At 36.9% G+C, this 144,179-nt stretch overlaps 7 protein-coding genes and 1 non-coding gene across 16 annotated transcripts in view; 5 read left to right on the top strand and 3 right to left on the bottom strand.

Annotated features, from left to right (window-relative positions):
- Window positions 1-6,719, bottom strand: part of kcnv1 (potassium voltage-gated channel modifier subfamily V member 1) — a 10,378-nt gene extending 3,659 nt beyond the window's left edge. Inside the window, exons 1-2 of the mRNA XM_058745774.1 lie at window positions 6,322-6,719; window positions 3,138-4,106 (exon numbers count right to left, since the gene is read on the bottom strand). Of these exons, the coding sequence (XP_058601757.1) occupies window positions 3,138-4,083 (946 nt within the window). The 5' untranslated portion in view covers window positions 4,084-4,106; window positions 6,322-6,719. The remainder of the gene's footprint in view (window positions 1-3,137; window positions 4,107-6,321) is intronic.
- A 2,068-nt stretch (window positions 6,720-8,787) lies between these two features.
- On the top strand, window positions 8,788-13,910 carry dek (DEK proto-oncogene). Of its 3 annotated transcripts, none has more exons than XM_058748056.1 (11): window positions 8,788-8,926; window positions 9,481-9,675; window positions 9,884-10,092; window positions 10,209-10,303; window positions 10,511-10,631; window positions 11,314-11,622; window positions 11,750-11,869; window positions 12,093-12,201; window positions 12,375-12,520; window positions 12,800-12,868; window positions 12,956-13,910. In XM_058748056.1, the coding sequence occupies exons 2-11, from the start codon at window positions 9,504-9,506 to the stop codon at window positions 12,965-12,967; spliced, it is 1,362 nt and encodes a 453-aa protein (XP_058604039.1). In that variant the 5' UTR covers window positions 8,788-8,926; window positions 9,481-9,503; the 3' UTR covers window positions 12,968-13,910. The 3 variants fall into 3 exon arrangements, with proteins under 3 accessions (XP_058604039.1, XP_058604041.1, XP_058604040.1); XM_058748058.1 differs by lacking the exon at window positions 8,788-8,926 and adding an exon at window positions 9,008-9,159; XM_058748057.1 differs by lacking the exon at window positions 8,788-8,926 and adding an exon at window positions 9,197-9,379.
- Window positions 13,911-15,446: 1,536 nt separating this feature from the next.
- trnae-cuc (transfer RNA glutamic acid (anticodon CUC)) lies at window positions 15,447-15,518 on the bottom strand. Its single transcript has one exon. It is a non-coding gene; the product is annotated as a tRNA-Glu (tRNA).
- Window positions 15,519-15,905: 387 nt separating this feature from the next.
- On the top strand, window positions 15,906-40,137 carry scap (SREBF chaperone). The gene is made up of 23 exons (XM_058746113.1): window positions 15,906-16,064; window positions 19,863-20,063; window positions 22,217-22,337; window positions 23,115-23,272; window positions 23,398-23,606; window positions 23,703-23,808; window positions 23,951-24,123; window positions 25,593-25,719; window positions 26,287-26,399; window positions 27,336-27,430; window positions 27,537-27,635; window positions 27,791-28,003; window positions 28,536-28,900; window positions 28,990-29,136; window positions 30,459-30,660; window positions 30,767-30,882; window positions 32,304-32,805; window positions 32,894-32,979; window positions 33,085-33,167; window positions 33,707-33,873; window positions 35,665-35,745; window positions 36,143-36,349; window positions 36,459-40,137. Exons 2-23 carry the CDS (start codon window positions 19,942-19,944, stop codon window positions 36,702-36,704), a joined length of 3,738 nt encoding a protein of 1,245 aa, XP_058602096.1. The 5' UTR covers window positions 15,906-16,064; window positions 19,863-19,941; the 3' UTR covers window positions 36,705-40,137.
- A 758-nt stretch (window positions 40,138-40,895) lies between these two features.
- Window positions 40,896-52,538, bottom strand: ptpn23a (protein tyrosine phosphatase, non-receptor type 23, a). The gene is made up of 24 exons (XM_058746112.1): window positions 52,307-52,538; window positions 50,680-50,754; window positions 50,404-50,531; window positions 50,232-50,308; window positions 50,035-50,084; window positions 49,332-49,463; window positions 49,140-49,220; window positions 48,807-48,938; window positions 48,650-48,697; window positions 48,245-48,360; window positions 48,068-48,147; window positions 47,824-47,938; window positions 47,573-47,638; window positions 47,347-47,492; window positions 46,855-47,160; window positions 46,617-46,771; window positions 46,363-46,514; window positions 46,095-46,274; window positions 43,179-45,927; window positions 42,893-43,077; window positions 42,707-42,811; window positions 42,453-42,591; window positions 42,250-42,363; window positions 40,896-42,165 (listed from the first exon to the last, which is right to left on the bottom strand). Exons 1-24 carry the CDS (start codon window positions 52,388-52,390, stop codon window positions 41,572-41,574), a joined length of 6,009 nt encoding a protein of 2,002 aa, XP_058602095.1. The 5' UTR covers window positions 52,391-52,538; the 3' UTR covers window positions 40,896-41,571.
- Window positions 52,539-53,161: 623 nt separating this feature from the next.
- LOC131521993 (carcinoembryonic antigen-related cell adhesion molecule 6-like) lies at window positions 53,162-56,833 on the top strand. Its single transcript, XM_058747181.1, has 6 exons — window positions 53,162-53,260; window positions 54,992-55,342; window positions 55,441-55,692; window positions 55,816-55,903; window positions 56,309-56,381; window positions 56,719-56,833. The coding sequence occupies exons 1-6, from the start codon at window positions 53,230-53,232 to the stop codon at window positions 56,749-56,751; spliced, it is 828 nt and encodes a 275-aa protein (XP_058603164.1). The 5' UTR covers window positions 53,162-53,229; the 3' UTR covers window positions 56,752-56,833.
- Window positions 56,834-58,463: 1,630 nt separating this feature from the next.
- On the top strand, window positions 58,464-61,515 carry LOC131521992 (uncharacterized). 2 transcript variants are annotated; one of them, XR_009266421.1, is made up of 7 exons: window positions 58,464-58,599; window positions 59,049-59,399; window positions 59,498-59,749; window positions 59,867-59,954; window positions 60,489-60,723; window positions 60,817-60,911; window positions 61,090-61,122. XR_009266421.1 is itself a non-coding variant. In XM_058747180.1 (7 exons), the coding sequence occupies exons 1-7, from the start codon at window positions 58,569-58,571 to the stop codon at window positions 61,148-61,150; spliced, it is 960 nt and encodes a 319-aa protein (XP_058603163.1). In that variant the 5' UTR covers window positions 58,464-58,568; the 3' UTR covers window positions 61,151-61,515. The 2 variants fall into 2 exon arrangements, 1 of the variants encoding a protein (XP_058603163.1); XM_058747180.1 differs by having other exon boundaries at window positions 60,489-60,570; window positions 61,090-61,515.
- A 1,157-nt stretch (window positions 61,516-62,672) lies between these two features.
- nek11 (NIMA-related kinase 11) lies at window positions 62,673-140,451 on the top strand. 6 transcript variants are annotated; one of them, XR_009266231.1, is made up of 19 exons: window positions 62,754-62,805; window positions 63,111-63,314; window positions 70,012-70,218; window positions 78,035-78,200; window positions 87,424-87,542; window positions 87,764-87,828; window positions 89,274-89,400; window positions 92,562-92,711; window positions 92,968-93,046; window positions 95,395-95,480; window positions 97,218-97,337; window positions 98,634-98,727; window positions 98,838-98,967; window positions 107,274-107,413; window positions 114,279-114,339; window positions 118,666-118,756; window positions 135,305-135,445; window positions 139,929-140,031; window positions 140,162-140,451. XR_009266231.1 is itself a non-coding variant. In XM_058745742.1 (17 exons), the coding sequence occupies exons 2-17, from the start codon at window positions 63,139-63,141 to the stop codon at window positions 132,946-132,948; spliced, it is 2,016 nt and encodes a 671-aa protein (XP_058601725.1). In that variant the 5' UTR covers window positions 62,673-62,758; window positions 63,111-63,138; the 3' UTR covers window positions 132,949-133,888. The 6 variants fall into 6 exon arrangements, 5 of the variants coding, with proteins under 5 accessions (XP_058601725.1, XP_058601726.1, XP_058601724.1 ...); XM_058745742.1 differs by lacking the exons at window positions 135,305-135,445; window positions 139,929-140,031; window positions 140,162-140,451 and adding an exon at window positions 132,744-133,888 and having other exon boundaries at window positions 62,673-62,758; XM_058745743.1 differs by lacking the exons at window positions 135,305-135,445; window positions 139,929-140,031; window positions 140,162-140,451 and adding an exon at window positions 132,744-133,888 and having other exon boundaries at window positions 62,728-62,831.
- The last annotated feature ends 3,728 nt before the right edge of the window (window positions 140,452-144,179 follow it).

Genomic DNA, 144,179 nt, shown 5'->3' with positions numbered 1-144,179 from the left:
ACACAAAAGAAGATATTTTGAAGAATGCTGATAACCAAATAGTTTTGGTTCCCAAAGACTTGGGAATGTCAAAGTCAATGGGAAACAAGTTACCAACATTCTTTAAAATATATTCTTTTGTGTTCCACAGAAGAAAGGAATTGTCAATCAATTACAGAATATTCAGATTAAATAATAAAATGAACTGCAAATAATTGCAAAATTAATTAAATGAATAATTTAATAGACATTGTAAAAGTGACTTTAAAACTCAATAAAGTGGTTGTTTTATTTGCATGTCAGGTGTGTGATTTTATTTTAATACTCTTTAATTAAAAAATAATAATAATTTTCATTATTTTTTATATTTAAAAGCACTAAATAAATGTGTTAAATTAACAGCCTTAATTTTAATATTATTACTGCACGCCAAGAGGATAGAAACTACTACAAGTAATTAACCTAATTACTTAATTACTTTTACCCTTTAAACAATAGTATAAAAAAGGAGAGGCCTCTCAAATAATTAGGGAAGGAAAAACATTATGGCACTTTCGGCTAATTTGTGCCAGCATTCCCCAATGCACTGAACTCTGTGTAACAAATAATCAAGCTACAAGTGTTATGTGTTGGGGGTTTTTTCCTACATGACACTCAAACAGTTTAATATTTGACCAATTGAAGTGTAGCCAATGATTATTGGACAATTTGCATGCCAAATCATTACTTCTCTACCTACTAATGTAAGATGCTGTTGACAGAATTTGAATCACCTACCGCATGATTTATTTTGGGTGTAACATGTTCTACAGAGAGAATGAACTTCTCTTATATGGATGAAATTGTGTTGATGCAAAAGATAAGTCAAGACATGATATAACAGTAATCAAATCATCCAAGAGATTCTAGCCTTTAAATATAGACACCTGAGAACAGCTGCTATACTTTCTCACTCCAAAATGGCACGGCTTCCTGAGAAATGCTTTATTTATTCTTTTTTTAGCGGCCTCGCTGAATACATTTACGGAAAGAACATCAAGCATCTAAAGTCGACACCTAGCCTACTTATTGTGCATATCAAAGCATGTCCTTTTATTTTTAGAAGTAGAAACCGTATTTTGTCATTAATACGCTGACTTTTAAGGCCCCTTGACCCACGTCTGAGGTGCTGGAGTCAACATGAGTGGCTGTGAAGAACTAGGCTTCTATTTTGAGAAAATGAAAATGCACTGGGGAACACTCAAAAGATTGATATTGAATTAGTTTTTTCATTTATTTCCATTATCATCTTGACTAACGTGTCATATTTGTCTGAAGACAGCTCATATTTGATGTTTACAACTATGGGGACTGTCTGTCTGACTCTTATTTTCATTTGGTTTGTGTCTTCTGATCAGATTAGCTACTACTGAGAATAAACACCTTCAGAGGGGCAGAGAGAACGCTGTAGACGAGAGGGACCCCATTATTAAAATGTGACGGATATGAAAATTCCCTCGTGGATTATCTGTCAGTGTTTACTTCGGATATTTATCCTGAGAACAGAACCGACATTGTCTGCTTAGAAATGTGTTAAATCTAAATTGAATGATAGTAAGACCCTGTGAAAATTCAGTCTGTTATGTAGCCACAAAATAAAATAAAACATGGCTTTATCTCCTTTAAAAAATTACTTTTGGGATGAATTCCCATCCGAAGGATTAAATATCAAACTCTGTTTTTCCATATTTTACATTTCCACATTGAAGCCCCAGTCCCTCCAAATTCCCCAACTGTACCCTCCTCTTTTAGCTCTTGCATATAATGTTGTTTAATTATTCATGACTTCGTGGCAGCATCTTAGAAAGAGATTCTTTCCTTCCACAAAAATCCAAGATCAAAGCCACAAGTCTGTGCTCAGTAACTGTTTGTGTGTCTAAGGATCTTCCTCTAAGTCTCCCTGGGATACTGTCAAAATATGAATGGATGAATAAAACTCACTCTCCCAAAAATAGACTTACATCTTCATGAATTATTTCATTCCCCAGGTTGAGAGTCCATCTGGACAGAGAAGTGCCCAAATTTTATGTTTTCACCCTATATGATTTTATATGCAGAGCTTCAATGCAATTTTCTTTATCTTCATTAATAAATAAATACGCATAAATAAATTCATAATGTTTATTACAGGTTTTGAATTTGATTTTACTGTAATGACTGAAACTACATTTTGATGAATTTTTTTTTTTTTTTTTTTGTGGAATATAGTGGTATAGTGGAATCCTTTCTTGAATTTGCTAAAATTCTAGTTTCAGTCATGTCTAGTTTATAATGCTTCACGTGAGAAACAGACTAAAATTTAAGCATTTATTGGATGAAAATCTTGCCTTGTATCATAAATGTCAATCTATGTATTCAGGCTTACGTATGTATTTTTCGAGTACCAATGGCAAACCTGGTGCACTTGATACACTGTTTAAATATGTGCAACTTGCAACAGTGCATGTGTGAATGTAAGCTTGACTTTCAGTAAATTACTTCAATTTCAGTTTGTTCCTTATGCAATATTTGTGTTTGTATGTTTTCTGCCTGAATTCATTTCAAAAAAGGTCCACTACCGTTCAAAAGTTTAGGGTCAGTAAGATTTATTTTTTTAAATTATTGCTTTTTTCAGCAAGGATGCATTAAGTTGATCAGTAAATATTCATAATGTTCCAAAAGATTTATATTTGAAATAAATGCTGTTCTTTTTAACTTTCTATTCATCAATGAAAAAAAAAAATTATCATGCTATCCACAAAAATATTATTATTTATTCATTTTCAAACAAATAATGCACATTGATAATAATAACAATAATAAGACATTTTTCCTGAGCACCAAATCAGCATATTACATGTGACACTGAAGACTGGAGTAATGGCTGATGAAAATTCAGCTTTGCCATCACAGGAATAAATTACAATTTAAAAAATATATATAAAAAGAAAACAGTTATTTTAAATTGTAATAATATTTCGCAATATTACTGTTTTTACAGTATGCCTGATCAAATAAATGCAGCCTTGGTGAGCATAAGAGACTTCTTTCAAAAGCATAAAAAATCTCCCCAAACTTTTCAACCAGTAATGAATGATTATATGCTAAGATTATATGATAAATTTCAATAGGTATGTCACCTGTGGAGTGTCGGCCAAGTTTAAGCATCCTGAGAAACCTCAATAGCCGCAGCACCTGAACTACCCGTCCAACGTTCTCCAGCTCCGTAGATCCTCCATGCAGGCTCTCCACAGCCAGAGTCACATAGAAGGGCAGAATAGCCAGCAGGTCAATGATATTCACCACACTCCTGCTGAACCTACACTTATCTCTAACACACATGAACCTGAGCACCAGCTCACCGGTGAACCAAATGATACAAATGTACTCAAGAGCGTCCAAGATGATGGGTGCACCAAGTATAGTGAAGTCCAGTGAAATCAGAGCCATGTTCACGATGGACATCACCACAAAGAACATGGATAGCGTTCCAAACGTCTTGGCTGCCTTAGAGGAGTCCGGCTTCTCCATAAGGTCCCATAGACGTTGGCGTAAGTCCTGGCACAAAATGCCAGTGAAGTCCTCCTCCTCATTGTCCATTATATCAGCATCCTTACGAATATCCAGTGACTCCTTCATCTCCTTCCTGCGGTAGTACTTGTCCCTGCAACAGCTGTCTATGCGGAGCTCATCGATGCCCCAGTACTCAATCTCCTGAAGGAACGAGATCACACACAGCTCCTCTCGCACATGTAAGTGACCGGTCTTGTAGAAGTTCATGATGTATTGAAAGGTCTGCGAGTTGCGGTCAAAGAAGAACTCGTTCTCCAAGAAATCTGCATCGTCACACAGATCTAAAGCAGAGTCTCGACTGGAGAGTGCCAGCTTGCCCAGGCGAGTCTCTGGGTGAGAGGCCAGCAGTTCCTGAGAGAGGATGTAGCGGCTGCCTCCGACATTTATAATGAAGAAGTCCAGTGGATCGTCACTTGGTAGCGCGGGCTCGCTGAAGAATACGCTAGAGTCCAAGGACAGCAGCGATGCGTTGTCCTCGTAGAACTCTGCCGGACTTGATGAATCTGTGATCATGGTGTTCTGGGTAACGGTGAGCCCTGAGAGACCCAGTGAAGGAAAGTGCATTAGTATGACAGACCGGAAAGAGCAGTATCAATAATAATGAGGATTTGGCTGCTGGTCTAAATTTAGAATAAAACTGACACATCTTTGAACTTTTCACACTTTGAATCGTCTTTCTTGACCATGGGTGAACAAAACTGAGTCATCATGTTTTACACTGTTCTTACTTTATCATGGTTTGGTAAATATTCTTTAGTCAGGTTTTGAGATTTCACACTAGTGAACCATTGGTTAATGGTGATAACAATAATGCACAAAATATATCTGGTTATATTAAAGAGTTAGTTCACCCTAAAATGAAAATTTGGTCATCATTCACCCTCGTCTGTTTCCAAACCTGTATGACTTGCTTTTTCAGCTTTTTTGAAGGTCAGTGGGGTTCAATTTTGTTTTGGACTCTACTGACTTTCACTGAACAAAAACGGTTGAAAAGTTTTCAAAATATCTTCTTTTGTGTTCCACAGAAGAAAGAAAGCCATACAGGTTTGGAATGACATGGTTAGTAAATGACAGAATTTTCATTTTTGGGTGAACTATATCTGCTAGTCTTCAGAAACAAGCAGCAAAAAATAACAGTGTCTCTGCATCACTCCAGTTAATACTTTTTTTTTTTTTTTTCAGATCCTGGAACTTTCAGCTTTGCAAGTTTCTGCAGTTGTTCAAAGCACATGAATATTTAATGATGTAAGCACTGAGGTTTATGGTGGTTGTCTGCTTCTAAAAACTCGCTGTAACATGCAAGCAACACATTGTTTCACTTTGACACCTTGTAAGTTTCATAACCCAGGGTTAAAACTGACCTTTAGTCTGGGTTTAAAACAGGTTTAAGTATAATATGAATCCCTATGGTGTGTGTGTGTTTTATCCAGCACAATATCACACATTGTAACGCTTCATCTGCCTTACAATTCTCACAAATGCATTTTAATAGATATAAAAAGACAGTTTGGATAGTCTGTGTATACAATAGGCTAAGTGTAATACCAACTTATTGAAATCTCTGTGTATTGAATGAGCAAATTCCCTTAATGAAAATATTTTTTTCTCTTTTACACCATTACTGGCAGACATAAGACACGGTGGGAGGGAGAAGAAGCCTTTGGCAGTGTCCTACTTCTTCAAAGCTGTGTTGAGATTTAAATATTTTAGCTGGCCTGTCTAATTAATTGAACTAATGGTACTATTCTTGTAATCATTAATTCTCTTTGGTAAGCTCCTCTATAATATTGTCAAGATGGTCATTTTAAAGCCTGCATTTTTAACAAGATCCCATGGGATGACACTAAAGAGATCTGAACACAGTGTGAGAACAATACCTTTCAGAGGAGATTTTCAAGCAGTTTTATTTTTATTCACCAAAGCAACCCACTGTCAATGTACTGTACCGCTGTAAAGGTGAACAACAGCACTGCTGTTTATACCTCATCGGATCCTTAAAAATACTTTCATTAGTCTAACCCAATATACTCAGTCAGTTCAGTCACATTAAATTATATTTATGACTTAATCAATCTAGATGTTACCATATTTAGTACATGTTGGGATTTTAAATTAACTTAGATTTAAGTGTTTGTTTCGTATACACGTTGACAACATAAAAACATCAAGATAATTAATTGCAATGGAAAAGACAAGATCTAATTGAAAGCACACTCACTTAAGCATAGGCTATTTATTAACCAACGTTTCTGCTAGTAGCCTTTTTCAAGGTATGGAATGGAAAAGACAACATTGCCTTCTCTGGACATAAAATGCATGGACGTACAAGTTGACATCATCTAAGCATTCTGAAAATAAAAACGTCCAAATTTTAGCTGTACTAAAATTATATTGACAGGCTTTTATTTAGAAGCAAAATCTAGTTCAATGTTAAACGTATTCAGTGGGGAACATAAAGGAGAGGTTTGTGTAGATCCAGAGAAGTAACAACAACAAATAATTATTTTTTTATAAAATTAAAATAATGTCCATCTCTCAATCTGATAATGCCTGCGCAAATTCATGCACGGTTTGTCAGTTATTTTACAAGATATTTAGTGCAGTTAAAGTGCTGTCTGCAAGATTCTAAATTTATATTCATATGAAATAAGTTAATACTTAAAAAAGCTGTGTTTCATTAACGAATGCATCATTTTAAAAACCAAATAAATATCTAAAAATACAAGAATAACAATATTTGTGGACACCCACCTTCAGCCTATAAGCCTACACTGAAAGCGTGTGCGCCTGTGTGAGGTGAGCTGGATCCATCGGTCCCTTTACTCTGTTCCCACTTCAAAAGATGTTGCTCCTCTGTCGATAAACTGAAGTACATAATGCAAACCGAATGTTCCAAAATGCTGACAGTTAAGAACCGATGCAGCTCACGGTTTCACAGGTTCACCAGAGTTCGGAACAGTTCTCAAGCGCGCTCATCCACCTTTCACAAGCGTTTTAACACGCGCTGGAGAGAGTGCGAGCTATCAACCAATCAGGAGACATTTTCAGGCTGCTAGGCAACAAACTCCAGACACTTAATACAACCAGTAAAAAATTAGACGCGTTGTAATCGTCTGGAAAAATCAAAGCCTTCGCTATCACGAGATCTACTCTTGGATGCGCGCGCAGCACGTAGAAAGCAAACCATGCTTTGTTCCTCGTGGGTGGGTCAACTTTGCCCTTAAACCTACGCTTGATTCAAATAACTTTTCCCACACGTTTCAAAACAAAGTCCATGGTTTGGTAGTATGAACAGGGTGGACATGCAGCTGCGAGTTGCTTTACAAACTCAGATTTTAGAGCATAAAACCTGACAAGCATGGTTCTGTGAGGTGAATATGTAGAGAAGTGGGTTATAAAGGTTTGGCAGTACCTGCTTTTAAAAAACCTGAAATGTAGAAGCACATGGCAGAACACCTCTTTAACAACTCAGTTGTTCATTTTACTGTGTTTTAATTTTATATGATATACCGGATATATGAATAACAACAACAACATGGAATTAAATGTACAATCTATTCACTTTAATTAGAAAATTGCTGATCTCACTGCAGGCCTGCATATTGTATAACTACATAATTGTATAGCTGATATGCGCGTTAATGAATGAATGAGTAGCCTAATTACTGAATCAGCAGGTGAGATGGATCACAAATGTGTAGGACTGTGGTCAGAATACTATCATACTATCACTATTGCTGAACTATAATGTGCACATATTTCCTGTACAGATAGGCTAGAACACACATTAGTGATCTTTCACATGTTTTTCTTGATTCATTATTTGGTCTGGAATGAATGAATGAATGAATGAATGAATGAAGCATTTATATAGCGCTTTATTGTGTATTGCTATACACCCAAAGCGCTTTACAATCGTATAGGGGGTCTCTCCTCAGCCACCACCGGTAACTTGTAAAGTTACATTTCTAATGGATTAATAACTGCTTTTATGATGGTAACCACTTGCTGAATGTAACTTGCAGAGTGATTGTGTGACAAATATTAAAAGATGCATGGTGTACCGATGTAGTGAATGCTTTTGGAAGTGCTATTTCACTATTTCTTAGTATGCATGCAGTATAAAGTAGCATGTTGCCCCCTGCTGTTGGGAAAAGTATTGCTGCTACAACCAATTTTAAGAACTGGAAATATTCAGCTGCCTAATATTATGTAAAAGAAACAATTCCCTTTGTTTACAACGAAAGAACAAAATTAAACAAATTAAATATATTTTATGATATTTAATTTCGTGGCATTGGGTATGAATCTTGTTGGATGTTCTAAACGAAATATTACCCTGCTGAAAAAAACAATAGAACCCTGCCCAAAACACAATAGAAAATGTAATGGTTTTAATGGGAACTATAACGGTGTCTACTGGTATGTGATGGATTCTATTGGTGGGATGTTAAATCCTATTGGAAAAATGCCCAAAACACACTACAAAAAGGAATTTTGTAATGGTTTTACTGGAAAAAGCTAATGGTTTATAATGGTATTTTAATGGAAACCATTGGAATTTCTGTGATGGTTTCTATTGGGCTTCTATTGTTTTTTTTAGAAGGGTAATTATAAAGTGGTCCCAAAAATATTTGGTCATTGAAGTTATTGAATGTCACATCTATTACTGTCATTGCATTAGAGTAGGCAAACAAAAATATCAAATGGCATAGACATGGACTAAAAATCGCTAAAGAAAAATCTGGATATAACAAACAATAAAAGAACGATAGCATGAGCACACTTTAAGCAAAATACCACACACACACACACACACACACACACCACATAAACATGTTTAAACGTAAAAGGTTACTGTAATGAATACAAAAAGTATTTGAACACTTCCCGGCTGGCAAATGTAAGTGGACAATGTGAATGAATAAATGATATAGGCTACATTTTATTTACATTAGACCTATTTATTTAATGCCGCACGCCAAAGATGAAAACTCATAATTTACTGACCCTCATGGTCCATACTTGAATATTGTTTTTCTCTGGACAATGTTATTTACAGGCAAAAGTCACCGTTCACTTTAACTGGACCTTTTCTCCATACAGCGAAAGTGAATGTTGACAATAGTGACTGAGTTTGTAATTCTGAATTCCTAACATCTCCACAGTAGAAATAAACTCTTATTAATTCGACACAACACGGGGGTGAGTAAATAAGAAAACTGTATTTGGGGGCCTATCCTTTTAATACATTTTTGTATTCCCGTGGTCACGTGATAGCCCGCCCTCTCTTTTCAAACGCCATGTTTACTGCGCACCTCCATCGCGACCAATTGGCAGCAACACTAACGTACAAGTGAGTATATGTATTAAAGTATGAGCCCATGAGGTTTATTGAGGTTTTATAATCTGGAATATTTTTTCTCTCAATTTTATGTATACGTACACGAAGGCAGGACTTGCCACGATTTGTTGCAAAAGGAAATTTAATTGTGTTTTTATAAGCAAGTAGGCGGGACGAATATGCTAGTCTGCTGTGCTATCAGTCCCGCGCCGCCTAAAAGCTTTGAGTCGCCAGCTTATGTTTAAGTAAAAGTTTGTATTTCTCTCACGTTTGATTATGTCCTTTGCGTTTTCCACCGTTTTCACGTAGTTTACCTCTCCTTTATCATACTTTCGTAGCCTGTTAGCATGCATAAGGTTTGTGTCTGGGGCTTATACAATTGGGATACAAACACGCGCCAAATTCGTTCTGCAGCAAGAGCGCACTATTGATAATGTGATTAGAGGCGATGAATAGAGCTGTTGTGTACGTGTATGGAAATTATTTAAGTAATACACGTCTACTAATAGTATTCTGTATGTATTAAGTATAGCACCGCGACATGTCTTTTTATCAATTTAATTTAGGGTGCAACTGAGAAATTCCAATTATGAGTGAAGAAATGGAAGCTGTCAAGACAGAGGATCTTCCTTTGGATGAAAATTCAATAAAAAAAGGAGAGGAGGAGAAGAAGAAGAAGAAAAAGAAGAGTCCAACTGATGATACAAAGCAGGATGAATCAGAAGAACCTAAACCTAAAAGCAGGTCTAAACCCAAATTGTGTAAGTAGTAGTTGATGTGAATTAAATGCCAAAGCTTTACTTCAATGTTGTTTATGATGAAAAGTATCATTATACTTACAGCATTGTATCTTTGCATAGAGTTTTAATAAAAAATAATTTAGCTCATGAATTAAATTGTGCTTAGACTCCCCAGTCAAAAGTTACAGTTCTTGTCCTTTTTTTAAGGTTATTTTAATTGTCTTTGCAGTTGAACCTGAAATTCTTGAAGGAAAACGGGAGAAAAAAATCATCCAGAGACTTGATTTGATGAGCAAACCGAAGGAAAAGCCAAAGATTGAGAGCACAGGAACAGGTGCCAAACTGGGAGACATTGTACGGATTAATCACTCCATCGGAAAGCTTAAAGCGCCTCTGCTCAAACCTCTGCATAAGATTGTTTATGATCGCCCGGGAACTGTAAGGTTTATTTTTAGAATTCATTTAACACACACAAATGGCCAAAATGCATATGTTAATACGAATTGGTTAGATTGTGATTTGTAACTGAATAATGATGCTTAATGTTTTTACAGGCATCAACACTACGGAAAAATCTTAGGCTGTTTAATGGATTTCCTTTTGGGGAGGAAAGTGACCTTTACAACAAAAAAATAGAGAAGTTGAAAAGGTAGTTAATTTAACTTGTTTTATGTTTTTTTGTTTTTACTTATTTTTACACATCAGTGGAAAGACGCACGATCATGTGTGCTCTGATAGGTGTCATTGACATTGACAGACCAATTTTTGTCCTGTGGTTTATCCCCCGGATAATTATTTATCATGTCAAATATTTGGTTTAAAGTGGGCATGTTAATGAGGTTTTTCTTTCTGTCAGGCTTCACAAGGAACAACTCAAAACCATTTGTCAGACTCTTGATCTGGAGAGGTCTGGAACGCAAATTGTTCTTTCAGAGAGGATCATGAAATTTCTTGTACATCCAACCAACTCAGGAAAGGTGAGATTTTATTTTTTATAATTTTTTAAAAATGGGTGCTGCTTGTGTTAGCATGTGTTTAGCAATTTTTAAGTTAATGTGCAATCGGAGCCTAAATAACGAAGTGATAAGAAGAAGAATATTAAGAAGGAGAGCACGATTTCCTCCAGCGCAGAATTGTGACATCTGTCGCACTTCAATGACGTAAAAATCGCATGAAATGCAACATGGCCGTTCAGACTGAAGTCGCATTGCAAAACATCGGATATGTATCCAATTTAGGACCACATATGAAAGTGGCCTGGGCCTAATTTGAAAAAATCGGATTTGTGCTGTTCAGACTGTCGTAAGAAAATCATATATGGGTCACATTTGGGCAAAAAGTCGGATTTGGGCCACTTTAGACTGCAGTGTGGACCTAGTCTTAGTCACTTTACAGCCAATGAGCTACTGCAGTGGTTCTCAAACCTGTCCTGGAGTACCCCCAAGCCCTGGACATTTTGTATGTCTCCCTCATCTATCACACCTGATTCAACTCATCAGCTCATTAGTGGATATAGGGAGACATAAAAATGTGCAGTGCTAGGGGTACTTAATGGAGAGGTTTGAAAACCACTGTACTACTGGATATTATGGGCAAAATGTCTCATGAGTTCGTCTTTTGCTGTTTGCCAATGGCTTATTGTGTGTTTACTGTCTGCAGCCTATCCTAAAGAAGAAAAAGAAGACGACCAAAGATGCCAAAAGAGAAAAGTCTTCATCCAAAAGTAAAAAACCACAGAAAAAAGTAGAAAGTGGGAAGTCCAAACCTATTGTCACTGATTCCAGTAGTGATGATGATGATGACGACGATGATGAAGAGGGTAAAGAGAACAGTAAGGACACTGAGAAGTCTGTGACAGCAAGTCAAAAAAATAAAGACAGTGGAGATAAATCATCTGATAAAGAGGAAGAGGATGAGGAAGAGGATGAGGATGATGATGCTCCTGAAGAGGATAGCAACAAGGAAGAAGTGTGTGAAATTTGAGGTTTTTTAATGCGACAGATTTTAATTCTTCATATTTATGGTTTTAGAGCTCAAGCAATATATTGACAATCTTACTATTTTTAAATTGCTTGTCGTGTCTGCAAATCAACAGAAAACTCCTCCTCAGAAGAAATCTTTAACCACGAAGTCCACAAAGAAACCTGAAAAGTCAGAACAGACTGCATCAGATGAAAGTGACCAAGACGTTCATGAAGACAAGAATGCAAAAAAGGTTAGACACAAACACTTACTAGTAATATTTTTGAATTCTGAAAATTCCAATAAATTCAAGCTTATTTGAGCTTGTCGTTTTGGTACAAATGCAACATTTATAGCACTTTAGATTGACAGATCTGCAGATGCTCCAGAAATGTGTTGAGTCTTTACTGCCATTTTGACCTTGCACTTCTATGAAACTACATTTAAAATGACCGTTTATTTCACAACCTTCCTAGACAAAAAAGCCTTCAGCAAAGAGGAAAGCTCCAGCAAAGCCTATCCCTAAAACCAAGAAAGCTGACAGCAGCAGCAACCGAGGGAAAAAGAAAGCAAGCAAGAGCAAGGGTAATAATGAAGCAAATGCTTCGAGATGCAAGACCAAAAGCTGAAATCTGAAAATTGTCTTTTTTGTCAGGAGCAATATGACATAAAATCATTTGGCATCATCTCAAAACTGAAACCATACACTTTTTTTTTTTTTTTGCACTGAGTTTGACATGCTGTAAATTTTCTTTCAGATGAAAGTGAAAGCTCTGATGAAGATCAGCCGTTGATCAAGATGATTAAGAAACCACCAACTGAAGAACAGTTGAAGGAGGCAATCAAGGATCTGTTGAAAGATGCTAACTTGGAGGAAGTTACAATGAAGCAGATTACCCGACAAGTATGTTATTTCAAAGCATTTATCAGGGTTTACAGTGGCTCATTCAACACTGTAAATGTGTGACTGTCATTGCATTAACAAAATATCAATCCAAAGGTGTCTTCAAACAAATGAGACATTTAACTTTAGATGCATATTCACTTTTCTGATCCATTTGTACCAACTGAAGTCCAGTGTCAGTTCCTGCAGATGTCCTAGATATAGATATTTTCCCCTAATGTTTGACGTCCTGAAAAGTTTCCAAGTACTTATTATTGATGAACTTGTTCTTCATTGAAGGTTTATGACAAGTATCCTGACTTTGATCTGACCAGCAGAAAGGAATTCATCAAGGAAACAGTTAAAGGTGTAAGTACCTCCGAAATATTAAACCAATATTTTATAATCGATTTGTCAGTTGTCACTTTTATAATGTGTAAATTTCTTGTTTTTCAGTTGATATCCTGAAGTGAAGAAAGATGCCTTATTTAAAAGGACAGCGAGGGTGAAGATCGTGTAGAAAACTCGATTTTCATTACACTGTTCACTGTTGTGTAGTTTTTATTTTTATTTTATATAAGGTTCTCAACTTTCCAGCAAATTCTGCTTTTTTGTATTTTAAAAAGTATTTTCTAAAATTTAAATTTTCACGTTTGACAGTAAATGATCTGGATGGTTTTAGTTGTTGAAATATACTAAATTTCTAAAGCGACCCTTTTCCTCTCTTATTTTAATGGCACATAGTCACTGTATTGCATTTTGATAGTCGCATTTGAATGTTGTCAGTAAGCCCACAAGTTACCATGACCTGCAGCTGCATTACTGTTGACATGATGCTGCCAAAATGCAATATTTAGGAAGATTCGATTGGTTTCAGCTGTTATTAGTGCTGAGTTTTATTTCTGAGGTCCTAAATGCTGAGTGGAAAAAAAGAAACTCATGTAGAAATGAATGTTTTGGGCTGTTATTGTATTTCATTATAAAACATTTGGCGGTGTCAGATTCCATTTCAGTGTTGCGCTTAACAGAGGAATTTGGGATTTTAATACGAATTTGTAAAGAGCAAAAAGCAGTGAATTTTTATTTTTGAATCTTTGTTTTACTCTCGTTTCCATACTGAGTTTTGTAAATATGCTTTTCATGTGTATTTTTTTTTCTTATATTTTTAATACAAGTCATAAGGAACAAACATATCTTAAATCTGAGATGTGACTCATACCTGCAGGTCAGTGTTGTAGATTAGGTTCTCTGATAAGACACGAGTTAAGGTTGATCTGTTGTATACACTGACCTCAGTAACCAGTTTATCAGTTATCATCAGTCATATTGCTCAGTTATAATTTCTCACAAAAACTATAAAACAAAAACGAAGATGTGTGTTTATTTTGTAATAAATTGATTTTTCTTAGAAGATAACCTGTCTGTCTTTTTTTTTTTTTTTTGGTTTGTTTTTTTAAGACTAAGCTTCAATTGCCAATTTATATGGTGTTGTGCTTCAAAGTTTTAACCATTTTTTTTTAATGGAGTTTTTCATGTTTTATTAATATTTTATTAGTAATATATTCATTTGAATATTTGTAAGTCACCATATCCCTTATTAGATGTTTGCTGAGGCCACCTAGTGGTCTATAAAAGTGAGAGTAGTAGAGAGTAGTAGTAGTAGTTGAACACCACCACTGCATGTCACTAGGGACTCCTAGCTTTAAAAAAAAAAATAACGTTTTCCAAACAGATTTCCATAGGTAATACAGGTGCATCTCAATAAATTAGAATGTCGTGGAAAAGTTCATTTATTTCAGTAATTCAACTCAAATTGTGAAACTCGTGTATTAAATAAATTCAATGCACACAGACTGAAGTAGTTTAAGTCTTTGGTTCTTTTAATTGTGATGATTTTGGCTCACATTTAACAAAAACCCACCAATTCACTATCTCAACAAATTAGAATATGGTGACATGCCAATCAGCTAATCAACTCAAAACACCTGCAAAGGTTTCCTGAGCCTTCAAAATGGTCTCTCAGTTTAGTTCACTAGGCTACACAATCATGGGGAAGACTGCTGATGCACAACCAACCGAGAGAACCGCAGCCTTATGAGGATTATCAAGCAAATTTGATTGAAGTCCAGTGTTAAGTTTCCACAGTCTGTGGTGATTTGGGGTGCAATGTCATCTGCTGGTGTTGGTCCATTGTGTTTTTTGAAAATCAAAGTCACTGCACCCGTTTACCAAGAAATTTTGGAGCAGTTCATGCTTCCTTCTGCAGACCAGCTTTTTAAAGATGCTGATTTCATTTTCCAGCAGGATTTGGCACCTGCCCACACTGCCAGAAGCACCAAAAGTTGGTTAAATGATCATGGTGTTGGTGTGCTTGACTGGCCAGCAAACTCCCAGACCTGAACCCCATAGATAGAGAGATCTATGGGGTGTTGTCAAGAGGAAAATGAGAAACAAGAGACCAAAAAAATGCAGATGAGCTGACTGTCAAAGAAACCTGGGCTTCCATACCACCTCAGCAGTGCCACAAACTGATCACCTCCATGCCACGCCGAATTGAGGCAGTAATTAAAGCAAAAGGAGCCCCTACCAAGTATTGAGTACATATACAGTAAATGAACATACTTTCCAGAAGGCCAACAATTCACTAAAAATGTTTTTTTTTTATTGGTCTTACGAAGTATTCTAATTTGTGGAGATAGTGAATTGGTGGGTTTTTGTTAAATGTGAGCCAAAATCATCACAATTAAAAGAACCGAAGACTTAAACTACTTCAGTCTGTGTGCATTGAATTTATTTAACACACAAGTTTCACAGTTTGAGTTGAATTACTGAAATAAATGAACTTTTCCACGACATTCTAATTTATTGAGATGCACCTGTATGTAGAATTTAAACCAGATTAACATTTTATTACTTTGTTAAAACAAACTTCCATAAAAGAACTTCATTCCCTGACCGGGAATCGAACCCGGGCCGCGGCGGTGAGAGCGCCGAATCCTAACCACTAGACCACCAGGGAGTGCTTCTTGCAGGGTGAAAAACGTGGCTCTTGTAGATATATCATATAGATAATAATGTTTGTTTATTCGAACAATTAACTGCAAATAATAAAAACGTACTATCGTGTCTTTAAAATACATTGAATTAGAGTAATCAACTAATGTCGGACGCCTCAGTGCTTCTAAGGGACTACTAGTGTGTTGAAATGCACCTATTATGACAACTGAGCATACATCCTTATATTATAATATATTGGGTCCATAATAATGCAAACAAATCCCTATCCTTTTATTAACTAGATAATTCCATTTAGGTAAAAAAAATATTGTCTTCACTCCACTCTCTAACGTTACTTCTTCCTCCTTGTGGCCAGTAGAGGTCATAGTTTGACGCGTTTTAGCTTTGTTCTGGAGGTTGAAGTTGAGGGGTCACGTTGGCTTACAGTAGCTGACATGATGCAGGCAGAACAGTAGAGACCTACAGCCACCTGTCTGTGGAACTCAACAGGAGCCGAATCACCGTTCAGACAAACCCTCAGAGAGGAAGGGTAGAACCTGTCATTAGGGTAAGCGATGATTTGAGCGCTATTGTTTTGGTTTGTGTGTTTACATTGCTAAATTAGAGCATTTTAGAAGCATGGCAGGCCCTTAGTGCTCACTATTTCTGTTAGCTGGTCCAGTAACATGCTGTCAAAGCGCTTCCTGGATAGCATAGCATCGAGGCAATGAAATGCGTATTTCTTGGGTGATGCGTTCTATTCTAGGTGTCTATATAACTTACATCAAGCGAATCTAAATAAAACTGGCAGGTGCTTTATATTTGAACTATTGCTAATGCTAAAGCGTTAGCAGCTCGGCTAAAGTTAATGCCATGGAAACGTGTAACGTTATCGGTTTCATCTCCTCGCACAACAAAAAGATAATAAATAGTATCTCAGGGATTTTGAAATGCAGGACATTGCAGACAACCGAGTTAATGCAAAAGTGTATTCATATGTAGTTCAGTGACTGTTAGCTTTAGCTCTGTTAGACTGATATCAGCTCAGCTAATTTACAGTTTAATTGTCTGACAATAACTGCAGAAGAAACGTGGAAATTGCATCAGGCTTAACACCGCATGTTACAATATACTACGTACTTTGTGCAATACCGTAAATGTATCATGGTATGCTATGACATTTAGGAAATAAAAATAATATAATATAAAAAATAACATGGTGTTACTGTCTCATACCTCACAATACCATGGTGCTATCACAGTATTGCTTTGTAATTATATGAGTCTATTAAAAAACCGGCAAAACCGTCTGGCATATAACGTTATGCGTTTTTGTCGTGTTAGTGCAAATGGATTTTATTCAGATTAAATTTGATACTTTTCGTGTTTATACGGTTGTGTTGGAGTTTGACAGTTCATGTATTATGTTGGCTTTAAGTAGGCCTACCTGTGAGATGTTTTGGCAGTTGTTTCCATATATTAATATAATGTTTTGGTTATACATAAGAAACAAATATATATTTTTTCAGTTTGTGGTTTGACCAACAATTTTGCAAAACTAGGAGTTGACAGAAATTGCTTATTAAGGTAGTTAAGTTTTTTTTTTGTTTGTTTGTTTTTAAGTTTCTTTAGCTTATTTTTGTTGCTTTGGATAAAGTAAGTGAAAATTAAATTTGAGTGATTGATCATTAATATCAGAAACATAATAATAATTATGTAGATCTTTTTGGAAGAAATCAAATAAAAATGGAAATGTGAGAATATTTTAGAAGTGAAAATCAAAATGTGGTACAATTAGTTAGAATCTTTGAATAATTTTTCTCTGGTGTTTGTTATGAAGGAAAAATTTTTGAGAAGTGAATGTGAGCAAGAAGATATCCCTGACAGCTGTTTTGCAGTAGATTTACAATCAGATGATTTACAGTGGAACATTCTGATGCAGACATAAATCCACTGGAAACTGTAGAAGTTGTCAGATTTCTAGCTTTTAAATTCCTTCATTTTGGAAACCAATAACTGGTGTATTTTAAGTGCCCTGTGACTGAAAGCATTGCTGTAGTTTCTAGATTCGACAAAACATGACAAACAACTCTTTGTCATGTTTTGATGGTTCTGTCCACAGCAACGACTTTGCGTTGCATTCTAAAGTTTTATCCCAGCATGCATGATAGTTACCAGGTTCTTGTGTCACCAAATTGTCAAACAGGGTTGCTTTGCATAATCAGCCGCACGTGTTTATCAGCCCTTGCCTGCACATTCCCTTAAGAATTTAAAGTCATTGCCTGTTTCCATGCTGTAGCGTTTGCCAAGATTTGCAGACTTTGAATGCTGCCTCTGGACTCTGTTCTCTTAAAAAATCTCCCAGATTCGGCAAAAGAGGGAGAGAAGGAAGTGTGCAAATGCATTAAGAAAGAGACTGTTAAGACTCAGTTTGTCTCTCTCTAAGCTGGAATGGGAAAGGGACTGTTAAGCTTGGATAAATGGAAATAATTTACCCCAAATTGCAAATTCTGTCATTAATTTGTTCACTCTCGTGTCTTTCGAATGTGTATGACTCTCTTTCTAATGCTGGTTGATATTTTCCATGCAATTAAATGTCTTAAAAATTGAGATTTCAAGCTTCAGGAAGGATGCAAATAAATAATACAACTATCATAAACGTGTTCCTTATTACGACTGTGCTGTAAGTCTTAAATGTTCGAAAAAAAAAAAAAAAAGATTATTTTGTTACTCACTTGTTCACCACAAATGACTTATGATCTGCATTAGCATTCTTATTTTATTACAAATTATTATTGCTGTTATCATTTTTATTACTATTACTGACAAACCTAATTTTATTTTTATTTTTAATTCTGTTGTTTTTATTACTGCTTTTATTGGTCCAATGATGCTTTGGCAATATTGTAACATTTTAAGGTACTACGAACTTGATAAAATTTATCATTAAAAAGTATTTATGCGTTTGAATCTTCTAAAAAGAGAAAATTACATTGATGTATCACGTAAAAGTTGTTGACCTCCTTTGATTAAAATCAGTTAATTCTGCTTTCAGTGAAGTGTTTAGCCCGTCATAGTTCTCTCTCTATGTCTGTTTTTATGAAATCTCTTGCATCATTATGAAACTTGAGTAGTACATGTGTAGCATCTTTGTGAGGCTGTATGTGTCATCTTGTTTATGTAATATTTATGGAAAAGCATGAACGGTAGCCACTCAGGAGGTAAGTTCCTGGGGGGAAAATTTGTACTCTGTGGTAGAGTCACAGGGGCACCCAATGACAAAAAAGAGCTCTTTGTAAACCATAGACCGCCAGTATAACCCTTGAACCCTCTGGTTTCAGAGTTTGAAAGTCCAGAAACTACCTCTAGGCAAAGGGTTAATTCTAACAGATAGGTTTTCTAAAGAATGATCTGCTAGCTAGTTAGCTGTTGGCAGAGATGTTTAAGTTTGTTTGGTTGGTAACGGATTACAGTAAGGTTAAATTAGTTAACAACATTTAATGCGTTGAGTATCATAAACTAACCAGGAACAAGACTTTTTTTTTTTTTTTTTTTTTTTAAACTACAATCGGAACAGTAATATTGTGAAATAGGCCTACTATTGCAGTGTAAAATAACTCTTTTCTGTTTCAATATATTTTAAAATGAAAAAGTAATAAATTCCTCTCATGCAAAGTTGAATTTTCAGCAGCTTTTGCTGCTGTCTTCAGTGTCACTAGTAATATTTTATATTTAATAGTAATATTACTAACATTTATGTGGAAACAGTGATACATTTTTTTTTTTTCAGAATTCTCTTATGGAATAAAAGTCCAAAAGAAGAATTTTTTTGTAACATTATAGATGTCTTTTGCGATCAATTGAATGCATCCATGATGAATAAAAATTGTGATTTCTTTTAAAAAAAAAATATATATATATATATATGGTAGTGTATGCTAACACACTGATGTTGTATTCATTCAAATTAGTTTTTCATTTAAAGCACAATGATCAATGATATATTTATACATTAACTTAAATTTAAAAATGCTATAAAATTAATTAATTTATTAAATAATGATAATGAATCTTCTTGTACAGTGCTACTGCTTGGTTTTATGTATCATTTGCTGACTCGTGTCATGTCAGAATCATACACATACATGTGAATGTTTTTGTACTGTTGGTGATTAATAGCAATAAAGCTTGCCATAAGATGCTACTCATTTAGTCGGTTTATGAAGCAAAAATATAGATAATGTTTTAATATGTGCTTTAAAGTGCTAAAAAAGGTTTTTGGTTTTATCAGTAACAGGAAAAACACGTTCTTCACATCACAATGACAGAGAGCCAATTATAGTTATGTACATGCTTGTTCGCACAGATCCCTGGATGCCCGCCGGTGCCCTCGCCCTGGCCGTACACGCAGACTCAATGGCTATCAGCTGACCCCTCCCCCCAGGATGACGGTGAGAGAGCGGCTTCGGCAGAACATCTCGGCCGCCTTCTACCGGCACGGCCTACTATGTGCCTCCTACCCGGTTCCCATCATTCTCTTTACCTCTGCCAGCATCCTGACCTGCTGGTGAGTCTGCAGTCATGATATTTGATTCAAGCAGGAAATAATGGGATTGGAGCGAGATTTAAACTAATCGGGGGACAATGGCTGCTAGGCCACAGTTCTGATGGCCTCTGTCAACGTTGAAGTACTTTATGTACTTCTGTGGGTTAGGAAAAGCAGCTTATCTGTACAAATCTGTGGGTGGGATGTTTTCGGGTGTGAAAGGGTGAGAGAGGGCAACAAAGGAATGAAGTTGGCTTGTGGTCAGTTGTTCTGCACAGTTTGATTCGACAACAAGATCGTGCCAGGAGGACTGTGTGTAGCAGAAACACAAAAGTGGAGCACTGAGCTAGAGAAAACGGTTTCTCATGCCTTTTTCTTTTAGCCTCAGTCAGCAAAATGTGAATTAAGTCTCTGACGCTTCAGATAAAGGGCAAAATCCATGTGGAAAAGAGTGAGTGTGTGAACATTTCTCTCAGAGAACAGCCCAGTGTCTTGAGCTGCCTGGAAGAACAGAAGTAGGCTTTGTGAAGTGGCAACTACTTGTCACTGCAGACGTCTGAGTTCTTTCTCAGCTAGAGAAGAGAAGGTACTGGGCAGAATAGCTTGACTCAGCCACAAGACGGATAATAAAGGAATATACTGAATTAAACACAAATTAAAGGATTAGTTTGCTTCCAGAAAAAAAATTTCCTGAACATTTACTCACCCCCATGTCGTCCAAGATGTTCATGTCTTTCTTTCTTCATTTGAAAAGAAATTAAGGCTTTTGAGGAAAACATTCCAGGATTCTTCTCCATGTAGTGGACTTTAATTGGACCCAATGGGTTTAAGGTCTAAATTAGAGCTTCAAAGTGCTCTACATGATCCCAGCTGAGGAATAAGGGTCTTATTTATCTGTCATGTTCTTAAAAAAAAAAAAGCGTTGCGATGCGGATGCGTGACTTCTCACATTATGTAATCAGGTTGAAAAGGTCAAGCATGGTTAGTTGTTCGTGTACTTTGGTTAAAAAAGGTAGTGTAGGGCGGAAAACGGCATCTCATTTTCTGCTCCAACTTCAAAATCATGCACCTTCACTTTGTAAACACTGGGTCGGTACTTCCGCCTACGTCACGCGTGACCTTTCCAACATGACTACGTAATGCGTGAGGTCGAGCTAGTGCAGGACGAATATTTGTGGTTAAAAAGTAGATAAATTTGTATTTTTTTTTTTTTTAGAAAATGACCAATCGTTTCACAAGATAAGACCCTTATTCCTCGGCTGGGGTCATGTACAGCCCTTTAAAGTTGCATTGAAACTGCAATTTGGACCTTCATCCCATTGGGTCCCTGTTGAAGTCCAATATATGGAGAAAAAGCCTGGAATATTTTCCTCAAAAACCTTAATTTCTTTTCGACTGAAGAAAGAAAGACATGAACATCCTGGATGAGATGGGCGTGAGTGAATTATCAGGAAATGTATATTCAGGAAGTGAACTAATCCATTAAGCACACAAAATGATATTGGTTTGTCCCTTAGTTTGTATGTACTGTGTTAAGGAAAGCACACTCGGAGATTCCATGTATAATGTATTTTACACAATAGCCTTCTGTTTCCCTGATGTCAACAGTGTCATGTGTTTTAAACCTTATCAGCACTGCTGTTGTTGGTGGGGGATATTTATGGCTTTCGAAGCACTTTAAAGGAGAGTGACAGGTGTTCCTTTTGTGAGAAGTAAGGGTTGGTCAGATCATCCATCTGGAGAGTATACCAGTCCTTCAGTGTTTGTACTGCAAGCAGTATTGTGGGTCTTGTGCAATCATTTTTCCTAGAAAGTGTAAAATTCTTGTTTTTACTATACTTAGTTTTCTTAAAGCCTGAGGACATCACAGATGGCATGTTAATCATAATGGTCTGTGCTCCCTCCTGGTGAAGTTTTAGGCTTTAAGTTCACTCTTGCTGCACCTACGTGACTAATTGAATGCTATAAAACTGTCAGTAAAAAATGCAAAAACAACACTTTGCATACTTATCGCCCTTTTCATTCAAATAGGATTTGTTTTATGGACCTTGTATGGGCTCTTCGTCATGAGAAGGCCATTCCTCTAATTGGAGGTACCGTGTCTGTGAGGAATGCAGCTTGACGTTGGTAATAAAGATTGATTTGTTGTTCTGTAACCATGCTTTCTTTTACAGTTACCCTTTGCTGAAGCTGCCTCTGCCAGGAACAGGGCCTGTCGAGTTCACCACTGGAGTACGAGATTACTCTGTCCCATCCCATGAGTCTCAGGGCGACCTGTCGGAGCGCCCTGATTGGGTAAAATGAAATGCTTGTTTGATATACATTAACGTTAAAATTTCAGTTCTGTAAGATTGTTTAATTATTATTTTAAAAGAAATTAATATTTTTATCCGTAGAAATTGGAAAAGAATTCTGAAAAAAATGTATCATGATTTTCACAAAAATATTGAAGCAGCACATTTGTTTACAACATTAACAGTTGTAAATGTTACTTGAGCACCAAATCAGCACATCAGAATTATTTCTTAAGGATCATGTGACACTGCAGTTAAAAATAGTTTATACTTTTATATTACTATTATTTAAATAAATGCAGCCTTGGTGAGCATGAGACTTCTTTCAAAAACTTAACAAAATCTTACTGCCCCCAAATGTTAAAAGATAGTTATAACAGTTGTGAAGTATGCAGCTTTTCTGTGGAATTATTAACATGATTGCTATGCTAAGCCCTGCACTGGATAGGAATTGTAGACCTTGCAAACGTTGGGTGTGCAATGTGTTGCACTGTTACAGACATGAATAAACATCAAATAATGTTGAAAAAAGGTGTATTATTACTTTTCTAATCTCTCAGACTTAAAAGACAATTTCATGTAGTGGACAAAAACAATTTGGAAAAATTCCAGTTGATTTGCTATGAAAAGTTGCCTCTAGACTTGGGGCCAGCAAACACCCACTTGCAACACTTTAGCATCAGGGAATTAGCTTGGTCAAGTGCCACTGAAAATGTAAAAGTCTAGTGTCTTTTGAAGACCTGTTACTGTTAATCTAAAAATGCTGCTTTTCTTGCAGTATCGGGGTCCTCCGGTGGCCTACATCCAGCAGGTTCTGGTCAAGGCAGCAGTTTCACCATGGGACAATAGTCTGGTTCCTGTGGACGTGTTCCGCTCTCCCCTTGGGCGCGTTTTTAGTCTCCTGGAGGAGATCAGAAACCACGTTTACACAGACAGGTCTAAGATTCCCACCATTGCTTATTAGTTCATGTTGATTGATTTCAAACCACTTCTGTTTTTGCTTGTTACCACACATTTCTCAACCTCATTCTTTCCTGTTTTCCTCACGTCCCTCTTCTCAGAAGTTTGGAGGCGCTATGCTTGCAGGTAACGGACCTGTTGCCAGGGTTGCGGCGCATGCAGGCGGTCCTTCCAGAGCACGGCTGCCTGCTGGTATCCCCTGGCAACTATTGGCAGAACCGGCGTGACCTGTTTGATGCAGATCCAGACCTCCTGAAGACAGTCCATCAACATGAACCCAAAGGCCTTCATACTTCAGCCACTCTGAAAGGCAGGAAGCTGCTTAAACACAATTTAATCTCTGCTCAAATTAAAATTTACCACCTGTTCATTTAGAAACCCCATTTTTACTGTGTGTGCTTTTTAGATTTACTCTTTGGTGTCCCAGGGAAGCAGACGGGTGTAAGCCTGTACAGCAAGAAGAGAGTGGTGACATACACCATCACAATTGCACTAAGCTCCTATGATGCAAGGTCAGCCTTTGTAATATTTCAAATTAATTGTGGTTTATAAGGCAGGCGTGACATTTTCTAGATCTTGTAAAAATATAGTTTTTATAGCAAACCAATCATGGTTTCCAAAAATGTTTAGCATCTCCTGTGTCTTTTTGGACAGGTTTGTAGCCAGTCTCAGAGCCCGTCTGAAACAGCTTCATCCTTCAGCGAACTGCACTCTGCGTGAAGACCACATGGTGCACGTCCATTTCAAAGAGGAGATTGGCATCGCTGAGCTCATCCCTCTGGTCACCACCTACATTATCCTCTTTGCTTATATCTACTTCTCCACCCGTAAGTGCCATCTCTACCTATATTCGCTGTGATTAATTAAATTTGAGATTATTAATTCAAAGAATTAATCATTTTATTTAGGTCGAATGCATTAAATTGATTAAAGTGATAGTAAAAACATTTGTAGCGTTACAGATTATTTGTTTCAAATAAATGCTGGTCTTTTCAACTTTGATTAATCCTGAAAAAAAGTATCACAAATTCCACAAAAATATCAACGTTGAAAATAGTAAGAAATGTTTCTTGAGCACCATATCAGAATGTCTGAATGATTTCTGAAGGAACATGTGACACTGAGGACTGGAATAATGGCTGTTGAAAATTAAGAATTGCATCACAGAAATAAACAATATTTTAAAATTGAAAATAACCGTTTTCTATGTTAATATATTTCTCAAAATTACTTTTTTTAAATGTATTTTTAGTCAAATAAATGCTGCTAAAATACATATTCAAATAAAAAACCACTTTAAATTGTAATATTTCACAATATTGCTGTATTTTTCTCAAACAAATGGTAAACATAAGACATCTTAAAAAAAAATAAAAATCAAACTTTTGAACCGTAGTGCACCTGCATTTTTTTTATTTCTTTTTTTTTTTTTTCTGGTTTTGTGTTATGGAATAACTGGTTGGGTAATGTAATGTTAAAATTGTACATTGTGACTTTGTAGTTAGAACAGTGTATCATACTGTGTCAGTGTTGTAAACAATAGGTGATATTCTGTTAACATGTTTGTAGAAGATTCCAGAAATATTTTATTTAATGGGCCATCTGATGTGCATTAGATTCTATAACTTTTATGATGAAGATATTTGCAGATAAACAATCCAGCGAAAGAGAGTTTCAGACCACTTTGTGAGAAATATCACCACCAGTGCTTAATTTTTTATGTTGGATAATTATATGCACACACACAGTCTGTTTATGCCTCTCAAAATTTGGTTTTGTTTGATGCATTGAACATTATTGTTGTAAATTCTGCAGTGACTTTTTTTCTGCAGTCAGAAATCTTTAACGTTGAGCCTTGATTTGTGTCCACTACTGTTATAACGTTATTGTTCGTCATGGAAGTACCACAGTTGACAGAATTATTGCAGACTTTCCAGAAATGGGAATATTTGTAGTGTTTTCTGCTGTTCTCTAGTGTTCTTTCTCTAATAATCATTCCATAAATCTCTAAAATGATTAGGAAGTAATTCAACAGTGTTGAAATTGGACGTTTTTCCAGGTGCCACTGGGGAAAGCAGTACATTGGCAGCAGAAAGCTTTCAGATTAGCGTAGCTGTTTGGTTTCTGAATGAGCTTTCGTGTTTCAGTCTGGCCTGGCGATTATCCTCAGAACAGCATGTTCAGCATCAAGAATTCACATACCCTCTTTCCAGCAGCATTTTATATGCTTAATGACGTTTTTGGAAAATGCTCTTGACAAAAATAATTTGGATAATCTCTCCCTCTCACTTCACAGGAAAGATTGACATGGTGAAATCCAAATGGGGCTTGGCGCTGGCTGCTGTGGTGACTGTTCTCAGCTCTCTGCTCATGTCTGTGGGACTCTGTACCTTGTTTGGCCTGACGCCCACGTTGAATGGAGGGTAGGAGCTCAGCCAAAACACACCTTCATTCATACCACAAGAATGATTCTGTGCATCACTATCAAAGGGCTTCTATAGACTTAATCCCTCAGGAATTAAAATGTCACGGTTTGATCTTTGAGCAGGTTGATGTATAACCAATCGTCAATAATAATGATTGTGGTTTAGGGGAATTTCAGTGCCAGGAAGTGTTTGAGTGGGCAGGGATAGTCCTCCACCAGCCTATAAGGTTGCATGTATGGACTTACAGTCACAGTGGTGTGAGCTCAAGCTGTCCAAACAAATTTGACTTGGTTCACCGGAACACACTATTTAGGCCACGTGTGTACTCTATATTGATCCAAGATACAATAGGGCTGCATAAGGCCAACTCTTCAGTGAATGACAGAACGCTAGTGAGTGAATTTTTCTGTTAGGTTTTTATCTTCAATAATATGCTAGCTCCTCACGTTCCTCACATTCTTTTTTTTTTTTTTTTTTTTTAATGTTAGCTTATTTTTTCACGTCAAACATTAGTTTTGATAGATTTTCTAAGGTTTAGTTGTTTTCTCTGCTGCTGTTTTGCAGGGAAATCTTCCCTTACCTTGTGGTGGTAATTGGTCTGGAGAATGTCCTTGTCCTCACCAAGTCTGTTGTGTCAACGCCTGTCGACCTTGAAGTTAAGCTGCGTATTGCTCAAGGTCAGAGAAGATGCAATCATCTGCACTGTTAAATTATGTGCACTCAGTTTTTCTTTCCTAGTGTTTTGAATACAAGTAGCAGCCCATTCAGTACTAAGCACTGTCTTACTGTTGTGTAGTGACACTTATAAAATGAAAACTTTTTTCATCAAAGCTGTATGTGACCCTGGACGACAAAACCAGTCTTAAGTGTCAATTTTTCAAAATTGAGATTTATACATCTTCTGAAAGCTGAATAAATATGCTTCCATTGATGTATGGTTTGTTAGGATCGGACAATATTTGGCTGAGATACAACTATTTGAAAATCTGGAATCTGAGGGTGCAAAAAATCTAAATATTGAGAAAATCGCCTTTAAAGTTGTCCAAATGAAGTTCTTAGCAATGCATATTGCTAATCAAAAATTAAGTTTTGATACATTTACGGTAAGAAATTTACAAAATATCTTCGTGGAACATGATCTTTACTTAATATCCTAATGATTTTTGGCATAAAAGAAAAATCGACAATTTTGACCCATACAATGTATTTTTGGCTATTGCTACAAATATACCCCAGCGACTTAAGACTGGTTTTGTGGTCCAGGGTCACATATGCAGATTAGGTTTAAAAACTAGACCCATTAATTATATAAAATATAGTTTAAATAATTGTCTTTTAAGATAAACAACATCAATATATATCAAATTGCTAAATATATTAAAAAAAAAATATATACTGCTTTAAATATCCTTTATTTATTATAGTTAACTTCCATAGCCTTAAAAACATTTAGCGAAAAATTGCTAAAATTTTCCATAAAGCCCTTAGCAACCTCTTAAGCAGTTTGAAATCTTTTGAAAGTATGGGATGTGAGAATTAGACCAAATTAAATGACACCTACTTTGGCAAAAGTCTGTATTTTATTTTATTTTATTTTTTGGTTCTGTCTTAAGGTCTAAGCAATGAGAGTTGGTCCATCATGAAGAATATGGCAACTGAACTGTGCATCATCCTCATTGGATACTTCACATTTGTACCAGCAATTCAGGTGAAGCTCTTGTAAATAACTCAAATATATGATCTGCTTTTGGTGGTAGTTATACAGTTCCAAATCACAAATGTTTTACACTTCCCCCTTTTTATTTTGTGTGTAGGAGTTCTGTCTGTTTGCTGTGGTCGGTCTGGTGTCCGATTTCTTCCTGCAGATGTTTTTCTTCACCACTGTGCTGTCTATTGACATCCGCCGCATGGAGGTGAGAACCACCCACACAGAGAACATTCTAGAAAATATCTTTTACAATTCCATGAGAAATACATGAATCATTCATTGCATCATCTGAGTACGTTTTCTGGAATGTTCAGTTTTATTGTATCATCTTTCCCAACTCTCATGTTTCTACATTAACAGTTGGCTGATCTGAACAGGCGTCTACCGGCAGAAGCGGGGATGCCTCCACCGAAACCGGGCCCTTTGCGTCCACGAGAGACACCTCCGCCCCCCCGCCCTTCTCCCCACACCATCACCCTTCAGGCTCCTGCTTTCCGGAACCTCCGCTTGCCCAAGAGGCTCAGGGTGGTGTACTTCCTAGCCCGCACTCGCCTGGCACAGAGAATCATCATGGTAAAAATTACACTCTTTAAAGGAATGGTTTACCCAAAAATGAACATTTTGTCATCATTTACTCACCCCTGTGTTGTTCCTAACCTTTATAAGTTTCTCTTATAAAGAATTTTGAAGAACCAAACAGTTGTTGGTCCCCATTGACTTCCGTAGTATGGAAAGAGATGCTATGAAAGTCAATGGTCACCATCAACAGTTTGATTACCAGCATTCTTCAAAATATATTCTTTAATGATCAACATAAGAAAGAAAGTTTTGGAACAACATGAGGGTGAGTAAGTGCAATTCCAATCCCGCCTCCCTCTCTCTCTCTCCCACTTCGCTGCATGTCTGATCTGTCCTATCACAATGAAGGCAAAAATGGCAAAAATAAATCGTAAAAAAAAAAAAAAAATGCATACTACTTTTAAAAACATTAAAAATCTTACTGAACCCACACTTTTGAACAGTGTAAAATTAAATTAAAAATGAAAAAAGAAAGCATAAAATAATGCTTTATTTTATCTAAATTTGTTGTCTGTTTATTTAATAGGTTGGCACCGTAATCTGGATTGGGATCCTGGTCTACACGGACCCTGCTGGTCTGAGGACTTTCCTTGCTGCCCAGGTGTCAGAGCAGAGCCCTCTTGGGGAGGCGGGGCTTCCTCCTCATTTGGGCGTTGCTCCAGTATTTCCTGGTGGAGGTCCAACCAGCACACTGAGCGTGCTTCCTGCCCCTGAACCCACTCCCCTACCTGAAAACCAATCCCAGGGTCACAGAGCAGCCCGTCCAGGAGTTGCCCCTGTGTCCAGCCCCCAGATCACTTGGGGCCCTGAGGATGAGGAGTTGTGGAGGCGGCTTTCTTTCCGCCACTGGCCCTCACTCTTCAGCTATTACAATATCACTCTTGCAAAGAGGTGCGCTACTCTATCATATTATAATAGATGATATGGTTCAGACCCTCTCGTAGTTATGCCCCTAACATGCCCGTGTCTGATACCCTCAGGTACATCAGCATTCTTCCAGTCATCCCTGTCACGCTCCATCTCAGCCCACAAGAGGCCATAGACACACGCCATCCCCAGGATACACACCATGCTCCTCCTCCCAGCATCAAGACCTCGGATCTGCAGACAGACCTCACACTCTACAAGTCAGTGTTGCACTTCAGCTATTTGGGCATTCTACCTGCTTTTATAAATGTTACTTATTCGGTTACCAATTCAGTTTGGATTATTATTGTAAATTAACCATAATTTGGGCAACAATGCACCAAATATTTAGCAAATGAAGCAATTCCTGCTATTGTTTTTGTTTAATTTTATTTATTTGTTTGATAGACTAAGTTTGTGGTTGGTAAGATTTCTTTTAATGTTTATGAGAAGTCTCTTATGCTGACCAACGCTACATTTATTTAAAGATTTCAAATATCAGCATTGGCTACCAGAAATCGCAGAAATAGTTTTAAATTGTAATAATATTTTGAAATGTCGCAAATTCCTTTTTATCGAGGAATCTAATGTGGTGCATTTTGTGGTGACAGCGCAGAAACAAATTCAGCTCTGTCACATTACAATAAATAAAGACTTCATTCTCTTTCATAAAACTCCTACACTATTTGGGTGTTCACCAGAGGGTTGTATGGACAAGAAAGGAAGTTTTTTGTTCTTTTCCCACCTTGTTGTATTTATAGATCAGACAGCAGTCATTCATTGGTAATCTGTAAATTGCTCAATGACGTTTCTCAGAAAACGTGCATTACCGCTTTCCTTTGTGGTCTTTCTGTGAACAAATGTCAAGAGGTTTTAAACCTCATGGCCAAAATATTCTTTTAACAAACAAAAAAACTGTCGCTGATTAACTACGAGCGCTCATTCACATCTCATTCTAGCACACACAGGAGATCTAAATATGTGATTGCAGAGACAAACAATAGTCTCTCTCATTCACAAACAAACACTCAGATTGTGGTGTTCAAGGTCATTGTTCCAAGGCCCTGTTCTTATCTATGAGGCCATTATGGTTGTTAGATACACATCAGATGGATGTAGGTCAGTTTGCTCTAAAACTTGGCCCCTCCTTCTTCTAATTCTTCCTTTGGCCCCCTGCCTGTGTTTCCTGTTTTCTGTGCTGCATTTATCCCGTGAGGACAGATCAAGAGTATGTGCACATGCTCAGATGTTGTCCAACTTTCTGCATGTAATGCTTAGCTTTGAGTTCCCATTTCTGGAGGTGGCTGGACTGAAATTTCAAGAGAGACTTGTTTTGCAGGGGCTCATGCTTATATGCCAAATTTAAATTGAAAGCAGGTGAAGTGTGTAGTGTGTGTGTCAGTAGGGCACCACACAGATTAGGAAAAAAAATAAGGAGTGTTTAATGTCAGGTTTCTCAAACACTCCCCCATCTGGCATTGTTTGGACTAATGGATATTTTATTTTACATAATTTATTGTAATAAAAATGTGTATTTGTGCAGGGTGGCAGCTCTTGGACTTTTCGCCGGAGTGGTGTTAGTTCTCTTACTCTTCTGTCTGTATCGTGTGCTCTGCCCTCGGAACTACGGGCAGAACGGGGTGCCCCATGGTCGCCGTCGCCGTGGAGACCTGCCCTGCGATGAATATGGCTACTCGCCGCCAATCAGTGAAATTTCCCCTCTCCTGCTGAGAGGCCACAGCATGGTGAGAATCAAATTGACTTGTACTGACTGACGCGTTTCCATAAATGCACTCTGATATATATATATATATATATATAAAATTAATTACCTTTGGCATCTCTTCCCAGGACATTGAGTGTCTGGCCAGTGATGGCATGCTGCTGGCCAGCTGTTGTCTGGCGGGACAGATCCGTGTGTGGGACGCACAGACCGGAGACTGTCTTACTGTTATACCCAACAATGGGTAAGGAACCTGTACCTACTGCATAGCTTCTAATAAATGTATTATTTAAAAAAAAAAAAATTATTTATATAGTACACAAATAGATAATACCAACTTAGGTCAACCAATTACCAAGCTATGCTTAATTTTGTTCAGTCTGTGGTGTAAAAAGGTCACATTAGCAATTAAAGAAAAACACTTAAAGGGTTAGTTCACCCAAAAATGAAGATTAGCCTGTGTTTTACTCACCCTCGAGGCATCCTTGGTGTATATGACTTTCTTCTTTCAGACGAATTGAATTGAAGTTATATTAAAAATTGTCCTGGCTATTCCAAGCGTTCTCATTGCAGTCGGCGGGTGTTTCTGTTGAACAGTCCGCAAGACATTAGATAAAGTTTTCGCATCCATAATAAAACGTGCCTCACACGGCTCTGGGGGGTGAATAAAGGCCTCCTGTAGTGAATCCATGCGTTTTTGTAAGAAAAATATCCATATTTCAAACGTAATAAACACTTTTCTCTCACTTCCGGTATCTGTTGTAAGCAGAAGCCATTCCGGGCGAATGACATAGGACGTATGCGCCTCTGAGATATGCTTGTCTCGTGAGTTTGTTTAAAGGAGCAAAGGAAGCAAAGTTTCCTTACTTTAGCATAGGAAAACCAGTCTCCTCTTGGCTTATTTCGAAATCCTCCTACATCTTTCTTTACAAATCCTCAGTTTGTACTTCTAATTCATGACCGGTGTTTTTTTGTTCTCTCTCTGCATTCGTCACTAATCAAGCTACGTCGACGTCCTATGTCATCTGCTGGAACGGCTTCCACTTATGACATTTAGATGGAGTGAGAGAGAAGTGTTTATTACATTTGAAATATGGATATTTTTCTTACAAAAACGTATGGATTCACTACAGGAGGCCCTTATTCACCCCCTGGAGCCATGTGAGGCACGTTTTATTATGGATCCGCGTGCTTTATTTGACATCTTGTGGACTGTTCAACAGAAACACCCACCGACTGCAATGATAACGCTTGGAATAGCCAGGACAATTTTTAATATAACTCCCATTGGATTCGTCTGAAAGAATAAAGTTATATACACCAAGGATGCCTTGAGGGTGAGTTAAACACAGGCTAATTTTCATTTTGGGAGAACTAAACCTTTAAGCAAAACATTGTCAGGTCAAAGTGTCTGAATAATTTTTGGTCCCAAAGTTTTATCAGTTTTACCGGTAGTCCACTGTATGAAGAATTTTTGGGGGTTAAATGTCACAGTTGATTTTATTTTGCTATCCTCATTTACATAAATTAACTATAGTGTCCTGCACCCACTAGTTAAAAAAAAAAAAGTCAAAAATGATATCTGGTGAGTGTGTATGGGTTTTTTGTTTAGTTTTTTTTTTGGAAAGTGTATTCATTATTTGTATTTTTGTGTGTGTGTATTAGTCTGCGCAGGAGCAGCAGCAGTGGTTGTTGGGAGCACCGTGATGGCTTGGATCACATAAGTGCTTGTGAGGCCGAGAGCCTCTTGGGGGCGGACTTTCGGGAACCAGGAGGAGTAGCGATGGGAGGGCCAGATGTAGATATTTTCCCAATAAGGAGAAGGACCACCCCTGCACGCCCTGCCATGTTTGGGGACCAGCCAGACCTCACCCCTCTCATCGACACCAACTTTGGGTCACTGCCCCCATCTCAGACTTTAAGCAGCTCTGGCTTTGATTTTGGGGGATTGGTGGAGAAAGCATACCAGGAGCATGAGCCCTCACCAACACTGGCCTTCCCACCTTCTCCTCCGGCTTCACAGCAAAGGCGACGTAGCCTCGGGGACCAGCCTGTCTTTCCACTAGAGCTCCCCCCGCAGTGCAATGGCGACTGGGACAGCTCAGTGTGGGCCATGGAGCTGAGGGGTAACCTCATTGCCACGGGCCGCAGCAGCGGAAAACTGGAGGTGAGAGAAAGAGAGGGCTTTTGTAAGGAGAACATATTGATCTATCAATGTGATTAATATGCCGTTCTTATTTTCTTCTATTTATCAGCTGTGGGATGCAGTAGAGGGATCATTACGGTGCTGTAATGAAGATGGAGTATCTGGAATCACTGCCTTGGCTTTTCTTAATAACAGGTGCATTTCACAACAGCCTAAAGCTCATATATATAAGCCACACTCATTTCACACCCAAGCACCTGACTTATGTTTTCCTGCTAATGGGGGTATTTTCAATTGCAGAATTGTGGCAGCTCGTTTAAATGGCTCACTGGATTTCTTCACAGTGGAGATCAACAAGCCTCTGGGGTTGCTGCAATATCGTGGTGAGTCATGTCATGTCAAAAAAAAAAAAAAGATACTAAAATACAACATTCCCACGGCCTTGAAAAACCATAAAAAAGCCAAAACCAGGCCTGTAAAATGTCATGTAAAATAATGAAATTGAATGTGATTTTTAAAAAAAAAGAAAGAGAATTTTTGGTCTGATTTCTATAAAATTGTTTTTAAAAATACAGATCCAATAATCACAACCAACTGGAAAAGTTACAGAAATTAGATCAGAAAGCATGAAAACTCAAAAAACAGGTAGATAAAAGCTGACAGTTACTCACAGGAGAAAGTGGAGGCCCGAAATAAAGAGGCATTTTTAAGGGATAGTTCACCCAAAAATTTAAATTCTGTCATTAATTGCTCACCCTCATGTCATTCCAAAGCCATAAGACCTTCATTCATCTTTGGAACAGAAATTAAAAAGATATTTTTGATGAAATCCGAGAGTTTTCTGACCTTGCTTAGACAGCAACGCAACTACGTTCAAGGCCCTTTAAGCATTTTTCCAGATTTTTGTTTTGTTTTGTGTTAGGACCCCCAGGCCGAGGCAGTCTGCCCCCCTCCCCCTGTTACAGCAGCGAGGATGTGATCAGCTGTCAGCTGACGCGCTCAGTGCAGTGTGCCCACCAGAAGCCCATCACTGTGCTCAAAGCTGCCGCTGGCAGAGTGGTCACCGGCAGCCAGGACCATACAGTCAGGGTAAGGAGCATATGAGTATATGGAAATATAAATATATATGCAAACAGAAAGATCAAAGTTGGCACACCACAGCTCCAAAAGTAGAAAAATATTTATGTTTTCACCACAGGTGACATTTCAAGCCTAAAACCTCTTCATCAGACAATGAACGCATACATAGCTCAGCCCTTACATACAGCACAAACTGTTTGATTCTGTATGTCCATATTTCCATCAGTTTAGCGTTACACTGTTTGCAGTCAATTGTTGTTTTCACTTTTATGTGATGTTTATTGCCATAATGTGATGTGATTTGTTTATTGTCCTTGTGTGTGTGTGTGTGTGTGTGCGTTACACTGTAATGACGCTTGCAAACTCGCGCTTAACGAATCGGTCTGTTTTAAAACTAAAAGACGGAAAACAGACGTTTTCTCATGCTGAGAGATAAGCAGATATGTGTGTGTGAGAAAATATAATATATGGTGTTAAAAAGATAAATGACAGTGGATGATAAGAGCTCCTATTGTCTGTTTTTATTTAAGCTCCATTAGATGAGGCATGTTACATGGGAACATTCTCTTGCAGTTTACTGTTGCTGTCAGGAACTATTTTTAGTGGAAGGACAGCATTTAACAAACTTGCTTCAAAAAGTAACATTTCAATACATAAATTTTTGTTTTTAATATTTTTTTTATTGTGTGGTAACCGTTTTATAAAAACACTCTTCAGCCATGATTTATTCACGATACAGCATGGCCTCGAGTACCTTATTGCTTACTTCCTGTTAGTAAACATTGTGACGTTTTTCTGTGGGCGGAGCTTAGGTGGTGGCAGAAAGATTCCACTGACCGCTTCACTAACGCTAGCTATGAAGTCTGTTAGCTTGTTTTTTAACAATAACTGGAGAAATTTTTATTTTACCTGCATATGTAAGGTCACTCACTGTCCGAGACTGCGTTGTTTGAAAAGGTTAACTTTAACGGACAAAACCAGATTACACAAACAGCAGCACAACTGTTTCCAACACTGATAATAAATCAGCATATTAGAATGATTTCTGAAGGATCATGTGACACTGAAGACTGGAGTAATGATGCTGAAAATTCAGCTTTGCTTTACAGGAATAAATTATATTTTAAGGCATATTAAAATAGAAACAGTTTTTTTCCCCTGTATTTTTAATCAAATAAATGAGCACAATAAACTTCAGTAAGAAAACATTAAAAATCTTACTGATCCCAAAGTTTAGAACTGTAGTATATGTGTGTGTGTGTGTGTGTATATAAATTAAATATTAGTTTTTGTTTTGTCATGTGGGTGATCATGATCTAGGTTTGTGCAGTATATAAGGGCGGAGCTATGTGTGTGTTCATTGTCTGATGAAAAGCTTTTAGGCTCGAAATGTCACCTGTGGTGAGAACATAACATAAATATTTTTCTACTTTTGGGGCTGTGGTGTGCCAACTTTTATCTTCCTATTTGCAATTTTTTTTTTTTTTTTTTTTGTGGTTGAGCATCGCATTGAGCTTTTGGCCTTTGGATGTGCGCACTTTGTAATCTTTGTGGAATATAAGTAAATTATAAAATGTAAATATGGTAAAACATGTTAAATAGGTCAGATAATACAACACTTTGGTTATTAAAAGCATTATTATATACAAAATATTAATTAAAAATATAAGGGTTATATGTGGAACTTTACAGTTGTGAATGATTTGTTTAGATGCTGGAAATCTGTAGAGAATTCTGTGCAAGCCTACAGTGTTAACTTGTGCTTATGTTTGTTATTTATTTGACATTTTTCTTTTATAGGTGTATCGTTTGGAGGATTCTTGTTGTCTCTTCACCCTGCAGGGCCACTCAGGTGGCATAACTGCCATTTACATAGACCAGGTCAGAATCACATCACTGTCTCACTCATATACACCTTGTGCAATATTGCTGCTCATATTTCTAATTTACAATTATTTTATAATTTACAACTGTAAATTAACTGAAAACATGGTGGATGGATGGATGGATGGATGGACCAACGGATGGATAGCTGGATAGACTTGTAGATGGATGGAGGGATGGGTGGATGGATAGAGAAGAGAGATAGATAGAGGAACAGATGGCAGATGAGCAGATAGATGAATGGTTAGTAGAATAGATAGGCAGATAGATGGATGAATAAATGGATGGGTAGATGGATGGATATTGTCTATGTACAAATAATGATATTCATTTTGGCAAATGTAAATTTATTTTTTTTTGTCCCAACTCAAATTTGTTCTGTGCTGTGTTGTAGACCATGGTTCTAGCCAGTGGGGGCCAAGATGGCACCATCTGCGTGTGGGACGTCCTAACAGGCAGCCGGGTGAGCCACGTTTATGGTCACCGTGGTGATGTCACCTCATTGGTTTGCACAACTTCCTGTATCATTAGCAGTGGGTTGGATGACCTCATTTGCATTTGGGACCGTAGCACAGGCATAAAGCTGTACTCCATACAACAGGTGTGTGATTATGAGAATTAGGACTGCAGGATTTCATCAACAAATCAGCATATTGTGATTTGTTATTAATAACATAACACTATCTCTTATGTCTTTCTCTGTGTTTCAGGAGGTGGGCTGTGGGGCCAGTCTTGGGGTGATCTCTGAAAGCCTGCTAGTGACGGGAGGACAAGGTTGCGTGTCGTTTTGGGACCTGAACTACGGGGACCTGCTGCAGACGGTGTACCTGGGCCAGAGCAGCGAAGGTCAGAGCGTCAGGCAGCTCCTGGTTCTGGACAATGCCGCCATAGTCTGTGACTTTGGTAGTGAGCTCAGCCTAGTCTACGTGCCCTCTGTTCTGGAGAAGCTGGACTGATCACACACACACAAACAGCAGCCCACAGATTTAGTGAATTTTCAGAGTGGCCGGCACAAAAGCACTCACCCTTTAACCTGTATCACCGCAGGTTCATTACAGACGTGAATGATGTTTCTCGTGTCCTCTCATGTACCACCCTACACTTAGTAGGGAGGGAGTGGCCACTTTCTACAACATCTGAACAGGATGCAAATGCAAAACCTGATTGTTTGGTGTTCAGTAGGCCTCTGATGCTCCATCAAAGCATTTTGTACTTTTGGTAGAACATCATACAGAATAGTCTGTGTATGAATCCAGACAGAATTGCATAGCTGCTGACATTGAGAGGTGGCTCACTTGGCCTGCCTTAAGATGTCTGTTTGTGTGTATGTTAACAAGCTCACGATGAGAATGCCAGGCCGCCCAGCCCAGAAACTCTCAACTGTGTGACAGCTAGAGGTGAGAGAGTTCACAATAATATGTTTGCAGAGGGAGAAGAGGAACGAAAGGTGGTCGTTGGGGCAGAAAAATGCATAGATATTTCCTGCTGAAAGGAGTATGTTCTTTGTGTGCAACTGTGTTTGAGTGTTCGAATCTTCAGAAGTGTTCAGGTCACGTTGCACCCCATAATCAAAAGAATTCTTTGAGGTTTGATTAAAGACTCAAAGCTTGAACATCTTAGCAACCGCATAGAAATTCCACTTGCAACCTTGCATAAAGACAGTAAACCTATTTTAGGACCAATATATATATATATATATATAATTATTATAATTTTTTTTTTTTTTTATCTTAATGACAATTAAACAGCCCTTATATATAGTTATATAAAGTTTTTTTTGTGTGTATGTGTAAAATAATTTGTAATGTAAAAAAAAAAAAAAAACCTTTTAAAGAAAAAATGTTTTCTCACCTGTAAGTATATTTACATGATAGTATTTGTTATACTGAATTTTTTCATTTAAAAAAACTAATTATGGATGATTTTTACAAAGTTTATATATATATATATATATTTTTTTTTTTTTTTTTCCTTTTCATATATTTATATTTTCAGTATAGAAAATTTGGGAGGGGGTGCTTAATTGTCAAAAAATATCACAATGCAAATAATGTTTATGATCTTTAAAGCAGACCTCAGTTTCTTTTTGCAACATACTTATTTTCTTTTGATTTTGGGGTGAAATTTGAGCTGGATGCTGCGTTTCTGTGAGTGGTTGTGTTTGTAAGAGCATACTGTATACGTCTGAATCTCTGGGATGGGGGGGGGGTCTGTTTTTAATATTGAAATCAATTATTTATTAGTGAAATTTCTAACAATTTGTATGAAACTTGGCTTATAGATAAGCTAAAGTGGCGACGTGGTCATACATTTTAATATACAAGAAAAGCTTTGACTAACTTACACCGAAATAATATGATTATGTTGATCAAGTCAGTTTCTGACAGGTGTCAGGCAGCAAGAAGGGTGGCTAGAGAAAAGAGAAAGGGAGATGTTCTCATTCCAGTCCTGCCTTAAACACATGAAAAATGTTCCTTGGCACATGTTGTGATGTCAAATCTGTTTCCTGAAATCCTGAATGAACATTTAGTAGGGTTAATGTCTACAGCACCTGTATGCCAGGTGCATTTTTAGCTAAGCCGTCAGTACGAATCACCCAAAGTCATTGTAAATGCAACAGATGATGAACACCTCTGATGGAGTTTGATGCCTCTATGTGCTGAAAAGTGATGGACAGGGCTGCTTTTTATTACTAGATGTGTATATTTTCTTATTTTCCTGTATTAAAATGTATTTTCTGTTGTAGAGCCATGATCAGTTTACAAGTTTCACTGAGATTGTTGACCATTAGTTGTTACTGTATATTTGGGCCCGGTTTGTAAGTGTGTGTGTGTGTGTGTGTGTGTGTGTGTGTGTGTGTGTATGATAAAACATTAGTATATCCAATCCAGCTCTGCAGAAACAACACTAATGTATGCATTGGTTTGGCCAAATTTTTCATATAGCCATAGCAGTCAACCAATTTTGTGATTTATTTTTCAGGACAAATGCACACATTCGTGAGAACTGAAATTTGAAATGTTAAAATGCACTGAGAGACGACTTTAGTTTCATAGACAGCAGAGATTTAAATATGCTTAATTTACAGCATTTTCTACACATCATTTAAGTTTGTCTGAATGTGCATTCCACATTATTATTATTATTTGTTTTTTTTTGCATTTTGATTTATGGTTTGGTAAGAAAATCTACCAAAAGTATCCCCATTTTCAATGCAAATGAGCCTTAGGTGGTTTTTATTGCACTTTAAAACTTATCCATTTGAAACATGATGCTTTTTACTTTAAAGATTAAGGAGTTTGATACCCTTGCATATTGTTGTTTTATAAATTCCCCCTATTGTTTTGATTTTTGCAACAACATAGCTATAGTCCCCAAAACAATTGAAACCAGGAAAATGATATTCTATCTGAACAAGTCAATAGAAATGCACATGACTCCGTTATTAGCCGTTTTACGAATGTAATTATTAGTTAATAATGTTGATGAGAGAACTGGTGTTTAATTAGTTAATTTTATGAACTACACGCTTGAAACCATGTAGTAGCATTGGTCAAAACAATTGTACTACTTTTTTTTTTTTAAGTATATGTATGTGCATTTTCAGTGGGTTTGTGATTGTGGCATTGATATGGCTGACGGTTCATAGGACCAGCTGGTCTTACAGACTGTGCAGCTGATGTCTGTAGAGCAAGGATGCTCAAATCTTGTTTAAACATGAGAGAAATAGCAAAAAGCAATCATTTTCACCATGAAATGATGTATGGCCAGTTATCGCTCAAGAACAAATGTATGGCTAGCAGCTGGCAATAGTTCAAAATTATTTATGAGTGGTTAAAACCTGTCACATGATGAGATTAAGCATTAACCACATGAGAACAGAGTGCTGAGAGAAGACAATGATTTATAATCATTTCCGTGACCATACTGAAAAGCACCATTTACTTGATGGCAGGGTTGCTGCCACATACAATGGCAGCCGTTTTATTGTTAGGAGTGAAATAGCACCAAGCTCCATTGTGTTGATTTTACTGCTCGCTCTCCCTTTCCAGAGGAGCACATTCCTAGACATGATCGATGCATGCGGTATTGAAGTGAAATACTGCTCTCAACTTGCTGTATCTTACTGCTGCTGAAGTAGAGGTGGAGGATGTTTAAAGTGATGTGAAATGCCTGAATGTTGCACTGTTTCTTAAGATGGGGTGGGGGCAGAGAGAGACTGGGTGTAAATATTGTTTTGTCTTCTTTTGGGGGGAGGGTTATACTGCTCTGCCCTCTTCTCGGTCTTTCCCAAATACACTACACAGTGTAAACAGACAGTAGAGGATGTAACTAATGCTCTGTTCTATTTTTAACACAGGAAAAAAAAAAACTTTGTACTAATTCGCAAATAAAAAGGCTTTCATACAAAGTGTGTGGGATTTTTTTATACATTTGTTAAATGTTTGGTATTAAAGTAATATTCAGGGTTAAATATTACGATCTTATCAACAGCATTTGTAAAATGAGTTACAATGCATTGACAGTAATGCACTTGGTCTACACTTAAAACATAAGCTTAGTCGTACAGTTTTTTTTTTACAATTTTAAACTAAGCAAAATTGCAACTGAATATGACAGTAAACATGCATTTGTTGAAAAGAGCAACTCCACTGGGGGAAAAAGATCTCAAATTCATAATATGAATTGCAACATGAGAGTAAGGTGGGTGACAATTTTGCAGAAATGACTAATTTTGGTGCCAGTAGCCTCGTGGTTAGTGCATCATCATATTGCGTAACTGCACTCGGCAACCCGAGTTCGTTTCCCGTCTCAAGCTCCTGTTCCCAGTGCTTTCCTGTTGTGTCTCTCTACTGTCCTATCTATAAAAGGCATAAAAAGCCAATAAAAAAAAAAAAAAAGAAATAAAGTTCAATGTGTAAAGTGCAGCAGACTGGGAGAATATGTCTATCGCTATAAAATACATTATTTCAATTTCAAACATTACGCATTTTTGAATAGCATTCAATAGAGAAGGTTGATACTTGGAGCCAAATGTTGTAGTTATGTCATCTACCACCAGGGACTAATGAGCCCATGCTAACCAACATAACCTTGTCTATTCATATTTTTGCAATTTGGAAACCAAAAATCAAATGACACCAATATATTGACTTTTGTTAAGATTTATTTACACAGTTCAAAGAATGACAAGTTAGAATCAACTCATAAAAATGCTATGATTTCTGAAGAGATTCAGAAATTTGAGTGTTTTAAGTATAATGAGTACATCAAGTCATATCAAGTTGTATTTTCATCACCAGCTTCAATTTGTCCCTACATATACGTTGCAGATCACTGTAGCTCAAAGACAGGTGCAGTAACTAATAATATACAACCCACAGTGCAAGCAGCATGTGTACAAAGGGCGAGCAGATAGTCGCTCAATCAAACTGTTAATATGAGTTCTGATCATGACAACAGTAGACTGAATGTCAGTTTTCTAATCACACTGTTTCCATTCTCAAGTTTACATTTTTGGTGTGGAGGCAAATGCCCACTGCAGAAGAACCAACACTCAGGCACCTTACAGGCAAACACAAACACCATGGCATTAGGAGTGCATGCTAGGAGACAAGACTGGATTTACGGAATGTAACCAGGATCAGAGCTGGAAAAGTGCCAACTGAAAAAAGACTTTTCAGGGCACAAGTGGACAGACATACACACAGTGATGAGGTCCAAGAGGCATGAACACGGACAAGATGTTACACGGGGTCAGAAACAGATCATAAGAGGACTGCCTGTGGGGGAGAAGATAAGAGAGAGCTTGGTAATGTTGTTTCAGCTTTTATTGAGTGTCCAGAGAGGATCCAAACTACTGAGCGGATCATCGCCCTCTGGTGGTCCCTGCAGGCCTTTGCCTTCTTGTGGCTGAAGGAAGCTTTGCTTGCTAATCCGCTGCTTGCCTCGATGGGCACTGTCCAGAGTGAAGGCTTCAGGTGTGAGAGAAGCAAGCAGATCTAAAGATGAGGAGGGGGGTGGAGAAGGAGCATGAGGCGCTGCTTCAGTGGTTGGGTGGTGATTTGAGACGGGAGATGCAGGAGTGGACCCGGTGAACCCATTCCCTTGGCCGCTAGGAGGCGAAGGTGACTGCATCTTGCCTGGAGAAGAGGTGCAAGAGAGGGGAGGACTGATGTAATCAGGCATAGCTTCATAACAAAGCGGGTCCTGAGAAGGCTGAAGTGTCATATCTGTAGAATCTGGTTCCACTGTGCTTGCCGCTTCAGAAACAGAGGGCATTTGGTCTTGGCCGAGCTCTTGTTCATGGTCAACACTGGGTGGTCGAATGCTAAGTTTGGCCACGGTGGCCTGTATGGAACTAATAGGCATGTCTCCTCCCAGAACAATGTCCTGAGATTCTTGTCTCGAGTATGACTAGAAAGACAAACAAAATATCAGATAAACAATCAGTTTGCTGTTCAGTTTATAAAAAAAAGTTAATAAGAAATAAGTGGTTACCTTCAATGCAATGTTATTTGGGGTTCTGGTGCAAGGGGACATAATAATGCCATGACGTTGAAGAACCTGCTCTGTATGTTTAAGAACAGCTTCATAGCAAAATTTGAGATGAAGCTGTAGAGGTTTTTTGACAAAAGTACCATTAAATTCTATCAACTTAACACTGTTCAAAATCTCAAACCTCATTGGTAGTGTACCATTACCTTTTCTTGCAGCATGTTCTTCCTTTGCTGCCTCATCTTCCTCACCAACTGGATCATGTCAGGTATTCCATTGCCAGCCTCAATTTCTTGCAGCGCTGCATAAAGCAGACAGAAGGCGCCAGTACGGCCAACACCAGAGCTGTGAGAAACGTAAACAAAAAAAGTAAATGTACTTGTTCCTCTCAACTTTTGTTTAGTCTTGTCTGTGTGTTCAATATAATTTGTAATGTCCTTTATGTGTTAAAGTATGGTACCTGCAGTGCACTATGACTGGAGTGTGTAGTGGGCGTTGAAGCAGGTAATGTCCATGGACTTCTTGAATGAAACGGATGAGGTTGCTTTTACTCTCTGGAAGGCCCCTTTTCGGGAAAAAATACAAACAAAGATTAGTGTTTGGAGAAGTAGCAATTTTATTATACTGTGTAAGAATGAGTCCTCACAGTTCAGGCCATGAAGTAAACTGAAGGTGTACGACGGTGCGTCTCAAACTTTGGTCCCGATACTGCAGTCCTATCATGCGCTCTATATGAGTAGGAGTGCTCTTCTGAGTGGTCAGAGTAAGGGTGATTGGCCCCTGAGCAAGTTGTTGGCCTCTCTCTGATGGAAAGTATCGCAAAACCTTTTGCTAAGAATAAAATGAAAATCATTGTAAATCATTTAAAATAATGTCAAAAGCCAATGGGATTTTAGAACTTTTCAGAAAAACTCATGCCAAAGGAGATTTACCTTCTCCAGTTCTTGCTCAGACACTAGCATGACGACTACAGAAACTTTCTGCTCGTAAACCATGAGCCAGAAGTCAGCTGCCGTGCCAGTGAGGGGAGCCTGTGTTGCAATGAGCCGGGGGCAGTATGGAGACAGGTCCTCAATGAAACTTGCGTTGATGTAATCATCTTTTCCGGAGCACAAGACAACACGATTGCAGTCGTAAGGCATCACATCCTGATGGCGGTTCTTCATGGTGTAGCAACGAGCAATAGCGATAGAGAGCTGGCGAGCATCCTTCTCCTGCTGCTCTTGCAGTTCTCTCCATTGAGCGTCAAGTTTCGACAGACCTCCTTCCCCTGTCGGGCGCTCTAAGGATTGGACTGTTGATCTAAACCGTTCTAGCTGTGCACTGAGTTTCGAGACCCTCTCTGGTGCTTGGTAAGGGTCACCCTGGATAAGTCTCACACCCTCTGCTTTTTTTCTGTGATGTTCCTCCTGAGGGTCAGCTTTTGTGGGTAGTAAGACATTGGCGGTGTCCTTGGTGCCACCATGCTGGCTCTCTGGGCTTGAGGAAAGCAAGTCATCAGTACTAGAGTTCTGTCGCTGAAACAAAGCGGAGTCAGATGGAGTCATGGGACCAGTGGGTGTTGGAGCCTGAACTGAGGACTGCGGCAATGTTGCTCCTCCAACTGGGGTAAGAGCAGGAGATGGTCGTTGGGTGACCATACCAAGGGAGGGAGGACCAGGAGAGGGAGAAGGTGATGGGGCAGGAGAAGGCAGCACATGAGGCTGTGGTGCCCCTGGTGCTCCTGAGGATGGAGGTATCATGCTTTGAGACCCTGGGGGAGCAGCAGCTACAGGATGCTGCATTGGTACAGGAGGAATGTTCCCACCTTGTGGAACAGCATAAGATATTGGGCCTCCCGGGGCTAAAGGCTGTGAAGTGGGTGGCTGGGACTGAGGCTGCAGAGGCGCCACAGACTGGTTGGAAACCATAGGAACACCTCCTGGAAAACTCAAAGGTGCAGAGCTAGGAGGAATGGTTGGCTGAGGTTTGTAGATATTGTGAGGGAGTGCTGAAGGACAGGCCTGGGGAAGGATTTGAGGATGAGGGTGGTTTTGATGCTGTGAGAGAGCGCTGGGGTGCATTTGTATCTGTGATGAGAGAGGGCCATGGGGTACCTGAGGCTGAACAGGAACAGTAGCCCTCAGAGGGACTGCTGGGTACGCTGGCTGTTGGTTGGATTGATGAGTAGGGATTATCTGTGACTGGGGGCAGTGAGATAGTGGTTGGGAAACTGAGGGCATTTGTGGATGAGAGGAAGGAGACATGTGAGTGGATGGCGCAAGCATTTGTGGCTGCTGGTGAGGAGGCATCTGTTTTGAGGCAGGAGGTATCTGCATATGAGGTGCAGGACCTAAATGATGAGAGGATGGGGGTATCTGGGCGTGAGGAGCATGGGGTAATTGATTGACAGGAGGTGTTTGGGTCTGTGAAGCAGGAGGAATCTGTTGATTGACATGTGATAAGCGTGGCATTGACACAGAGGGCACTGGCTGGGAGGAAGGGGGAATTTGTTGATTAACGTGGGCTAAGTGTGGCATTGACATAGAGGGCACTGACTGGGAGGATGGAGGCATTTGCTGATTAACATGAGCCAAGTGTGGCATTGACACTGGAGGCACTGGTTGGGAGGATGGTGGCATCTGTGGAGGTATGCCTGGATGGGGCATCTGGCCTGGGGTGACGGTGTTTACTTGTGGAGGTTGGGACTTCGGAACAAATGAGACAGGGGGGTAACCCTGATGGGGCTGCACATGGGTAGCTGGAGCTCCAAACTGTCCTTGGATTTGAGGTTGATGAAAGTTTGGTGGTCCTGGTTGTCTTACTTGGGCTATGTACTGTGGGAAATGAGGCTGAGTATGCTGCGGCCCAGGCAAAGGTCTTGGCATTTGCTGTTGATTTGGTACAGGTGGGTAAAATGGCTGTGGTTGACTTTGACCACCCTGTTGAGCAAACACCTGCTGAGGCTGAGGTTGAGGCTGTGAATGAGAGGCTGGCATTGCCTGTGGAGGTTGGCTCATGGGAGCACCAGGTTGTTGCATGTACTGGGCGTGGGGTGTCATCTGAGGTGGAGCTGCATACACTGATGACATTGATGGCATTGGTTGGTGTTGGCCAGGACGAGGCATAACTGCCTGGGCGGATGCAGGACTGTAGCTAAGAATAGGTGTCTGTACACTATCCACTGTAGTGGTGGAAGGTCGGACTGGAGTGACTGGTGGGCCGGGTTGGTTCTGTGAAGATGGAGGGCAGTACCCAGACACAGATGGTGGTGGAAGGACCTGTGGGTTGGGCAGCTGTGGGAACTGTTGCTGTGCCAGAGGGGGCTGGGGAAGACTGTGACTGAAACTCTGAGAAAGGGGATGTGTTGGAAAACAGGAGATCTGAGCAAGAACTTCAGGAGGCGGTAAATTTGGAGGAAATCTGGGTCGTGTGTAGAGTAAACCCGAGTTGGCTCCAGGCCATCGCAGAATAGAGCTAGCAGCGGCTCCAGAAAGCACAGCGGGATGACCAGATCGTGGAATGGTAAGTTCAGGAGGCAGGCTGCGTAGCTCTTCTGGAAGATCTCCTCCAAGAGCTAGGATAGCAGCACTCAGCTCTGCCAGTTCAGGGTCATCTAAATTGGCAGGATCCACACTTTGTCCCATCTTCGTGGGTGGCTTTGGGGCAGTGGGTCTTTGGGGCACCTTTTTTTTTAGCTCTCTGTGAAACATTAAGCAGTCAAATTAGAAGAACTAAAAGTAATTGGATGCAACACATTAAACTTTCTATTAAAACAAGAAAGAAAGACTCTATGTCTGACCAAGAGGTTTGAATTACAAAGAATTATACAACTGAGTAAAAAGACTGGTGATTAAACTTGTAGTTACTTTTCCATTATGGCTTGTCTCTCTTCCTTTCGAGCCTTGCAGACAGTCTTGGCTTTCTCCAACAGACGAGAGGCCTTTGTTTCCAGATCTTCATAAAACTCTTTGCCCTCCTGAGATTTCTTCATTAGATCTTCATAGGCCTCATAGGAGGCCACAAGCATCTGTACAGTGCTGTTCCATCTAAAAAGTAAATAAGTATACTGATGTTGCTACGATTGCTAAAGTTCATGCATATTTGTCATGTAAATGTTATTCCTTTGAGTCATACTTATGTTCAGTTTCTGCCAGGCCCTTGCGCACAGTGGCATACTGTACATTAGCTTCTGTCAGTGCCTTCAAGATATTCTCTTGAGCTGTCAGGTTCTGATCAAGGTATAATTTCACCTGCTCATACTTCTTAAGCTGTTCCTTGAACAGTTTCTATGAAGGAAAAGTAAGAAAAGATAAAACTATAATGCAGTGACAGATTTCTAATACAATCCCTTTTTAAAAATTAGTGGCACAGTCATGTAAAGCTCATACCTTCATGTCAGCACGCTCAGTTGTAACCAGAGAAGTAGTGATGTCATCCTGCTGAATGAGGTCTCTAAGCTGCTTTTCCAGGGAGCTTCGTTGGTCCCGCATTTCTTGCACTTTACCCAAAATTCTCTTCATAGTCTGGAGACCTGCCATCTCATCTGAAAATGTCAAAAATTATAATTCTCATAAACATACATAACATGATCTTTCATGTGAATTATTCAAGTCATAAAACACCCACCCTCGCTAAGTTGAGGTCTTGGCAATGCCTCTCTAAGGGTGTCTAGTGGTCCACCAAGGAGTCTCAGATTGCTGATGTGCAGATTCATGGCACGATGAAGTTCTGTGTTGGTAAAACTAGCTTTCTCGTGTGCTTCCAAATACTTTTCCAGGTCTCTCCGCAGCTCAGCCAGGGCTGAGGGCCTTTCTGGTACAGCCTGCTTTCCAGCAGCCTCTTCTAAACTTCTCTCCTCTGCCTCATCCTCATCCAATACATCTCGAATCTCCCGCAGAGAGGCTTCTACATCGGTGAACACACCTGAGAGGACTGAGGAGGTAGGAAGAGGAATTGGATACAAGAATTTAAACTTTTCTAATGTTTAACTGTACTTTTTGAAGAGCTATTAAATAGCTTGAACTGAGAAGCACAGCTTGATTTAAAAAGTAAATTAAGTAATTAGCTTTATTACTGGTAACATGAAAATACCATGAAAAAAGAAGTGACGCCACTAACCCTGCATTGACTGAATTAGGTTTTTTACAGTATCAGGTCTCACACTCAACGCAGCACATTTTTCCATCAGCACAGAAGGAAGGGTATTATACATCTCCATATTGTCTACTGACTCTGGGTCCAGACCGAGAGAGTCCATGAACTGTCTGTGGGAATATGACAACTGAGACATTTAGATGCATACTATGCATTTGTATGAAATTTCTGTTAAGCTGTTCATACTCACTCTAGTGTCTCATTCCTGCTGTCTATTTTTGCCATGACATTCCTTAGCAGCTTGGCCTTCTCTTCACTGTAAATTTGACAGAAAAAAGAAGAGTTTTTAGTAGTAAAACACTTTGTCCCATACTGGATTGTCCTTCAAGTATAGCACATGGGAACTGACAATTATCAGAATGAGGACGTGTTGAATGGTGTGTGTGTGTATATAGATATATATGTATATACAGTATAGATAAAGATACTAATTAGTCAAACCTGTAAAGAGAGGAGGCCTCGTGGGCAGACATGGGTACCAACTTTGCAAAAATGTCTGGGCCAGTGACACTGGGGTCTGTTGGGTTTACAGGCAAGGCTTTCACCAGTGGGGCTCCTGTGATGGAGGCAGGAAAGTATTAACTTTTAGAACAGTTTCAAACTTTCGACTCTTGCTTGTTTTTTTTTGTCTATCTCCAGCCAATCTTAAGCTAACAGGACTACAACATAATGTTGACCAAAATACCTTTTACTGAGGTCAGTGTCTCCAGAGGTGGCACAGATTCATGGTAAATGAAGTCATTGTCTTTTTTGGCAGAATTAAATCTAAAATGAAAAGTGACATATGAGTTTCCTGCAACTTTTTATACGAAATGAATTATGCCTTTTTGGTAAGTTAAGTATAACCATCATATCTGCTCACTTTCCCCCAATGACATCCATGGTAAATCTAAGGGCTTCCTGTACACTGTCTGGCTGACCCTTAGCCATCTTAATTGCCTCATTGAGTTTGTCTAGTGAGCTCTGAAGGTAAGCAACCTGTTGAAAAATATATAAAGTATTACATTAGATTAAAAAGGTTTACAAAACAGCTGGTCCTTTCTTTGTTTATTTTAAACTTATTTCAAAATCATCCTCTTCCTCTCAGTGGTTTAGTTTATGGAAATAAACTACAAGAAACGTTAGTCATACTGTTGTTCCTTAAAAAAAAAAAAAAAAAAAAAAAAGAGGACAAGAGGCTAAGATGAGGCTGAGAATAGTTCTACATGCCAAAGAGCACAGATGGCCACTAACTGAAATTAAAGACAGAAAAACAGGCATGTCGTACCCTCTCTCCATACTTCTGCTGCTCTTCGGCCTGTTTCCCCATTTGCAACTGTTGAGAGAACAAGGATTTGTATGACTTGCTTAGAAACATTAAAAAAATAAAATTTGACCAGCCTGCTCTGTAGTTAATCCAACCTCAGTTTGAATAGAAGACTCACGTGAGCAATTGCAGCAAAGTAGTAAATCTTCATTTGCACTAATTTCTTCCAGTCTTTCTGTATCTTTCCTAACATTGAAGCTGTTTCTGAGTTCTCCAGAGCTCTGCATGCCTCTTTATAATAATCCACCACCTGAAGACAAAAAGATTTCATATCCAAACATATCTTACAGTCATACTGCCAGCAAATGGGATATATATAGTCATGAGCATGCACAAATTTAGCAACGAACCAAAATCTTAAAATGAAACGTGAAAACCCTTCACTATTCTTTGCCGTGGATATACCTTCATTTCAACATACTTGTAAAAGGTAGAAAAAATAAGGAAGTACCTGGGCACTTATCCGAGCGACGAGAAAGCTCTTCCTGTTGTCCAACATAGATTTTTCCAACAGGCACTCTTGGGCCTGACCCTGAAAACAGCAATTGGTACTTTAGCCCTAACCTACAGCATGATGAAAAAATATGTAAACAAGCGTCCTAATGACAAATGAGTATCAGCACCTAATGACAAGAGATCATACCAGCATGAGGTTGATGTTGAGATTGAGGATCTGGTGACTCATGTCCACACTGAAGTTGTGGCTGAAGTGATCTCTCAGGTAGGTGAACGCTCCAGCCGAGCACTGGAAGTGTGTGCAAGATACTTTCATTCCCTAACAGTGATGGGAAACATGAGAGTTAGGATGCAAGAAAAAAAATGAATGAATCCTTTTCTGAAATTAATTATGAACTCTAGACCAGTAAAACTAAAATTCACATACTGCTTAAACTCAGAAATGTATAATTTTATGAAATCTGACTTTTCCCTCTTAGTCACAGCGTCACGTGGCACACCCACAGACTTCTCACAGTCTGTTCGCTGACTGACCAATGCATGTTGCTCACAGAACTCACAAAGCATTTTCTCAATCTGGTGTCGTGTAAAATGGTGGCGAGGTAGCACTGTACCACTACACAATTCTGTTGTTATATTTGTTACAATTTAAAGTTGGCATGAAATGGAAATACGCACTATTTTCCTATTGCTTCATATTGATCTTATTGTGAATGATTCTTCCATGCACATGCTTCATTTGTTATTTGTGAAGAAGTGCTAAAATACAAATAATTATTTCTCAGTTTGATGATACGAGTAGCTGATTCTGACATGATGTGCACACTGCATTAAATCACATTATATTTAAATTGGCGTATGATTGCTGTGTCTTCTCTAATTCAGCTCACCTCTTCGGACACCCTGTTGTCCATGGCTCCCAACATTGAATGGAGAGCTCCTGCAACATGGGAAACATGACTTGAATCAGGAATCAAGCCTGGTTTTGAACAATACCCTCCTCTAAACAATACAGTAGTTATTTTAATCACAAACAATGCAGTCATTGATTAGAAGAATAATACTTATCAGTCTAGTACTAACTCACCCAAATTATAAAGGATGCAGGCCTGCTCATAGCAGATGTCCTCATGGGTCACTGTCTTCCCAGAAAATATCTCTGTCCTACATATTAAGCAAGAAAAGTGTAAGGGGAAGACAAAGTCAACAAGGAGGCAGTATACGAGAGGGAAATATGATGGCTGGTTTGGAGCTCTCACCAGGAGATAGGGACCGCAGCTTCCTGCCCCAATCCCAAAGGCACACGACTCTGAAGATAGTGCAGTTGCCCAAAGTACTTCCTTAAGGTACTGCAGCCCTCAAAGTCTCGTGTGACATTCACAGCACTCTAGAAGGGCAAGAGAATGTAGAAAATGCATGACCATAAACTTCCCGTCTACTGCTTGCCTAACTGGTAGAGCACGGTGATAAGTGTGATTTTCAGAGAAGACACATAATGAATAAATGTATACCTTAAATGCACTGTTAAGACTCACCTGTCTCAATTGCTCTAGTTTCTTCAACTGCTCATTATAATTGTCAGGATCTTCACCGTAGTTCTTCAGTATAAACTGAGAAAAGGGAAAAAGTGGATAGAGATTTATGTGCAAAAGATACAAAGTAAGGGAGTGTTCTTTTCTTTTTGGCCACTAACAAGACAAATATTAAAAAAAAAAATAGGCTATTAAAAAAAGTTCAGAATTTCTTAATACCTGGTATATATGGAACTTACATTTGCTTATTTAATTAGCGACATATAAATAGTGCAAAATCTTACATTTTTAAAAAAATTTTATGTTATTTTCCACTAACAAGACAAGACTTATTTTCAATACAAACAAAAGAAAGAAAGAAAGAAAGAAAGAAAAAAAGAAAGAAAGCTCAAATCATTTGACATTAAAGAGACGCTGAAAAATATATTGATAAAATCTGGAAAAGCAGTTCCTCTTGAACCCCTGATTTACTAAATAATAATAGATCTATCAATTTGTTTGCATGCAACACTGTCAATAATTACCATGTATAAACATAAATAACAACCTTTAACAATCTGAACCTGCTATTCTCCCTTTGGCCTAGTTTGTTAGGAATGGATCCGATAACTACCATGACGCAAGCTGATAAAAATTCCTGACTGTGAGGAAGTGAAGCATAAGGAACCATAATTTTTGTTAAGTTTAACATATTAATATAAACATTTAATTCACTACCACACAGTAATTTTTTTTTAATGTATCCTAAGCAAGGGACATTGCACTAATTGCAGAGGAAACAATAATAAACCAAAAACACAGAATAATGATTTTTGTGGATTGTCATTGCAATCCATAACATGGCTATATTTAGATAAGTGAGTGATCAAAAAAAAAAAAAAAACCTTTGGATATAGATAAATGACAGACTATGAGGCTTAATTCACAGCATCAGCGAAATCAAACAAAAAGGTAAAAGGTAGGCTAATCATGTTTATCTTTTCTGCACTGAAAAAATATCATTTACTCACCCTCATGTCTTTCAAGCGCAAGTGACTTCGTCAGTGTAACTTAAAATGAGTCATTTGGAAAGGAATGTCTGTTCTTTTCGATACATCTAAGCGAATGATAACCATAGTTGTCACGTGTGTAGTAAGTTTTTTACTGAGTAATTGTTTTGATGTCTCTATACAGTTCTCACATAACGCTATAATATGGTCAAAGAGGATTCTGAATATAGCATAAAAGTAATCGTGCCTATGATGTATTTTGTCATTTTAGAGTTTGACATCACCATTCTCCGACCCCTTTCATTGCATGGAAAATACAATATGAATGAAATATGAAGATTCTTTAAACCATCTCCTTTTGTATCCCGTAAAATAAATAAAGATAAACGGTTGTTGAATGACACCCGGCTAAGTGAATAATGACAGACATTTTTTGCTAATGACAGATATATTTTTGGCTGAACTGTTTCTTTAGGAAACACAAAATAGTTCACATAAGAACTGAAAAATAAGGCCCTGGGCTAAAGCTTCAGTTTTGGGGTAGATCACCTATACAAATCATGCTGCTTAGTTTATTTTCAGTGTTGTATAGGAGCAGTGACAGAAGTGTGTGTCTCGATCAGGCCTGTTTGGTACCTCACCTGTTTGACAGTCGGGCTGAACTGAAACTCCCCTGCCTCCTTCAGATCCAGCCAGATCATCGGCATTCGCGGCACGGCTTCCATCGCAGCCGCCGATTTCACTCAGCCGCCTAAAGTAGAATAGTGTTATAGCGATCACGCACCTGGAAAGATACCTGCGAAAATATTATTTTCAATTTTACAGCTCTAAACGACTGTGTCATGTCCCCATTTACAGCCATACAGGAAGCGATTGCAGCTTCCGGAAGTGACGTCATGACATGAACTTTAATTCTGGGAAATGTGGTTCTGCAAAAACAAAACATGAAACAAGACTTATTGAAATATATGATTTAACCGTAATATTATCCTTTTCTTTCTGTCTACTTAAATCCACATGTTTATGTTTTTATTGTTAAATGTCTTATTAGAGATAAGACCACGTTTTTCCCTGATCATAGCCTATATATCCGCAATAAAAAAAAGGAAATGTGTTTCTGTACTGTGCACTGTTGCATACCGAAGTCTGTTATTCCATCAAAAATGTAGCCTACTGGTGCTATAGCATAGGCTATTGCATGTGTAAAAACTGCAGAGAAATTGTACTTTATTAAAAGAATACTGTGTTAAAAATTAATTACAAAACATCCAAGCAAATATACTCATTTACTTGAGTGGAAATGAATAAAAAGTTAAAATGTTTTTTTCTGATAGAGTTGGAACATGTTTTACATCTGTAGATGGGAAAATAATGTTTAGAAACTTTTGAATTTTTTATGCCTTTGGCCCTTATGTGGGACCATCAGTGCTAATGGTATAGGAAGGAAATGCCTGCGCAACTTCTTCTTTTATTGATTTTCTCCTCTTGTGTTTTGTCTGACACTCTACAATACAGTGACATAAAATATCCTCTGTAAGGTATATATCTGAAACAGTGAACTGAAATGCTGAAAATTATTCTGCTGCTTCTGCCAGGTAAGAAAAGTTGTTCTTGGGTCTTCTAGAAAATAAAATAAAACAAAAATTTCTTGTATATAGGCTATGGAGACCAAATTTTGAGGCCATGCACTAAATGCTATTTTGTGTTCTTTTTATTTTCTAAACAAAAGTTGAACAGTAAAATGTTCCGATTTTTCAATATGGAGTTGACATTCGCTTGTTTGTTTAGTGACATAAAAATAGCACATAATCTTAAATATTTCTACTTTATTTATGCCATATCCTTTTCTTTATTTTTTACCCTAAAACTGTTTATTTCCAGAATTAAATGACAAATCAGGGGTCTTCAACAAGTCAAAGCTTTACCGTGGAAACAGCTCTGTTTCTGCTGTTCATAGGCGCCACCTGCTGTCAAACTGTGGATTTACAAATTCATTCTGTCTGTCTGCCATATTTTTGTTCAGACCAAAGTGAAAACCGGTTGTAAATCTTAACCAGTAGATGGAAAATAGGCTACCTTGTTATCAGAAGTGTTTCGATTTTTAGAATGCACATTAGCTTATTTAGAACTCTTTATGGAGTAGATCATTTTTTTAAATTTATCATTCTGACTCATCCTTTTATTAAAAAATTTAAAGGCTGAAATGTTATAATTAAATTTTTTAAATGTTCAAAACTTTATTTGAACATGTACAGTAGTACATGTCAGTAGATAACATGAATTATTATTTTTTTGTTAGTTAGTTTAAAATCTGGCTATCATTTTTTAAATGTTTTTATTTCACTGTTTATGCACACAAAAAGTGCAAAGTGTTGCTAATTTTATTTGTTGGCTTTTGTCATAAATGTCAGGATTATGGACCTGTCTGTGTTGTGTTTTTGCTCCCCCTGTGCTCCGTGACCCAGTTTCTGTCTCCTGTTGATTTGATTCCAGGTGTGTCTCGTTTTCCTCTGATTGTCATGTGTTCTTAAGCCGCAGTCCACTCAGTTTATGGTTTTTGGGTCTGCTTGCTCAGTTCATGTGTTTCCCAGTGTTGGATGTACCCTGTTTATGGACTTCATTAAAGATTGTTTTGTGTACTCCTCGTCTCCTCGTTCCTCCCTGCACAGATCGTGACAATAAAACTAAATGATTTCAGTGTGTGTAGGCCTATCAGAGGCTACTTTTTTTCCCAGCACATTTTAACAGTTTGATATTTAAGAGATTTAAGTACTGTATAACATTGGTAGCTCCCGAATGAAATAAGCTTGGAGACCCCTGTCCTATACATTTTCAGTGCAGTCTCTTTGGATCCCACTGTATATGTAATTGCTAATTGATAAGTAAATCATTTCTCTAAAACTGTCACAATATATATTGTATATCATATCTATAACAGATACTGTCAGTGTTTTGGACTTGTTTTGCTTTGTTTTACCCCTGTCTTTGTTCCTGGTTTTCCATGTCTTTTTCCTGTTCTTGTTTAGTTTGATTGCTTTATGATTCCTTGCACCCGAGTTCCTAATTATCCTGTGTATAATAGTTCCTGTTTGCTCTGTGTTCCTTTGTCGGATCTACTTGGTTACATGTGTTTGTGCAAGCTTCATTTTTGATTATCCCCTGTGTTTTCATTTATTAAAGACTGTTTAAGATTAATCCTAGACTCCTGCGTTCTTCCTGCAACAACACCGTGACAGATACTGTCTCAAGATATATTTTAAGTATTTGTTTTAACTATCCACGTTAATAAATAGGCTACTGTAATTAAAGTGTTCTGTGCTCCTCAGGTGTTGTCAGTGCTGAGTGGAATGTGAATTATCCTCCTCCGATCTGTGCTGCGAGGGGATCCGATGCCACTATTGGCTGTAATTTTACATATCCACAGGGGCAACAAGTTCAGAAACTGCTATGGTGTTCAATGACATCAAACCATGACAAGTGTTATAATAAGCCATATGTTTATGATAGTGAAGCCAACAATAATCAAAGCAACTTTCAGTACATTGGAGACAAAACCTCAGATTGTTCTCTTTTGATCAGTAATATTAATCAAACACATTCTGGAGATTATAAATTCAGATTTATAACCAGTGAGCACAGTTGGACAGGTAATCCTGGAGTGAACATTTTAGTACACGGTAAATAAAAAAGATTTACTCTGAAAAATTCTTGTTGCTGTTTTGTTTTCACTGAAGGAAATTTCTGAGTTTATGGGGTATTTTTCTTGTTGTAATAGATTTAAGAGTGTCCATGAGCAGGTCAAGAGAAAATGGAAGCACAATAGTTGGAGACTCTTTGAATTTGACATGCACACTCAAGTGTGGTGATTTAGCTGAGGCTCAGTGGTTTAAGAATGGTGATCTGATTCAACAGTCAGACCCTGTCCTCACCTTCAGCAGAGTAACTGCTCAAGACTCTGGGAATTACTCTTGTTCTTTGAGAAACTTTAAAACTACTGTATCTGAAGAATTTACCATTTACATTGAAGGTTGGTTGAATTGATAAACATATGGACATTTTCATATGCACACAAATCATATTCATATTTGGAGAATAAGAGATTTATTGTGCATAATTCAAAGTAAACTATATCTTTTGTTGTCCTCGATAGATGTTGCCGGGTCCCCAGCGGTTCTGATTATTGTGGTGTCTTTTTTCTCACTTGTTTTCATCGCTGCAGCTGTGATGCTTATTAGTAGGTAGGACATTCAGGACATTGCACACACCAATATATTCTAAATCTCTCACTCTACATCAGTCTAAATGAAACGATTTAACTGCACGATTTAAAAATGAGTTTGAAAGCGCATTTGTGCATTTTTATGTAGCTGTCAGGTGAATTTTGCAATGTTGGTGAGGGTCAGTGGTTAAGGCTTAAGTTGCCAAACAGTGTTATATTTTATACGGTAATAACTGTGAACTTAATCAACTTTTATTTATTTATTTATTTATTCGTTCATTCATACATTCATTGAATAAGGAATAATGAAATAAGTAATATTTTTTAAATGTTTTTTCAGAATCCATCTAAAATCATCAAAGATGTTTGATATATCAGCTAAATTGTGCAATTTATTATGCATTTCTGTCACATTTACTTTTAGAAAGAAAGTAAGCAAATCAATGGAAGAAAGAGAAGAAGCGCAGGATTCCCTTTACAGCACTCTTCAAAAAACTGTAAATATATTTGTAAAACCTAAACATATAAAGTAAAAACAAACAAAAAATGTGTAAAATGTACATAACCTAATGTACACAACCATACCCTTTTGAAAGGACCAGCACTGGTCACCAACATACTGTATGTTGTGTTTTGGATGCTATATGTTGGTTTTCCCATCAGGCTTAGTAACCAAATTAACCAGCAAGTCTCATTTGGTCAAAGAGCTTCATCAAAAAAACCCACACTGGTTATGCTGAGCTAAGCTGGTCTTTTCAGCAGGGTAGACATTAAAAGAAACAAAAGATAACAGTTGTCTGTAAAGACATGTTCTATGCATCTGTTTGCTGTTAGGCTGACGCAGTCTACTCAACCATCACAAACTGAAAACAAGCCGAGGATGGACTGCAGGAAGTGTAATATGCTTCAAATGTGAGCATTCAAGACACACATCACTCTGGACAAATTTTTCTTTATACTGTTTTTGCTTTATTTAATATGGAGATGATGTGACACGATTCCTCATATGTGACTAAGTCCATTTTGACATAAGTCCCTTTGGAGTGGATAGTTAAGCTAAAGCTTCTTGAATAATCATTGCTTGATTAAAAAGCAAAAAAAAAAAATAAATAAAAAACAAAACAAAGAACAACATAAGAACTGCATTGAGTACTGGCAAAAACTTTAAGACATATTTTATTAATTGAAGTCATTAATACGCATGATGAATAGTAACAGTAGCTATAAATAAGAAGGCTACTCAAGTACATTCAGTAGTTTACAGGTCTCATCTGTACACATTTTTAACATTTACTGTATGCACATGGCATTTGATACTGTAGCACATACAATTTTGGTATTCTTTTCTGTTTTAATACTATGTTACAGACCAAATATGCATAATACATTTTGGGATATTTTTAACAGTTTTTTCATTATTTTATCTTAATCTTATTTTATATTTTATCTTAATAAGCGTACATGATCGCAAAATTTGATCTCATAATGCACCATTTGACTGATTTGACAGATGTCCAAAACCTGAAATTAAACAGGCTTTATGATGGTATCACAGTTATGTTCAGGTTTTGTTTTTATGGACATTTAGCTTGTTTTCCTCAGTTACCTGTGTTTTCTTTGTTCTGTTTCCCACCAGCCCTTAGTTACTATGGTTACTGATTCATTTATGATGAATTGCTTATTTTATTTCTCAATTGTAAGTCGCTTTGGATAAAAGTGTCTGCTAAATGGATAAATGTAAAAGTAAATGTATTATTTCACACTTGTTCATCCTTGAATTCATTATCCTTGTGTATTTAGGCCCTTTCGTTTCTTCATTTCATTGTCAAGTATTGCTTATCAAGGGGTGAGAACCAGAAGAGCGTATGTGACATTTCACCAACTTTATAGGAGAGCCAAAACAAAAATTTGACCATAGTTTGATCTGACTTTGTGTACTGATTTCAGTTGTTTATAATACAAATTTGTACACTCATGGATGGCTTTCATTTGATGTACAGTATATATCTCCATTTCACCAAAAATGTCACTTACGCCCTTCTGGTTCTCATCCCTCATTATGTGGTATATACTTTTATATTGTCTTCTTATCACCCGTGGATTACCTGGGTTTGTTTAAAGAAGTACTTTTCTTTCATTTGAACCTTTTTGGTACCTTTTTCATCTTTTTCCTTGGACTAAACTGTGATAGATGGAGCAGTTCCTCTTGAACCCCTGATTCAATAAATGATCATAGTATTAGTATTGCATGCAACACTGTCAGTATGGAGGATAGCAGAATGTCTGTTCCATTCGATACAGTTGAGTGAATGGTGAGCAAAGTTGTCAAATAAGATTTTTATTGCACAATAGTTTTAATGTCTCTGTACACTTCTCACCCAAAGCTTTAATATGTATTTCATAACAAGATGTCCTGGTGCTATACTGCATCTAGGTGTAAAAAAAAAAAACAACAACAAAAAAACAAACTACAACAAAATGTATACCTTGATTAAAAGGATACTGCGTTCTGTGTTGCCATTTTTGTCCTTATGTGGGGCCATTAGTACAGTATAAGCAAGGAAACAGCAATCAGCATTTGTCTGAGCAACTTCTTCTTTTCTTTATCTTCTCTTTGTGCGCTTTGCCTGACACTCTACATAAAACATCTTCTGTGAGCTAAACAAGTGAAACACTGAATTGAAATGCTGCAAGTTATTCTGGTTCTCCTGCCTGGTAAGAAAAGATTTTCTTATGTATTTTGTACATTTTATTGGTTGTCCATTTCTCCTCTAATTATTTGATTTAATTAGTAAAGGTATTGCTATTTTGTGTTATTTTCATTTTCTAATGGAGTTTTGAACAGAAAAAATATCTGATATGGAGTTAACATCTGCTTATTTGATTAGTGACAAGCATTGCAGAGTATTGAATATCCCTTTTTATGCCATAACTTTTCTTTCTTGTACTTTATAAAAATGCTCGTAATGTTTTTTTTTTTTTTTTTATGTGGTCATTTGTATCCTGCTGTATCTCTGTTATTGCTAATTGATATGTAAATAATTTCTCTAAAACTGTCACGATATATATCGTATAACAGATACTGTCTCAAGATATATTTTAACTATCTGTTTTAACTGTCCATGTTAATAAATACTGTTATTAAAGTGTTCTGTGCTCCTCAGGTGTTGTCAGTGCTGAGTGGAATGTGAATTATCCTCCTCCGATCTGTGCTGCGAGGGGATCCGATGCCACTATTGGCTGTAATTTTACATATCCACAGGGGCAACAAGTTCAGAAACTGCTATGGTGTTCAATGACATCAAACCATGACAAGTGTTATAATAAACCATATGTTTATGATAGTGAAGCCAACAATAATCAAAGCAACTTTCAGTACATTGGAGACAAAACCTCAGATTGTTCTCTTTTGATCAGTAATATTAATCAAACACATTCTGGAGTTTATAAATTCAGATTTATAACCAGTGAGAACAGTTGGACAGGTAATCCTGGAGTGAACATTTTAGTACACGGTAAATAAAAAAGATTTACTCTGAAAAATTCTTGTTGCTGTTTTGTTTTCACTGAAGGAAATTTCTGAGTTTATGGGGTATTTTTCTTGTTGTAATAGATTTAAGAGTGTCCATGAGCAGGTCAAGAGAAAATGGAAGCACAATAGTTGGAGACTCTTTGAATTTGACATGCACACTCAAGTGTGGTGATTTAGCTGAGGCTCAGTGGTTTAAGAATGGTGATCTGATTCAACAGTCAGACCCTGTCCTCACCTTCAGCAGAGTAACTGCTCAAGACTCTGGGAATTACTCTTGTTCTTTGAGAAACTTTAAAACTACTGTATCTGAAGAATTTACCATTTACATTGAAGGTTGGTTGAAATGGTAAACATATTATGAACATTTCTTAACCTCCCAATCATAATCATATTTGGAGAATGAGAGATTTATTGTGCATAATTATATTACATTTTTGTTGTCCTCAATAGATGTTGCCGGGTCCCCAACAGTTCTGATTATTGTAATGTCTTTATTCTCACTTGTTTTCATCGCTGCAGCTGTGATGCTTATAAGAAGGTATGGACATTTTGATTTGTTTGTATACTTGCACACACAAGTATATTACAAATGTCTCAGTTACTCTATACAGCCAGACTAAATAGAACATTAACTGACATTGCACAATTTAGAAAGTACAAAAGAGTAAAATGAGTTTGAAAATGCATTTGTACAGTTTGTCTTTGTGTTGTAATGTTGATGAGGCCAGTGATTAAGGCTATACGACACAAAGTTGCCAAACTGCATGACGCTAAAATAAATTGTATTGTGTTATATTTTAGAGTTGCATTGTATCGAGTTATGTTTTAGGGTTGAAGGAAATAAATGTAAACTTAATGGATAGTGTTCTGGTAATTCTCTGCCAGGACATTATCAATTTTTCTTCCATTTTTTCCCTATATATTGATTTATTTCTTTATTCATAATGAAATAAATAACAATTGTAAAAACATTTTCTCAGAATCAAACCCCTTTCCTGAAATCATCAAAGTTTTTTGATTTATCAGCTAAACGTTGCTATTTATAATGCATTTCTGTCACATTTACTCTTAGAAGGAAAGCAAAAACTCAAAAAAAAACAGTGGAAGAAAGAGAAGAAGCCCAGGATTCTGTTTACAGCACTCCTCCAAAAACTGTAAATATATTTGTAAAACCTAAACATACAACAAACAAACAAAAAATGTATCAGCTGCACACGACTACCCTTTTGAAAGGACCATCAGGCTTAACCAGCAAGTCTCCTTTGGTCAAATAGCTAAATCAGAAAAACCACAATGGTTATGGTGAAGTAAGCTGCTCTTTTCAACAGGGAAGAAATTAAACGGAACAAAGGATGATAGTTATATGTAAAGACATGTTCTGTGTAACTGTTTGCTGTTAGGCTTACGCAAACCTACCGGAAGCCAAGGATGTACAGCAGGAAGATGAAGTAGAATATTCATCTGTCAGCATTAAACCCAAAGAACTGCTTCAAATGTGAGCATTTAAGACACATATAGCCTAACTGTGGTCAAATATTTCTACGCAATTGATTTATATGCAGTAGTTATGGAGATGATGCAACACAATTCATCATATTTGACATCACATTTGCCTACCTTGACATAATATGAGTTTGTGAGTATTTCACTGCTATGATCTTCTTTATTTCTAGGTCTGCAAACACAGAGCAGCAGGACGATTCAACCATCTACAGCACAGTGATGAACGGTTAATCATATACATTCAGCTGTCAAGATACAGATTTGTACTGCAACATGTGCCTACTATGTTTGTGTGTGTGTGGTTTTACCTCTAAAAATTTCAGATGAACTGTCTCTGGCTAGTTCCCTTTCTTATAAAAATATAAATGTGCTTCATTTGAACAGAATTACACTGATAAAAGCATTTTGTGGCAGCTGCGTTGAGAGTAGACAGAATGAGAAAGCTTCTCGGATAAGCATTGCTTGATACAAAGAACAGTAAAAACAAACGTCAAAGAGTACAGAAAGACTTTAAAACGTTATAAATATGTTAATAAATTAATTAAATTAAAGGGATAGTTCACCGAAAAGAAAAAAAAAAATGTTTATCTGCTTACCCCCCGGGCATCCAAGATGTAGGTGACTTTGTTTCTTCAGTAGAACACAAACAAAGATTTTTAACTCAAACCATTGCAGTCTGTCAGTCATATAATGGAAGTGAATGGGACTCACGGCTTTGAGAGTCAAAAAAACATACACAAACAAAACCAAATTAAACCCTGCGGCTCGTGACGATACATTGATGTGTAAAGACACGAAACGATTGGTCTGAATAGTATTTATATCGTTTTTTACCTCTGATTCACCGCAATGTCCAAACTGTCCTGAGCACGTTCTCAACAGCCGGCACATGACACATCTTCTTCTTCTTGCTTTATGGTGGATCGCAGACTTATAAGTGCATTACCGCCACCTATCTCTCAAATGGACCATTGACACTCTATATACAATCTCAATTAGGAGTGTCAATGGTACATTTGAGATGGACATACATTGCGGTGAATCAGAGGTAAAAAAACAGTTTCTTGCACAGACCGATCGTTTCGTGTCTTTACACATCAATGTATCGTCACGAGCCGCAGGGTTTAATTTGGTTTTGTTTGTGAATGTTTTTTTGACTCTCAAAGCCGTGAGTCCCATTCACTTCCATTATATGATTGACAGACTGCAACGGTTTGAGTTAAAAATCTTTGTTTGTGTTCTACTGAAGAAACAAAGTCACCTACATCTTGGATGCCCTGGAGATAAGCAGATAAACAACAAATTTTCATTTTTTTGGGTGAACTATTCCTTTAAGAAACATTCTGGGGGAAAAATTGTAAATATAACAAATTAACAGTAATATAGCTATATAGACTAAATAAGGCGGCTACTCGAGAACTTTCAGTAGCTCACAGGTCTCACCTGTCCGCATTTGACACTGTATGTCCGGACATGCAGTTTTGTGTGGTATTCCGTTGTTTTACTTTTTAATAGCTACTTTTTTAAATTTGTAAATAATGTAATGAATGTAATGTATTGTTATAGAAGAAATAAGCATAATAAAAAAACAAATTGTGACATATATTTTTGTTTGTTTTATTTCTTATGTTGTCTTTATACCCCACGTGATCCCATAATTTGATTTAATAACTGATCAAGTTGATATCCTGACTAGCACGTCAAACTTTATTTAGTTGACAGTCAACATCGGTCATTAGCGCCATCTAAAGGAGAAAAATTCCACTGCACCGCTGCCATAACAACGACTTAACACACGGAAGTTAAGCGCATGTGTCTGAACGAACTTCCGACGCACAGGTGAAGCTAAAAAAAAAATCTATCAACAACATAAATATATGTAACTTGTGAGTGAGCAAGTGTGGCCAATTTGGTTAGGCTTTTTGATTATCTTATTTACTATGCATCGCAAACTGAAATGTATTTGTTCTCTATTTTTGATTTATTTCGTTCATGTTAACGAAAAAATAGACAATATGATAAATTGTTCTTGTAAGTCATTCTCAAAATAATTGTTGTGTATGTTGGATATACTTAGTTTTCAAAACAGCAACTTAAAATACCAAAACACAAGATAAATAACCAAAAGAAAAAGAAATAAGGTCACGAGAGAGCATTTGTTGACATTTTCTTGACCTTTATCTCTTTGTAGTTGACTGCTCTGCGTTCATGACTGAAAAATGCCCAGATTTCGTGAGCGTCCAGGTCAAACTCACTGTCATCCTGCGACACAAACACCTCCTGTCCAGAGCAGTCTGATAGCTAACAGATACCTCATCCAGCAGAGACTCGGGAAGGGAAGCTTTGGCACTGTTTACCTTGTTAAAGACACAAAGGCAGTAGCAGAAGAGAGACTGTAAGTCCTTTTAATATTTTTCACCACCAATGTTCTTTACAGCAGTGAGTCCCATCCAGTCTGCATCCAGAGATCCCACTTTGACAACTAAATTGAACCCTTTATTGCTTCAGTTTTTGTGGAGAGAGTTCCACTCTATTGCTCTACCATGCATTTAGGCTTATAATATTAGTCAAGGCAGGGTAATTTATGGGTAAGCAAAGAATATGCTATAACATACTGTCATAAATTAGAATCTCTCATAATTGAAGTGGAAAAAATCACAGATTGTATCAGTTTCTGAGGTGTTTGAAGAACTGAGGAAAGACTGCATGTACTTAGGCAACTTTCCAATAACCACATACACAACCCCCACCATAAGCACACTGTCACACACACCCACACATGTGCACATGGCCTAATTATGTGTCTATACTGTATGTCTTTTGGTCTAATTTTTAGAATATAGGCTTTGAAGCTTACAGTAAGTCTTATGATTATGCATAAAATGTCTAATTTAAAAAGTCATCGTGAAAGTTGCATCATTATTTTATTTTAAATAGTCTCGTATTTACAGTTATTATTAGAGGGTTTATTTACTAGTTACTTTGTATTTTTTCTAGGTAGGATTTAATGAGTTGCATTCAAGATGCATTCTCTGCAGGAGAGAAAATATTCTCAGTTTTGTTGAAATGATTTTAAGTATGGTAATATTTAAAGAATTATTAGTTTTTGGTCTTAAATTCACTTCTCTGTCCAGCCACCTGGGAGCAGCATTGGTCTTTGTAACTACTAACCAAGTCAGTATAATTTTCCTTAGAGATAGTTGAGGAACCCTTTATGTTACTATCAACATATTTGTTATTCCTCATGATATAAGATCAAACTCTCCATTATTCTTTCATTAGAGAGCATTATTTACAATTCATATCATTTTAATACTCTCATGCTTAATTCAGTTTTCATTGGCTAGTATTGTAAATATATATATATTTTTTTTGTATAGGTGCACTTTACATTTTTTCCTCAAACAGAATAAATGGCCTGTAACTGGAATATTAGCTAAATTGCATAAAGTGTTATGCAATTTACTAGATTCTTATTGCTTTTTTTTTCCCATTTAAAGTCCTGGGGGGACGTTACACTGGTATCATCTGGATGTGTTGTGAAATATGTAAAGTCGATTTATTGCTTTTGTAGAGGACTGCAGTCTTAAATAGGCAGGTTTGCTGTCGAAACAGAGATAAGAAAAGAAAAAAGGAAATTGTGAGTCATTTTTTCAGGAGGCATTAGGTGCTTTGGTGATCATGGCAATATTACATCTTACCCAGATTCAGTTCACAGCGAAGCTCCCACAATAAATTAAAACCAACGGCTCTTACTTTATGAGGATATTGCTCTCAGAACAGGACAAATATTTGGCTTTGTCTGTTATATACATGGATTTATTACATGCCTCTTGATTCTGGTCAAAGGTGAAAATAAGCACTAAACTATTGACCTTTTCCTAGGCAACCAATTTTCTACATAGTTTCATGTCTTCTTATAAACCTCTGAGAAACACAATTACACTACCATTCAAAAGTTTGGGGTTGGTAAGATTTAAGCCGCGTCTTATACTTACAAAGGTTGCATTTATTTGATCAAAAAATACAGTAAAAGCAGTAAATATTTTGAAATATTATTATTAACTTTTTAAATTCTATTTTAATATTCCTTTATTTCCATGATGGCAAAGCTGAATTTTCTACAGCAATTACTCCAGTTTTCAGTGTCACATGATCCTTCAGAAATCATTCAATGTCTAAAAATTATTTCATGAATAAATTAAGTATGCTGCTTAATATTTTTGTAGAAACTGTGACACATTTTCCAGGACTCTTTGATGAATAGACAGTTCAAAACAACAGCATTTATTTGAAATATAAATATTTTGTATAAAATAAAATAAAATACTTCATAATTGATAGAATTTATATAAATAATTTAATTTTATGGAATAGTTTTATGAAATTAACCATGACATGTTTTTTAAAGAAAAGACAAAAAGTTTAAAAATGAAACTAACTGTTATTATTTACTCACCCTGATATCATTGCATACCAATAATATGTATATTTTTTTTCTTTAGAACTCAAAAGGAGAAATTTTGAAGAATAATAGTAGTCATTATTTTCCATCCAATAAAATGTATGTGGATGCAAAACACTATAAAAATATCATAAAAGTGGTGCATATCTGAAGTCATATGATAGTTTTGTGTAAGTAATAGGCTGAAATTCAATTTGGAGCTGTATGGGTCATTTTAGCAACTGCCATTAAAGATAAATGTGATTTCTAATGGATATAGTTTCATCTGTGTATAATAGATCTTGGACAGTTGAGCTCTGTCTTGATCACAGTATTTTGCTGTTTAGACCAGCTGCCCGCATATTATTGTTCTCATATTGATTTCTACGGTTTTTGATCTGTGGGTTTATAATTGGATTCATATACACAAGCAAACTGTCTGGAGAAGAGCCAGTTACAATTTCATTTGCTGCTTTTAACTGTTCTCCGTGTCTATCACACTCTGCTTGGCAACATACTGTGAAGCCCATATCAGACGAGGAGCTGGAACTGAAAGCTGGAGAGATGCTGGTGGAAATGGAGGCCAATTAGGAATAGCTCCACATTTTAGCTGCCCACGGGCGAGTGGCGGCACGCTACGGGTTACTGTTCCTTTGGCCCTAAGCTTTCTGCTTGTTAGCCCGTCGCAGCTGTTTGCCAGCCTCTGACCTGTCACACGCAGAGTGCTGGCACCAAACCTGAATGCTCACCTTCAGGATACCACCGCACCTCCTGTTCCTTTCTCTCCAGCACACTTACACACCAGTTCTCCATCCTTAGTCTTTTCTCAGCCTTAAAATCCTGCTGGGTGTGTGTTTTGTTGTTACTGCCTCAGAGGCTCTTACAGTGCTATGAACTCCTTTGTTTCTTTGTGAGAGCCAAATGTCAGTGCTGGGTGCTGTGAGCTCAGACTGCCGTACCCCTTTCCTCCAGCTGGCTTCTCACTGGGTTTTATTAGCCCAGACAAATGACTTCCTATTCCGGATTCACCCCAAAAGTAGGGCTCACATCCTGTGGGTCCCATAGCAGGTCTTTCCAAAAAGCCACTGCTTCAACGTTTGAATGCTTTATATAGTCGGGCTGGAATTGACACATATAGGCTGATGATGAAGTAAAGCTGTAGAGATTATATGTTTTTAGAGCTGTGCTTATTGCTTGTTTGTGATTCTAAATAATGGTGTTCTGTTTACCTACTTTTCATGTGCGAGGCCCCTTATAATACATTTTAAGACAGATTGTTTTACACATATTGCCTACCTTGGTTTGTTTTTGTTTTCACATCTCATTTATCACTTTATATTCATGTGCGAGAGACTTGCATTATAGGACTGTGTTATGATGCTTATTTTGTCCTTTTTGGAGCATGAGAATACAAATCACTATCTACTTTCTTTTTATGATAAAAGAGCATCTTGGAAACTCAACTCAACTCAATTTTTATTTATAGAGCACTTTCAAAGCCATTAAAATGGACCAAAGTGCTGTCCATAATTAATAACAATACTAAAATTCATACAAACATGGATAACAAGACATAACAAAAAGCCAATCCTTCACAATTCTTCAACCCAATTAAATGCCAAAATCTTGATAGAATAAATAGGTCTTCAATTCCTTTTTAAAAATGTCCATACTTGACGATGATTTTAAGGATAGCGGTAATCCATTCCAGAGTGTAGGAGCCGCCACTGAAAAAGGAGCGGAATGGTTCGAAGCATATTTTGAGAGGAACATACATGACGTTGGGGCTGGTAAGGAATTAACATGTCCTTTATATATTCAGGAGCCCGATTGTGCAATGCTTTATAGACAAACATTAACACCTTGTATTGTATTCTATATTTTACAGGCAACCAATGAAGGGATATCAATACAGGCGTTATGTGATCTCGTTTTTTGGTATTTGTTAGAATTCTTGCTGCAGCATTCTGGACATACTGAAGACGTGCAACCAAAGATTCACTTACGCCCAGATAGAGAGCACTGCAATAATCCAACCGTGTAGAAATAAAAGCATGCAAAACAGTCTCCAAGTCATTATTTGAAAGGATAGATTTCAGTTTAGACAATTTTCTTAACTGAAAAAAAGATGTTTTCAGCACGCTATTAACTTGCCGATCAAAGCGGATTTCAGAATCAAAAAATACTCCAAGATTCTTCACAACTATTATTGGATAGTAGTCCATAACTTTCAATCAGGTCATTTCCAGACATTTTGTTCCCAAACACAATAAACTCAGACTTACTCTCATTTAGTTGTAAAAAATTATTTGCTAGCCATCCCTTTACCTCAGTACAGCCATCACACTCCAATGGAAAATATAGTTGAAGATCATCAGCATACAAATGATAATTAATGTTATATTGCCTAAAAATTGTCCCCAAGGGTAACATATATAATGAGAATAGAGTCGGACCAAGAGTTGATTCCTGAGGAACCCCCCATGTGATAGTTGCAGATGACGAGACATGATTTCCAATTTTAACTAAGCATGTCCTGTCCTGCAGGTAGGAAGAGAACCACTTAAGGGCTACAACCTTAATCCCAACATAATCTCTAAAACGTTCTATTAAAATCGCATGATCTAAAGTATCGAAAGCTGCAGTCAAATCCAACACCATTAAGGCAACACTTTTCCCGGAGTCAATACTTAACAAAATATCATTTGTAACCTTTAATAATGCTGATTCAGTGCTATGTTTGGTCCGAAAACCAGATTGAAAAGTATCCATTATATTGTTTCCACTCAAAAAATCAACAAGTTGATTATGGACAACTTTCTATAAAATCTTATTCATAAAAGGTCATTTGGAAATAGGCCTAAAATTTTTTAAATCATGTGAATCCAAATTTATTTTCTTTAAGATTGGTTCAATAACAGCATGCTTAAACTCTAACGGTACAATGCCATGAAATAAGCTACTGTTTATAATCGATAATATATTGGGACCAGTAGTGTCTATCACCTAGATACCTTTATTAAAGATACCTGCAATTTATCTTTAAGCCACTTACGCTCTGCCTGACGACAAACCCGCCTCATATTCTGAGTCAAATCATTTAACCAAGGTTGGTTTTTAACTTTATGACAAAGAGTTTAACAATTCATCAGGTCCTATAGGGTATGACATTGTAGACTCAGTCAGAAAAGATGATTCAGTAATAAAAGCAGTTGAAAAGGCACTAGGTGTGGAGGTAGTAATAACCCGGGAAAAGAATGAAGGGGACTGATAACTGAATGCATTCAGGAATTCTGAATTCTGCGGAACATCTCCTTTTGTGTTTTATAGAAGAAAGAAAATTATATGATCCATATAACGGATTTCGAATATATATTCAGTGTGACACAATCTGTATTTCATCCAGATGCGGAGCCATTTTGAGAAGTGTGACCTTTACGCAAACAACATCTCTATTAAAAAAATGAGTGTGAGCAGAGAAGAGCGGCCTGTCATCTGCTCTGGTATTCATTAATAGTCTCACAAATGTGCCAAAAGTACCACTGTGGGCACAAAGGATTTCCAAACGGTGTTGTTTTCTAAATAAATCCACATACTTAAGGGACAAAGATGATTATAATAGCAAACTTGTCATTTAACCGCTTTGTCCTAGTTTAGGTATCACAACTCATTTTGTATTTTAAGAAATACTTAACCCAAAAATAATCAATTTTGTCATCACTCACTTATGCTCATCTGTGTTACTTTAGTTATATGTACTGTTGTAGTGCCTATTTAGTTAGAATTAGCTTTTATTTTTATATTTTCATTATTCATTTTGATTATAGTAATTAAAAGTGTTAGTTATTGTGTGATTTGTAATTTTCAGTGTTCTTTTTAAATATTTCTTTATAGCGTCTTTATCATTTTTATTTCAATTTTAGTTTTAGTAATTTGTATTCTTTCAAAACCTTATATCAGTTAGTTGCCAAAGCAACATTTCTATTTTAACTAATGTGTGTGTGTGTTTTCATTTCAGGTTTATTTCAGCTACTGAAAATTATTTGAATAGTTCCAGATTTAGTTTTAGTTAACAACAACAAAACGGATGCTCGTGTTGTTCTTATGACTTTTTCTTGCTGCAGCACAAAAGGAAATGTTTGTATTGGTCACACTTTTCCATGCAGTTACAATGAATGGAGCTTTCAAGCCTGTAAAAATACACAAAAGAACTGTAAGTGGTCAAACAATACCATTGAGTGATGAACATTTGAAGTTGAAATCAGTCTGATTAGTCAACTAATCTTTCAGAAGTTTTTGGGTACTGGATGAATCAATTCATTAAGATCTGACTAAAACAAATCATTTGGTCTCAAAGCAGACATCTCTCATGAATTCTTTTGAACAAGGAGTATTAGTAAATGATGACAAAATGTAAATTTTGGTGCACTGTGGTTAAATCTGAAATGAGATTTTGAATGGTTTGTTATCTTGTTTGTGACAGCTGATTCCATCTATTGACCTCTTGACCCCTCATGCACTATTGAGTATTTTCATTTTAAATGAGGAACAGTTGTCTCTTTATTACAATGCGGCAGTCACTTAAAACAAAACACCAGTGTAGCGAATCTGGAGCATTATGAATATAATTTGTTTATTCTCCTCTCAGAGGCCAGAAGCGGCTAATCTCATTCAAGGAAGGGAATGCTTCTCTCTTCAGCCCTGCTAGCCCACTTTCAGCTTGTCCTCTGTGGATTTCCCTGTCTGACAAGATTCCCTGGAGACTCCTGGCAGCATTACTTGTTTCTGCTCACCTCATGATCCAGCTCTCAGTTATGCAACCTTCCACTTCAGAAATCTCCCAATTTGTTTGCAGGTGCCCAGACTCTCGTACAGGCTGGTCTCTCTCCACCTCCTGATTTTGCTCTCTCTCTTATAGGCACTCTTTCCTTTCATACCACTGCATGACAGATTTGGGGCTTTCTTGGTCTATGCTGCCACATTAGTTTGATTCCAGACCTTTAAACTGGTTCATTCACTGACCTGGTTCATGTATCATGGGAATTTTCCCTCCATTTATTTTTTACAGTACACATAGTAATTGTGACAGTGCCTTTTAGGGTTATCTGACCTTAACACCTCAAAAAGTAAAACATTTTGCCACATTTATAGAGAGACTTGTTCAGCTTATGATGAATATAATCCATTCATATTGTAGCCAGTCAAATTTTTTTTAAATGTCTAATTGTGTATGTGATAATCTAGGATAATGTAATTAATTTCTGCAAAAACTCATCACAGATAAGGGGTGACAGTTTAATTTGGGCCAAGGCTTTCGTTCAAAGGATGTAGACTGTGAAAATGAGCAGGAGTTGATGAGCCCTGTCATTTACTGTATATTCATACCTGTTTCCTCTGATCTCGGGGTTGAAATAGAATATGGAACCATGCAGGTTAAAATTTCAAAGGATTGTGGTTGGTTATTTGCTCAGCTTTCCAATATCCTTAAAATAGATCTTAAATTGCCTCTACGCCTCCAGAGAGAGACTAAGAAATGGGACATGAACGCATGTTCAATTATTCACCACAGGAAATTTCAGTGATTGATGTTTTTTTTATCGATGATATACCATTTTCTTTCAGAAGAGGTCTAGCTGAGCTTTTCTTTACATTCTTCCACAAGTAAAAAATACCTGGGATTTAAATAAATATGTGTTGTGCAGAAATATGGTGAGGTTGAAATTGAAACTCCACATATATTTACATTTAGACTAAATAAAATTATGGATTCTCGTCGTGCTTATCAGGCAACCGTACCAACACAACAGAAAAGTGTATTTGCAGAACAGGCTTGTACTGTATATAGTCATTATGTATATTTATGTCACCCTATTAGAGAGAATGGACAGTCTTGTAGATGCCTATATTTAATCTATCTTCAAAATAAAGTTAATATCAAGATTGTTGTACATCAATATATTATTTTTTGTATTTTAAATTACCCATATCTGTCCTTGACAAATTTTTAAACTAAAGACTAAATTATGGAAGGGATTCAATACTGTATTACAGTCCTGGTAACATAGGCATGTATCTGCTTTGACATGAGGGGACTATCTATCGGTCATTATCTAACAGACTAGAGAACATTGATTAGCGGATGTTTACATTAACAAGATGAGACTGAATGAATTTTCATTTATTGTACTATATATTTCATATACAACAGCAAAATAAGGAATGAGAGGTTGTTTTCATGACAGATAACTGCCTCATGTTGAATGTTCATGGAAATGTTTCTTTAAGCAAAGCTATTAAGTGCTAGAAGATGAAATCCCTGACATGTTATCAACATGTAAACATTGTCAACATTGTAAATAGAGTTCAAATTGTCCAGTAATTGACTGGGTCCTTTACTTGAAATGAAGTGGATAAATACAAACATATTATCTTGGATGATGTAACAGCTTTATGGATGATTGGAATATCTTGTTGTTTTGATCTCTTATCATTATTCAGGTAGAAGCTTCTAATGTGAATCCATAATACAGTAAATGACTTTCCACAACATCAGCTCAACTGTTCATTTGATTGGTCTTGTGACATAATGCATTATTAAGGTATGTTAGCTCTAATGAGACATGAGAGGAAGTGGCCAAGACGAAATTTGATTTTCAAAATTAGACTGACCTGTCATACTTCAATGTAATGATTCTTTGTGTGTCTCACCATTGAAGTAAGCAGGGATGTGCAGTATTTATGAGACATGTATTTCAAATACGTATTTCAGTTATAAAGCAGGATTTTGTCATTTGTGTTTCATAGGGTTGATGAAAATGGCATCATATTTTGTATCAAAATACTTTAGTCTTTTGTATTTTTGTAGTTTTAAAATATTTTGTAAGAAGTCTACATGATGACATAAAAATGCAGCCTCTGATTGGTGCCTACTCAGTAGTTTAAAGGAAAGGAAAGGACATGGCCAAGTATGGTGTCCCATACTCTGCATTTCACCCATGCAAGTGCACACACACAGCAGTGAACACACACCCAGAGCAGTGGGCAGCCATTTTTGCTGCGGCGCCCGGGGAGCAGTTGGGGGTTTGATGTCTTGCTCAAGGGTCTCACTTCAGTCATGGTATTGAGGGTGGAAGACAGCGTTGGTCATTCACTTTCCCCACCTACAATCCCTGCCGGTACCGAGACTCGAACCCGGGACCTTTGGGTCACAACAAGTCAGACTCTAACCAAAATTTTTCATTTAACATATTTAACAACTAAGCTTTTGATTATGTATAACGTTTTATTAAAGAAGATTTTCACAAAATGATTTCGGCAAAATGGCGCCCCCCTATGTGCGGCGCCCCTATGCACTGCATATACTGCATACCCTGTTTTTAAAAAGTACATATACAACAGGGACCATCTGCTCCAATAAAACAATCATATTAGGTTCATTATACTCCCACCCACATTAACCTTAGCCTTAAACACTGTTATAATTTTGAGGGGGTCCTTGGAAAATCTTCTCCCCTATAAGGGGTCCCTCTATACTTCTATGGCTCTCAATAGATTCTGTGGTTGGAGTTGGGTTAATACTCCTTGACAAGTTCTGTTGCTACTTTCTGATTACGTTTCTGACTTCATTTAAAATCAAAACATATTGATCATTTAATAATTGTTGAAATGCTAAAATGTTTGTTTTCAACTTCCAAATAGGTGTCCAATGACTGATAAATAAATATTTGATTGCTGAATATTGTACCCTAATTGAAGTAGCTGTTTAGTAGGATTATGATTTTGCATGCCATTGCATGAATGGCTGCCTGACACATAATATATTGTTATGTTTATGATTAACAATCAAATTCTTAATTAGTTAGAAACTAGTTGCTATGAATACATGTGCCATCAGTTGTCTTCTCATAAATGACTTGTTTGTCTTTGAGTCAGTGTTGCCAGTGTCAAGTAGGCCCTTCATTACCAAACACCAAGTAACTAAATTAGGATACAATCATGAGTCATTCGTAAACTTAAACATTAAACTGTTGGTTACTTTTTTTAAACTAACCTTCATCTGGGAGATCACAGGGATATGTGAATATTTGATGCTATCAAATGTTACTATCAAACACTGTTTACTTAATCAAGTCAGTGTAATGGTGAAGGGATAGATCAAATAGGCCAATTGGTGGAAGGTTTGCGAAGAAATTTCATGCTCCCTTGTAAAAGGATTTTTCAGTATTTTTAAAATACAAAAATACAGTAGTTTATAGTGATACATTGTTTGGCTGTGGTATTGTGTAGTTTATTTTGATAAACTTAAAATTAAGGTATTTGGTATTTTATTTTAAAATACATTTTGATGTATCTTTTCCCAACCCTGGAAGTAAGTCTCACTAAATGTGAGCTTTAGAATGGTGCGGCCTAGTGTTTGTGCCATTGTCTGTTATTTGAGCTGCTACATCAACAAGTATAATTTCAAAACATGCACAAAACTGAGTTGTTGGTTTGAGCAATATGAGTAGAGCTGGTGTTATCCCTCACTAATGCTTGAATATTTAGTTTGAAGTTGAGCATTAGTTATTGTCCTCTCTAGAGATATGACATCTTATAGCATGATAAAGAAATCTTGCCTTATTTCCCTGTGGGTGTAGTGCCATTTGGAGGCATTATGTGCACAAAACGTTCTGTTGTGCATGTTGAAAAGGTTAACAGAATAGTTCAACAACAAATGAAAGGTCTGCCATCATTTACTTATTCTCATGTCGTTTCATTTGGTATGATTTTAGTATGACTTTTCCTTAGGAAATCATAAAGCTCCTGATTTTAGCAATGTCCAATTCATGAACGAATTGTTCTTTTGATTCAGATCTTTTCAATTAATCACTTGAGCAACATATGGAGTCGCTAAAGGAATATGGTGAAAAAATGAGATATTATATTACAGAAATTATATTTCTAAGCTTTTTCATTAGCTCCCAAAAATGTTAGCATTCTCTCGCAAAACTTCTGCATTCTCTTACAAAAACTATACTAACACCCTCAAATGTAAACAAGAGCTCCAAGTTGAAGCTATACTAATAGCATAATGGTGAAACAGATTTGGCAGATACTCTGATGTGTATTCGTGTTTGCGCTCTGATTTCTTGAACACAATGGCCACTCAGAAGTTAGAATACACTCAACACCCAAAACGCCAGAATTTTTGGCCAGTGCTGAGTTCTACATGCTCGCGAATCATCTGATTATAACAAAGAAAGTGTTGACACAATGTAAATAAGAGATTCATTGTTCATTTTATTGAACTAAGATGTGTGACAGCTTTTAATTTATTACAAAGGGAGCGCTCTACGTACTTTCTAGGCTACATATAATCCATTCAGAATTGGAATAAAAGGCTTTTTAGTGCTGCTAAGAGTACCAGCAGCCATGTGCATGTTGCAAAGTTTCAGAAGTAACATCTGCATATAAATGTGAGATTCACTCTCAAAATTGCAATGACTGACATAGTGTTAACAAGCAATGGACTGGGACAAATATATTTGAAAAAAATGTGCTTTAAGGCCAGCACAAACTCACTAATATCAGAGGCATCCTCAGATATTTGTTTTTGGAACCAAGCCTGGAGCAGACGCAAAATTGAGGAAGTTCAGAACTTTTGCAAGAGAATGTTTTGCGAGCAAATTCAAAGTTTCTCTAGGGAATGGAGAGCATTGAAATATAATTTTTCCTCCCATCTCATTTTTTTTCCCATCACCATGTCTTCCTTAGGGGCTCCATACCATACAAGTTCACAAAATCGTCCTCAATGATTTGTTCATGAAATCGGACCCGGTTCAACTCACTGACTTATGATCTGGTTACAGTGATTAACAGCTGTCTATCACATGGCTGTCATATGGTGCGGTCACTTTTACAATTGCTTGGTGAAATTTCAAAGACGAAATCCAGTCATTTGAAATAGAAATCCAAATTAGGAGTTTCGTGAAACAAGTTCCATATGCAATTTCGATCATGTTCAAGCTGGTCACACAAATCTTCCACATTTACCAACAAAAACTGCTTGTCACTTGAGTTTGAGCTTAATACATTACTATACTATGGACAATAGACCTTTTTTGCCTGCAAAATCTCTGTGAAACTTTGCAAATGTGACCTCACCTGTCTAGCACAGAATATAGCACACTGATCACACACAGTGGACGACTTTTATTAATCTTATGATATTTTTGCACTTGTACTTTTGGTGCTTAAATGCATCATTGCCCATATATCAAGTGAGTCATATGGATTTGGAATGACCTGAGCTGCCGTAGTTTAGTTCTGAACGAACTGCTCCATTAAGGAGTTGCTTCCTGCATCTTTAAAAACACATTACCTATTACGCCCGTGCCTCAGCTTCCAGGAGAACATGACGAATGAGAGCTATCCAAGGCCAGCATTGAGCTACTGAAGTGCACTTTACCTGTTCCCTTTGCTGTAATGATTTTCAAGTAGGAAGAGGAAAGAACAGAATGTAGGAGTAGAGAGAGGAGAGGTAAATGAGAGTCCTCCTTCAACAACCTGAGAACCAATTTACAACAAAACCAAGAGGCAGATGCAGTGCGTTCCTCTCTGTTGGTGGTATTTGATTAACTCCCTTAAGGTCTGGAAATAAGGTCACTAAAATATGATTTTAAATCCCTGCTTTGTGTTAAATGCTCATTTGCATTTTTCTTCTCGCTAAAAGCCGATGGGATTAAATTAGCCGCTCTGAGCATTCCTTATTTGTCGCTTTAACTTGAATTATGACGTGCATAAAGTTTGATCAGGAGACGTGGCAGTCATATTCGGAAAAATAATCCTCCACGGAGTTTCTCTCCAATTATCATTCATTCCAAGATCATTCTTCATTTTTAAAAATGGCTAATGATCACAAGTTCTGCATTATTCAAAACCATTGGTTTTTAGAATTTAATAATAGTATGATAATTTATGCTTATTGTTTTTATTCAGATGGATTTTCTCTGATTTAAAATCTGTCATCGTGAGTGTCTTTCATCTGAAATGCATCAGAAGGTGGCTGATTCTTTCTTCCTTCTCGTTGCAAAAGGTCAAATAGGCCAAGGCAACTTTCAGTCAATGGATGTCTCTTCTTCCATTTTAACACTAAAAGCAAAATAATTACAGTGACACTTCATAATTTGTGAGCTAATGACAGACTTAATTTACAGTGTGGCCCTGGCTTCCCGATCCCTTCAGGCTTGAAAAGGTCAGGGAAAACAATCTGTTCTTCCCTAAATGACATTTTTGGGGCCAGGTTACAGCTGGTAATTGAGGGACGTGACACTTATATAAACACAGTGCATCTGAGCAGCGGTGGCAGGGTGCGGGAAGTAGGAAATTGAAGAGAGGCTGTGGAAAATTAAAGGCTGAACAAGCAATAAGATGAGCAGGTTGATTTGGGGGGCTCATGAGAGCAAAACCCACAGACTATCACTCTTTCACAACTTGCTTAATTAGAATATGCACGTAGAAAATGAATAATGTGAGTAATGATGAATGTGACTGACTTTACTATGATGGACATTCACATTGTTTTTTAATTTGTAACTCCAATTTTATTACCGTTTATTTTATAAACTTACACTTCTGGTGAAGGTTTGGATTTTTTTTTAAATGTTTTTGAAAATAAGTCTCTTATGCTCACCAAGTCTACATTTAACTGATCAAAAATACAGTAAAAATAATATATATATATTATGAATATTTTTACGATTAAAAAGAAAAATGTTTTCTATTTTTATGTCATTTTTCCTGTGATGGCAAAGCTGGTCCACTTTTCAGTGTCACATTATCCTTCAGTTTTGCTTAAGAAACATTTACTATTATTATCAATATTGGAAATGTTTTTACTGCTTAATATTTTATGTAAACCATGATGCACTACCATTCAAAAGTTTAGAGTAAGTAATTAAAAGAAAAAAAAATTAATAAGTGTATATTAATATTAATAAGTGTTACAACATATTTATTTTTCAAATAAGTGCTGTTCCTTGAACTTTATGTTCATCAAAAAATCCTCAAAAAATGTATCACGTGGACCACTGTAACATGTCTGCCCTGTTTGAAGTTCCCCGTTGTCCTTATTTGGTTTAGTTCCATTACTCATTAGTTAATTATCTGTCATTGTCCCCACCTGAGTTTAATTACGTTGTTTGCTCTTTTGTTCTCTTTCCTTTAAAAGTCCTCAGTTCTCCCTTTGTCTTTGTCTGTGATTAGTGTAATGATGTTTATAAGTTAATAAATGGGAAAAAGTGCGTTGAAGCCGTTTCGTTCTCCTGCCTTTCATTTATATTCATTTTATTTTATGCCACAACCACAACCCGTAACAACCACAAAAATATGAAGTTTTGAAAACTGATAATGCTAAGAACCATTATTTATAATTGTGCATGATTGTTACATTGAAGACTGGAGTAATCGCTGCTGAAAATTCAGCTCTGCCAGTATTTCATTGTAATACTATTTCACAATATTGTATCTTTGATTAAATAAATACAGCCTTGATGAGCATAAGACTCTTTTAAAAATATATTCTTACAAATCTTTTTACTGGTCATGTATATTGCATACAGTATTTAAACCACAAGCTTCTCTTCATGGCACTAAGGCATTATAATCCCTCCTCTCTGTGGTTTATTGTGCAGGAAGGTGTTGAAAGAGATTCCTGTTGGCGGTCTGAAACCCAATGAGACAGTCCATGCCACTCAAGAGGCTCAGCTTCTCTCTCAGCTAAACCATCCTGCCATCCTCAAGTTCTACAGCAGCTTCCTGGAGAGAGACACCTTCTGCATCATCACTGAGTACTGTGAGGTAAATTGTCCTTTGGGAACACCTGAGTTAGCTTTTTTTGGTCATTTCTAGTCATAATAAGCCTGAAGCAAGTCACATGATCTGGTCCTGTAAACTGTGTTGGCCTATTGTGGTGATATTTCGAGCAAATGTCTTGTTGTGCCCTTGAAAAACACTCTGGGGAGGGAATTCTATTTGCAGAGACATTCCAAATGAAAGTGAGTGATAGAATCACCCTCTATCTTGAGGGCTTTAAAATGATGATCTTAAAGACAATATGAAATCAAAATTGACTCTATTTACTTTCTTTGTACATGCGCCTGGTGTTATTATGCATGATTCATCGGTGCAAAAAGTCACTGAAAAGTAATAACTTGCTCTTTTCATTTCCTCTTTGAATTTCACATAATGTTACAGAGGTAAAATAGATTGCATATGCCTTTTAGTTGAATTCCTAAGCATAATTCTGGATGTATTTGCACCCAACCCTATTCCGTAACAAGCTTTCAAACACTCTACTTACTGTCCTCCTTCATCCCTGTGGTGCCTTTTCTATGTTCAGCGATGGATCAGAGATGCTGAGCGCATGACATCGCCCAGAGATCACGCTCATCTGCCCCACAGCTTCTGTCTCAATCTCACCATCTGATCTTCTCATCTTTTCCTTGCTTATTAAGACATATCTGCAGGTCAGACCGGTCTCGTGTCATCACTGCCCTATTCTTTTGGAAGGCTTGGTCAGCAGTGTTGGGCAGTAACTAGTTACTAGTAATTTAGTTACTGTAATAATATTACTTTTTGCAGTAACTAGTAGTGTAACTAATTACTAATAAGTTTTCAGTAATAATATTACAGTTACCATCCATAAAACAGCTTAGTTACTTAGTTACTTTTGATGCCTCAACCCCGCTGATTTAAAATCCAACAATCAAATAATTCCTAGATTTATTTTCAAAATTTTCATGACTCGCACATGCATGTGATGTCCCCAGTGCAGCAGGCAAGCTTGGAATATGGAAAAGCTTACATTCAGCAGATAGAAATATTGCATTACGATATGAATACAACACTTCTACTTGAATGCCACTATCAATCACTATTGAGTGTTTGTAATAACTTCTGACTGTGATCGAATGTAGTTTTGGTGAAATGATGAGGCAGAAATATTTTGTTAGTAACATTCTAGAAGAATTTTATCTGGAAGATACACAGTTACAACTTCTGTGGGGTGTGAAGAAAAAGTAATGTAACTAGTAGTGTAACTAATTACTGTTGCCAGAAAGTAATAAGTAAAGTAACAATATTACTTTTGAAAGGAGTAACTAATAATGAGTAATATATTACATTCTTTGAGTAACTAGCCCAACACTGTTGGTCAGTGATTATTACATTTTGCTAGTCTCCTTTATCTTTTTCTTCGGCACACAGGCTGTTGTCCAGAGCTCCTTTGTTCCACAGGTAACTCTTAGTGAATGTAATGGACATTGCCCTTAGGAAAGAAAAATCATGAATGAGATCTCTGATCGTTTCTCCTAGACAGCAGTGAGAATAAATGGAGAGCAGATGAAGACGTTTGCTTTGTCTGCTTCTCAGATTTTTGAGATACTGAAATATATAGCAGTAATCTCACACGAGTCTCATCGAGAGTTTCTGAAGATATCTTAAAGGAATAGTTCACCCAAAAATGATAATGTTGTCATTGTTTATTCGCCCACATGTTGTAATAAACCTATTTAAATGTATTTCTTCTTTTGAAGACACAAGATGTTATTTTGAAGAATGTTGGTGACCAAACAGTTGCTGGTAGCATTTGGCTTCTATGTTTTTATACTTTGGAACTCAATGGCTACCAACAACTCTTTGGTTAGAGACTCATACAGCTTTCTAACAACTTGAATGTGAGTAAATGATGAACTATCCCTTTAAATGTCACAAAATCTGATAAGATACCAGAGTCAGAGATTTCAATACAAAGACATTTCTCATCAAATTCTTACTCTATGCCAACAATTTGTGCCCATTTGTATTTCTCTATGGGAACTTTTGGGGAAACGTGAGAAAAATGTGATACTTAGATGAAAGATAACTGAGAACCCTGTGAAGTCTCCTGGGTAGCAATAAAATTCTGGATTTTCTGGGTCTGTTTCCATGCCTTTCTGTGTCAAAAGCCAGGGCTTTTTGTTTTGAATGGAGATGCTACAGCTATGTTACCTTGGAAGTGTGTTTCTTACCCTTGGAATGTTATGGAGATAGTTTGCCTTAGGACACCTTTTTTTCTTGTCCAAATTGCTGTACTAAATTGATGTGTCAGACCACATCCATATTAAATTATTAGCTTTATTAAACTTGTCACAAAATTTGAACCTGTGTTGACCTGAACTAAATTTCAAATGTCCAACATTTGCAAAAAGTGAAAAGTCTAATTTAATTTTTGTAAGACTGTCCTCTTCATATCAAACATGATATGAGAACACTGACATCTTATGAGATGATGAAATTTTATGTTTTTATATAATCCAATCTATTGGTGTCATTTTATTTAATTTTATATTGTTTTATCAACATTATCATTTTATTATTCTGATATTATGGTGATTAAACATCCTTAATTATTTAATTGACTGCCAAATTTAAAAAAAAAAGAGCAAATGTGCAGGAGTTGAATTACAACCCAACGTTTTTTTAAATTTGATTAAAAGGAAAACTAAAAGACTTTCAAATCACATGAGCCAATATTTTATTCAGAATAGAACATAGAGAACATAACAAATGTTTAAATGGAGAAATTTTACACTTTTATCCACTAAATGAGCTCGTTTCAAAAAAGTTGGCACAGGGGCAACAAAGGGCTGAAAAAGCAAGACATTTTGAAAAGATTCAGCTGGGAGAACATCTAGCAACTAATTAAGTTAATTGACATCAGGTCTGTAACATAAAAGGGATGTCTTAGAGAGGCTGAGTCTCTCAGAAGTAAAGATGGGCAGAGGCTCTCCAATCTGTGAAAGAGTGCATAAAAAGATTGTGCAATACTTTAAAAACAACGTTCCTCAATGTCAAATTGCAAAGGCTTTGCAAATCTCATCATCTACAGTGCATAACATCATCAAAAGATTCAGAGAAACTGGAGAAATCTCTGTGCATAAGGGACAAGGCCGAAGACCTTTGTTGGATGCCCGTGGTCTTCAGGCCCTCAGACGACACTGCATCACTCATCGGCATGATTCTGTCATTGACATTACTAAATGGGCCCAGGAATACTTCCAGAAACCACTGTTAGTAAACACAATCTGCCGTGTTTACTGCAGATGCCAACTAAAGCTCTATCATGTAAAAAGGAAGCCATATGTGAACATGGTCCAGAAGCGCCATCGTGTCCTGTGGGCCAAGGCTCATTTAAAATGGACTGTTTCAAAGTGGGAAAGTGTTCTATGGTCAGACGAGTCCAAATTAGTCATTCTTGTTGGCAATTATGGACGCTAAAGAGGAGGGAGACCTTCCAGCGTGTTATCAGCATTTGGTTAAAAGCCAGCATCTCTGATGGTATGGGGGTGCATAAGTGCATACGGTATGGGCGGCTTGCATGTTTTGGAAGGCACTATGAATTCTGAAAGGTATATAAAGGTTTTAGAGCAACATATGCTCTCCTCTAGACGACGTCTATTTCAGGAAAGGCCTTGTGTATTTCAGCAGGACAATGCAAAAGCACATACTGCAGCCATTACAACAGCATGGCTTCGTAGTAGAAGAGTCCGGGTGCTGAATTGGCCTGCCTGCAGTCCAGATCTTGTACCTATAGAGAACATTTGGCGCATCATTAAACGAAAAACACGTCAAAGACGACTCTTCAGCAGCTGGAAACCTATATCAGGCAAGAATTGGACCAAATTCCAACACCAAAACTCCAGAAACTCATAACCTCGATGTCCAGATGTCTTGAAACTGTTTTAAAAAGGAGAGGAGATGCTACACCATGGTAAAAATGCTCCTGTACCAACTATTTTGAGACTTTGAAATGAGCTAATTTTGTCCATAAAATTGTAAAATTTCTCAGTTTAAACATATGTAATCTAAGTTCTATTGTGAATAAAATATTGGCTCATGTGATTTGAAATTCTTTTAGTTTTCATTTTATTAAAATTTAAAAAACATCCCAACATTTCCGGAATTCGGGTTGTAATAGTCTGTGACCAAATTTTGAATATCCAACATTCGCAAAAGTGAAAAGTGTTATTTTATTTTTGTGACTGTCGTCTTTATATCAGACACGACTATATGAGAACTGACATCCTAATTTATACAAGATGGTGAACTTGTTAGAAATCAGACAAGTTCCAAACATAGCCATGATTTTGACAGGGAAAAATTTGCACATCATATGATTTGGCCATCTTGCACAAATGTCATGAAAATGTGTTTTAGTTTTTGAGAAGTTTAAAAACTTGTAAAGTTTGCCATAGTGGCAGCTTTTGGGCAAAATAAATTCAGTAACATTTTACCAACTATTAATTCCACATAGTTTCCAAGCTGTTGAAAAATAAAATATCACAGATGCCATAAAAACATAAAAAACTATTTTAATGTTAATGCTGTTTTGATTGTATTCTGTGCTCTGGGTTACTGCATGTCATGTGGAGTCGCTACGGAGATTAAGGGGATCCCTCCTGTGCTGAGCATGTGCATTGAGTTCCATTCTCCTAAGAGACATGGGATGAACGATAGGCCACACCATTGATCTTGTGTCTGTCTCGTTCTCAACGAGCTGGGGTTCACTCTGATCTACAGCAGTTGAATAAAGCAAGAAGAAAATCTTATGAATAGAATATCTCTGCTTCCGGCTTCTAGTTCTCTTCGTTCTGTTCTCTTTCATCTTTTGCATGTTTACCATTGTGTTCCACGTAGGTTGACTTGCATCTGACATACACTCACTATAATCAAGACGAGACTCATTGATCTTTGATCTTCTGTCTGTAATGCAACTGTTACTGCTTTTCTGTTACATAAGGTTTCTGTGCATGGTTGGTAAATGACCCTTAATATTGTATATTATTAGTATTTTTGTTTTTTATTGTATTTATTCTAATATGCCTTTTTTTTTAATAAACAATGTTAATACCAGGTCATTTTTATTACTATATTATGATAATGAGAATTAGATTTTTTCCCTTTACAATAATGATAATTTGAGTGGGAATTGTCACAATGCAAAATACCTTAATTATTCCATCGACTGCCAGATTTTAAAAAAGCAAATATTCTGGAGCTGAATTGATAGTCTATGACTATTTAGGATGCTCTATAAAAGTATAATGGGTGGAAATATGGAGCTGGCTGTGTGTGTTTACTAATTGTCTGGCATACCACCATGCAATTATTTGTGGAAATGTTGCCTTTGATATAGTCACAAAAAAAAATATTCTGTAATAAATTCATAAAAATTTCCTCTACATGACTCACTGCAGATCTCATTACCACCTACTCCTTTGGATAAATGTCATGGCTCCATGCTAAAAGACTGAAGCCACACACACATAGAGAGAGAGAGAGAGAAAGAGGGTCTGGCTTCCTGTTAGAAACAGCTCTGGGTGGGAATCATTAGGGATGGGAAGCCTCTATTAGCTCCAACCATTTTCCCCTTCATGAAAACACACACACACACTCTTACGTGAAGAAAGTGATCTGATTGCCCTGGAGCACTTTGCACCTGAATGGTTGAACGTCAACAGTGAGCTGATAAAGAATGGAGCTCTGCTCTTTCTCCAGCAGTGTGGCTCAGATCTGTCCATGCCAGTCATCTCATCTCTTTAACCAGGCCAGTCTTCACCCCACCAGCTGCTCTCATCTCAAGATATCAAAGAGACTGTTGAGATCAGAAGTGTCGTGCCCAATCAAACTGAGAGATTGCAGTCCAGATCTGCTTGATGCAAATTAGTTTTTTTAATTTGTATGTTTGATAATGGAAGGGGTAGTATTTTTTTGTTGCACTACTCATATAACATCCTTGTCTTAGACTTATACTTATGCTGACACCAGGGTTTCCAGCATTATCGACATCCTGAATTTCAGGGACATTCAGGGAAAAATAAGTTTAAACCTGGAAATGTCATGGATTATACATCTTTCCTTTCCTTTCCTTTCCTTTCCTTTCCTTTCCTTTCCTTTCCTTTCCTTTCCTTTCCTTTCCTTTCCTTTCCTTTCCTTTCCTTTCCTTTCCTTTCCTTTCCTTTCCTTTCCTTTCCTTTCCTTTCCTTTCCTTTCCTTTCCTTTCCTTTCCTTTCCTTTCCTTTCCTTTCCTTTCCTTTCCTTTCCTTTCCTTTCCTTTCCTTTCCTTTCCTTTCCTTTCCTTTCCTTTCCTTTCCTTTCCTTTCCTTTCCTTTCCTTTCCTTTCCTTTCCTTTCCTTTCCTTTCCTTTCCTTTCCTTTCCTTTCCTTTCCTTTCCTTTCCTTTCCTTTCCTTTCCTTTCCTTTCCTTTCCTTTCCTTTCCTTTCCTTTCCTTTCCTTTCCTTTCCTTTCCTTTCCTTTCCTTTCCTTTCCTTTCCTTTCCTTTCCTTTCCTTTCCTTTCCTTTCCTTTCCTTTCCTTTCCGTTCCTTTCCGTTCCGTTCCGTTCCGTTCCGTTCCGTTCCGTTCCGTTTTCCGTTTGAGGTCTGTATTATTTGTTAATGAAAATTTCTTGTGTGCACCAGGCTGCATTTATTTGATCAATTTAAAAATGTAATTTATTTTATTTAAAGCTGAATTTTCAGCAGCCATTATTCCAGTCTTCAGTGTCACATGATCCTTCAGAAATCATTCTAATATGCTGACTTGTCACTCAAGAAGCATTTCCTATTGTTCTCATTAACACATTCAGACCCCAGATGGTTAAACAGTTGCTTTACGTAACACTTTATGGAAACTATTTTATGGATACTTTTTTTCAGGATTCTCTGATGAACAGAAAGTTTAAAAGAACAGTACTTATTTGAAAAATAAATCTTTTGTAACATTATAAATGTCTTTACTGTCACTGTAGAAATCTTTTTGTGTCCCACTTTTCTAGAGATCATACGCTGGTGCCTCTGGTTGCCTGATGCATTTGCTCAAAACTTTCAATATATTTCATTTGAGATCCATGACATTCTGATAAATGAAAAACACTCTTTTGTGTGTGTGTGTGTGTGTGTGTGTGTGTGAAATGGAGGTATGACTGGCAGGGAAGTTTTCATTACTTCTGTTCATGCTACAATGCTTATTCCAAAATTCATTGCTCAATTAAACCTTTGCACTCATGAAAAGCATTGATGAAAGCTTTTTGAAAGCATTTGAGTAGGCTTTTTGAGTGATGATGGTCATAACCGTAGATAAATATATTGGAGGCCAACAAATTAGCCAGTCCCAATTACACTCATAATGCGAATCATCCTTTGCTTGGATGCGTAGCGAGCCGCACTTACATTGAGCAAACACATCCCTCGGGCAGTGTGCAGGAGGGCTTATCCAAAGACATTTCAAATGAACTGCAAAGCCCGCAGTATATCCACACAGTGTGCTAATTTGACTCATGCCTGTCGATAGAAGACTTTTCTAATGGAACTCACTCTCTTGAGACATTGACAAATGTCTGTTTTTATTGAAATGAGGGGTGCTGAGTTCAGCTCCTTGTTGAAACTGAGCTCCGCTTCAGTCGTATCATTAGTGGGATTGATTATTCTCTTGGTGGCACTTGGTAAAAACAGAGAGATCCTTAAATATGCTGCATGTTTATATGCTCATTCTGATTCCATTATTGTACATTTAAGGAATAGTTTAAACCCCCAAAGTATTGTTTTGGTGCCAATAATTTACCAAAATATTGAAAAGATCAAAAGGATTAATAATGCAGGTTTATTTTCAGAGCCTTCTTTGATCATATTTACCAAGGGACTCAATGGGTCAACGTCTTGTAACGTGAAAAGCTGCATGTTTATAAGAAATCCATCATTATGGCACTTTAACTTTAAAAGGACACTTCTGGCCAAAATACAAGCCCATAATCCATAATAAATGCTTCCCTTAGTGGAAAAAGCTATCCCCTGTTGGTCAAAATCCACAAACATGCTTGTTTAGAACGGTTTTCGATTGTAAACAGTGCATCATCTGTGCATATTTCTCTCCTGATTCAGATAAAACTACTTTTTCACTGAGCCAGATTTGTCTTAATGATGGATTTGTTTCTTATAAACATAAAGCTTTTCATTTCACAAGGTGATAATTGATGGATTGGAGTCGTGTGGATCCCTTATGGATTATTGTGATGTTTTTTAACAGCTGTTTGGACTCTCATTCTGATGGCACCCATGCACTGCAGAGGATCCATTGGTGAGATAAAATCCATTGGTGGTGATGTAATACTAAAATTCTCCAAAAAGCATACAACTTGGCCTGAGGATCCATTTTCAGCAATTTTTGGATGAACTATTATTCCCTCAACATATATTATTTATTCTGTATTTATCTGACAGAAAAATAATGAAGGCGACAGCCTTAAAAACTAATTTACACTTAATGCAATAGAAAAAAAGTTTATTTGACCAGTGACCAGTTTACATGAACACTCTAAAAGAGCTGATTCATTAAAGAATCTGACTTTTCATGGCTCTTGAGACAGGGAGAGGACATTTTATGAGAGCATGTTTGATTGTCATCTCAGTTCGTTTGGCTGTGAAGCTGCAGGCACTATACAGTGTGTTCTTTTATGCTCCATGAAAGAAAAAAAAATCTAAAGTTTGAAATGACAGTGAGTAGGCCTTAATTATGATAGAATATTCATTTTTGGATGAACTATCTTTTTAATTGACACTCAGAATTATTTTTAATCGTCTTTGATCATTAGCAGTGGGGTCTCTTTCTCTCTTGCTTTCTCTCACGCTCCCTGCAGAGGTCTCAGGAGACTCCGGGCATCGTGACTGGTGCTGCCAGTGTGTGTGTGAGCAGGAAAAATGTGGGTTTGTCTGAAGTGTAAATAGGTGCCCAAAGACTTACATTCTTAAAGACAACTTCACAATCCACTAATGCAAACAGAGAAAGATCAGAGAGAATGTACACATAGGAAACCAGAGAAAAATACCACAGTATTACTCTTTGAAGTATCTTTTTGGGAACAAAGACTGTTTATTTAATCTGCTTTTTGTCTGCTCTGTGTAGCCAGGACTCCCAGTGCTTCATGCAAAAGAGATGGATATTCATTTATAACATTTTGTGCCTCTTTAATTTCTCTTTGTTCCACAGGACAAAGATTTGGACTGTAAGTTAGAAGAGTTGAAACGCACAAACCGGATGTTATCAGAGCCTCAGGTCTGTGAATGGCTCTGTCAGCTACTGTTGGGAGTACATTACATACATCAGAGGTGAGCCGAGAACACTGCTCCTCTTTTTTACAGTGAATAATTCATAACTGACCTATTTTCTATTTTTACATTCAGAATTATTTAAGTCTTTTATAGCTGGCCCTTACATTAAAGTTTGCAATTTACAAGACAAATATGCCCACCACGGAATAACACATCTCTAAATCCTTGCTTCTTGCAGCTTCGGTGACTATTAATTCTTGTTTGTCTTGCTTAAACAGGAGAATACTTCACAGAGATCTAAAGGCCAAAAATATATTTCTAAGGAAGAATATTGTTAAGATAGGTAAGCTCTGCTTCACAGCCCAAAGGATGCTTGATGTGTGTTTGATGTTCCGGCAACGCTTTCAAAAGCGACTTTTAATGGCACCAAAATCCGAAAACACCTCCCATTTGGTAAAACAGGCCATTTTTTTTATGACAGTTAAGACACTCATCTACAAAGAAACAAGGATCATTAAAAAAAAAAGTGTACTCCGGTCAGCTACCTCAGATAGTTTTTATAGAATGCAAGAAAAACCAGATGAGCATTGCTTTTATACAGTATTTTCAGTTAAAGTGCATTGATGGACACCAAAATTTCCTGCCATACTTTTTGTTGTGAACTTGTCAGCATAAAGTCACGTTTAGCTCATTTTGGTGCTGAATAATGGATTTGTGCGTTCTTGAAGTATGAAATTCCTTCATACAGCAGACTCACTTGAACGCTAATCTGTGCATTTGTGTTGCTTTATGTCAATTTGCGCCTTAGCCTGCCAAAATAACAGTGTTTGCTTCAAACTAATTCTCAGGTCACACTGTAAAAAATGAAACGTTGAGAAAACTCATAATATCATGTCAGCGTTATAGAAGATATTTTCAAGTTCTTGCCAAAGTTTCTCACACATCTAAAATGTCTAGTTTTACGTTATCAGTCACGATGCACAGAGATGGAGTTGGAGTTCTTCCAGCAACTTTAATTTGTACATTCACTAAATGTTAAATGTCACATTTATTTGAGTCACAGCAACCACAGATCTCTTGTTCAGCAGATGTTCAATTAGCAACACAGGAAGCTATGTCTTTATCATTACATTTTAAATGACTGCTTGGCTCTGAAGGAGACGACATTTTGCAAGGCTTTTTACCTCTAAAAAAGAACACAACTTGCAGCCTTTTTTTTTTCTTTCAAAAAGAGACACATAGACTCTAAGCATTTAAAGTAACACATAAACCTCAAGAGCTGTGACAATTAACAAGCAGATCACTGATGAATGCTGAACATCCACACGACAAACTGTAATGACAAAACAACTACAGAAAAATAAAACTATAAAAAGGGAAACAAGAATAATCCTGTAACAGTAAAAGTATCATTTATGCTTTAAAGCATGCTGGCAACTCCTAAATCCTTTACAAATCTGCAGCAATGTCATAATGTTTGTCCATCTGAATCTCCCTTAAGCTGTTTTTGGGGACAGTTTTTGGAGGAATATTGCTGGCCTAACATGTATTTGTACTGTATTCACAAGCCGTTCACATTTCCTATTATCTGAGATTCAAAATTAATGTTCAAGCAAGAATTTCAATAAGTATGTGCATGGTAGTCAATTGCTCACATACAAAAGCTTGTTTGCTGGCCATCATAAGGTTTGTTTGTAGAAGGTTAATTATTCTTTATTGCATTTTTTTGTCAGCAAAACTAATTTTTAAAAAGTGTTTTTGCTGATAGAACTGTTTCAATCTTTTAAGGTGACTTTGGTGTATCCTGTCTGCTGATGGGGTCATGTGACCTGGCGACTACCTTCACAGGTACTCCATACTACATGAGCCCTGAAGCCCTCAGTCACAGAGGATACAACTCCAAATCTGACATCTGGTAGGAATAACTGAACCATTAAATCATTTCAGTCTATTCTTAATCAACCAAGACTTTTGGTTTTGCATCGTGTGGGTTTTACATTTGCAGTACAGTACACATAATCAAAAGTTTGGACACACTTGACTGAATTTATGCTTCTCATGGTATTAAAAACCTTTTGATCAAAAGGATTATGTTTGAAATTTTTTGTGTTGACAATCTTCGTAGGCAAAAAAAATTGTCATTACATAATTCTCATACACTGTAAAAAGTTTTTAGTATGTTTCACAGGCTAATACTGTTTGTTTTTCAAATTTCACATTAAATTCAATGTGTTACTTGCCATTTCTTTGTGTTATTTGTGAAATTTGTGAATACTAGCAATTTCTGAGCAAAAATTGATTCTACACCATTTTTTAGTTTCTTAGATGTTATTTTTTGTGATTTAATTAATATTCTAAAATGTAATTTTCTATTAAAAATGGAAATAATAAAGAATGAGTACATGCGTCCAAACATTTGACTAGTGATGGTTCTTCTAGCAGTTTTAATTCTCAGCAAGTAACTTGCAAAGTTGTTCCCTCATTAAATCAAAACTCATAATCCTTTAAAACAATTCATCATTATGCATCATGCAAAATTGCAAGTATGAGGTATTATGTTTGATTGCTGATAAATTGGTGTCTTGAAAAATTTGTGAGTTCTGGCAATCCATGAAAGTAATTTTAACTAAAAAATTTACTGAAAGATGCAATCAGGTGTAGTTGAAGGTACAGGTGAAAAATGGCAAACATAATTAACATAAATTCTGATATCTCCGGTTGCTTATTGAGCTGTAACAATCTGTATCTGAGCTGTGTGTGTGTGTAGGCCTATGTGTGGTAGGGTGGGATTTAAATTCATGGCATGAGACACCAAAGGCACCAAAGCTAGGTTCCCCCGATTAAAGATCTTCACTAGACAGCCCCTTAACACCACCAGAGCTCTGTCCTCTCCTCCCCCTCCACTTACAGTATGTGCCCAGATAGATATATGTTGGGAGGGAACATGGGGAAATAAGATCCACTGGGAAATAGTGAGATAACATCATATTAGTAAAGCAGACAAACTTGGGGGGAAAAATGACCAGAAAACAATAAGATAGAATGAAGGAGAAAGAGAGAAGACAATCTCATTTGCCAAACGGCTATTGGCACTAGCTGCTAATTCAAGGGTCATGCTTTTCCTCACGCAATCACCTCGTTGTGTATGTGCAACCGAGAGCTGAGGGTCTCTGTTCAGACTCATAAAGCAGTCTATTGGGAATTGGACTCTTCACACTGTGGTCTCGAGTTTGTAAGAACACAAGCACCAGGCACGCTGGAGGAAAGGGTTCACTGTGCTTCTTAACAGAGATAGAGAGCAGAAGAATGAGCTAAAATAGAGACATTCTTACACAAATTATACCTATTTTTTTCTCTGTTTGTGTGCATTTTCAAATAGGCCAAGAGATTATAATTCTTTAATTTTTTATTATAATTCTAATTGCAACTTGTATCAGAGTTCTGATTCATGCAGTTCTCAGTGACGCAAACTAGAAAGCCACTTTTACAGCAACCAAATGAACCAAACAATCATTTATTGAATTTATTTATATATTAAATATTTAATAAATGTACATATTTTAAAATATTTATATACATTTATAAATGTGATTTTATTATTCTTTTCAACATTTGTTTTTAGAATTATATTTTAATTGCTTAAATATGTAAATATTTGTTTAAAATTATAATAATACCTTTATCCAACCTTTCTATTGAGAACTTTAAGTTCCAGTAGTGCCACTATTTGTGTTCCATATGCTGAAATTACAATGGGTGGTATATATAAATATTAAAGCAAGCCTACTTTTGTAGAACAAGATGTTTTGAAGAATCGTAACCAACCAGTTCGCTTTGACTTTCATTTTATGGAAAAAATATGGTGGAAATCAATGGGAGCTGAAACTGTTTGGCTACCAACATTCTTCAAAATATCTCTTTTTATGTTTCACAGTAGAAAGTCAATCATGGTCAGTCAGATTTGGAACGACGTGAGGTAGGGTGGGCGATATGAACAAAATCTTGTATCACAATATGGATAATTTTATTTCATGGTAACGATATATATTACAATATAGTTATTTTTCCTTTAAATAAGGTCTTTAAGATATCAAAATATTTGATACCATGGAAACTCCATAATTTTTGTCACCAATGTCAATACCACAAAAAACTAATTCTAGCCTAAATTTAAAAACAAAACTCAAGCTCACTGAAGACAAGTAAATAGTCTGTGACTACATTAGAATAAGAAACTAATGAACAGAAACTAAAAAACCTACAGTAGAACAAATAAATAAGAAATGCTAATGATTAACATGAACAGACATGACAGACAGCAGGAATATTAGACTGCTCTCACTTTAAGAGCTGCCAGATCCAATATACTGTTACACATGTTTCTCAGCTGTTTCCTTGCACTTGCAAAGCAGGCATTTTGACACATACAAGTGTGTGTATTTAAGGCCTATAAAGTTCAAGGCATATAAAGCAGCAAAAATAACTCGGTTCAGTACTTTATGAGCACCGTCTTCACGTGTGCATGCCTCGCAGACAGCGCGCGCATATGGCGAAATGAGTTCTCTTTCGCTGCTGATTGCTTTTCAACTGCTTAAAATCACTTGTTTTTAAACCACAGCGCTTAAAAATGTGTGCAAATGTAAATTTTTTTGTGACCATGTAGCAAAGCAACGTCATGTGAGCGTGTAACCGCAATAGAGACGATAGTCCAAAATCTCTACCGGTTAACAGATTTCTATCGGTTAATCGTGTCTACCGGTACACTCTCAGAAATAAATGTACAAAAGCTGTCACTGGGGCGGTACCTTTTAAAAAAGGTACACTTTTGTACCTATTAGGTTAAAATATGTACACTTTAAGTACTAATATGTACCTTTAAGGTACCAAAATGGACCCTTTAGGTACAAACATGTACCTTTTGAAAAGGTACAGCCCCAGTGACAGCTTTTGTACCTTATTTCTGAGAGTGTATATAGCCCACCCCTAACATGAGGGTAAGTAGATGATGACAGAATTTTTATTTTTCAATGGACTTTCCCTTTAAGTATTTCTTCTCTATTTGTTCCACCGGTGCAGGTCTTTAGGCTGTATCCTCTATGAGATGTGCTGTCTGACGCATGCTTTTGAGGGGCAGAACTTCTTGGCTGTGGTGATGAAGATTGTGGAGGGACCTACTCCATCCTTGCCAGAAACATACTCACGGCAGCTAAACTGTCTAATGCAAAGGTACCAGAAACAGATGCTGCCCTGCTCCAGGCACAAATCGGGCCCATGTCAACCCACACCACCAGGCTAAATCTGTCCGTCTGCCCGCTGTGGATGAGTAGATAGACACAAATCAATGGCTTGTTTGATTCAGCCATTTTTCAAAGCAGATTATGCAAAATCCAAGCAGGTTTAGAAGCATTCAGATAAAACTATCAGCATTTCATGAGGTTTTAAACATAATTCTCTCTCTCTCTCTATGTTCCTGTGGTGCCAGCATGTTAGAAAAGGATTCTTCATGCAGGATCTCGGCAGCTGATGCGCTGAGGAGCAGGTTCATTGAGGAGAGCTTACAGGTGAGGAGACGCTGTTAATCAGATCAGCCAGATGGGAGGGCATCCGACCAGCTGGTCTGAGTATCTGCTTCAAAGGTTAATGGGAAGGGCCATAATGCACCAGGAAGATTTTTGATTGCTAGCCAAGCTCAATAGGTTTCTAAAAGTCTGTTATGCATACTCATCACATTATCGATTCGCCATCACATTTGACTCACCCTGTGCGTAACCTTTTCAGATTGTACTTTTGAAATGTCAGTGATTGGCATTGTTGCTGGTTGGTGATTGTATTGATTGTGGCTTGTCGTAGTTGGCCTTGTTCCCTGGAATATATGAATTTTTATGCATCTCTCAAACTATAGATCAGTCTGAAAATGTATGAACGTTCAGAATGTTTCCACAAACCTTTCTTTACCCTTTTTGGACAGTACCATTTTCTTTGAGCTGACATACATTTGTTTTTGCTCCAATTTTCTTAAACAACCTCTGTAAAAATGATAAACCAAAAGCTCAACAATAAGGATGGTTTGCACTCTGGTCTGCACCAAACATTCTAGTGTGACAGACATGTTTTGTTTTGTTTTGTTTTTACTATTATAATTATAACTTTATTCTGTTTGTCCCAGGGTCAGTGTATGAGAATGTTCCAATGTTCAGGCCACTGTCTCTTACAGGCCATTGCTGTGTTACCTTTAAAATTTTTACATTCATTGATCTTCATTTTACTTCATTTTTTTATACCTTGCCAATGTAAATGTTTTAGATTCCTTCAAAAAATTATTGTTATTGCCAATATAATGTTATAATGCCAATATAATGCTGGCTGGTTAACATGAAAGATTTTTGTGGAATTTTCAAAAGTGAATCAAAATTGAAAAGGGTTTTATTTTTTTGTATGCCATTGTTCTAATGTATGCCATTAATCTCTAGAGTTACATTGTAGCTGCATGGTTAACAACTTGTTGCATATTTTCATTTTGGAAAAAATATATATTTAAAAAAATTCAAAATACAAATAGTTCTATCAGTTTAAACAAATAAATAAATATTTAATGCTAGTTCCAGTGAAAATGTTGGCAGGGAAAGTTAAAATCTGAACTACTGGTCCAACTTTGCAAACAGAAAAATCCTATTATTGCTGAGCCCTAAAGCAGTTTTTTTTTTTTTTTTTTTTTATCCAAATAAGAAATATATGAGTATTATATTATATTATTTATTTCCACAGTGCTTCTCCTCATGTATTTTTGCCTTTGTCAATTAGCATAACAAAAGCAAAACTTCTTGTTGCATTGCCTGGTGTGAATTTATTATGGATCCAGGCCTTTTTCTAACTTTCTGTGTAAAATAACAGTTGGTGGTTGAAGTACTGCTGGCATCCCATCAAACATAAAATAAAGTGAAATCAAGCGAATCAGATCACAAACTGCTCAGAACAGCTGTGTCAGGTATAATCCTTAATGAATTCTTCCCTTAATTATGTACATAATGCATAATTGTATAAAATGCCGTATATAAGATGTAAACATCCAGATCACATGACCTCCCCTAATGCCCACATCCAGCCAAGATGTCTTGTTAATAACTGCAACCCAAAGATCATGTAGAAATCTAATCTAATGACTGCTTAACTTCCTAGAGCTACTGTACATGTCATTAGTATTCTTCATTACATAAAGAATTATGAAACCATCCCACTGTGAAAATATAATTGCACTATAGGCATCTTTATCATGATGTGTACTCGTAATGGCCCTGTGCATTGAATTTTTTTATAGCCCTTGTTTAATGTGTCTCGGTTACAATATTTGCAGTTATAGCACCCTTTCATCACTCGCAGTCATATTGACTTGTTTACATCAGGGCGTATAGTAATATGTTTCTGCCTTTGGAAGCTAGTGATCCCCTAACCCCCATCTGAAACATCTCCTGGTGGGATGTGTCTCTTCCACTGGCTATTACACCATCACCATCTCAGAAACATGTAATCAGAGAAGGAAAGGGCATCTAAACGACAACTCCGTGCACAATACTCTCTGATGGCTTTTCCCTCCTCTGTTGTTGTGTACAGTTTCAAGTCTTTCTTCTGCCTGTGTAATTTGTGCCTTACAAATGTCTCGTATTGTTCTTTAAATGTGCTCATGGCAGATTCTTCCCTGAGGATAATATCAGTCTTTCTCTCCCCCTTTTTCCCCATTTGCTCTGATTCAAGTGTTCTGAGATGCGCAGGAGTCTGTGTGATTGAAAAGTAGCTTTGTTGCTGCTGTTTTGCTTTTTGTTTTTGCAGCTTCTCACAAAACACTACCTTTTACGAGGCCTCAGAGAACCGCATTAACCGATTTTTCATCTCTTCTGTATTTTTCTCACTGCAGAGCATGAAACACAAGTTTTTTAGCCTAACGCTTCGAGACAAGTCGATGGGGGGAGAGAGAGATGCGTCGCAGATCCTGAGAGCACTGTAAGTTGTGGATTCAGAGAGAGAGATATTTTACAGGCAGTCGCACTTCTCTGTTCCTGCAGTGACGCTGTCTGCTGAGAAATGCATGACACTATCTACACCAGGGATTTCTGGGAACAGGACTGTTTTTGTGCCTTTTATTTATTTTCTTTTTGTCATTTTCACAGTACCTTGTTGGGAGGACCTAAAAATATGTATGTAGCTCTGTTGCTGTGTACCCAGTGTATGGAAAATGTTAATCAGGTGGCAGTCTATATGAGCAGCAGACTTTCATTAATTCAGTCATTGCTTTCCATGCTAATTAAAAACTTTGTCACCAGAGCATGTGCCAATCATAATTAGCCATGACCTAGTGAAAATCTATGCAATGTTAAAGCCAACAGTGCATAGCGAGATCTATCAAGCGCAGTTCATTGAGTCTTGTGTGTATTAGGACAAAATAGGTAGCAAAACTGAAAATGTTTTTGTACACTACCGTTTATAAGTTAATTCTTTTATTCAGCAAAGAATCAAAAGTGACAGTAAAACATTTATAATGTTACAAAACATTGCTATTTCACATAAATGTTGTTCTTTTGAACTTTCTATTCATCAAAGAATCCTGAAAAAAAAAAAAAATTCTAAATACAAAAATAGTAAGCTCCAAGTCAGCATATTAGACTGATTTCTGAAAGACCATGTGACGCTGAAGACTGAAGTACGACTGGCTGCTGAAAAATAATGCTTAAATTTTACTAATATTTCACAATATTACTGCTTTTACAGTATTTTGGATCAAATAAATGCAGCCTTGGTGAGCATAAGATACTTATTATTAAAATAATAATAATAATAATAATAATTACATTTTATTAATTTTATCATATATTATTCTAATTATATTCATTCAATCATTTATTCATGTCTTTTTAAGTGTAATTTATTTGAATATTCAATACTGAAGTATTCATGAAGTATTGATTTGTTATTGTACAGTATGTGAACATGGTTTTATAGGTAGTATGTGATGATGCACATCATTTTAATAATATTATGAAATATTCAAATGAAATGCTATAGTATGTTTGTGTTAAGAACATTTGAGTGATCATTTGCTTCATTTCAAAGTTTAAATATTGCTATTTTAAAAACATATGGCAGGTAATGTTGTTGGACATAATTTGTTTTACAGTAAAATTAGTGAGTTCCTTTATACCTTTTCATTTTCCTTTTTCTCTGTCTTCACCATGAGGCATAAAGCTGAGATATATGCATGAGGTTATATGCAGCCTAGATTTGAACTGAGAAATCTGTCTGAACCTTTTGCTCATTAGCTCGTTCAAACACCATTCTAGTATGCTTGGTGTCCAAAGACTGCACACAAAGCATCTGAAGCTGTCTCACACAAGTTCTCATGAATAACCTAATGATATACTTTCCTTGTTTGGATTCTACTTTTTTTTTTGTTGGATTAAATCCTAACTTCAAATAAAATGCCCTATTTCTTTTCAGATTTTCATGAATTATAACAAACTGCCCCTGTCAAAAATATGGCAACAGAATCTCTTTTTCTTATTCCTTTTCCACATTTTTGAATAATAGCAAACTAATATATGCTAACTAATAAACCCCAATGGCAAATTCATGAACATCAACAACTTCATCACATCAGCTCTGATCACACAGTTCAAATAATGTCTGTAAAGCAAAGGAGTAGTCATTAGTCATTTCAGTAAATGTAGTCCTTGAACCCCACAGGCAGAAGAAGGTACATCTGCAGACACTGCGGGAGAGATCAGAGGTGCAGAAAATGAGCCCGAGAGAACGCATGCGGCTCCGGAAACTCCAAGCAGCAGATGAGAAAGCAAGAAAGCTGAAGTGAGTGACGTTCATTGCACTGACCGTGTCACACTGAATGTTAATCAAATGTGACTTGCAGTTCATTTTCCATAAAGTTAGCATGATTGTCAGGGCTTTTCTGTTGTCACGGTGCAAGGATTTCTGGCAGTGTGTCACACGTCAGCTCTGATTCTTTGTGTTGCTGTGATAAAATAGGAACAGTCATTGTTAGCTCATATGCCACACTCAAAAACATACTGATATATTATGCACATTATTACACTATATTACATCTTAAAGTTCATTATTGTCATTATTTACTACCTTCATATTGTTCTAAACCTGCATGACATTTAGTCTTCTACAGAACAGAAAATATTCGGTAACACTTTAAAATAGGGAACACTTATTAACTATTAACTACGACTTTTCCCTCAATAAATTCCTAATTTGCTGCTTATTAATGGTTAGTAAAGTAGTTGTTAAATTTAGGTATTGGGTAGGATTAGGGATGTAGAACAAGGTCATATAGAATAAGGCGTTAATATGTGCTTAATTACTGCTAATAAATGGCTAATATTCTATTAATATGCATGCTAATTAGCAACTATTTAAGAGACCTTAAAATAAAGTGTTACCAAATATTCATATGTAGATGAGTTTATTTCTTCATCAGGACAAATTTGGAGAAATTTACCATTACATCACTCGCTCATCAATGGGTCCTCTGCTGCGAATCAATGGGTGCCATCAGAATGAGAGTCCAAACAGCTGGTAAAAACATCACATTAATCCACAAGTAATTCACATGACTCCAGTCCATCAATTAACATCTCAAGCAGCTACAAGGTGCATGTTTCGAAATAAAGATCGAGACATTTTTACATATCCATAATATTGCTTTCTCCAGTGAGAACATTGTCTTGTCTGAATCAGGAGAAAATTATGTGCAGATCAAGCCCTGTTTACAAGCGAAAACCATTCTAAAGACATTTGTCAGTGGATTATGATGTGAGAGGTAACAGGGGATGGACTTTTTCACTGGAGAAAGCTATATTATATATCATATTTGGCTAAAGACGGATTGAAGTTGAGCATGTCTTGGTGATAGATTTGTTTCTTACAAGCACACAGCATTTTACTTCACAAAAAGACATGGACAGGAGGACTGGAGTCATGTGGATTACTTGTGGATTATTGTAATGTTTTTATCAGATGTTTTAACTCTTATTCTGACGGCACCCATTCACTCCAGAGGATACACTGGCGAGCAAGTGATGTAATGCTACATTTCTTCAGATCTAAACCTAAATGCAAGTTTTGTCTTAACTCTAGGCAAATTGTGGAGGAAAAATATCAAGAAAACCACCTGCGCATGCAAGAGTACAAGTCCAAAAATTTTCAGAAAGTTAGTGTGGATGTTTTAAAGGTATGTTGATAATATTCCTGCCAGATATTATGCATTATCCAGACATTTTAGTTTTTTATAGTGATAGAAATATGAGATACAGCAGTGGTGTTTTTATGTATTTTCCAAAGGTGAGAACCGAAGAAGCAGTTAACCAGACTCAAACGATTCAGAGTGAAACACCAAACAGAAACTCCGAACTGTCAGGAAGCATTTCTCAAAACTCTGATAAGATGTGCAAGTCTGTGTCGAAAGACCATGGTGAGTGGTATTTATAACTGAAGGTCAGATGGGATAAATTGTAGGTCTGGGCTGACACACCTTGGCTGACAAAATCCATAACCCAGGGTCAAAAGCATTTCTTAACCCTCTTTCAGAATTATAAGAGTGAAACATTGCATTTGTGAGGGTTAAAAAGTGGCCTTAACCCAGGGTTAAGTGTGGCATGAAAAGCCCTACAGTTAGAAAATAGAGTTTTTTTCAACACATTGTTTAATTAAAGTTTCATGAAGTAGATTAATTCAATCATTTTGAAACCTAGCTCCCCTGGTACGTTTCTCCTGCTTTTTAAAATCTATCACAAAATGTGTGTCTGATGAAATTCTACCCATCTCTTCCAAATCAGAAAGTTTAACTTTCCGTCAGAAATGACTTTCTCTTTTTCTACATCTTCATTAAAATTCATTGTGTGCTTGGCGCTCCAGTGCCTCTTTCTCCATGGTTTAACAAACAACAGATCCCAGAACAGAGCGAGGTACCATGAGTATTACACTGCAGTGTCAGACACACACACATTTAAAGAGATTGAAAAAAAAAACAATATTCCATTTAAATTTGAAAGTCAAATGATTCCTAGAAGTTTTAATGATGTTCCACCACACAGATTTATCAGAGCAGAAGTTGCCTGCCTTTATGAACAAATGATAAGGAAAGTAAGAAATGGGAGGTTATTTTCATCCCTTATTGAAGGCAGGACCTCAGAACCCAAGCCTGTGAATATTTTCCACAAATATGATGCTATTTCTACAGTAGATGAATCCAGATCCCACATTTATCCAAATCAGGGACAACCTACTGTAGTGTGTATTCATGAATAAGGACTATATGAGCTCCACTGTCAACAGATAGAAGAGGGAAAAAAAATGTTTTCTTGGAATATATTTACAATGTGAAAAATAGATGCTAATCCTAAATTACATGTTGGTATATTCATTTTAATATTTATTCAGCAAGGATTGCATTAATTAAATACATTTATAATGTTACAAAACATATGTTCTTTTGAACTTTCTATTCATCAAAGAATCTTGAAACCAATGTATCATGATTTTCACAAAAACATTAAGCAGTAACTGTTTTAGCATTCAGCATTAGAAATGTTTCTTGAGCACCAAATCTGCATAATAGTATAGAATAGTGTAGAATTATGTGACACTGAAGACTGGAGCAATAAAAATTCAGCTTTGCCATCACTGGAATGAATTAGATTCTAAAATATATTAAAATAAAAAAAAGTTCTTTTAAATTGTAATAGTATTTCACAACATTACTGTTTTTATTGTATTTTTGATAAAGTAAATGCATGCATTTATTAACACAAAAAACTTATTGACCTCAAACTTTTGAACAGATGTTTTTAAATTTTATTCACTATTGCATGTCACTTTTAGCTACATTAGATTTGTACAATTTAATGTTTTAATCTTAGTGGAACATGTCCAAATAGTGATTATCTACCACTGTGGTTGCTCTGCTAGGAAAATGTGTGAAACTGAGGGAAACTGACTTCATGCATCCACTAAAATGACCTTGGTTGTGTCCTAAACCTGAAAAAGATTGCAGTATAAGGAGGAGGGAAGGCATCAAGATGCATCCAAATTCAATATTTTTGTCACAACCTGTTTTTGAAAACAGCTTAAATATTATCCCACAACCATGTGCATGTGGTTCGGCAACTGGTGGCAAGTTGGAATGATTATGAAATGATTAAATCAGGTTAATTAATTCATAAATATCCTATTGTCATTTTGCTTCCAGTTCCAGTTAAAAATAAGCATTGTGGTCTTTAAATTCTTGCTTGTGTCTAAAATGAACTATGGTGCCTTGGAAATCAGTTTCTAGGTGTTACTGCCTGTTGAGTCATTACCAGATGGGCAGTACGACAGATGCTTGAGGTTTCGGACACAGCCCTTGACAAGTTAAAGTCAATGCAAAAAATGACTCCGGAAAGTGAAGTTAGTTTTGAAAATAGTTCCATTATAGCATCATTAGTTTGCAGATGCCACTTGGTTAATATATTATTATCTAATGTAGTTACATTCAGACATTTTTAAATGTATCCAAAAGTGTCCAAATAGTTTTTTTTTAGAGCCACTGTATATGATTACGTTCATGGTTTGTATTTAAGTTGGCATATTTGTTTAGGATGACCTGTCATTTTCTGGTGCTCATTTGCATCATTGCTAAATAATACAATTGGCTTAAGTTAATATTTGTGTGGAGGCCGATAACCAGATTTTTGACATGTCTGTAATTTTGCGTTGGCTGTAAATATGTGCAAAGTCTGATCTGGTGTATTGCTGGTTTTCGGTGACTCATTCTTTTACCAGCGTCATTATATGCATCAAGGGAAAGATAAGTTATGGCCAAAACGCCTCCTTAATCGGGTTTTGGTATCATGATGATAAATCTCAGAGACGTGTTTTCAGGAAGTCCTGAGAGGTTATCTATCAGTTCCCGTCTCTAATCGCTTTAGATTCCTCTGTAAATGAGATGTTTTAAACGAGTGCAGAGCCACAGCTGTGCTCTTAGATGACTCGGGGATTCCACATGGTGTGATTTATCGATAGAGAACGCCGGGGGTGCAATCACCTTGAATCTGAAATATTATTGTATTGTAAGTGGGAGTAAGTGGGAATATGTGGGAAAGAAAAGCGTGCAGCAAAGCTCATGTGTAAGTATATGAATCTGTATTATTAAAAATTAAAGAAGTGATGCATTGCTGCTGGGTTTGGAATTAATGGAGTCAAATCTCTTGTCCTTAAATTTAGCTAATGGATTTTTTATTTAGCTTCCAAAAAACCTCATGATTTAAGTTATCTCGAAGGCAAGGAAAACTCAGCGAATGAATAATGCATAATTAATGCTAAAATGTGCATGTTTTAGATCGTTTACTTAGAGTCGCTCAGCAGAAACACTGAGCAGGTTAACTCTTCTACATCATAAATAAAGGTAAATGCTCTTCTGGGATGGAATATTTATTCAGACATCATTATTTTACTGCCTTTGTCATTTTGAGAGTTCACAGTTTCATATTAGCATGTTATTCAGGGACCCAGGCGGCCCTTTCTGGTGATCTTCTGAAGTTCTGGAAGTAAATAAACATATGGTGTGATTCTGCTCTTGTCTGCAGTTAAACCATAATGACTACACTAGGGACTTCTGTGCCTTGGAAAGATGCCGTTCAAATGAATAAACTCTGACAATAAGCACATTATGTGCAAACCTTGTCAGCGTAATTGTCTCCAGTCTGTAACTGGCTCTTTCATTTGTATGCACACATCACTACTGTTATTATGAATTAGTACTGTAGATTGAGTACGTATAATACAGTACTGCATCAAATGAAACAATGGTTTAATAAAGCAATAAGCCACAAGTGGCCATGTATGACAGTGTATTCACCACGTATCTGTCTGTATGGATGGGTGCATTAATATAATACCTTTTATAAACTTCTTTGTCATTGTATGTTTATGAACATTTGTGGCCTTTTTTAAAATGCAAGATTATAATTCATCTGGTAAAGTTAGCTTCAGGCACAAAATGTATAAGGGTCATTTGCTGGGGCACTATTAGGAAACCTTGACCCCAGGGCTGGGACTCTTAAGTGCTTTCAGTATTTGATTAAGAGAGCGTAAAGTAAATGGCAAGAAAACAGCTAATGATTGTTTAATCGTTGTTAAATATGTCGGTGTGTCATTAGCATCGCTAATTGGAATCAATAAAGTTAGGAATGGAGGGTTCTCTGAAAAATGCAGACTGTCATCCGTAGGGTTTTTCATTTATCTCCATTTAAAACTAATTTTAACTGATTCTAAAAGTAAAAAAAGGATTTAACCTAGAATTAGTCTTGGATGACCCACAGTCCTCTACTTTAGAACAATATGAAATTTGAGGTTTTGCCATAATATGTAGTGCCAAAAGGTTTCACAAAAGATTTGTCAAGTGACAAGTCTGATGCTACGCAAAAGCTGACCTGTGTTTGTTCGAAACCCTTTCGATGTACACTACCAAGGCTTTATTTGATCAAAAATACAGTAAAAACATGTTGTGAAATATTATGTAGGGTTTATACATAGAAATAATTTAATTTAGCTCAAAGGGAATAATTTATGATTTTATAGGGAATTTGAACAGAATCACTGTTCACTGAACGAGCCGTATCAACTCTGCACTGGATATTAAAATCCAAAATATAGTGAAAACACTATTAATAAGCACAGTAACAAGATCGGCAGATTAAGACATTAACTTGTAAGCGCAAAACACAAGATACTTCTCTTTTCAATATAAATAAGACTTTATTTATATAAACCTAAGACATAAACTAATCTAACACATGAACACGCGCATTCACACATTCACACGTTGCAGAAAGAGAGAAAGGATGAGTTTAGAGAATGAGAATGTGAAATCCCAAGTTTATAGCAATATGTGCTATTGCATAGACCTGAACAACCATCAATCACTTAATTAACCCTCGCATTGAGTTTCTCAATGAGGCTAAAATTTATATTAAATGCACCAGCTCAGTTAGACCTGAAGGTTACTTGCTTGCGTTGCCTTTGTGTTACAGGGATTCCCTTTTGTCGTCATCGTCGTTGCAGGAAAGGGGTTTCCCGAGTTGGTGATTGGCTGGAAGTTCAGTAGTTGTTGAAGGGATGTCTTGGGCGTTGGCTGAGGATGCAGAGTTGGTCTGGTTGAAGTTTTAAGGCGGTCACAGGCTCGAGTTGAACTCGGAGACAAGGCGTGGCGGCAAAACTTAAACTGAGAACACGAAACTCGCAACGGAAAATAAACTACAAGAAAAGAAAGAAAGAATGTAACGAGACTTGGTGGTTTTTCTTCTCATCGTGGTGTTAAGTAGCAACTGGCCTGTAGGCCAGAGCACGCTCAAAGAGCGCTAAAAACAGCGTCAAAACGCGGAGGCAAAAAGAAGAGAGAAGGGAAGATTTGATGGTGTCCTGAGTTTTTAAACTCGGTTTCTGGACACATCCCATTTGGTGTCTTGACCAATTAGATACGCTATTTTCTTAGCTAGGGTTGTTCATTCCATCATAAATCAGCATGTTATCAGTCACATGGTCCGAATTTTACACACTCTTGCAAAGTATACTTTTGAATGAGATTTCTATAACCAGAATATGATACATTTGACAAAGAATCAATTGGAAGAAACGTTTCAAGCTAGAATTGTCAAGCTCATACATACCAAACACAAATAAACCTTAAAGTCATTCAATAGTTATTAAAAAGACATACATAATATGTGCTTAAAACATGATTGTCTAATGTGTGGTTACATACATAATATAGTGTTATGCCTAGCAATGTCCTTTTAGGATGATTTTATGTGCATATGAAAAAGAAAGTCTCTGTGTAGTTCTATGTAGGACATAGGGACATGTTCAGTGAAGACCAGAGAGAGGTTAAAAGGTCTCCTAAAGAATTTCAGTCTCAGTCTTTGTCTTGTATGTGTGGGGGAAAAGTCAATCTAAAGAAGCTCGTGATTTCCAGCGTGGAACGCATGTGATGGCCATCTCTTTGACCATCAGTCTTGATTACTTGTCCCAAATTTGACGATCTCCTTCCGGCATTGTAGTTATCAGTAAGTATTCTTTTGTCTTAATGTTGCGAGCTGTTCTGTGAAAGAGGCTTGTTGGTAAGGCTTGCTCCAGACTCATGGCGCCAGAGTACCATGGACAGATTTATGATGTCCTGTTGGGCTTTTCTGGAATTTCGGCTCCTCATGTTTCGATGTTCTGATCGAATCTTAGTTTGTCTGACTCGTTCGGATCCTACAATTATTGCAATTTAAAATAATTGTTTTCTATTTTACTGTTTTTGTATTTTTTAAATAATGTATTCCTGTGATGGCAAAGCTGAATTTTAGCATCATTACTCCAGCCGTCAGTGTCACATGATCCTCCAGAAATCATTGTAATATGCTAATCTGGAACCATTATTATCAATCATCAATGCTGAAAATAGTTGTGCTACCTAATACCTTTTTTCTTTGAATAGAAAGTTCAGAAAAACAGCATTTATTTGAAAACTTTTGTAACAATGTAGAAGTCTTTACTGTCACTTTTGATAAATACAGCTTTGCTGAATAAAAATATTAAAAACAATTTTTAAATGACAGTGCATGTAAAGAAATACAAACTTCTACAATCCCTGGCAAAGTTCACCTAAAGTTCCTTAAATATGTGCAGAAATATTCAGAGGCCACACTTTTTGTGATGAGGTTTTTGTGTAAAACAGGCATAAGCAGAGTCAATGAGGCAGGACTGAGGCCTGAACAAATGATCATTTGAAATGACTGAGCTGATTCGCAGAATATTCCTGCACAGTGATGCAGTAGAATGCTCTTTCTGCTCTTTGTCATGACTAATCCTCTTTACTGGATAAAACAGAGCTGTAGTGTTGTAAATGTGCTCCCAGGGCTCTTTTCTTTAATTCTAAATTGCAGGTTGCACTTTCATTGGGACGCAGCAATTTACTAGTTTAGATAGGACTGAAAAATAGAGCATGGTGTGGTAGGACATTAGCCTCTCAGGTTATTAACTCACGGAAAAACATAGCAAAACATATATATTTCATCAGAAGAAACATGCTTTTTCCTGCTAGATAGTGCAGTTACATCATCTACCAGCAGGGGCTAACTGAACTATGCTAACCGGCCAAACCATGACCTCTTGTAAAAAATTGCATTAGTCCTTTTTGCACTTTGGTGGGAATTTTATCCCTAGTTCAGGCCCGGCACCAGGACGCATGATTTGGGGGTGCTTTTATAAATGCTCAAGTAAACGCTCAAAATGCATTATTTGGGTAACACTTTACAATAATTCACTAACACTTTAATACACTTTAATACATTAACTAACATTAACTAATGGAACCTTATTGTAAAATGTTACAATTATTTGTTATTAAAGCATATACGTTCACAAAAACATTTAAATTAAACAGAAAAGCAAGCAGGTGTGCATGATTTGGCATGGCAGCCAATACAAATAATAACCATTTCCTTAACCTAAATCCTGCGTTTGGACCAGGCTCGGTTGCAGAATCACGTCACTCTGTGCTTCTGAAATTATTATCTTTATCTATATAGTGTAATAATTAGCTATCTCTGTGTCATACGTGGTCACTTGTCAAGCATGAAAAACACAAGTTTTATTTAAATTCTGAATATATTATCATTTACAGCATGCAAAGTGTGCTCCCTTTAAATTTCTTAAAAACTGTCACTCATTCATCATGATCTTACAAAGTTCCGTTTTAACCAATGAATGTGACCACAAAATGAAACTTTTTTTTAATGAAGTTACGAGCATGATAGAAACTCAGCGCTGGACAAAAAGCGGTGAGTGCGTGGATTCCAACCTAAACACCTCTGATTGGCCATTGCGTTGTAGAAATCAACAAACATGTCTGTGATTGGCTACTTTGCTCCCCTCTGCGAAAATGCATTGTAAAACATTTGACGCTTTCCAAAGCAGAAGATACACTGGATTGTTTGCCAAATCTATTTCGTTATGCTATTATTACGAAGAAAACAGATCCAAGACCAGGAGTTATGGGCAGCTTTTCCATCTAAAAGCAATCAGTTAGACTATTTTACACTATGAGGTAAGACTATTATACATGCTAAACTAAAGTCCGGCCGTCCCCCTCGGTCCGGAGGGGGCACAGGGATGTCTGTGGGGGGGCGCCGGGCTTGCCCTAGTTGTTGGTCTTAAGGCGGCTGTTCGTGGGATGCAGGTGTAAATGTACATGCTGACGCATTACTGTTCTCTTTCAAACCGCAGGATAGTTCTCAGGTGGAGAGCTCAACAAAAGAAAATTAAACTGTTGAGATAGTGAATGGGAAATCCCTCAGAGTAAAGTACAGTCTAACACCCTGCTCTCGCTCCCTCCATCTCTTCTGTCATCTTTGTGCCTCCAATTGTAAAGGTCCAGTCGCTGGCAGCTGTCTAATAGAATCAGAGGCATGAAACTGTGTAATCATCTTGGTCGCAGGCCCAGCAACCCGTGTGTGTTTGTGTGTGTGTGAGTGTGATAGAGGTTGTCATTGTTCATTTGTTCACACGTGTTCAGTGTAGAGGTATTCTGTTGGTCTCTGTTTCAGAGATGAAACTGGCACCGATCCATTCTCACTGTCTCAGTGTCATCAAGCAGAAAATGTAAAGTGTTAATGATAGAGTCTACCTGTGATATCAAAACATTGCTCAACAATTCAGAGTATCGGTTCAGTCTTTGCTATTTTTTAATCGTTTCAGCAATCCCTGAGGATCCTCAGACGGCGGAGGCATTTTACTCCGTGGATGAATTTGAGTCATGCTCGGAGGAAGATTCAGATAGAGAGGAAGACTCAGAGGATAATCTCCCCACAGACCCTTCCTGTCAGACATGTGGACAGGTGAGGAGAGATCCACCGCCTGAGAGAAGCTCTTGTCAATCAGCTGTGTGACTGTGTGATATTTACATTTAATGAAGATTTAACTCTGTGCTCCCTCAATCTTGTATACACTGTAATTAGAGTTTTTCTCTCTGTCAGCAGAGCAAAAAACTAAAACAAATGAGTTTAGAGAAATTTACAGAGAGATATACACTTTTCTGCTTGAAGCTGTTTCAAATAAATACTGTTCTTTTGAACTTTTTATTCATCAAATATTTCCACAAAAATATTAAGCAGCCAAAACATACCTGACAACCAAATAATTTTTGACAACCAAATCAGCATTTGTAAGTGATTTCTGAATGATAATGTAACACTGGAGACTGGAGTAATTGCTGCAGTAAAGTCAGCTTTGCATTTGTAAATAAATTATATTTTAATAAATGTAAATAAATTACATTACATGTATTGCATTTTTAAAACTATGATAGTCTAAACATATTGAAATATTTATAAATTATTTCCATATTTTATTTGGGGGGAAAAAAATGGTTTGTTAACGCTTATAATTTATTTAAAGTCTTACTAGTGTAAAATTATATTATATACATATACAGTATCTCACAAAAGTGAGTACACCCCTCACATTTCAGCAATCATTTTAGTATATCTTTTCAAGGGATAATTCTATAGAAATGAAACTTAGCTATATTTTAGAGTAGTCAATGTGCAGCTTGTATAGCAGTACAGATTTACTGTCCTTTGAAAATAACTCAACATACAGCCATTATTGTCAAAAAAGCTGGCAACAAAAGTGAGTACACCCCATGTGAAAACAGCTATATGTCATTTAACCATGCAAAGCCACATGTCCTATTCATCATGTTCATGTTTTTGTCTGCTTGACAGGACTATACAAATTTGTGTATCTTGTTTTAGAGCAGTTAAAATTTGGTGCTTTGAGTACAATTCTCTCATACTGACCACTGGATGTTCAACATGGCACCTCATGGCAAAGAACTCTCTGAGGATTTGACAATTAGAATTGGTGCTCTCCACAAAGATGGCCTAGGCTATAAGAAGATCAGTAACAACCTAAAACTGAGTTACAGTACAGTGGCCAGTGGCATACAGAGGTTTTCCAAGACTGGTTTCACTCGGAACAGGCCTTGCAAGGGTCGATCAAAGAAGTTGAGTCCTTGTGCTGTGTGTCAGGTGCAGAAGCTGGCTTCAAAAAACAGACGCATGGGTCAGCTTGTCAGTGCTCAGACCATACTCCGCACACTGCAACAAGTCAGTTTGCATGGCCGTCGTACCAGAAGGAAGCCTCTTCTGAAGCTGGCTCACAAAAAAGCCTGCAAACAGTTTGCTGAAGACAACCTGGCCAAGAGCATGAATTACTGGAACCATGTTCTGTGGCCTGATGAGTCTAAGGTAAACTTGTTTGGCTCAGATGTTGTCCAGCATGTGTGGTGACGCCCTGGTGAGGAGTACCAAGAAAATTGTGTCTTGCCTACAGTCAAGCATGGTGGTGGTAGCATCATGGTCTAGGGCTGCATGAGTGCTGCTGGTACTGGGGAGCTGCGGTTCATTAAGGGAAACATGGATTCCAACATGTACTGAGACATTCTGAAACAGAAGATGATGCCCTCCCTTCAGAAAATTATGTTTTCCAACATAATAACGACCCTAAACACACCGCCAAGATGACAGCTGCCTTGCTGATGAAGCTGAAGGTGAAGGTGAAGGTGATGGAGTGGCCAAGTATGTCTCCAGACCTGAACCCTACTGAACACATGTGGGGCATCCTCAAGTGGAAGGTGGAGAAGCACCATGTGTCTAACATCCAACAGCTCCGTGATGTCATTGAGGAGGAGTGGAAGAGGATCCCAGCAACAACCTGCGCATCTCTGGTGAACTCCAAGCCCAGGAGGATTAAGGCAGTGCTAGATAACAAAGGTGCCCCTACAAAATATTGACACTTTGGACACAGTTTTGACATGTTCACTTAGGGTGTACTCATTTTTGTTCCCAGTTATTTGGACAATAATGGCTATTATATGGGAGTTATATTTAGAGGACAGTAAATTTGTACTTCTATACAAGCTGCAAATTGACTACTCTAAAATATATCCAAGTTTCATTTGTGTAGTATTGTCCCTTGAGAAGATATTGTCATTCTCATACTAATATATATATATATATATATATATATATATATATATATTAGTGCTGTCAACGATTAATCGCTATTAATCGCATCCAAAATAAAACATTTTGTTTACATAATATATGCGTGTGTGCTGTTTATTTATTATGTATATATAAATGTACACACATACAGTGTATATTTCAAAAATAGTTACATATATTTACATGTATATATTTATATTATTATAATTTATATTATATATAAATATATTTAAAATATAAACATAACCTATTTTTCTTAAATATATACATGCATGTGTGTGTAATTTTATATATATATATATATATATATATATATATATATATATATACATAATAAATATACACAGTACACACACATATATTATGTAAACAAAAACTTTTATTTTGATGCGATTAATCGCGATTAATCATTTGACAACACTAATATATATATATTAGGGCTGCACGATAAATCACATACGATGGTCATGCGCATCTCGTCAGTAAAGCCGGTTCTGTGATTAGTAGTAAATCTCCATCACGTGCTTTCAGAAGGAGTGGCATTTAATACACAGAGCCGTAGTTCACTGACGAGCTACGCAATATCATGTTCATAATCGAATGCGATTCATCTGCTATTATGATTGCGATATTGCGTAGCTTATCAGTGATTCTAGTGTATATATCAGGGGTGGTGAACGTCGGTTCCTGGAGAGCCGCAGCCCTGCAGAGTTTTGCTTCAACCCTAATCAAACACACCTGAACAAGCTAATCAAGGTCAGAACAGTTACTAGGAAGCTACAGGCAGGTGAGTTTTAATTAGGGTTGGAGCTGAACTCTGCAGGACTGCGGCTCTCCAGGACAGGAGTTCGTCACCCCTGGTATATATAGTGAGTATAAGTGTAGTTGACATGAAGTACTGTTGTGACGTTGGCATTTGCTGTGGCATGTAACATGTTGAACATTCAGTTTTAATGACCACACATTAATTTAAACGTTGCATTGCAACCATTTTAGTTGAACTAGGGTAGGCAACATGTTTTTTAAACAGTGAAAAACATATAAATGGTGACCATTTACTTACACTTTCCTTTATACATTCATGCTGTATACATCTGAAAATAAACTGCATCAACTATCCATATAATACCATATTTCCTTCCATCCTCAAGGACACTTTTGGTTTGAAATTCCTTAAGTATCCTCTTTTCCCTTCCAGTATCGTTTTGAATTATTCACACACTAAACTCAAAGACACCCTCAAGTCTTAATAAGCCCTCATTGACAGGATCATCTGTTTATGAAGCATGGAATAAGATGATATCAGTCGTATCTCACATGCACTCGAGTCCACAGGTAATGGTTAATGTTCAGGTAATATGATACCACTTGTCTGCGGTATTATAGTCGGCATTATGCAAATGCATTTTGCCCATAGAGGGTTTTTCAGCCAAGCTCAAACTCATTATTGCAGATACTTTGTAGTGCTGGAGTTTTGCAGCACAACAGCAAACACATATGTTCAGATCAGGTGCGAAAGAGCCAGGGGCTCATCTGGATTCCCAAGAGATCACAAACTACGCACCTCAGCACACTCTTAAAGCGTCAATCCAATACCAGGCTTCTGCACGATTCGATCAGGCCAGCCGAGATAGATTAAAACTATTTGTCACTATTGAGAGGGAGAAAAAAAACTCGGAACCGTGATGGTATAAGTATGAAACCAAAAGAGAGAGTGGAATAGACTTCTGCCCCAGTGGATATTTGATAATTAGCTGGCTCACAGTAAGAGTGGAGTGGCAATGTTTGTGCCGCCAGCCGTGGCCGGCTGAGATTCCCCGGAATTGCATATAGAACAATTGCACTTTGTAAATGGCAGAATAATACATAGCTGGTTCTTCTGCACCAACATTTTTTCTTTTCTCATTTCGATGCTTTGCACAGATGGCACAACTTGATACCCTTGAACTGGCCAAAGGCATACCTTCTACCGCAATGTACTTGTGTCTCATTCACAGTAAACTAGGTCCTGCTTTCTGCAAACCAATTGCAGTTTGAATATGGTTTTCCATTTACAATATTGTGTTTCTTCATGCGTTGGCACTTTTATTTTTGCTTCTTTTCAAATGCATTTTTATGTGTATATTTGGATTGTTTTATCCATGTCCCAGACCCAGACCTTTAATATTAAAAATGAAAGCCAGCATAAAAAATGTATGGCATTTTTAAAACTACGATAGTCTAAACATAGAGTGAAATATTTATAAATCATTTCCATATTTTATTTGTAAAAAATTTTAACTTTTACATTTTACATGCAAAAAAAGTATTGTATAAAATTTTGGCAATTATAATTGTGCATGATTTTCAATCAAACTTTAATATGTATAATATAATAATAATAATAAGAGTGGGTTTTATTTTATTTTAAAACTGTTGTAGATGACATGGGGAAATTATCATCTGATGAAATGTTCATAATGTTTCGCAAAGAAATACAGTGATGAATGTATATGTAAAAAAAAGTAGTCGTCTTGTATAAAGTTGTGGCAATTGTACAACCCGAATTCTGGAAATGTTAAATTTAAATAAAATGTAAACTAAAAGACTTTCAAATCACATGAGCCAATATTTTATTCACAACAGAACATAGTTAACATAACAATTTTAATAATTTGACACTTTTATCCACTAAATGAGCTAATTTCAAATTTGATGCCTGCTACAGGTCTCAAGAAAGTTGACACGGGGACAACAAAGGGCTGAAAAAGCAAGACATTTTGAAAAGATTCAGCTGGGAGAACATCTAGCAACTAATTAAGTTAATTGACATCAGGTCTGTAACATAAAAGGGATGTCTTAGAGAGGCAGAGTGTCTCAGAAGTAAAGATGGGCAGAGGCTCTCCAATCTGTGAAAGAGTGCGTAAAAAGATTGTGTAATACTTTAAAAACAATGTTCCTCAATGTCAAATTGCAGAGGCTTTGCAAATCTCATCATCTACAGTGCATAACATCATCAAAAGTTTCAGAGAAACTGGAGAAATCTCTGTGTGTAAGGGACAAGGCCAAAGACATTTGTTTGATGCCCGTGGTCTTCAGGTCTTCAGGCCCTCAGACGACACTGCATCACTCATCGGCATGATTCTGTCATTGACATTACAAAATGGGCCCAGGAATACTTCCAGAAACCACTGTCGGTAAACACAATCCGCTGTGCCATCTGCAGATGCCAACTAAAGCTCTATCATGCAAAAAGGAAGCCATATGTGAACATGGTCCAGGAGCGCCGTCGTGTCCTGTTGGCCAAGGCTCATTTAAAATGTACTGTTTCAAAGTGGAAAAGTGTTCTATGGTCAGACAAGTCCAAATTTGACATTCTTGTTGGAAATCACGGACGCCGTGTCCTCCGGGCTAAGGAGGAGGGAGACCTTCCAGCATGTTATCAGCGTTCAGTTCGAAAGCCAGCATCTCTGATGGTATGGGGGTGCACGGGTGTATACGGTATGGGCAGCTTGCATGTTTTGGAAGGCACTATGAATGCTGAAAGTTATATAAAGGTTTTAGAGCAACATATGCTCCCCTCCAGACGACGTGTATTTCAGCAGGACAATGCAAAACCACATACTGCAGCTATTACAACAGCGTGGCTCCGGGTGCTGAATTGGCCTGCCTGCAGTCCAGATCTTTCACCTATAGAGAACATTTGGCACATCATTAAACTAAAAATACTTCAAAGACGACCACAAACTCTTCAGCAGCTGGAAACCTATATCAGGCAAGAATGGGACCAAATTCCAACACCAAAACTCCAGAAACTCATAACCTCAATGCCAAGATGTCTTCAAACTGTTTTGAAAAGAAGAGTAAATATGCCCCCGTCCCAACTATTTTGAGACCTGTAGCAGGCATCAAATTTGAAATGAGCTCATTTTGTGCATAAAATTGAAAAATTTCTCAGTTTAAACACTTATGTTATCTATGTTCTATTGTGAATAAAATATTGCCTCATGTGATTTGAAAGTCTTTTAGTTTTAATTCTATTCAAACTTAAAACACATCCCAACATTCGGGTTGTAATTGTGCATAATTGTAAGGTAAACTGTATAATAATAATAATAATAATAGTAGTAGGTTTTGTTTTATTTATAGATGGTGGAAATTATCTTTTGATGGAAATGTTCATGATGTTTTACAAGAACAAAAAAATATATAATCCTGTGATAAATGTATATGAACTTTAGAAGATTTTTACTAGATGAGTTCTTAATAGTAAGAGTGTGAATATATTTTAGGAGAGATTATTTTCTAAAAGTTCATAAAGGGCAAAAGTGCACCTTATTATTTTGCTGATGGACCTTTAGCCCAGCTTCAGACTCATTCAGTCTACCCTAGAGGCTTTCATCTTAACAAGGTGAATGTCTCAAGGGAGTATAAAACTCTTCAGGTTGCCTTTATCATGGTGCTACTTCTTCCAGGTCACGTAATCATTTCAGATAGGAGACCCATTGATCCGGAATGGTGTTTATAGGACCTGTATTTCAAGACCCCTGTGTGGCTAGACTGTCATTAGGGAGTTGATCTAAACAGAAGAAGGCACTCTCTCAGCCCTATAATTTCCACTAATATTATAATGTCTCTGTATGTAGGCCAGAGTGAACATATGGTGTGTTTCAGCTTGAACGTGTCCCTTCTTGTGTGTCCTTGTGTGTCACAGGACAGTGACTTGGAGGCCATGATCAGACACATGGAGGATGTTCTGAATGGTGACTCGGTTGGTGAGTATTTATATGATCTTACTTCACTATCATTCCACACAGGAAAATGCATAAAACAAAGATTTATCCATCAAATCTGTTTGTTTTTTTTTTGGCTCGTGGGTTTTTCTTTTTTTGGATTGGCCTATGTACCAATACAACCCCACTGGCAGGTACACTCCATTACCATTGTGAGATGTATAGCATTTTTTTCCAATAGTGACTGGCCAATTACACGAGAGGTCAGCGAGCAGACAAAAACTGAAGGTCACAGGCCTATAAAAATTATACATTCTTCTAAAGACATGCACTTTCATTTAGCTCCATACACACAGAATGACCCATTTGCCTGTGTCACCCCTCTCAGTGTGTGATACTGAGGATTTTTTACTTGGTCCTGATGACTCGGAGGTGAGAATGTCAGGAAGCCTGTTTGTCTGCCACTTGAAGCCATGTGCCTTGATTAGGTAATTAATATGAGGCTATTTACAGGCTCTGACCACATCTGATAAGTTCTGTGCATTTCCTCATCGATAGAACTGGAGTATTTATGTCTAGCGCTTAGTTTCTTTCCTGGTTTATTTTACCTTCTTAGGTTTCAAATACTTTATATAAACTGCCATTTTGGACCACATCAATCCCTGACTATTTTTCCCTCCTAAAAAGTACCACATTCTATCTAGACAAATATCACAATGAATGTTCAAATTTATTAACCCATACTATTTTATTTTATTTTCTTTACCTCATATTCATTTTAATGTAGAATCTTGTTTCATTTGAACGGATTTATTTATTTATTTTCTGTAAAGCGCTTGGAATTACCCATGAAAATGTGCTATAAATTTAATTTAATTTTATTTTATTTTATTTTATTTTATTTTATTTTATTTTATTTTATTTTATTTTATTTTATTTTATTTTATTTTATTTTATTATTTATTTGTGTCATTTAAAACCTTTTGTGAAATGTTTGGTTTGAAAAGTGTGCTTGTGCATTTCTTTAAATGCTTTTATTATTGTTATCTAATGCAATGGCTTTCATACATTTCTGAGTGTTTGTATACAGTATATCAGCTTGATTTAGCATTTATTTGTGAGTGTGTTCATGCATGCTGATATCTTCATTTCTCAATAGCTTTTGTCAAGGCCTGTTATTCACAAAAATAGGCAGGCAAATGACTAAATCCTCATTTCAGGCCATATATAATAACAATACACTATTCACCAATCCTCCTATGCCCTGTAATGAAAATGTTACTCCTCACTTCTGAACTCAGCTTCTCTGTAGAGTAAGATGAATGATAGCAGGACAATGCTAGATGGGTAATATCAGCCCAGGGTTGGTGTTTTGGCATCAGTAAGAGAAGAAACACTTTTCTAACCTTATCTTCTTTCTTTTTTCACCAACTACCTTGTCAGCACAATGAGTATCAGATTTGCTCAGCCCTGAAAGAATAAATAGAAAAAAATTAAATTTTTCTCTTTTTTTGGCTCAAAGTGTGTAGCAGTAGATTTAATTTCAGGTGGTGCATTCATATCGAAATATCTGACAAAACTGCAGTTCAAAATATGGATTTATGTGTGCTTTTAATGACAAGTAAAATACAGTAACAGGAAAGTGATGCTTTGAGTGTTATTCATCTAATGATTATGCTGCTAAAAGACCAGCAGTGACATTATACACACAAACACATATTTGACATACAGTACTCAACACAGTGCACAAGGTGCTCTGACACATGATTTCGGTGTCCCCTCATCACCTGGTGAAACACACACACACACACACAATCTGCTTTGGCTTGGTGAACCGCAACGCACATGTCACTGTGGCTGACAGCTCAGAAATGCAGCTTTCTGCTTGAGCTCCACTATCACATCTCTGACTTCATTCAGCACTGGCCTACATAAAAGTGTAGCTAAAACTTTAACAACCTTTTGCTTTATGTGTTTATTCATGTAAAATATCATCCCTTGGTACCAATTGTCCTTTGTTATTCTCAAATAGCTACAGTATGATGTCAAGGAAATCATAAACTCTGCAATATGCCATAAAACTGGCTTTTTATTAGAGACTAACTCATAAACATTCATAATAAACATGAAAAATATGTGCATATAAATTAATTTATTGCACTGTTGTAGATGTACTGTGTTGGTTGGTTATTATTTCATTTTTTTATTATTCTCTTGTTTTTCTGCATCATAGACGGCATAGAGTTGTAATGTATATCTCTGTGTGATAAACTGAATCAGTAAGGTCACTTCCTTCAGATTCAGACCCCTCACTTGTTAGAAACCCCAAGTCAATTTTTTAAATATGTACATACAGTGGGGCAAAAAAGTATTTAGTCAGCCACCAATTGTGCAAGTTCTCCCACTTAAAAAGATGAGAGAGGCCTGTAATTTTCATCATAGGTATACCTCAACTATGAGAGACAAAATGAGGGGAAAAAAATCCAGAAAATCACATTGTAGGATTTTTAAAGAATTAATTGGTAAATTCCTCGGTAAAATAAGTATTTGGTCACCTACAAACAAGCAAGATTTTTGGCTCTCACAGACCTGTAACTTCTTCTTTAAGAGGCTCCTCTGTCCTCCACTCGTTACCTGTATTAATGGCATCTGTTTGAACTTGTTATCAGTATAAAAGACACCTGTCCACAACCTCAAACAGTCCAACTCCAAACTCCACCATGGCCAAGACCAAAGAGTTGTCAAAGGACACCAGAAATAAAATTGTAGACCTGCACCAGGCTGGGAAGACTGAATCTGCAATAGGTAAGCAGCTTGGTGTGAAGAAATCAACTGTGGGAGCAATTATTAGAAAATGGAAGACATACAAGACCACTGATAATCTCCCTCGATCTGGGGCTCCACGCAAGATCTCACCCGTGGGGTCAAAATGATCACAAGAACTGTGAGCAAAATCCCAGAACCACACGGGGGGACCTAGTGAATGACCTGCAGAGAGCTGGGACCAAAGTAACAAAGGCCTCAAATCCTGCAGTGCCAGACGTGTCCCCCTGCTTAAGCCAGTACATGTCTGGGCCCGTCTGAAGCTTGCTAGAGAGCATTTGGATGATCCAGAAGAGGATTGGGCGAATCAGATGAAACCAAAATAGAACTTTTTGGTAAAAACTCAACTTGTCGTGTTTGGAGGAGTTGCATCCAAAGAACACCATACCTACTGTGAAGCATGCTTTGGGGCTGTTTTTCTGCAAAGGGACCAGGACGACTGATCTGTGTAAACAAAAGAATGAATGGGGCCATGTATCGTGAGATTTTGAGTGAAAACCTCCTTCCATCAGCAAGGGCATTGAAGATGAAACGTGGCTGGGTCTTTCAGCATGACAATGATCCCAAACACACCGCCCGGGCAACGAAGGAGTGGCTTCGTAAGAAGCATTTCAAGGTCCTGGAGTGGCCTAGCCAGTCTCCAGATCTCAACCCCATCGAAAATCTTTGGAGGGAGTTGAAAGTCCGTGTTGCCCAGCGACAGCCCCAAAACATTACTGCTCTAGAGGAGACCTGCATGGAGGAATGGGCCAAAATACCAGCAACAGTGTGTGAAGACTTACAGAAAACGTTTGACCTCTGTCATTGCCAACAAAGGGTATATAACAAAGTATTGAGATGAAATTTTGTTATTGACCAAATACTTATTTTCCACCATAATTTGCAAATAAATTCTTTAAAAATCCTACAATGTGATTTTCTGGATTTTTTTTTCTCATTTTGTCTCTCATAGTTGAGGTATACCTATGATGAAAATTACAGGCCTCTCTCATCTTTTTAAGTGTGAGAACTTGCACAATTGGTGGCTGACTAAATACTTTTTTGCCCCACTGTACATTACTGTTACAAAGTCTTGGTTTGGTAACATTTTGTTAACAAAATGATTTTTGAAGATATCTCTCATGCATTTTTTGATCAATTAAAATGGTAATATTGTGAAATATTATTTAAACAAAAAAAAATTCAAATTATTTTCTATTTGAATATGATTAAAATTCTGTGTTTCTTCAGAAATCATTCCAATATGCTGATTTGCTGCTCAAGAAACAGCTTGTGGAAACTTTTTTTTTTTTTTTTTTGATGAATAGAAAGTTAAAAGAAAGCATTTATCTGAAACAATTTTTGCTAAAACAGAAATTCTTTTGAACAGTAGCTTAAAATATACAAATTTATTTATTTATGTATTTATATACTGTGTATATATAATGTGTAGAGGCCATTTATATTAGTCTGCAAATTTCAAGCATTTTCAAGCAAAATACAAATAAATTCAAATCAGTCAAAACTATTATCTGACATTGTATATGCACTGTCTTTGTGTTTCAGGATCTGAAGAACAGAAGCCTCAGCTGGGTTCTCTGGGAGTGAGTAGCATCAATACCTCCATGGCTGAGGGCAGAATACAGCGCATGAGAGAGTGAGTGTCTCATCCTTGACTTATTCACAGCCATCACCTCTTTAAGAGTTTCTAACACACCCCAGGCACCTCACAATGGGTCTTATTCACTAATAATTGCATTTACCTACATGCTTGGAAGCATTTTTTATAGAGATTCTATCCTTCTATCCTTTAGCTGTGTTGATTTATAAAGTTTCTGTATACTGTATGTCTGTCTCCCAACAAATAAAACTAAGAAGTGCTGACCTGTTCAAAGCAGATATTTTGCTTTCCCAGGCCCATTAAAGACCAGCTAGTAGGTCACTTCTGATATAATCCACCTGCCACTGCAATCAGCATATTGTCTGACAATGTTCTGTATTTTAGCCTGCTTTTCTTGGTCATGAAGTTCTAAACCCGCATCCTGCCTCTCTTCAATCCCTAAAGCCCGAGTCTGATCTTCACAGGGCCAGACAGATGTGTGGCTCACGGCTAAAACCAGCATGAGCCTGACACTGAACTTCTCTAATGATTTATCAGAAATAGTGCAATAGCTGTATCAGCAGGCCACAAACATGGGAAAAAGCACATCAATGCTAATTAGTATGCAAAAATGACATCAAGACTGTAGCATTGGTTCTTAATTGTTTTAGCAATGATCATTTAGCACTTTAATGGCTTTGTCATTTACTTTTGTTTTAATTTTCTTTCAAATTACTTTGAATTGCAACAGCAGATTCTGGCACAAATTTCCTTTTTGTATATCACTGTTCCATGTGTGATTCAATTCAAGCATTATATGAACATAGTATGAGCATTATATGAATTCAAAATTAAATTTAGGGACCTCTGGACAGCATTTCCAATCATGAACAAATGTCTGAAAGCACAAAAATTCATATTTCTTTTTGTACACTGTATATATATATATATATATTGTATATATCAATATCTGTGCCTGCTGTAACCCAATAATCATGGTGGCTCCTCCCTGTGGTGTGTTTATCTAGGTTCGTTTTAATATGAGGTTCTGCTTGGAATGTCATTTATGATACATAAAGCTAATTTACTATTTTTCAGGTTAATGTGCTCAATGCTTTTCCATTTTTCCTCAGGACATCATCTCTGTCATTTTCTCTATGGCTTCTTTTCTCGTTTCTTATGTTGTTTTTACTCATCTGTCTCTCCACAGAACTAATTATCTTCTCCTCTTCACTGTCTGTATTATCTCTACAAGAGCAACAAATTATTCCCCGCAAAAGTTTGGTTCAGTCTGATTTTTTATTTCATTTATACTTTAGCAACGATGCACTAAACTGATAAAACGTGAAAGGAAAGACATTTACAGTGTTACAAAAGATTTCTGTTTCAAATAATTGCTGTTCTTTTGAACTTTATATTCATCAAAGAAACCTAAAAAAAACTGTAGTATACAGCACAAATGTTTTCAACATTGATATTGTTAAGAAATGTTTCTTGAAGGCCAAATCTGAAGGATCATGTGACACCTAAGACTGGAGTAATGGCTGCTGAAAATTCAGCATTTCATCACAGAAATAAATTACATTTTAAGATGACAGTTATTTTGAATTGTAATAACATTTCAAAATATTACAGGCTACAAATAAATGCAGTCTTGGTGATCATAAGAGACTTCTTTTAAAAACATTTTTTTTAAAATCTTAACGATACCAAACTTTTGAATGGTTGTGTATTTTCTTTGACAAAGATAAAATTATGTTGTACAGTGAGAAATATTTAAAAAATAATAATAACCATACACTCTCAGAAATAAAGGTACAAAAGCTGTCACTGGGGCGGTACCTTTTCAAAAGGTACATGTTTGTCTTAGGGTCCACTTTGGTACCTTAAAGGTGCATATTAGTACTTAAAGTGTACATATTTGAACCTAATTGGTACAAAACTGTACCTTTTGAAAAGGTACCACCCCAGTGACAGCTTTTGTACCTTTATTTCTGAGAGTGTATAAATATCATCTGGAAAATACTTTACTTTTTTTATATGCATGTTAAATATATTTTCCCAAGAGTCCATCAGAGTACTTATACAACAGGTGTACAAAACTAGACAGCATCATTGTTTCTATGGCTGTCGATAGAATAAAATTGATCAATTTTAACTTATTTACCTTTTTTTGATATTATTATAATCTTTTTTCTGAATTTTCTCACTGACTCCCTAGCACTGTCTTGCAGACCACTTGGGGGTCTCTGGACCCCAGTTTTAAAACCTCTGCCCTGATGTACAAAACTTTATGTTTCGATTCCATACCATATTGTACCATACCTTTGCATTCTGTTTCATACCTCACCATTCTCCAGTATAAGCTTGGTAGAGTCCTCTGTCTTCCTTTTAGCATGACTGCAGAACCTTTCCTGATGGCAGGCCGGGCCTGTGGCTCCCATACTGAGTGTGGGTTGAAGATATTAATAACAGAAGCGCTCTTCCTGTGAGGGCAGGAATTAGAGGCTGTCAGCTCCCTCTCTGCAAGTCTCATAAGAGCGTAAAGATGAGGAGGAGGGAGAAGGAGAGCACAGGTAGCAATTTACAACAGCTGCATTTTCCCTACACAGCCTCTCGTCAGCTGTGCGGTGACTCTACAGTCTTGTTCTTCCAGATGCAGCTCCACTCAGCTCCCATTTCTTTCATTCAGAGTGAATAAGTTATGTGCAGGTATGTGCAGGTGCAGGCAGATTCTAGTGCTGAACAAGTAAAATTCTCTTACTTTGTAAGGTCTTTATGTTTCGATTCGGTTGAGTCACTTTTCAACTGAAGGAACTTTCAGCGAAATAATAATATGGGTGACTTTTCTGTCCTCTAGAATGATTTTGAAGTTTTGCTTTATTTTTAGATTTTTAAACAGTTTCTTTGAATATTTTAAAGAACATTCAGAAGACTATTCACGAAAAGAGTGCACACTCTCAGAAATAAAGGTACAAAAGCTGTCACTGGGGCTGTACCTTTTCAAAAGGTACATGTTTGTACCTAAAGAGTCCATTTTGGTACCTTAAAGGTACATATTAGTACTTAAAGTGTACATATTAGAACCTAATAGGTACAAAAGTGTACCTTTTGAAAAGGTACCGCCCCAGTGACAGCTTTTGTACCTTTATTTCTGAGAGTGCAGAAAGGTAAATTTGCCAGAATTTCACGATTTTGGCCAAACATTTGTAAACTTCCCCTCAATAGTAAATGTCTAAAAAGCCATTTTTTTTATGAGAACTTAGAAAATAAGGGGAAAAAAGATGGGGTACAATTTGTTATTTTTATAACAAAGAATTGTTCCCTTTACTGCTGCCATTACCATCACAGCTAATATTTTAGAGAGAAATTGTTATTTTCCAGAAATATATGTGGTCATGGTGGAAAAAAAGAAGTGACAGGAGAGCACATTACTGTCAATGTAAAGGATTACCAACTTTTTATTTATTTATTTATTTTTATTTTTTCCAATTATTAATTTTTTTTAATTAAATTGAACTGCTAGATAACTTGCTGTGCACGTGAAACACAGTACATTGCTTGATACGTTTCCTTTTTCTAGAGTTCTAGAGTTGCTAGTCACAAGCAGTGTTACTGTAGTAATTTTGTACTATTTCTTAATATTTGAAATGAGCTTTGTATATTTTAAATTTTCCTTTTAATTTTGTTATATGCTTTTTCTATTTTTATTCATTATCATTTTTTGTTATTTCTGTTTGCTTTACATTTCAGTTTTAGTCATTTTCGAACTTCGACAAACTTATTTTCAGTTTCAACTTTCATTTATTTATTTTTTTTAATTTGTTATTTGTTAGGACTTCTTTTAAGTTTTTATTAAGTTTAAGTTTTTCATTTGAATGTTTTACTTCACTGTTATTTCCATTAACGAAAACAATTTTAAATTCAATTTACTTTTAGTTTAAAAATAATACCACTGGTCAAAAGTGCCCCTCACTGAAGAATCAGCCACACTTCTGGGTCATTCTGCCTTGTCCAAGGACACATGATACTGGGTCACTAGTAACACCAAATGTCATCAGACTAACTATTAGGCTGTCACCTCATGTGTGATTAATTTAATTTCTGGAAATTTTCATGTCAAAATCTTGACCTTGAAAGCAGCGGATGCTTTTAATCTTATTCTGGGCTAATGCCTCTTACAGATGCATGCCTGTATCAACTTATTTGGTTTTTAAAATTTCCTCTAAAAGCCACTTGTCAGACGTGAGATTTGAACCCACACCCCCATGTGAAGACCAGCATTCTCTTCCTTTGAGAAGACTGAATCATCTCGAGTCAGCCCTTCTGACAGTAAAAACGCTTTCATTATGCTCTTTAGATTTCAGTACATTACACAGTATGTGCATTTGGGGAATATCTCGAGGACAGCACTCAAGGGTATATCTGAAAACAAAAAATGATGTTGTTTGATGTGATTGTTTGATGACTATAACACTCCTTCACCTAGCCCATCTCTGCATGACACATGAGTTCTCTCCAACTTGTTAACGTATGGTATTGCATCTTGTGTTGATCACTATGTAGAAACTTCTTTTGTTGACTGCAGCTCATTAAGCCTCTGAAAATAGCTGATCAAAGCTGCGGTAGATATCGGCCCTCTTTTATCAGAGCAAGCACAGAGAACCGGTACCGTTGAGAAACGTCTGAGCTGTCGATGTAACGGCCCAGAGCAGTAGATGCTTGTAAGTCATTATGCTTTTGTTGTTGAGGAGGTTCCCAGGGTTTTGGGAGCTCTTTATAGAAGGGTGGCGAGTGGTGATTGCAAAGGAAAGAGCCTGGAGTTGGTCAGGAAGTGGAGGGGCGGGCGGGCGGAGTTTATCATGCTGGGAGTTGGGGGCTGATTGCAGCTCAGCCTTGATTACCACCACTAATCAGCTGGAAATGGACTATGTGCGTGTATATGAGTGGGCATGTGTGTGTGTTAGCAGTAAGTTTGTCGACTTAGACAGGAACGCCTCTCTTATATGAAAGCACTGTCTGAAATTGACTTAGAGACAACAGCGTCGAAGAGGGCTGGTCATTGTGATCTCAAAGGTCTCAGTTATAATTGTCTTTATTCCTGGCTTCTTGACAAATTTGTGAGTCATAATAACAGAGGTCTGATTGCTCTCTTTTTAAACTTTATGACTAGCATACTTAGCTTTGTCCTTCATAAGAAAGGACGTTTATAATGCATCTAGTTATGTCAGTTGTGTCAGTACGACTGTTTTTAAGAGCAATAGTTTTCTCTAACTTCATCACTTTTTTTGATGTTTGAGTGATTCACTTCAAAAAAGAAAAAAGTTGGAGGATGTTGCGCTAAGTGCCATTCACTTTTAACAAAATTTCATGTCAATAATAGAATCCACCAAAGAGCAAAAATAAATAACTCTTGAAACCTTCCTCAGTGAGGAAGGTCCTTCGTGACTGAAACGTCTGTTTATTTTAACACGTACTGGGCATCTTTTTGCACTTTATAAGAATGAAGAAGATTGCTAGAATCTCGGCATGTAATCCTCTTATTTGGATACATAAACAAGTTTTTTGCTCTTTGGTGGATTCTGTGTGATTCACGACACCTGTTTCTAAGAAAAGTTATGAATTTAAACAAAGACATTTTTTTCCACTAAGCTGTCCGGTCTTTTTTCCCCCCAGAGTTTTAACAATTTGACAGAAACTTTCAACATGGATAGTGGAAAATATAAAGAAATTGCAAGATTTCTATCATTTTTATATTAATAAATTCGTAGTAGAAAAAAAACTGTGGATATATGTTACGTATATCACAATGTATCACTATTTCCACAGAAATGTTAAACTTAAAAGATTCATAAGCAGGAAATTGTCATATTAGAATTATTTCTAAGGGATCATGTGACACTAAAGACACTAAAGAGTAACGATGCTAAAAATTAGGCTTTGCCATCACAGAAATAAATTACATTTTAAAATATATTAAATGTATATAATAAAATATATTCAAATAGAACAATTATTTTAAATTGTAATAATATTGTAAAATTTTACTGTTTTTATTTTTGATCATCTTACAGACCCCAAACTTTTGAACGATAGAGTTCACTATTAATTAAAACCGTGTTTATGACATTGCCATAACCTTCTCATGATGGGCCACTTTCAAATCTCTAAAGTCATACGCATATTCCATGCAGTTCATAAAATAAAATAATTTGCTCTTTCCATTTCACCCTGCTGGAGTGCTCCAACTTCCAGAGTCACAGTGAAACTCCAGGGGAGCGTGGAAAGAAGGAGACAGCAATTACCTCACGCTGAAGTGGGCAGGGGGGGCACAATCGATTTAATCCCAAACCGCACATGCTCATATCCCGGTCCCTATTACTGCAGAGGATTGAGCAGGCTGGAGGATTGAGCTCACTGAAGCTCGAGCTGATGCCACCACAGCCCTGCCGTTCCTCAGCATCAGCAGCTGTCTGCTGCTCATCAGGCCTGACACCTGTAAGATATGACTGCTGTCAGCCTCAAGGCATAACTTTCCCTGTTGACAGTCGACACTCTCGGTGACCTGTTAGGCTATATCTTGTTAAGACAGCAATAACAGAACTAATGAGAAATAGTGACAACAGGTATGCTACTGGAAAACAGCATGGTTGGTTGTGTAATAAATTAGTTTGGCAAAGTATATTTTTATTCAAAAAATATATTTTTATTCAAATATGGTTTAATTGTGTTAGCAGAAAGGTAACAGTAAAAGGTAACGCTTTTACAGTTTCATGGCAATACAAAGCTTCAGCACAAGATTATAAGAAAGTGCTTCATAGAAAAATAATTTAATGCTAATATTTCTAAAAATCATAAATGTTTCGTTTTTATCAGCTGTTTACTGTATAAAATCATTGTAAAAGTATTGACCTTTTATCACCTCCTTTTGACAAACATATCTAACAGATGTGATAAGAGACGTGTCATGAAGATTTATGGATTTTTTATTACTTTAAAAAGAAAGATGTTAAGGGTTAATATGTCAACATTACAGAAATAAAATGAAGTTACTGGATTTTTATGGATGTTTCAAAATGTTTTAAAATAGTCATTTACCGTGTTGTTTTAGGATAGATAGATAGATAGATAGATAGATAGATCATTTCAATTAACACAAATTATTTTTTCATTGGTTTAGTTAGCAATAACAGCACTGTCATTAACACATTTGTATATGAGGGACAGAAATGGCATCCATTTTTTCAAATGGTCTCGGAAATCCAATCTAGATTCTAACTGAAATAATGAAATAATCCACACTCTATCAGCTCATCATCACTAAATCTACTATTCACATGCTAATTAGCTCAGTTTTTCTATAATTCCATGTCACTTTCTCTCTGTAATGACTGCAGTGGTCTAGATTTGTGTCTTTTTACAAGTCTGACTCAGAAGAAAGGTGGCACAGATGATTTATGTCATAACCAGGCCCACCCGGAATCAGCAGCAATGACATTAATTGGACGTTGTTCCTCTCTAAAGACTTTCATTCAGCTGGGAAGACTGGAAGGCCACTGGATGGTGGATGTGAGAATTTGCTCTAATTAAGGCACAAAAGCATCAGCGAGGTTTGCGATGAATTAGAACATAATTTCCCACCACAATCAATACAGAAAATGTGAAAACATAAAGTGTACAGATTTCATTTTGATCTGGTCATTGTGATTCTCTCCTGAATAACTGGTCCTATATTTCATAGTGGCTTTCTGAGATCTTGTCATCAAGAGATATGCAAATATGAACTAACAGCCGCAAACCGCAAAAATGTATCAGAATGACGCACAAGCGTCATTTTGGCCATTTTCCACTTATTCAATGATACATGCCTCTCAACACCCCCTCTCCTTATATTTAACACGTTCACCCCATCTACCTGCTCCTGATCTCATCTGTCACCTCTGCACTGCATTGTGATCTTGTATTAGACATTGCATTCTGTTTCTTTAATATTCAATCATCTTTCTCCTAGTCATTCTTGAATAATCAATTCATAAGTACTGACTATCTTTTAATTTCTGTAATGATGCCCTTTCTGTCCTGTTTTGCTGAATTGCACAGTTCAGCAAATATTCAGCAGATATTTTAAAAATGTATTTTTATAATATCACTCGTGCCCTTGACTGCCAAGTTAAGGTGAAAACAGAACTTTGGGCAAAAAAAAATAAAAATACTCTCAAACCATCAATAACACTGTCAACAGGGGGTGTCTTTTCCATTAAAATATTTTTATCTGTCATAGAAAATGACTGTGTGTTGTGATACAGATAAAAAATGAAAATTGAAAGTCACAGTTTTCATTGAGGGTTCATTTTTTCTTCTCTTAGGCATGAGGAGAAACATTCATACTTTTTATTTGGAAAGTACAGCAGGCATTACACAGTTTGAGTTGACTTGTTTTCATAAAGGATGTTGATTTGAGCCCGTCAAGCCCAAACATAACCAAAATTGTTATGTTCCCGTATTCATCTCCTAGAGTGGTAGGTGCTGTTTCTTGTTTAAAAAGATATAGTGGGGTCCAAAAGTCTGAGACGACTACGGAATAGCTTCTATTTTAATACATTTCATTATAAATGATATTGTCAGCATAAATATGTGAGTGAAAAGTATTTTGTGCATCCCTGTACATTTTTTATGTACATTTTAAAATTTAAAGTTTTTATTTCCATATTTAAATTTCAGAATCAGAATCAGAATCAGAATGAGCTTTATTGCCAGGTATGTTTACACACACATGAGGAATGTGTTTTAGTGACAGAATCTCCACAGTGCAACAGAATGACAGCGACAAGACAAGACACAGATAATAAAAAGAATAATATACAAATATACAAAACAGACAATGTACAAAATAGCAAAAATCACAATATATAATACAGACAATTATGTATGTACAGTTATGATATGTGCAAATTTGAAATGTAAATAAGTATGTGTTAAATAAATAATGTATTATAGTGTTGTGTGTTCCACGTTTATTGTCAAGTATTCATGAGATGGATTGCCTGAGGGAAGAAACTGTTCCTGTGCCTGGCTGTTCTGGTGCTCAGAGCTCTGTAGCGTCGACCAGACGGCAACAGTTCGAAGAGGGAGTGTGCTGGATGTGAGGGGTCCAGATTGATTTTCTTAGCCCTTTTGCTCACTCTGGATGAGTACAGTTCTTGGAGAATGGGGAGGGTTGTACCAATGATTCACTCTGCAGTCCGGACTACCCTCTGTAGTCTTCTGAGGTCAGATTTGGTAGCTGAGCTGAACCAGACAGTTATTGAAGTGCAGAGGATGGATTCAATGATGGCGGAGTAGAACTGTTTCAGCAGCTCCTGTGGAAGGTTGAACTTCCTCAGCTGGCGAAGGAAGTACAACCTCTGCTGGGTCTTTTTCACAATGGACTCAATGTGATTGTCCCACTTCAGGTCCCATGGAGATTGTGGTGCCCAGGAATCTGAATGAGTCCACTGCAGCCACAGGAGAGCAGGGGGTTTCTCCTGAAGTCCACTATCATCTCCACTGTTTTGAGCGTGTTCAGCTCCAGGTTGTTGAGACTGCACCAGATAGCCAGCTCTTTAACCTCCTGTCTGTAAGCAGACTCGTCACCGTCCTGGATGAGGCTGATGAGTGTGGTGTCGTCTGCAAACTTTAGGAGCTTGACAGAGGGGTCTTTAGAGATGCAGTTGTAAGGATCCACCTGCTAGTCCAAACAGCAGAATCCAGCGGCATGGTCGAAGGTTTAATGCATGTTCGGTCTTATACTTAAACCTCTGAATTTATCTGGATTAAGTTTCAATTTTAGTCTAGCTCCGTGCTTGATCTGACTCCAATTTCAAGTGATCGTTAAATTTAGGCAATATTCTTAATTAAAAACTTATCACAGATATCGATTGTATATCAATTTAAATATTTGATTATTCTGAAAATCCCATACTTTCAATTATTCGTTCATTAGGGACCAGGTATCGCATAGGAATTACACTTCAGCTGATTTTTTAGTGAATCCATGGACACAAACTCATCAGTTCCGAACTTACTCAGAGGGTGCAGAGTGGTTATAATACCTTTACGTGAGCTGCGCCTGCATACTCATAACAAAAAGCTTATTTTTTCCTATAACCATGAGAGCTACACCGTGTTAAGCCAGTGACAGTCAGAAATCCAAAGTCTCCCTCATGATGCTCCCCATGGTTCATCCATTAGTGCTTTGGCGTGATCTGTCCTGAATGCAGATTTGTGGAAATACCACTACACATTAATCTACTTGAAAAAATGATTTCAGAAGAGATCAGATTAAATCAAATATAACAATTTATTATTAGTCAGGTAAACGTGTTGTGCCAATTACATAATAAAACAATAAGAAGCCAATTCAAAAATAAGGAAATACATAACATCAGTTGTTCAAAGATGAATCTAAGAGTAAAAATGTATACCTGACTTCAAGAAAATACATAGAATGGAGCATATGAAATACACACCACACTACGGGCTGATCTGGCTACAGAATCGCCATGACTGATTTGCAACTTTCCCTTAAATACTACAAGAACAAAAGGGCCATAAACATTTATTCTCGGCCCCCCACAGATTACATCTGTGTATGGGGGATGAGAAACCTCAGTAGGACCTGTTCTCGTGCCCCAAATGGTCACACCTGGTGTAGAGCAATGTTTATCAGATTTTGAAAGGAGACCGCCCACAACAGAGGTACAGAATTCACTCAAGTTTTCAATATTTCAGACCTATAAATTGATACCAAACATGAAAGGGTTAAGATCATTAATTCTTAAGATATAATAAATTCAGTTTGTAAGTCTGGCAACTTGAGTTCTTGACACTTCTATGTAATGCCCAGGGGGGAAGGAGGGAGCCTAAGGATGGGTCAAGGGACAGATGAGCATATGGTCTTTCTCCCAGATCTTCCTGTCAGATTAGAACATCTATTGTTTAATTGCATGTCATGTGTGCTGCGAGAGTTCCTGAGTTTTGGCCTCATGAGGAATTAATTTCATAAAGGAAATACTTTCACTCCTTTCACAGTCATTGGTGTGCAGGGAGAAGTGTAGTGGGGAGAGAACACAGCCCTGAGGGTCACCAGTGCTGATGGTGCGGGTGCTGGATGAGAATTTTCCCAGCCTCACTAGCTGCTGCCTGTCTGTCAGGAAGCTGGTGATCCACTGACAGACAGAGGTGGGCACGGAGAACTGAGTTAATTTGGGCTGAAGGAGTGATGGGATGATGGTGTTAAAAGCAGAGCTGAAGTCTACAAACAGGATCCTCACATAAGTCCCTGGTCTGTCTAGATGTTGCAGGATGTAGTGCAGTCCCATGTTGACTGCATCATCCACAGACCTGTTTGCTCTGTAGGCAAACTGCAGGGGGTCCAGTAAGGGTCCAGTGATGTCCTTCAAATAAGCCAAAACCAGTCTTTCAAATTATTTCATGGCCACAGACATTAGAGCTACAGGTCTGTAGTCATTAAGTCCAGTAATTTGGGGTTTCTTTGGGACGGGGATGATGGTGGAGCGTTTGAAGCATGAGGGACTTCACACAGCTCCAGTGATCTGTTGAAGATCTGTGTGAAGATGGGGGTCAGCTGGTCAGCGCAATTTTTCAGACAGACTGGTGTCACACCATCTGGGCCTGGAGCCTTTCTTCTCTTGGTCTTTCTGAAGACTTGGCGCATGTCATCTTCACTGAACTGAATTGCAGGTGTGGGGGAGAGGGGGGTTGCAGGAGGTGTGAATGGTGTTTTTTCAAACCTGCAATAGAACTCGTTCAGATCATCTGCCAGTTGTTGATTCTCCACAGTGCTGGGGGATGGTGTCTTGTAATTGGTGATGTCTTTCAGACCTTTCCACACTGAAGCCATGTCACTAGAAGAGAACTGAATCCGTAGCTTTTCGGAATAATTCCTCTTGGCCACTCTGATCTCCTTTTCCAGTGTGTATTTGGCCTGTTTGGACTCTGTCCCCATTCCTGCGAGCATCTTCTTTGGCCTGACGGAGCTGGCTAAGTTTTGCAGTGAACCATGGTTTGTCGTTGTTGTAAGTTAAATGAGTCCTGGTAGGAATGCACATATCCTCACAGAAACTGATATAAGATGTTACAGTCTCTGTGAGCTCGTCCAGATCGGTGGCAGCAGCTTCAAAAACAGTCCAATCAGTGAGAGAGAAACAGGCTTGTAAATCCCTCTCTGCTTCATTAGTCCATCTTTTTGCAGTCCTTAATACAGGTTTAGCTGATTTCAGTTTCTGCCTGTATTTTTTCAAATTTGATTTGAATCTCATGTTTTCAGTGTGGTTTTAGACTTTTTAATCCCACTGAATATAAATAGTGTATGTAAGTTTAGTTGAATTTTCAAAATTGCAAATAAAAAAGTATTATTGGAGAATGTTTTACAGGAAAATGCAAAAAATATATATTTAATTTATTTTATTTTTTATTTTAATTTCATGCTTAATTCAGTGAATTACTTGGCCTTTCTTTGTAATTGTTTATGAAGTTTACTAGCAATTTCTGTGTGAGAAAATTGCTATTTTTTCAGTGTACATACCAAACTTTCAAGGCTACAGTGGGTTCATCCATTTAGTCAAACTAAACCTTTCATGCTATCATAATTTTATATGTTATGCCCTTGCATGCTTGTCTCAAAAAACAACCACGTTAGTCATTTATTATGCACAGCTGAATCATACAGATCATTGTACTTGTTAAAAGAGTTTGAGAGCTTTTTATTTATTCATTTTTTTGTGGTGGTGGTGTTTAAAAAGTGAGATCACGTCACAGTTCTTTATACTGTCAGAAGACTCTGCTTTTGTGAGTTTTAGCAATAAAACCAAGACAGTATATTGAGATGATTTGTAAGGTACTTGATTTCGCAAAGGGACAAGAATCAAAAGTGATACCATATAATAATTATTTAAAATTATAGTCGAATTAGTACAAAGCCTCATGAACTAAAGATGTTGTTCCTGTAGTTCTGAACTACAGATGAACTGACACAAAAAGAAAGACACTACATCATCTGGACCCCTTGTGTTTCTTTTAATTGGCTTTTTAAGGGTGATATTGTTCATCTCTTCCAGCTGTCTCTTTCATTCCTTGTTCTTTCTACATCCTACCTGATGGCATTACTTTGACTTTAGGCTACTGAGTGAAACAAACCCAAACCTTGCAAGTTTGAACCGTCTCAGATGATATCGCAGCAGAAACCTCTAAGCTACTGCAGTCAGCAATCCGTCATTCACTCTCAGCTTTTCACACTTTGAGTCACAAATGTTATATTGTCCAGAACAATGAAGTGCCCTGTCTTGAAAAGTCCAAATCAATTTAGTTCCCTAGACAAGAGGAAATCTGATTTCTATGGCTCTATCCCTCATAAGGATGACAATTCCTGATATACCAAGATGGAATTAATTACCTTTTCTTCTGTTATCAGACCTTCACTGCTGAGTTCGGTTGGACCATTACTACTGTACTGTCTCTCCGATCTCTAGACTATCAATTTTTGAAAAAGAAATGGAATTTTCCATCTTGGTCAACACTTACATCAACTCATAAATCATTCAGATATCTCACTGTCTCGCATTAAATGGATATATTCACAAAGGCATTACTTATTTTTAACTCTGTTTGAAGGAAAATGTCAGTTGTGGATGTATTTCACCTTATGTATTGTGTGTGTGTGTGTGTGTGTGTGTGTGTGTGTGTGTGTGTGATGGGCTGTTCTGCTCTTACTGAGGGGTCCAAAGGTGATCACACTGACATTGAGACGAGGACGTGATTCACGGTGCCTGCTCACAAAACCAACACCTGTCAGGGGGTGTTTTTTGCAAGAGGTCCTGCTTGGATGCATCTACTTGTCCCACAGTGTTGAGAGACTGAATGCTGTAGGATACATGTAGAACAGGAACTCCAGAAATCTGCTTGCATTTAAGTTTTGAGACTTTTGCAAGTCCTTCATAAATGTGAACTGAATTATTTTAACTATCATTTAAATTTGGTATTTTAGGTCTGTGTGTCGGAAGCTAGGAGATGAGGTGTTCCTGAAGGTCTATGACTATCTGAAACAGGCCCGACAGAGACAGGAGAGCGAGGAGAACATCAGACAGGCTCTGATCCAGCTGGTGGAGAGGCCCGGTGATTGCTTTGAAGTAGATCAACTTCTTTATTATGAAGAGCTGCTCTTGGCAGCACAGGAAAACACTGTAAAATAACAATGAAGCAGATACACACACACACACACACACACACACACACACACACACTTACTCACTCACAGACGTTATCTGTCAACAACTATATGGATCAATTTATGTACTTAAGATCTGCCTGTAGTGCAACTTCATATTATTATACGTTATATATTATAGATTATATTATAGTATTATATATTATATAGTAAAGCAATTCATATATTTAAGAATTGCTTTACTTTTAATTAATGTGCTGGAATCATGTGTGTGTGTGTGTGTGTGTGTGTGTGTATGTATATATATATATATATATATATATATTACAGCACCACAAAATGCCTTTTTTCTTGATAAATTTTAATATCAAATTATGAATATTTAATATTAGTGAATATTTCCCGTTTTCCTTTAAAACACGCACTTCACTGTCATCTATAAAATAGAAGTCAATTAATTAAATATAATGAAATGTGGGTCATTTCCGTCAAAAAGAATGTAAATGTATTCATATGTTGATATATATGTTCATATGTTTGTATTTTGATGTTAAAATACATATGGAAATGTATTCATATGTTGTGCGTTTATGGGTAAATCATACTGGAAATAGTTCAAAAGAATGTACAAATGTATTATTAAAAACTACACTTCCTTTAAACTAAAATCTACATTCTAAAACAATTCTACATTCTGTTTGCTACATAAGTAATTGAGGATTGAATTAGAATTCTTAATTCAATTCTGACTGTACACTCTGATATTTGTGATCTGTGTTGCATTCAAGTCATATTTCATAAAGATTAGGTACTTAGGTCTATACACATTGTTCAAATGTTATTTTAGGTAAAATATTGTTTTGGTAATATGTACGATCCTGTGCAAAAAAATTAAAGCCATTTACGGTGTTCACACTCTACATATATCTGGATGTTTTATTTTATTTGCTTTGTATGCTTTATATAATTCTGATGGGTCTGTCACTAGTTCATTCTTTCACTTCGTGTAGGTTTGAAAGAACTGCACTGCACTGACACATTACATTTTTCATTGTTTTCTGAAAAGCCCTGGTGTTTTATGATTACAGTTATTAATCGACCTGTTTTGTGGTGCCTGTTCACCAAAAATTGGCTGATTTCTCACAGCACAGAAGTTAGTGAGCTGAGTAAAAGGCAACGGTATAAGATCAATAGCAGAAAACACTGAGGCACAGAGACTCAGCCTTCTCCATTGTTCTGTTGTTATCGCTGAAGCAAACCGAGACGTTCATTAAACTTATCGACTTTTCCATGACATGGATGTAAGAATGTTGTTTTTTCCCCGTTAAAGATAATCCAAACTCAAAAGATGGATTTAATAATCTTGCCAATTGAATTGCACACATTGTACCACTCTGAAGATGGAGTGCTCTTCACAATACAAGCACTGATTTAATCAGATAATGTATTTGTTTCTACAAACAGCCGTTTGTCTTAGTGATGGATTACTAGTACTTTTTGTTACACTGTTACAATGAAAGTTCAAGGTTTGTGTGTGAGGTTTGGAGAAACTTAGCATTACATGACGTGCTCACCAATGGGATCCGCTGCAGTGAATGGGTGCCGTCAGACTCAGAATAATAGTCTAAACAGCTGATAAAAACATCACAATAATCCACATGTAATCTACATGACTTCAGTCCATTAATTAACATCTGGTGAAGTCAAAAGCTGCATGCTTGTAAGAAACAAATCCATCATTAAGGAGTCTTAACTTTAAACCGTCACTTCTGGCCAAAATAAAACACCCCATAAAAACACGAACATGCAGATTTTCACTTCACAAGATGTTAAGTGTGGATTACTTGTGGATTATAGTTATGTTTTTATCAGCTGTTTGGACTCTCATTCTGACGGCACCCATTCACTGCAGAAGATCCAATATTGGGCAAGTGATGTAATGCTAAATTCCTTCAAATATTTTTCAATGAAGAAAATGGTTGGCATGAGGGTGACTCCATTTTCTGCAAATTTGCATTTTTGGGATACCTATTCCTTTAAGTATGAAGCAGACATTCACAGTGCATTTTAGCACATCAAGTTCATAGCTGTGCTTGTACTGTCACGCTGTGCTTGTTAATTCTCATTTACACTTTTTAAATGGTGTTCCAGTTTGCCGTCAAGTATTAACCGCGTACCCCACGTCCTCCTACTGTGCTCACTTTTCCACTTGTCAGAAAACAAAGCTTTCATACACCCCACTGCTGCAAGGATCAGAGAGCTTCAATATAGCCAAGAATCCATTGTTTTGTAATTCTAGTTGGGGTTGTGGTCATATCAGCGCTGTCTCATTACTGTGACTGTGTTATCAGACTCCTTATCATGTTCTGCTTTACTGATAGGTCTTGACTGGAGAGAGCCAGAGTATTGCTACGGACAATGACAGATGTCATGATGGATTCGTTGCTTGTGCTTCCTCCAGTCAAACAAGAGAAAAAAGATGTTTATGAAATGGATGAAGTGATTGACCGGAAGAAAAGATGGTGAGTTTAGTTTTGACAGGCTACATTCCCTCAGTCAGTGTTTGGCAGCAGAATTTACTACTGTAACAGATGTGACTCTCGAATCATCTTGTTCATACAACAGCCTACAGGAGCGTCTTGAATACTGCGATGTGAAGCCCCTTTGTCTCATTAGTCTTGAATAATACCTGTAACCGTCTGTAGTAAATAACAAAGATGCTCGCTTCCATTACACTGGAAAGCAATTAAGCAACAGGTTCTTTCACTCGTTGGTAGCTGATTGCAACAGTAACTCAAGAGACCACTTTTATCACTTGCCACTTTATCATAACCAACTATGATTCAGGGACATGTCCTATTTGCATTCAGCTAAAATGCTAGCAATTACAATGAAAGATGTGGGACAGAATCAGAGAGGAACATTGCTCTTGAGAAACATTTTATGGAAAAGTGTTTTCATTTCCTTTCGGTTTGGTTCAAATGATTGAGCAATCATAAAGCTTTTCATAAAAAGGATGGAAAACCTCTAAATGCCTCGTTTTTTATGTTTTGGAATGTCACCAAGGCAGCATTTTTTGCTTAAAAAATAAAGCAAAAATAGTAACATTGTGAAATGTTATCACAACTTAAAAGAAGTATTTTCTATTTTAAAATGTATTTTATTCATGTGATGGTAAAGCAGAATTTTCAGCATCATTATTCCAGTCTTCAGAAATCATTCTAAAATGCTAACAGTGAAAACAGTGTTGCCTAATATTTTTTGGAAATGTTATCTTTTTATTTTTTGCAGGATTCATTGATGAATAGTAAGTTAAAAGAACTACATTTGTTTGAAATGAAAAACTTTTGTAGCATTCTAAATGTCTGATTAATTTAATGCGTCCTTGCTAAATGAAAGAATTAATTTCTCAAAATAATAATACTTTTAAATGGTAGTGAAGCTTTAATTTGGACCGCAGAGACAGTGTTCATTATAGTTCATTATAGTTTGAACTGTTTATTCCACTGACAGTGGAATTGAGATTAACTAAATATTTCTATATTTTTTTTTTATCATTTTAATAAGACATGCTCATAAAGTAGTAAAATAATAAACGGAGAAGAATTGTCTTTTTTAGATTTTCAATAATATTGCACATATAACCTTGCCTGAGAACATTTTCAATCAACCTGCCTTAAAGTGTTCTTTCTCTTATAGTGCAGCATGCAGCATTGAAAATTCACTTCAGTGAGTTGCTTTGTTCAAACAGTTCATGTAAATGAACCAATTTACATGAACTGAATATATGTTGCCTAGTAGCCAGTGTCAATGTAGTTTTTAAAAGTTTGAAGCTTGACTGTAAATTACGATTAGCATGTAGCTTGGCAAGGTACAATTTAAAGTCTAGTCACATACTGTACAAACATATCTATGAGAAAATCCTTGATAGCACACAACCGGTGGGTCTTGTGATCTATAATTGTTGCAACTCTGTAAACACCCCTGTGTTTGCACAGAGCGCTGTATTGACCTCAGAATTACAGTGATCACTTACAGAGGACTCAGCTTTTCCAAGGCTGTGAGTGTTCAGCTCAGCAAAGAGCAAGACATAATTAGGCATGAGGATAATAAGCACCTTTTTGCCTCCTGCTGTCCTCGGCTCTTCTGGCCATGATCAGACCTCAGCAGGAGCAATTGGAAGAGCTACACTAGTTAATGGACAGAGGGAATCTTTAGCCCCTGGGCCCCAAAAATGAACGTACTGTATATTGATTGCATTTTTATGCAATGGTGAAGATGTCAGCTATCAATCAGTATTTTTTATTATTTTTTTTTTTCTCAATGTTTTTATCTGTTTTGATATTGTAAATCGACCTTGAGTTTGCAGACAGGCGCTACATAAAATAAACTTTATTATTATTATTATTGCAATTTAAAAAAGTATATTTAAAAACTTTAATGGCATGATGTAAGTATAAGTCGACAAATACATAACATTCGTGGTTTTTGGATATTTAAAAAATCGTACCTTTAATCCAAATTTTTGTCTTTTGTTATTTTTATTTTAAATTTATTTAATATTTTGGCATGTTATATTTATTGGCATAGAATTTTAGTTAACATTTAGGAACATTTTAGTTGACAAGAAAAAAATGTAACAAAGTATTCAAACATTGTGCAGCATCTTGATTAAACATGAATCAACAAAAAACATGAAGACTCTCATGAAAACCTAATCTCCTTTAAAGAGATATTTTGTTTATTTTTTTACTCATATTTTCATAAGTATGAAATGGTAATGACAATTAATGATAAAATAAATAGTTTTTATTTTAATTACAAATAAAACATTCAATTACAGAACAAATTAAATTAAAAATATTTCAATGTAATGCACTCACCGAAAATGCACTCACCATCAGGTCATGTTGATGAGTTTTGTTTCTTCATTGGAACAGATTTGGAGAAATGTCTCAATACTCACCAATGTATCCTCTGCAGTGAATGGGTGCCGTCAGAATGAGAGTCCAAACAGCTGATAAAAACATCACAACAACCCACACGACTCCAGTCCATCAATGTGTGAAGTGAAAAGTCGAGTGTTTGTAATAAACAAATCCATCGTTAAGATGTGTTTGAGTCCTCTATCCGTAATATGGCTTTGTACAGTGAAAAAATCATCTTGTGTGAATCAGGAAAGAAATATTTATTAATCAAGTACTGTTTAAAAGCGGAAACAGTCCAAAACAGTTCTAGATAATGTTGGTGGATTTTGATGTGAGAGGATCGGTGGACTGGAATCATTGTGAAGTTTTTATCTGCTGTTTGGACTCTCATTCTGACGGCACCCATTCACTGCAGAGGATACACTGGTGAGCAAGTGATGTAATGCTACATTTCTCCAAATCTCTTCCAATTAACTATTCCTGTAATGAATCAACACACTGTTCATGAGCCTTCATTGTTAATTAATATTTTTGGCAGTAATTTCATTGACGATTAACAGTATCAAATAACAAGTAATAAACACTTGATACAGTTGAGAAGTACATAGCTGTCTCAGCAGCTGCTGGAAACCTTTATTGCATTGCCAAACACTACAAAGCTGGTCCCCAGCTGTAAGTTTGCCAGTAAAGATTTATTTATAATTAGTCCTATAAGTTGTGGTACTTTCCTGAGTTTGTGCTTGATGACTTGCAGAAGAAGCCACGCTGGGCGCAGGTGCAGGGACCCGATTAAAGAACAGGTTTTGAATAAGAGATGCTCTACTTTAAATCTCTGAGGAGAATCCGCCTTTAGATTCTGCAATCAAACACACACCTGCACAGTGAATGCAGCTCAGTATAAATGGCTGTTGGCTCCAGCAGTACTGTGATACTGATGCCCTGGGAAGTCTGGGTCTGTGCCTTCGTGTGCCATCCCTCTGTGGGCTGCATTAGTATTCAGCTCAGCAGGTTTCTGGCTGCCAATGGATAAATTAATTGTTATTTTGGCGGTGGAGAGCTTGCGACAGTTCCAATCTTGTAGAGACCGTTCCTCAAATTGACCCACTTTCCCAACCACTGGAGTTGGTGCTTTAATTGAGTCGGCCTGATTTAGCAACATACTCAAAATGCATTTAAAGTTGTTGTTTTTGTTGATAATGCTGGTGATGACTAATTTGAAGGATAACTTGCAGCAGGGGGTCTGGCCTCCCAGAAGTCTTTATCACATTAATGTTGTTGTTGTTGTTTTTTTAATTATAGTTTCAGTTGTTGCACTGGATTGTTCTCATTATTTGTATGCTATTATAAAATTTCAGCTATTAGAGGCATCTACTTTACACTTCCTTTAAGTTTTCTGAAACTATATTTTTATAGTTGTTTGTGAAATTTGTAAACGTATAAGAGACAGATAACAGTGTCCTTTGTGTTATAAAATATTTCTGTTTCAAATAAATGCTGTTCTTTTGAACTTTCTATTCATCAAAAATCCTGAACAAAATGTATCTCAGTTTCCACAAAAATATCAATCAAAACAGCTGTTTTCAAGTTACGTTTATAATAAGAAGAAATGTTCAGTGAGCACCAAATCAGAATATAAGAATGATTTCTGAAGGGTCATGTGACACTGAAGACTGGAGTAATGGCTGTTGAAATTCACAGGAATAAATTGCATTTAACAAATTCTAAAATAGAAAACTGCTATTTCAAATTGTGATAATATTTTACTATAATAACACTTTACAATAAGGTTTAATTTGTTAACATTAGCTAACTACATTAGTTAGAATTAACTAATAATGAAAAATATTTCTAAAGCATTTAGATTATATGCTTTAATTTCAACATTTAGAATTACATTATTGTCAAAAGTGGTATCTGTTAATATTATGTATTTTACCTGTGTTTTATTATTTTTTTAACTAACAAAAACATGGATTAATAACCATCATAGCAAATGTCTTGCATATTGTGTTAGTTAATGCATTAACTATCATTACTAATGCAACCGTTTTGGTGATATCACCAATTTCATTTTTAGAATGAGCTGCAATGTAGATGAGACTCTGTAACTACTGATAGTCCGCCTAACTTCAAACTCTCAAAGCTAAAGCAGCTGCGCAGATCGATACATCCAGAAGTCTGTAAGTGAACATACTGTCTAAGGAATAAATGTTGTTGAGGCTTCAGTTCTTGATCCTGATGCTGGACCAGGCATATCCAGCAATTATGACTCATCTCTGTGTTCCTCTGCCTGCCGCTTTGTCTCATCAGGTTCGGGTGGAGAGTGGGCGTTCAGTGCGCTGTGGCCATAACATCCGTATCACTGCTGTATCTTTAATTGCTTGTTCTCATCGACGCTGACCAAGTGCAATGAGGCATATAGCCATTGAGCAGACCATAACGCCAGGAACACTGAAGATAAGTAATGCCTCCTCTTACTGAGAGAGAGTGCATATGGACTGCATACTCTGTGTTCATTATTCTTTCTCAAATAACTTGTCGGAGGGGCCCGGGGCCTAAACATATTGCGTGTAATTTTACAGAACTGATTGAATTGCAAATATTTACCAACATGATTTCTGTGTTATTATTTGCTCTGGTATTGGAGGCAATGAGCTGTTTTGCTGTTGCGTTACATTATGTTTACTGGTTTAAATGTGTTAATCTGGTTTAATTATGCTTAAATGAATATCAGTGTCTATCATGTGACATTTGAACTATATTTTTTTAAATAAAGATTAAGGGTCTGCATTATTTACCCAAATTGATTGAATACTGCATACTGTACTTTCACTCAACTCACTCAAATCTGCTTTATTACAATGAGCTAATGCAGCACTAATTTATGTGATGAAAAGCTGAATTTTCAGCAGCCATTACTCCAGGCGTCAGTGTCATATGATCCTCCAAAAATCATTCTAAGAAGTTGATTTACTGCTCAAGAAACTTTTCTTCTTATCATTTGTCATTAACTACTGAAAACAGTTGCGCCGCTTAATATCTGTGTGGAAATTTTAATTTTTTATTTTTTGAATTCTTTTTTAAGAATCCTTTGCTGATTTCAAAATATTCATTTCATTCATTAAATTAAATTCAATTAAATGTAAAAAAAAAACCTTACTGACCCCAAACATTTGTTTAATTTGTTTTTTGTTTAATGATAAAAGAGTGAGACTTTAACTTATACACACAGTTCAGTAAGAAAATGTTACCTTTAACATGCTAAATTGCTTTATTTTTGTCCAATAGTTAACCTGAAAGAGATTTGAATGCTTCTCGAATATTTACACTTGATATTTTCATAATCAGATCATAATCTGATCTGCATGAAGTGACTGAGTGTAAATATTTTCTAGGAAGTGCTGCACTGAATGCAAGCAGCCACAGCTACTGCCTATAAAAAACCCATTTTGGAAACGTCCACACAGGCTCTTCGTAAATGGTTTGTCACAGTGAAAACTGAAGTCACTTTCTGTGTGGGAATCCTCCTTCTGTGGCCTCCTTATCATTAGACTATAGATATGTCCGCATGTGATGGATCTTGTGAACGTACCCACATGTTGTGTGAGATTGAAGAGGAAAGCTCTGCTCCAGTTCTCATGCCTACAGGACAAAACTCGAAGCTGTCATGACTCTGTGCAGTCGAGCAGCAGGAGCGTTTTCCAGGCTCTGGCACTGCCGTATAATTGGTTGCTATTGCATCTTTTTCCTCAGGTGTTATGTCGTTCTTATGGTTTCATGTGACTAGACAAAAGGGAGCGTCAGAGCCAATAATATCAATGTGTCTTTCTCTCTTCCCCTCTGCTGTGTTCTCTTTCTCTCTCTCTCTCCATTTCTACTTTTGTTTATATAATGGGAAAGGTCTAGACCCTTTACTATCATATGCAGGTAAAACCTAGATGACAAGCTTAATGGCTGAATTTATCAAATCATTTATTGGTTCTGGGCAGCAGCGGCACCTGTGAATGAAGGTTAACGGGTCTAGAGGGCATTTGAGTGTTTCAGATTAGATTTGTCTCCTTCAATGATTCCAGGCATCGCATTTCACTGCTTTTATCAGTTATCCTTGCAAGGTTTCAATGTTTTTTTGCTCTCCAAAGAGTCTTTTAATTGTTCATTATCTTTGATATATCTCACAAATTTTTATTAACATCATACACAAGGTGGTATCACGACATCAAACGAAGTTGCTTTATTGCTTATCTTCTGAATTTAAGACTAGACGTTTCATCCAGACAGACAGAAAAAAGCAGACGAAGGACAGGTAAAGATAAAGGTGAGAGACTGCTTGAAGAGAGCTGATGAATAGAATTAATAACAGTTGTCTTGTGATCCGCCGTGCAGCAGTGGGGATCAAATTGTGACTGTTCCCCTGAAAGTGAAAATTGTGTCGTCATCCTCATCCCTGTGTCGTTCCGAACCTGCGTGATTTTCTTTCTTCTGTCAAACACGAGATCTTAGGCAGGATGTTCACGCTGATCACGTCCTCGTAATGAAGGTGAACGACTACCAGGGGCTGTCAATCTCTAAAATGACAATAAAACTTATGTGCTATATTCCAGTCTTGTGAGGCCATACGATAGCTCCGTGTGGGAAAGAGACCAAAATGTAATTTGTTTACTGAAAATCTTCCTCTCCTTTATTTGTGTTATATGCACATGTGATTGGTGGAGACACACAAGAACCAGTGACATTTGGCATTGTTGACATCAGACCTACAGTATGTGGCCCATTTTAACATACAATATTCAAATTATTTAATTTATTATAATTAAATAATATTAAATAAGTTATTCATTCAAATGATTAATTATGTTAATTATTAACAGGAATTTTCATTATTTATTTATTTATTTATTACAGGTATTTACCTGTATTTATTAATTACATTGTTTTTACATTGTACTTATATTTTTAAAAACACCTATATGTAGTTACATCTGTAATGAATTTCTGTAATTACATTTATAATTACACTGTTGACCCATCCCTTACACCTTAACCCACCCTTAAACCTACCCATAGCACCAAACCTGTCCCTAACCTTACCCGTATCCCACCTCAATAGCAGCAAAAGTGTTTTGAAATACAATATGAACACAATAAGTACATTGTACTTATTTTTTGATGCAAGTACATAGTAGTTAAGGGCACCTAATATAAAGTGTGACCGAGGAAAATAATACATGTTATTTAATTAATAATATATATGATAATAAATATATGATATGACCCATTTTTATGTGTCAAAAATGTCCACACATAATAAATCACAATGTTTTCTGAAAAAAGCAAAACATCAAAACCTCAACTTCTAGGGTATCTCTTAAGGATTCTCTCTGTAAAATATCAAGGTGTGCTATTGGAACAGGGCTGATTGTAGGATTTCAGTCTTGTATAGGCACACAGTTTTACATTAAAGTGTTTAATGCCTGTTAAGAATTCAAATACTCTCAGATATCTTGGTGCAGCCACTGTTTTCAGCAAACAAAAAGAGAAATCACTTTTTAGTGGGGCTCAGCTTCTCCTAATCAGGGTCTAGCAACATCTCTGGATGACCTCAGATGTCATTTATGTGCCGTGAACTTACACAGTCAGTCTGTGATTGCTCTGAGCGTCTGTTAGAGAAGAGCTGCAGGGTTACAGCAAGGGCGCCGGAGTGATACCTGACATCTCAAACACTTTCTGTTCATCCAGGGCATCACGTTTCACTGACACTGATACACCATTTCCTAGCGGCTAGACAGTGCTCACTATCCAGTTCTGCACAGCTCAGCATTACGGATTATTTAAAAGATTTAAGTGTTCTTATGTGTGCTCGTTACAAGAATATGAAGTACACATGAAACAAGGCATCTGGCTAATGGGAGAGATAAATCTGAACGATTGAATCGGAGAAGAATCGTATATCATTTTGGTGAGCTTAGAAAAAAGTGTGACCTTGAGGAGCTTTGCTTTTCTAAGTCAATACTGCATTTTTTTTTTCCTGGAGAAATAAATCATGCTCATTAAAACACAGGCGATATGGAAGGCGTCAGTCTTAAGTTGTTAAGAATGCACAAGACCTTTAGTTCATTATCCATTGTTATCTTTTTGCTTGCTTTGCTTAATCCCTCAATATTTCATGTTAACCATCTCACTGTGAGCCAGGCTTATAGGAATCAATTATAACACCTTTCTTTCCTTCTTATTCATGCTAATCCTTGAAAGGCTCTGCATCTTTCTTCCTGTTTTGAGAGGAAAAGTTCTTTTAAGTGGTGAGATTGATCTAATTAACCTAGTGAAAAGT

The sequence above is a fragment of the Onychostoma macrolepis genome, chromosome 16, assembly GCF_012432095.1.
Source record: "Onychostoma macrolepis isolate SWU-2019 chromosome 16, ASM1243209v1, whole genome shotgun sequence".
In the NCBI taxonomy this organism is placed as follows: domain Eukaryota; kingdom Metazoa; phylum Chordata; class Actinopteri; order Cypriniformes; family Cyprinidae; genus Onychostoma; species Onychostoma macrolepis.
The sequence above is the reverse complement of the archived record's forward strand: the minus strand, read 5'-3'. Positions and strand labels throughout refer to the sequence as shown.

Bases quoted from the DNA above. Each gene is read 5' to 3' on its own strand.
- dek (XM_058748056.1), top strand. From the start codon at position 9,504: ATGAGTGAAGAAATGGAAGCTGTCAAGACAGAGGATCTTCCTTTGGAT. The intron at 10,093-10,208 runs GTAAGGTTTATT...ATGTTTTTACAG, and splicing joins TTTATGATCGCCCGGGAACT to GCATCAACACTACGGAAAAA. The intron at 11,870-12,092 runs GTTAGACACAAA...CAACCTTCCTAG, and splicing joins AAGACAAGAATGCAAAAAAG to ACAAAAAAGCCTTCAGCAAA.
- scap (XM_058746113.1), top strand. From the start codon at position 19,942: ATGACGGTGAGAGAGCGGCTTCGGCAGAACATCTCGGCCGCCTTCTAC. The intron at 23,607-23,702 runs GCAGGAAGCTGC...TGTGCTTTTTAG, and splicing joins TACTTCAGCCACTCTGAAAG to ATTTACTCTTTGGTGTCCCA. The intron at 28,901-28,989 runs GTGCGCTACTCT...TGATACCCTCAG, and splicing joins AATATCACTCTTGCAAAGAG to GTACATCAGCATTCTTCCAG.
- ptpn23a (XM_058746112.1), bottom strand. From the start codon at position 52,390: ATGGAAGCCGTGCCGCGAATGCCGATGATCTGGCTGGATCTGAAGGAG. The intron at 47,939-48,067 runs GTATTTTGGTCA...CCTCCATCACAG, and splicing joins GACACTGACCTCAGTAAAAG to GAGCCCCACTGGTGAAAGCC. The intron at 46,515-46,616 runs GTATGAGCTTTA...TTTCCTTCATAG, and splicing joins CTGAGCGTGCTGACATGAAG to AAACTGTTCAAGGAACAGCT.
- LOC131521993 (XM_058747181.1), top strand. From the start codon at position 53,230: ATGCTGAAAATTATTCTGCTGCTTCTGCCAG. The intron at 53,261-54,991 runs GTAAGAAAAGTT...TGTGCTCCTCAG, and splicing joins TATTCTGCTGCTTCTGCCAG to GTGTTGTCAGTGCTGAGTGG. The intron at 56,382-56,718 runs GTAAATATATTT...GTTTGCTGTTAG, and splicing joins ACAGCACTCTTCAAAAAACT to GCTGACGCAGTCTACTCAAC.
- LOC131521992 (XM_058747180.1), top strand. From the start codon at position 58,569: ATGCTGCAAGTTATTCTGGTTCTCCTGCCTG. The intron at 59,750-59,866 runs GTTGGTTGAAAT...TGTCCTCAATAG, and splicing joins ATTTACCATTTACATTGAAG to ATGTTGCCGGGTCCCCAACA. The intron at 59,955-60,488 runs GTATGGACATTT...ATTTACTCTTAG, and splicing joins GCTGTGATGCTTATAAGAAG to AAGGAAAGCAAAAACTCAAA.
- nek11 (XM_058745742.1), top strand. From the start codon at position 63,139: ATGCCCAGATTTCGTGAGCGTCCAGGTCAAACTCACTGTCATCCTGCG. The intron at 87,543-87,763 runs GTGAGCCGAGAA...TTGCTTAAACAG, and splicing joins GTACATTACATACATCAGAG to GAGAATACTTCACAGAGATC. The intron at 114,340-118,665 runs GTGAGTATTTAT...TTTGTGTTTCAG, and splicing joins TCTGAATGGTGACTCGGTTG to GATCTGAAGAACAGAAGCCT.